Raw genomic sequence first — 144179 nt, 5'->3', positions numbered from 1 at the left:
GGCATTCCCCTGGCAGCTCACACACCAATTTTCCCTGGTGAAAGCTAAAGTGGCTGAAATTTGAGCCCTTACAAAACATGGCTGAGCCCCAAATCAAAATCCATGAGAAGAAATGATAGTAACTGGGCAACCTCCAGGTTGTGAGTATCAAAATTCTACTCAGGTGTGAAAACTGTGAAACATTTCCAGACTTCAAAGTAAAAAGCGTTTTACATCTTTTGTGGAACCTTACCAGGAATAAACCACTGTCAGAGGACGGCCCAAGTCCTCAAATGCTTTCCTCTAAATTTCCAGTCCATCCTGTGGCAGGTGTTGTGGAAATATTGATAGCTGAAGTGCTTATTCTGGACTAAGTTCCATGGCTAGGATAAACCCAAGGCCTGCGAGCCAATCGGGCATGCTTGGCTTTACAAGTGCGACTCTCAGACAACAGTCTCCTCTGGAACTTCACGACCAAAGGCAGTAGAGTAAAGGCATCTGGTAGGTGACTATTCATTAGGTGAGTGAGAGCATCTACTTCCTCCCTCAGCAGGTGAGGGTAGCAAAAGAGGCACCTTGTGAATGGATGGTGATGCAAACCAGTTCCCGCTGAGAGAAATCCTTGATTGATATGGGCTAGATCTTCTGATGAAAGACCCATTCATTGGGGCCAAAAACACCTGGCTTGACAGTCCTTTTCGACATCCTGTGTGCCCAGAAGGTACACCACCCATAGCCCCGACATTACATTTGGCCAGGCACATGATAGTTCCGCTTCTATTGGAACCTGCTGTTGGTTCTCCTTTGTTTCGGCACATATGCCACTGCTGCTGTGTTTACCTCATGCAGAAAAAACAGTGAAGCCTGAATATGAGGTGACAGTGCACATAACGTGTTCTTGCAACTCCTCAGATTTTCTGTACATTGGAGACTACCACATCCGACGGGAAACTCCACCTGTCTTGCGTTCTGAGATGACTACAGGTGGTGATCCATCCTGTAGCTCTGGCATCAGTGGTGACAATGGTCCAGGATAATGAGCCTACTGGATAGGATCAGAGGTCCCCTGACATACCCATCAACAGAGGCTCCTGCGCATCTAGGGAGAAGCACTTTGAATCGGCTCAAGTGCTGCCTTTTGCATTGCAAAAAGGAAATTCTTTGGAACATCCAGAGAATCCAGTGTGCCCAGGGTAGCATAGGAATGCAAGACACCATTGTTACCAGGAGACCCCACATTGGAAAGTTGACAACTGCTGAGACCATTCTGAGGAGGAGGAGAAAAGTACTGACTTTTAACTGGGCTTCCACATCGCTAACTAGTCAGGTCTCCGTCAACTGTCTTGACACCTCCTATCCAGCCGAAACTTCTGAGACTGGCTAGAAGAATCCCCTTTTGAACAAGTAGGTCATCTGGACTCTGAGACAACAGTAGAACATCATCCAGGTAATGATCGACTCAAAGCACCTTTGTTCCTCAGAAGGGTTACACAGAGATTAGAACCTACATAAAGGTCATTGGTGAGGTGAAGAGCCCTGAAAGGAATGCATACAAACTGGAAATGTCCATCTACCACCAAGACTGAGTTTCTTTAAATTCATCTCCAGTCTCCAATATTCTTTGTACGAGACACTAAGGAGAATGAAAGCCTGTAAATCTCTCTGAGGGAGGACTTAGAATCATTGCCCTTTGCAGGCGTATAATATTGATGTACTGAGAGAGCATATCCACCTCCTGAGTGGAATGTACTATTCTGGTCAAGATGAAGAAATGTTCTGGAGGATGATATCTGAACCATCAAAAGTAACTGAGTTTTACTTTAGAAGGCACCCACAGACCCCACAAATATGCTTTACCATCTGTCATCACAATCGGCTACTGTAGCCCCCACCACACTACCCTGGGGGGGGGGTCTCCCATCAACATGACTCCTGTATGGGATGAAGGGAACAAAAAGGACCATGGCTGTAAGTCCTTCATAAAGGTGCCTTTGCATAGCTTTCTATCCGCTCTTAAAGTTTTCCATTCTGGCAAAAGAATCTTGAGTCCTTGAATGTAGAGTGGGCCAAACTAGCAGAGAGAGCTCACTGGAGCCTCGACTTTTTATGAGGATGGCCAGACTAACTACCCATTGCTCTTGGACTAGTGCTTAGCACTGGGATGTACATGTAACTTTTAGTTGCAACCATTAAAGAGTGTTCGACATTCAAAGGATGTGTGCTGCTTTATGAAACCTAAACACTGTTTTATTGTGATCGGGAGCCAACTGTGAGCACCATCCATCTGCACAGCACATTGAGGACATTCAGGGTTGAGCAGCGGTAAGTCTCTTGGAGTAGTCACATCCAACTTCTGGTCGGAGGGAAAAACTTGTCATCATACAGGCACTTATGGCACAACCACCCTGCCTTAGCAAAGGTTTGTTGACCAAGGACTGGGCATTTTTGTTGTCACTGAATGCAGTACTACCTTAGGGGTACATTGATAACAACAAATGCTACTTCATCTGCAAAATATGCCGAGCATTTGAGCTCACCAAGCACTAATAATCTACTCTTTCAGCAATTCATGGGTAATGGTGTCCCCAAAGGTTCTGGGTCCTGACTGTATTGCACTTCACACAAAGTCCTTTGTTCATTGGCTTACAAGTGCCCTCTGCCTCTCATCATGAATTTCTCAGATCTCTTTCAATTCTTCAATTGAGGACCCCTGACAAAATGCATAATGGTAGCGTCCACACCCTTTGCAGTGGGGCGCAGTGCTGTAATGTGTGTGTTACTGCAATGCATGTTAAATGCATTTAGTACGTTGCAGTGCCATTCTTTCGAACAGAGAAGCGGCATATTCTTCCTGGTTAGGGTATAGTTTTCCTACTGCTTACTTACAGTATGTAAAACTTCATACGACTCCTGCCACTCCTCTTGAATCAACCTCTTCATCCTTCGGTTCATCAAGGAGAGTGAAAGGCTATGTCTTGAAAATATGAAGGATGTGCTGTCTTCTAAAAGGCAGTCATCTGGACCATCCCATTCTGGGCTTGCTTAACCTCACTAATGACTAACTGGAACTGAGAGACATTCGGGCCTGTCTAGCTTCTTTTTGTTCGACCCTCTTCTACCTCTGGTGAAGCCAGGCGTAAGGCAGGGGGAAATTGCTTTGATAAAGATGCCCTCAGAGCCGGGAATAAAATTGGTTGTGACAAGGCTCAGGGCCTCCTTGATTAGGAGTGCTAACTGAACTCATCTGCAGGGCTACGTTATTGACGTTGTGTCTGGAGTCTGCTGGCATAAATGGCTGGAGAACTCCATTAGAGAATCATTAACTACTTGCCCATGAAGGGCCATGACTTGCTGGCTGTCAGCATCCTTTGCCCTTAGAGAGCTCTCGGCAATGTCTACAGACATGTTAGTCTGGTAATGGGTCCGTTCCATAGGTCCAGCACTTCTTACCCTTTTGTCACTGTTAGCACTCAGGGGAAGAAGAATACTGACACTCACTGTGAACTTTATGTGCATACTGAGAGAGCCCTGTGGGGTTGGATGAGCTGCTCTCTACACTGGACTTGTCATGATATGGCGACACTCATTTAACTTAACCTTAAGAAAAAGCAAGAGCAAGCTAGATTGCACCAGAGGAAAAAGGCCATGTTCATGGAAAGGCACTCTTTTTCCTCTTACTTATCACACTGATGATCCTTACTTGAGTACATGGAGGTCTTGGTTATGTGGCAAAATGCTCATATTGGAGCAAGGACCTACAGCATAAGCAAGGGAAAATATGTTTCCAGTCCAAACCCACCTCACACATGCGTAAGCCTGGACATGCCATAACAAAGATGGCCACCACAAGAGCCCCCCTGCACAACATATGTGCGGACACCATAGTCAGCCATGAAACCGGAAATGACCAAAAAACTGCCAACATGACGGTCACTGGGAATGCCACAGGTAAAATGGAAAAAAATGCTGACAAAAAACGAAACATCGGTCATTCTGTTGCCACCAATGATTGCGAAAATTGTCCATTTTTTGCAAATTTTCCATTATGACTGATAAAAGAAATGAGGAGGAACTGCGAAAATCGTCCGATGCCATTGCTTCACTAACAGTGTGAAAATCGGCTGATTATTCTTTCGGATTGAAAATCGCCCGATAAACAAACCGTCTATGGCCTCAAATGTACGCTAACATGCAGCAGGCAAAAGGATGACCCATAGCCTCATCTGTAAATGTCCCTGAATGGCATAATGCCAGCTCCTTAGCTACATTGATACTAACACCATAGGTGATCCAGGGAATATTGGAGTGCCTCCTGGAGGATCAGGAAGGATCATGTTTTATTGTTTTGGGGTTTTTTGCCTTTCTCTGAATCAACTGTGGGTATCGGATTGTGCATATGTAGGTCTTCTGTTTGTTTGTTTTTGGGGGGGGGGGGGGTTGGTTGATTTTTCTTGTTGGTTACAGTATACTAGATGGAATTGTGTCTTTTTTTCAACCTGACTAACTATGTACCTATGTAAGGATTACTTTACACTATCCAATACATTTTCTACGTGTAGCACTCTCTTAGTTACACTAGGTGGAGCTAGATCCCTGCTGGCTAGAGAAGAACTGATTCTCAGCTCAGGTGGGATAGTCATAGGGGTCAAAATTTGGTCTTGGCTGAGAGACTCTGCAGGTCAGCCCCTCTGGAATTTCCCCTGCTCTGAGGTTTTCAGAGGAGGGCTTTGAAGGCAGTGGGTAGATCTGATGGATCTGAAGAGTGGTTGGCTGCACCTTTGAGGGATCTCAGCCAATCCCCAACAGGAGGCTTGGCAAGGGGCTGGACTCCCTTAAAAGGCATTAAAGTCTGCTCAGTAGCCGAAAGAGAGTAGCAAGGAGAGTGGTGGTTGGAGAGGAGTGTGATGGAAGATGTAAAGCTGGAGGAAGAAGGCTGCCAGAAGGCTTGCTGGGATGGGGTCTACCTGCGAGCCTGGAGTCAGAGAGGAGGAAACCTCAGGACTCACTGGTCCCCTGAGAGAGGACCACCTGTGTGGCAAGGAAGGAGCAGCCCAGCTGATAGGCCTGTAAGCAGCAGCCATTCCACGAGCTGTACAGGAAAGGATCTGAGTGAGTACATCTGCACCCCCTGGGCGGATAGGGGAAGGAGCACTCTGGTGGGAAACCAGATTAGCCCCCTTCTAGTGACTGTGCACCCTATTGGAAGGAGCAGGAGCCAGATCCCCTGCTCAGGAAGGAAAACATACAGAATGCTGGGTGAAGAGGAGTTCATATGGGGTCTGGGGTACTACAACTGGAGTGCTGGCTAGCACTCCAACAGTGACTCTGTGTCAGAGAGAAGCTGTGAATAGTTCAGGAAGTTTGTCCTCAGATTCTGGTTCCCTTGGGCATTTTGTGCACCCCTTACCCCTTCCAAGTTTAATCCCCTCAATAAAAAAAACCCCAAAACCAACACTCAAGGCCTGTTTTCTGACCATGGATCAACACATGCATGGAAAATGCTGGAACCCAAATTCAACAGCAACCCCTACACACCTTTTAATGCAGCTTATGTTTTTGTACTGGCTGTGCAGGAAATAATAAGGAACAGCAGTCCCTGGGGCTAAACTGCTAAACTCACTGATCTAATATCAATTTTCAGATCTCCAGTGAATGCCTAGTGAATATCAGTTTCCTTGTAGTGAAAAACATGCTATTATAAGATCTTGTTGTTATTGTAAAATTGACCATAACTGCATCACTAATTTTTATATATTTATTTTTAGCCGTTTCAAGCTAAATCGGCTGAAACTCACTTTGTGGATAGCCCTGGCCTGAGCGGAAACATCCAGATCGGTGTTTGTTGAAGGATACGGATGGAAAATTGTTGGCCAATCATTCCCTGAATCCAATCAAATGCCAGCACTGTCTGGGTAATCTAACAGCTGGAGGTGCCAGCTGTCAGAATACAGTAGCACTGTTGTCTCTGGAACACTCTCTAATGCTAAGCTCATTGAGGAAGCTTAGTTAAAGTGGAACTCTGGGAAGATATAAATGGCATAAATTAATGCAGCGCTGTATAGGTATTACATCTTTAAATTAGTTTATCTTTAAACACATGTAGCACTACCCCCTTAGGAGTTGCAAAGATTTTGGGTCCCGCTATAGTCCTGCACAGCCATGTAACACGCATCTTCACATGGGTTTGCATGTTTGTTACAGTCCTTTGAGCTTTGATTTTATCATTTTATTTAGGGTATTTCAACTTGGATAGGGTTAGGGGTGAACTGATGAACTGAAGACAACTTCCTGGAACTATTTACACGCCTCCACTGCAACACTGTTGGAGTGGTCTGGTCTCTGTTGGTGAGCTATCCAGCATCTCCTAATCTACACCCCCGCCCTAGATTTACTCCTCTTCCTTCACCCAGCAATCTAGAGGTATCCCTGAGCAGGGGATCTGGTTCCTGTCTCTTTAAGAAATAGCCAGTCCCAGGCAGGTGGCGAACCTGGTTTCCCACTAGAGTGCTTCTTTCCCTATCTGCCCAGGGGGTGCAGGGGTACTCACTCAGATTCTCCCCTGTACCGCTGATGGGTTGGTGGCTGCTACCAGGCCTTCTAGCTGGGACGCTCCTTCCCTGCTGTACAGGTGGTCCTCGCTCTGGGGGCCAGTGAAGCTCTGAGCTTTCCTCCTTTCCAGCTTCACTGCCTGTAGGTGAGCCCTCTCTCCATCTGGACCCCCTCCCAGGCTCCTGCGTTCAGCCTCACATCTTCCTCTCTGTCTTTTACCCGAACTCTCCTTGGTTGTTCCAGCCCCTTTCCAAGCCTCCTGTTGGGGATTGGCCAGGATCCTCCAAGAGTTCAGGCCAACCACTCAGATTTGCCCACTGTTGCTAGACCTCTCTCCAAATATCTACAGCAGGGGGAAATTCTAGAGGGCTGGTCTGCAGAGCCTTTCAACTCCTGACTAAAATATGACCTCCTGACTATTACACCCAGGCTTCTACTCAGCCCTCCTTTCTAACAATCAGGACTTTAGCTCATTGGCTGGGGAGAGTAAAAAAAACAAAAAATGGCTCCTGATCCCAGGAGCAGGGCATCCCATACAGAAAAAGGGTAGGGGGGAAAGGATGCAAAACTGGGAAGGGGAAATAAAGTATGTACAAATAAATTAAGCAGCAGAAAAATACATTTAGAATACAAATTTACATATTTATAACCTAGCTACACCTCTCTGCAGCTTATAGCAAGAGCAAAATTTGAAATCTGTACAGTACATATGAATAAAAAAAACAACACTATCATGGCACCTGTGAAACGTCATGTGGGTGTCTGTATTCTAAAAAAAACTAAAAATTCTGCCACAAGGCAGTAGTGGCAGCTGCCACTATTGAGTGAAAACACACTCTGCTTACCAAAACCATAAATGGATAGGCTCTTGCTCAATATAATTTAACCATAAACATGGATAAAATGTACCATAAATGTGAATATGTGTAAAGTGCTATCCCAACACCACATATAATATAAAAAAATCTTATATGAAGTGATATAATAGTCCAAATGTGAATGGGAGTCCTATTGTCAGGGCTCCAGGGTATGACCAGAGGTCTGTGACTGACGCAGGGAAACGCAGACTTCAGATATGATATAAACAATATAATTTCTTAAAGACTAACAATACAAACATAAACGCAGTGCACCAAACCCCAACCTAACACAAATACATACAAGGTGAAACAAACCCAAACCTAAACTGATACAGATACACAGGTACATACACATATAGAGCACAACGTGATCAGGCAGGCCGGGTCGATAACTATCGGGCAGGTAGGTACAGGAGGAGCAGGCGGAGAGAATGGTCAGGGTCACAAGCCAGGGATCAGAACAGGAGAAGTCTGCAGAGGTCAGGATCAAGCAGGGTCAGCAACAAGACAGGAACAGGAACTGGAACGCAGGTTTACAAGATACAGGGCCCAGGAAAAACACACACACCAAGGCAGAGACTGCAGGTCTGGCCATCCCTTAAATACACCTGCATGATCAACTTCAGGTGTTTGGCTGGCTGCAGGGTTGAGTCTCTGATTGCTGGGAGAACCCGCTGGCCAGCCCTGGTACTGCAGCCCACAAGGCAGGTGAGTCCCACCATTACTGGCAAGTCCATTCCTGACACCTATGGAGGAGTGCCACTTTGGGCCAAAAAGACCTTCTCCACCACTTGTGAGTATTGTGTAAATTTCCCACTCACCCAAAGCTGTTGACCCCCATAACGGATGGTCACCGTGATTGGCCGTTTACCGTACCCCATGATCAGCTGTGTCCGCTGGGGGGCGTGTTCTGGAATAATGTCCAGGGATGTTGTCCCAGGATTTCACAACCGCTCTGTAGCTGTCCTTCGGCTATAGCGCGGTTGGGAACCGGTTAAAGTGTCTGGGGACATGCATGTGGTCTCAGATCAAGCCCTCTTCCCATTGAGCCCTGGACTCCTCAATTGTGTCCATGACTTCCTGAGGGACATATGGGTAGTCAAATCCACTCCAAAGCTACCCTCTTCTGTACCTCTATCTGAAGTCGCGAAAAGTGGGGAAGGTACTTTTTGTCCTCTAATCCTGGCTGTACACAGGACTGAGGAGATCGAATGACCCATTTATGCAAATCAGTATGCTTGGCCTTGGTCCTAGGCCATGGTGAGGAGAATTTTGGTGGTGGGGCTTGAAGAGGTATCCTCACAGGCTCTGACCTGCAGGAACGTCCAGCAGAGTCTGATGTATAGGGTTCTTCTGACAGTCTGGTCAGCGAGTCCAGGTCCTCTGTAGTGCCCCTCAGTCCCATTATTCCTCTGTCTCTTCTGAAGACCAATTCTCTTATTCAATTTCTAAGTGCCTGAATTCTGCCAACGGCCTGGGTGACTCCTAATCTATCCCTCCACCACTGACACTCTCCGCTGGCTCACCTGAGGATTAGGCGTCCTTTCAGCAAGGCTCCTCCCAAGCAGAATAGTCAGGGCTGGTGGGTGAGGCCGGTTGATCCACGGCAACGTCTGGTTCTGTCAAGGCAGCACTTGTGGGTACCAGCCCTCCACTATCATCTTCGTGTGAATGGTGGATGATGGCGGGCAACCCTCCTCCACTGCAAGGGTCCGCTGTAGGTGCAGGGGAGTTGCGGTCTGGGGTCTTAGCAGTGCTCTAGCTCAGGTGCCGAACTTCCTCCGACACTCTGGTTCCAATTATCTAGCTTCTCCGTACATTGCCCCTTCGGCAGGTCTACACTGTATGTGTGAGGCATCAGATCACTGGGCATCAGATTGAGTGGCTCTCCACAGAGCCGGCACCTGACTCAGTCTTCAATCAGGGTGGTTGGTCTCCTGCATTCAGGGCAAATTAGAGAAAGTCTCTCCGTCCCTCCACCCAGCCCCAGGTGGAAGCATTCACATTGTCCCAGACGGAAGCCAGTTGTCCACCAGGGTGGTCTCTGGCATGAAGACTTTTGGAAACACTTGCAACACGCCAACCATCTTTGTCTTCTCTTGCTCTCTCCATGTGTTGGGTGTAGAAGGCAGTTTTTAGGGCAGGAATAAGAGTATGCTTGTGGGTGTGGCCATGCCTCTCCTGGTGACTTTTTGGTTTGGTTGACATTTGCAGGCAATAATGAGCTTGGTAGAACAAAGTGTTTTGTTGTAGCCACCTGTTGAGCAGCAAAAAGACTTGAGAAAACTGATGGGCAGATCCTGTGGCTCCGGGCAATGGCAGCAGAGAACTGATAGACGATTCACAAGCAATTTCAGATACAGAGTGTACCTAGTCTCTTATAGGAGTCACCTGTTGAGCAGCAAAGGGACTTGTGCAGACTTGTAGGCTGTTCGGGGTGCTCTGGACAGTGGCAAGCAGGATGACAGTAATGGCAGGCATTTCACTGATTATAGCAAGTATCTTTAGGGCATAGGCCACCTGTAGAGCAGCAAAAAGACATTTGAAACTTGATGGGTGATTCCGGTTGCTCCAGGCAATGGCAATAGTGACAGCAAAGCACATTGTTCTAGCTTGAATGGATGAAAAAAAAGTAATTTTCACCACCCCGCAGAGCAGCAGGGAGATCTTTAGATAAGCCCGGCATGGTTGCTATGGGCGAAAGCAGTAACATACTTTTCTTGGCTCCTCAGTTGCTAGGGGTAATGGAAGACAGGTTGCTTTAGGAAAATCCCGGACTAGAGAGTCCCCACATGTAGCACTACCCCCTTAAGAGTTGCAATGATTTCGGGTCCCCCTATAGTCCTGCACAGCCAGGCAACACGCATCTTAACACAGATTTGCATCCAGAGTCAGAGATCCTCAATGAACTCCTCTTCCTTCACCCAGCAATCTGGAGGTATCCCTGAGCAGGGAATCTGGTCCCTGTCACTTTAAGAAATGGACAGTCCCAGGTAGGTGGCAAATCTGGTTTCCTACCAAAGTGCTCCTTCCCCCTTTCCACCTTGGGGGTGCAGGGGTACTCACTCAGATCATCTCCTGTACCACTGATTGGTTGGTAGCTGCTACCAGGCCTTCCATCTGGGGAAAGAAAGAAGGAAAGAAAGAAAATAAAAGAAAAGTAAAGAAAAGGAAAGAAAGAGAAAAATCCTGTTCTGACAAGAAGCATGCTGATAGGAGGATACTATAGAGTGAGTGAGGTGATTTAATCACTTTGCTGCTTTCATTTCACTGTCCAGTTACAGGCTGGGGTGGGCGCAGAATACCCTGGGGTCAGAGGAAGAGGGTTAAATAATTCTGTCCACCAGACTGAAGACATCTAGTGGCAAAAGAGAATACTGCAAGGGAAATCGCTGAATTGAATATTGCAGGAAAAACAGGTTTTATTATTTTAGAGTTGTGTTCAGGCTTCACGGTGCTTCTTTTTGAAGCCTAAGGAACCAGAGCCTCCAATGATTTAGAGCGCTGATTATACCTCTAAATGGGGTAAAGATAAAACTAAAAATGCAAACATGAAACTTCCTCTAAAAAGTTTATTTTTAAACTTATTTTTAAACTGAGCATGAAAGGTAAAGGGCCTTTGTCATGTGGCCATCTGTGATCCTATTGGAGAAATTTCCTCCTACTGACAGGGCAGGAAATGATGGGAAATCTCTCCAACAGAGACAGCGCACATTTTTAGTAGAGTGAAGAAAGGGATAGAAGTACTGACAATGTTTTTCTTGCTGTCTGTGCCATCTTGTCCTGGTTACCATTTTTCTGAACAGATGTCCCAGCAATAGGAAGTGAGGTAAAATGTAACCAGTGGGGTTACACAAAGGGGATCCCACTTTATCCAAAACTAAGAAACAAAATGAGCTAGAGTTAGACTTTAATCCTAGCAATATACAGTATCTCACAGAAGTGAGTAAACCCCTCACATTTTGTAAATATTATATTATATCTTTTCATGTGACAACACTGAAGAAATGACACTTTGCTACAATGTGACGTAGTGAGTGTATAGCTTGTATAACAGTGTAAATTTGCTGTCCCCTCAAAATAACTCAACACACAGCCAATAATGTCTAAACTGCTGGCAACAAAAGTGAGTACACCCCTATGTGAAAATGTCCAAACTGGGCCCCATTTTCAATATTTTGTGTGGCCACCATTATTTTCCAGCACTGCCTTAACCCTCTTGGGCATGGAGTTCACCAGAGCTTCACAGGTTGCCACTGGAGTCCTCTTCCACTCCTCCATGACGACATCACGTAGCTTGTGGATGTTAGAGACCTTGCGCTCCTCCACCTTCAATTTGAGGATGCCCCACAGATGCTCAATAGGGTTTAGATCTGAAGACATGCTTGGTCAATCCATCACCTTTACCCCTCAGCTTCTTCAGCAAGGCAGTGATTGTCTTGGAGGTGTGTTTGGGGTCGTTATGCTGAAATACTGCCCTGCGGCCCAGTCTCCGAAGGGAGGGGATCATGCTCTGCTTTAGTATGTAACAGTACATGTTGGCATTTATGGTTCCCTCAATGAACTGTAGCTCCCCAGTGTCGGCAGCACTCATGATGCCCCAGACCATGACACTCCTACCACCATGCTTGACTGTAGGCAAGACACACTTGTCTTTGTACTCCTCACCTGGTTGCCGCCACACATGCTTGACACCATCTGAACCAAATAAGTTTATCTTGGACTCATCAGACAACAGGATATGGTTCCAGTAATCCATGTCTTTAGTCTGCTTGTCTTCAGCAAACTGTTTGCGGGCTTTCTTGTGCATCATCTTTAGAAGAGGTTTCATTCGGGGATGACAGCTATGCAGACCAATTTGATGCAGTGTGCGGCGTATGGTCTGAGCACTGACAGACTAACCCCTTCAACCTCTGCAGCAATGCTGGCAGTACTCATGCCTTTATTTCCCAACGACAACCTCTGCATATGACGCTGAGCACGTGCACTCAACGTCTTTGGTCGACCATGGCGAGGCCTGTTCTGAGTGGAACCTGTCCTGTTAAACCGCGGTATGGTCTTGGCCACCATGTTGCACCTCAGTTTCAGGGTCTTGACAATCTTCTTATAGCCTAGGCCATCTTTATGTAGAGCAACAATTCTTTTTTTCAGATCCCCAGAGAGTTTTTTGCCATGAGGTGCCATGTTGAATTTCCAGTGACCAGTATGAGTGAGTGAGAGCAATAACACCAAATTTAACACACCTGCTCTCCATACATACCTGAGACCTTGTAACACTAACAAGTCACATGCAAGAGAGAAAATGGCTAATTGGGACCAATTTGGACATTTTCACTTAGGGGTGTACCTACTTTTGTTACCAGCGGTTTAGACATTAATGGCTGTGTGTTGAGTTATTTTGAGGGGACAGCAAATTTACACTGTTATACAAGCTGTACACTCACTATGTCACATTGTAGCAAAGTGTCATTTCTTCAGTGTTGTCACATGAAAAGATATAATAAAATATTTACAAAAATGTCAGGTGTGTACTCACTTCTGGGAGATACTGTAATTACTAAACTGTGAAGGTGAAGAAAATTGGTTCCTAAACCATGTTCCTCTAAACCAGTGGTTCTCAACCTTTCTAACGCCGCGACCCCTTAATACAGTTCCTCATGTTGTGGTGACCCCCAACCATAAAATTATTTTCGTTGCTACTTCAGAACTGTAATTTTGCAGTGGGAGGAATAGTGCCCCATCGTTGGTATCAGTGGGAGGACTAGCGCCCCATCGTTGGTATCAGTGGGGGGAGGAATAGCGCTCCATCGTTGGTGTCAGTGGGGGGAGGAATAGCGACCCATCGTTGGTGTCAGTGGGGGGAGGAATAGCGCCCCATCGTTGGTGTCAGTGGGGGGAGGAATAGCGCCCCATCGTTGGTGTCAGTGGGGGGAGGAATAGCGCCCCATCGTTGGTGTCAGTGGGGGGAGGAATAGCGCCCCATCGTTGGTGTCAGTGGGGGGAGGAATAGCGCCCCATCGTTGGTGTCAGTGGGGGGAGGAATAGCGCCCCATCGTTGGTGTCAGTGGGGGGAGGAATAGCGCCCCATCGTTGGTGTCAGTGGGGGGAGGAATAGCGCCCCATCGTTGGTGTCAGTGGGGGGAGAAATAGCGCCCCATCGTTGGTGTCAGTGGGGGGAGGAATAGCGCCCCATCGTTGGTGTCAGTGGGGGGAGGAATAGTGCCTATCATTGGTGTCAGTGGGGGGAGGAATAGTGCCCCATCGTTGGTGTCAGTGGGGGGAGGAATAGTGCCCCATCGTTGGTATTAGTGACACAAATGATGGGGCACTATTCCTCCCACTGACACCAATGATACTTACCTTGCTGACCCCTGCTCCAGCCTGGGCTCGCTCTCTCCCTCTCCCATCTACAGCCTGCAGAAGCAAAATTTGCACTTACCTGTCAGCTGTCTTCCTTCTCTGGCCTCTCTCCTCTTCACTCGGTCCTGCAGCTCCCTCGATCTTCTTCGATCTGCGCGCTCTGCCGCTCGGCTCCTCCTCTCCAAGCTCCACCTCCTCGCCGGTGATTGGCCGCCTGTGTGCCTCTCCTGAGCTACAGTTCCGGTGGCCAATCAGCGGCGAGGAGGCGGAGCTGTTGAGTGATCCCGGAGGTGTGGCCAGGTTACAGGGGCAGCATATCATCCGGCCCACAGATCGCGAGACAGAGCAGCGGTGTCTCGGTTCCTAAGACCATCGGAAATATGTGTTTTCCGATGGTCTTAGGCGACCCCTGGGAAATGGTCGTTCGACCCCCAAAGGGGTCGCGACCCCCAGGTTGAGAACCGCTGCTCTAAACTGAAAAAAACAAAACAAAAACTGAGCAGGTTTATGAATCAAGATCCTGGATCCTGCTGAACGTATAATCACAGATACTAATATCCTGTTTCTGGTACAAGGAAAGATCAGGAAAAGGTTGTGCAAGAATTTACAAACTGTTTACCTTCTCTGTCATTACATCGTTATCTTTTTCTGCAGTATTTCTACTTCCTGATAGAGGGAAACGTTGACGTAGCTTGATGGCAATGAATCATGACTGTTAGAAAAGATTATATATAATATCTAATCAGGAAAGATAGTTATCTTTGCAGGTATCTTCTATTGAGTTGAAGCAAGCAGCGTGAATGTGTTATTAGACGCAATAAGATTTTAAATAGCCTATTAGCCCTTGCACTGCCACACCAGTTTTTCCAGTTTCCCACATTGGACAAAATACACAATATTGACTTGAAATTTTACAGAAGACCCCCAAATATTTCATAAAAGCAAATGGCTTATAGAACTATGAAGATGCAAACCACACAATTTTTGTGCAAACACTTATAAAATTTATATTTTTAGTGAAAAAAATATTTTTTTCCTAGTGCACACAAACAGTATACACTTGAAATATTCCAATATTAATGAAAGAGGGGAGTGTGTTGGGTTAATACCAAATAGATTCTGCCTCATGCACACACACTTTCGCTTGTTGTCTCCAATGATCAGTCTAGGGGTTGTTGTTTTAATATTGGAGGACTTGGATAGGGATGGGGAATTTAGTAGGATGCTCCAGGAATAGAACTAGGTACAGTTGAGGAAAGAACTTTCTTAAATAGCAGCCTTGAGAAAAGTCCCAATGTCAGGAAGGGGTTGAATGGACAGTGCTCTCCAGGACACCAGCGTCCCCTAGTTCCAGACCCATGCTGACTATAAAGCACCAGAGGGGTAGCAAAGCACAAAAAGTCTCCAAGATCCCCCAGTGTCTGTACTTACAAGGCCCAATGACAGAATTGTAGCTTCCTTCCAATCTTCCAAGCAATGTCCTCTAGTGATACCAGACAGATCTTTGGTAGACAGCTCCCCTCAGCTTTTTGAAGAACCAGGGTCAATATTTCTCTTACTTCAGGCCCTCAGGTCACCTACCTGACTCGTATGGCAGGAGGTGCCTGGTGAGGAAGCATGCCTTCCCCCCCAAGCTGGTACAATCCTCTCCAGGAAAGACCCAGGATTCAGTATGCCCAAACAATAAATACCTTCTCCCAGCATCCTTTAGGGCAGCACTCCCTGTGATTGACTGAAGCTGCATTGCTATTCATACTGTGCTCTGCATGAGTTCCACTTATACATCCAGAACCTTTCTAGGTAACTTGGATACAGAGGCAGTAAGGGGCAGAACTAGCAGCAGTTGGACAGCACTACTAACAATTGCAGTTCTATGTTAAGCAGAAAGCTTAATTAGATTTTCTTAACAGTTCTCCTGTTAAGCAAAGGAACCAACTATAATTTAGTTATCCTAGCATCTACCTAGGAGGGTGCTACATACATATATATACATATACACAGTACTGTGCTAAGTTAGGTATGTGTGGAAAAATGCTGTAAATTAGGAATGCTTTCAAAAATAGAAGTGCTAATAGGAACTGGGGGTGCAGAAAAATGGTAGCAGGTGCTCTGGACTGACGAATCAAAATTTGAAATATTTGGCTGTAGAAAAAAGCAGTTTGTTCATGAAAGGCTGGAGAGTGGTACAATAATGAGTGTCTGCAAGCAAAAGTGAAGCATGGTGGAGGTTCCTTGCAAGTCGGGAGTTGCATTTCTGCAAATGGATTTGGAGATTTGGTCAAGACCAATGGTGTCCTCAATGCTGTGAAAGACAGGCAGATACTTATCCATTATAACTTACCTTCAGGGAAGCTAAGGCATAGGCCCCACATTTATTCTGCAGCAGGACAACGACCCCCACTGACCATTTCAATACTGTGCACTTTTATCCCCTTCCTGCTCAGGCTAATTTTCCATTTTCAGCACTGTTGCAATTTAAATTACAATTGTGAGGTCTTGCAACACTGTACCCAAACTTAATTTTTATCATTTTTTTCACAAATATAGATCTATTTTTGGTGGTATTTAATCACCACTGGGTTTTTTATTTTTTGCTTAATAAATGAAAAAAAGACCAAAAATTTGGATAAAAAATGTTTTTCTTCGTTTCTGTTATAAAATTTTGCAAATAAATAATTGTTCTGCATAAATGTACGCCAAAATGTATTCTGCTACAAAGTATTTAGAAAAAGGCATGGTGAGTTTTTTTTAACTTGTAATAATTAAAAATAAATAAAAAATGTAGTTTTTGTTTTTCTCATACTGTCACCAGTGCAGTACAGCGTGATCATATAACTGGTGTGGCAGTGATCAGAGACACTGACTGGCGACAGTATGAGAAAAAAAAGGGGGGTTTTTCCTTTTTTTCTTATTACATTTTTTTTAAACACACTGTAACCAGAGCAATATAATCTTACCATAGTAACATTGTACTACTCTGGAGAAGTGATCAGGATTTTTTTTTCTTTTTTACACATTATGATTGCTTATAGCAGTGAATTTCTATAAGCAAGCATTTTACTGAATGAAATTCATTACTTCAGAGTGTTTTATTGTGATTAGCTGTGATTGGCCCTGTTTGAACCACATGGTCACCATGACCAATCACAGCTAGCAACACAATACACTGATCAGACATCATCAGTGGACACAGCCGGTGACAGATCGCACTTGCAGTGTGGCCACATAGCCACACACAAGGCTCGTTCCAGGAGGACATCATATGACGTCCACCCGAAATAAAAAAAAGTCCTGCCAGCTGTCAATTTGCTATAGGCAGAGTGGGAAGTGGCTAAGAACTATCTTCAGTGTAAAAAAGAACAAGGAATCCTGGAAGTGATGGTTTGGTCCCCACCAAGCCCTGATCTCAACATCATCTTTTCTGTCTGGGAGACAGAAGAATTTGAGGGAGCAAACATCCACAGAAGATCTGTGGTTAGTTCTCCAAGATGTTTGGACCTACCTGCTGAATTCTTTCTAAAACCATCTATGAAAGTATCTAGAAGAATTGAATAATGTATGCTGTTTTGAAGGCAAAGGGTGATCATACCAAATATTGATTTGATTTGGATTTATCTTCTATTCATTTACATTCCATTTTGTTAATTGGTAAAAATAAACTGTTAGCACTTCTATTTCCGAAAGTATTCCTAATTTATGGAATTTTTTCACACCTGCCTAAAACTTTTGTACAGTACTGTATAAAAATATATTTTTTTAACATAACTTTGTTAGAATTGCAATGGTCTGATAAACTCTATGCATGATAGTATTGAGGCACAAATGTACTCTTTAAGGAGACATCAGGGGTCCCTGATACCTCCCTTGCTTACAGGCAATGAAGATCGAGGATAGAGAGCTTCTTTATTTTACCTGGCTGTGTTGTCAGCATACCAAGTTTAAAACATATGAATCCTCATCTCAGCTTTATCCAACACAGGGGAGATTAGCAAACAGTCGTGTACTAGTTACTTGTAGCCGATCTTGTTCCTTCAATGGCACCAGCAGTCCCTGGCTCAGGTGGAAGACAGGTGATCCAGATTAAATGTTCAGGAACTAGCTAATTTCTACAGATATAGGATTACTGAGCCTTCATTATAATACAGCACTTTACATACTTCATAGTACAAAATAGTATTAACTATGGGGTTAAAGTTTACATTTTTATTACATGACATAGGAAGATCAGTTACTGTGTTGATCTCAGCTGTATTTACTTTAATAAGATGAGTCCATTTTCATGCGAAAAATGAAATTGGAAAATTTATGCCCACCGACTAAATAAAAAGAAAGGGTCGCCAGGGCCAGTGCAGAATAATAAGATTCCCCTGGTTTCTCTGTGATTTCCTGTCAAAGTTTTGCAGTTATATATTGCTGTATGTCGCAATTTCACAAACTTGGCAGTTAAGACAGATGACTTGCAGAACAGCTCAGCATTCTGAGAAAAGCTGTCAGGAAGTCACAGAAGATATATGAGAGAGTAAATCTAATTATTATTCCCTTCAGTTGCCGAGACATTTTATTTGCATTTTTTTTTTGCATATTTTAAAATGCATATTTTAATCCTGAAGATTATTTAAATCTCTAAACATTATATGTTTTCTGAAAGCAGAGACCAAGGAGAATAAAATGGTTGCAGATGCAATTTCTTATGTCACATGACTGCAATGGTTTATCAAACACATATATTATGGGTAAAACAATAAACAAAAGTTAATTTTAGTGTATGCCAAATGTAATACATTACCCATTTTTTGATGAAATACAAATGATGGTTGTGCTGAAGCAAGTGAATGCAGGCAGGAAGTAGCTAAAAAACCAATTTAGGTAATTTAAAGCAAAACACTGTCACAGATGCAGACTTATTGAATATCAGAATTAACTGAATGTGTGCCTCTAAAAATAATTTCTAAATCTTGACAGTGGTGACTATACTGTAAGCTGAGTGCCACAAGGCAACCCTTAGGGTTCATTTACACATGTTTTTACTGCCCCCCTCTTTTAAGCTGCAAAGGAGGCCGGACAAGGTTGTATGTGTACAAATGGAGGAGCATGCTGTGTGCTCCGGGGCCCACTCTCCTCCTTCAAACCCCCCCCCCCCGGCCGGGTAGCATGGCAGAGTGGCTGGGCTGCTGCAGAGTGCGAGCTGTGTGTGTTTGCTTGCTCCCCTGCTCACCCCCATTCCGCTGACAGCACTGGTGAGGCACATGGGAGAGGTGCAGCTGTGGCTCTGTGTGAAGATCCCCTGCAACCCCTCCCTCTTGGCAAGCAGGGGACCAATCAGGGGGGGGCTGAAGGAGGATCATTGAACATCTCGTCCCCTTTAGAGTGCTGTACAATATAATATAATGGGGCTTCAACTACATAGTTACATGGTTAGTCTGGCTGAAAAAAAGACAAAAGTACATCCAGCTTAACCATTAAAAAAAAAGGTGATAATCCTATACCCACAGTTGATCCAGAAGAAGGCAAAAAAGCCCAGCAAAGCATGACCCAATTTTCTGCAGGGAGAGAAATTCCTTCCTGATCCCCTGAGAGGCAATTGGATATTCCCTGGATCAACTTTACCTATAAATGTTAGTATCCAGTTATATTCTGTGTATCTAGGAAATAATCCAGGCCTTTTTTGAAGCAATCCACTGAGCTGGCCAGAACCAACTCTGGAGGGAGTCTATTCCACATTTCTCACTGTGAAGAAACCTTTCCATGTTTTGGAGATTACATTTCTTTTCCTCCAGACGTAAAGAGTGCCCCCTTGTCCTCTGTGATGTCCTCAGGGTGAATAGCTCTACACCGAGTTCACTATATGGACCACTGATGTATTTATACATGTTGATCATATCCCCCCTTAATCTCCTCTTCTCAAGAGACAATAAATTCAGTTCCTCTAATCTTTCCTCATAGCTGATCTCCTCCATGCCTCTTATTAGTTTGGTTACCCTTCTCTGTACTTCCTCCAGTTCCCCAATGTTCTTTTTGTGAATTGGTGCCAAAACCTGAACTGCATCCAGATGAGGTCTTACTAATGATTTGTACAGGGGTAAAATTATATTCCTCTCTGGAGTCTATACCTCTTTTAATACAAGAGGATTTCACTTGCTTTAGAAACCACAGCTTGGCATTGCATGCCATTATTAAGCTTGTGATCTACCAGAACTCCCAGATCCTTCACCATTGATTCCCCCAGTTGTACTCCCCCTAGTATGTATGATGCATGCATATTCTTAGCCCCCAAGTGTATAACCTTACATTTATCCTAGATTTTAAGCTCGAAAGAGCAGGGCCATTGACCCCCTCGTGTATTGTTTTGTTACTGTATTGTCTCATGTACTGTCCCCCACTATAATGTACAGCTCTGAGCAAACCTTTTAGCGCTATATAAATACTGTATAATAATAATAATTCATCAACAATAAACCTCATTTGCCACATAGCTGCCCAATTAAACAGTGCATTGAGGTCAGCTTGTAAGCTGAAGACATCCTGTAAGGACGTTATCCCACTGAATAGCCTGGTGTCATCTGCAAAGACTGAAATGGGATTTTTAATACATAACTACAGCACCCACAGTGTCCTGCCTAGAGGAGGAGGAGAACGTAGGACTTTCCCAGGCAAGTTTACTGGTGAGGTAGCAGAACAGTGCAGGACAAGAGAGCACAATGACCTTCTGCAGCACCCTGTGCTTCCAAGGAGAACTAAGCAAGACCTCTTTGCTGAGGCAACAAGCCATACCCATGATACAGTCTGTGCTGTGCTCAGTTACCCCAGGCAATCCAGAAGTGAGTGGATATCTGACCAGAGTCAGAGTGCTCTGTTGCTTGTTGCTACTAGATAAACTGAGACCTTTAGGAACTGACTACACAGCTGCCTGTAGGTGTGACTGAAACTGTTCTCATGTGCCCCAGTGGTACAATAGAGCCACAATGGTAGCCAGCTGAAGGGTTAGGACTAAGGACTGCCCTTTTGTAGTTGCTGCACAGAGACATTTGCCCATTGCCTAGTATAAGAGGTACCTCTCAGGGGATATTGCACAGGACTCTAGCCACTCTTGTAGAGTGCACTGTAAACCAGTTACATATCCATACTGCAGTTAATGTTCATAGGTACTGATTATTGCTGATTTTGCTGATTTATGAGTTGACTCCAGTCTGGTGGTACATAACTCTGTTCTAAGTTACCTTGGCTTAGAGATTGCATTGTCTTTCAGACTATGTCTGAATATATCCTCTGTGCAGGGGCAGACTGACCATTTGGAAACTCGGGCACTGCCCGAGGGCCCGGGGTCAGTAGGGGGCCCCATGAGATGCCCCTGGTACCTTTTTCATAGGCTTTTTTGAGTTTGGGCAAGGACACAGGGGCCCCATGATCCCCTATTGCCCGGGGGCCCCTTGAGTTGTCAGTCCGCCCCTGCCTCTGTGTGCTCATTTATGCTCATACCATCATTTATCATAATCTATGCCAATACATTGAGGTAATTTACCACTAAACGGTTTTGTGTCTATTTCCTGGTATTAGCCCACACCCAAGTTAAGATGTCTATGCCCACATTTTTTAAGTGCTTGTAGTGCATTCAGCCGTATGCCAGAGAGGCTGAGTTTATTCTTGGAGTTGAGACGCAGAACAGAGAACAATTATTACCAAATGGCTCCTTTGGGGGTAGCACTACATATGCATAGCATGGCAGCAATGCTTTGCTTCGCAGCAAGGGCAAAAAGTATACCCTGTTGCATTTGGAGGGCAATACTGCTGCCGAACATGACCTATTCAAGTAAATGAGGCCACACTGCAACCTTCCTGTAACAGAATATCATGCATGAGGTTGTGCTGTCTTGGTGCTGCAAAGGATTAAAACCATCAGTCAGGAGGTGACATATAGCCTCATCACCACCTGTCAAATAGTTCTAAAAAAAATTATCCTCCATGGATCACTTTTCAGAGGTGTGGCAATGTTAGTTACGCAACTAAATGTAGCCTTATACCTCTGCTCTGTATCCAATGCAGGATAGGTTGCAAATCCTGCACAGGATTTTCCTCTACTACCGTTTTGTCCACAGAATTCCTGTCTCTGACCATTTGGACGTCATGGACAGGCTGGAATTGTGCCATGGATTTTACAAGTTACATGCTTGGTAACAATAAATATGAATAGTTTTACTCATTTACAACTTTAGTACACAAAGAAAAGAAAACAAGTATAGACTTTTTCAAAATTTAGCTGAACAGGAATAGGTAGAATTAATGTATTATGAACAGTGCTTTCACATTTCTCAGATCAGATCAGAGTGCAAAAAAGTATTGTGCACATGTTATTTTCTGATATCTGGAATTGTTTCAAAGGCCAGATTTATTGTTTGTGGAGACTAATAGCTTCATTATGAACAATAGATCACCATCAGGTTCTATGAAGTTGTGCCACATTCTGTTCAAGGTCATAATGACCATTATGAGCAATTATGTTCTGATTGAGTGAAACTGCATCACTTAAACAATAGGCAGGTAAGAGCCCATCAATGGGCAAAAATTACATTACCCTGTAATCTAATCCACACATATACAAATGTGCAGCCCCTCAACTACATTGATACCAGTTCATGTGCCCTCTAGTACTGGGCAGGTACTCTGAGAGGGTTCCTTCCAAAAATGGATGCCCTGTTCCCAAAGCATCAGTGCTTGATGCTGAGGATGAACAGGCTCTAAAGGGGGGTAACCATCAACTTGCAGGAAGGCCTTCACACCCTCCCTGATTAACTGGTTATAGTAGTTTCTCTCAGGTTCCCTCTAGATATGAAAGTTGATGTTGTTTACCTGAAAACCCTTCAGTGTTTGATGCAATAGTAGAAGGTCTACCTGACATAGGGGCCTACTATGGTTCCAAAGGCCTGCTGGTGACAAAAAGCTTCTGTGTATACACAGGAACATTGAATTACACAGCTGCTATTTCAGACTGAGCAAGCGCTCCATAGCAGCTGGAAATTGAGAGTTTTATGCTACAGACAGTATAGGAATTTCTAGAATGTATTTTAAAAGCAAAGAACTGCCAAGTAGAGATGACCTGATAGTTCATTGACATGTATGGCTCCACTGAAGATATCCTTTAAATCCACTGTTAAAAATTAAATATTAGCAGCTAAGCAGACATTAGCTTCATACTTCATTACACAAAACAAATATTTGCCATAAATATAAAGACTGAGTCTACTGACTTTCATTGTGCACTACAATGTGCAGTATTAACACGTAACACCTGTAAAAATAATGGATCACCTGGTTCGACACTTCATCTGTCATGCACATATGTTTTTCATGAAAGCAGCACAGAAACATAAAACTGAAAGCTACAATTTGGAAATATTAAGCAATGGGAAATAAATTGTTATAAAGTAATTACTGACAATTTTGTCAATGGTTTACTGAAAAAAACAAAACACACACATATACACTATAATGTCAAAAGTATTGGGACACCCCTCCATATCATTGGATTCAGGTGTTCCAATCGCTTCCATGGCCACAAGTGTATAAAAGCAAGCACCTAGGCATGCAAACTGCTTTTACAAACATTTGTGAAAGAATGGGTTGCTCTTAGGAGCTCAGTGAATTCAAGCGTGGTACTGTGATAAGTTGCCACTTGTGCAATAAGTCTATCAATGAAATTTCCTTGCTACTAAATATTCCACAGTCAACTGTTAGTGGCATTACAACAAAGTAAAAGCAACTGGGAACAACAGCAACTCAGCCATGAAGTGGCAGGCCACGTAAAATGACTGAGCGGGGTCAGCGCATGCTAAAGCGCACAGAAGTTGCCAACTGTCGGCAGAGTCAATAGCTAAAGACCTCCAAACTTTGTGTGACATTCAGATTAGCAAAGCAACCATGTGTAGAGAGCTGCATCCAAGCTTTACATCACCAAGTGCAATGCAAACTGTCAGATGCAGTGGTGTAAAGCATACCCCCACTGGAGTGACAAATCACGCTTCTTTGTCTGGCAATCCTATGGACGTGTCTGGGTTTGACGGTTGCCAGAAGAACAGTACTTAGCTGACTGCATTGTACCAAGTGAAATGTTTGTAGAAGGGGGGACTATGGTGTGGGGTTGCTTTTCTGGGCTTGGGCTTGGCCCTTTAGTTTCAGTGAAGGGAACGCTTAAGTCGTCAGCATGCCAAGACATTTGGGACAATTTCCCAGCTTTGTGGGAACAGTTTGGGGATGGCCCTTTCCTGTTCCAACATGACTGAGTACCAGTGCACAAAGCAAGGTTCATAAAGTCTTGGAAGAGTGAGGAGTCCTGTCCTCAACCTGATAGAACACCTTGGGGATGAATTAGAACGGAGACTGCGTGCCAGGTCTTCTCGCCTGACATCAGTCCCTGACCTCACAAATGCGTTTCTGGAAGAATGGTCAAACATTCCCATAAACACACTCCTAAACCTTGTGGACATCCTTCCTAGAAGAGTTGAAGCTGGTATAGCTGGGTGGGCCAACTCAATATTGAACCCTACAGACTAAGACTGGGATGCCATTAAAGTTCATGCGCGTGTAAAGGCAGGCATCCCAATACTTTTGGCAATATAGTGTATATTGCCTTCAAGACCATTAGCATCCTCAGCAGGAATTTTCCATGGGACAGGAAATAAGGGAGCAGAGCTCTCAACTTCTGGATGAGCAATTTATAACCCAGAGAAGAACCCCCAATTGTGGAAATATGGGACTTTTAAGCCAATAGTTCACCACTGACTGTGATAAAAATGACAGCATGTTTTATTACACACTGTTAAAATCATATACATCACCACAAAATATAAGATTTACCTTGTTTGCTTGAGCTGAATCTGAAGACAAAGCTTGTAACTTTTCTGTTTGCTGATAAATAAAGCCGATTTTAAATTGACTGAACTGTCTGCCAAGAGCCTGTTTACCCCTCTGCTCCTGACAATAAAAACAAAGTAAAAACAAAGTAAAATCTATTCACACGGCACAGTTATAGCCAAGCTAAAAAAAACAAAAAATAAAATAGTATATTCATATATTGCCTTAAAAAAGCAAAAAGAATGATAGTCTAAATGGGCAGGAGAAATGTGTAAGCCTCTCCTCCAAAAGTGCCCTAACTAGGTAGTTTCCATGGGCAAAAATAATGAGAAACCAAATAATGGAGATATAACTGTTTAATAAAAGATAATAAAACCAATCAACTGGAGAGGCTCAGAGCATCCAGCATGGACTCTATATGTTTAAAACCAGTATGTCACAAAGCAATGGTTATTTTTTTCAATGGGATGATGAGTAATGACCTGATCTAGAATGATCCAAAAGCTGCTCAAATATAGCCTCCATAAATCCCTTGATGTCGATATAGTGACCCAATCAAATGGGTCATAAGGCATTAACATAAGAATCTCACTTAGATGTGATTCATGTCTAAAAACGTGAACTTGAACATGAATCATATCCCAGCCCGAAACCTCTTGGGACACAGATGACAGGATCTGCGCATGCTCACTAGGAAGACAGCTGTGAATCCGCAGGGAGTCACAGCCCACTTCACACACTACACGTGCTAAAAGATGGGCAAAGAACCGGGGTGGTTGAGGACATTGTTGGATCCTTGGACATGTCATTGTGCTTTTATTAAATGTCAGCAGGTACAGTATTTATAGCTGTTGACTTTTCATTTTTTTTTTCAAAAAAGGCTAAAGATCTCTGTGTACTGCTTTTATGCAAGCTGCAGGATAAGAGCACATTTGTGTGTGCATTTTACCTTGTTTTTACTTTTCAGTCAACTTAAAATCTGCATTATTGATCAGGAAACAGAAAAGTGACAATCTTTATATTCAGATTTAGCTCCAACAAGACAGGTAAATCTTCCCACCAGTACAACACAGTCTTATATGAATAACTTTCAGCCATCCAGCCACAGCACACACAACGGAGGTTTATTTACTAAAGCTGGTTTGCTTGGAATCTGGTGCAGCTGTGCATGGTAGCTAATCAACTTCTAACCTCAGCTTGTTCAATTAAGCTTTAGCAATAAAACCCGTAAGCTGATTGTTTTCTCTGCAGAAGTGCATGAAATTATGAGTGAACCAGCTTTATTAAATAAACCCCAGTATTTCAAAGTCCCTGTTAGAGGCAAGCTCACCCAGCAGGTCAAAGTCAGGCTATGGAGACTTCCAGGCTGTATCCAGGTCTCCTCTTCAGACAGCAAAATGGCCATTAGCCAGTCTCTCTGATCAGCTGGTTAATAAATAGTTCTGAAATGAAGGTACCTGCCCTCTACAATTAACCCTTTCTTAAATGTTCCGCAGCCTGACTCTTCACAATATTAATAAATGTATTTACTACACTATGGAACATTTTGTGCTGCTCTCTCTTTTATTATGTGTGTGATGTGTGGCCTACCTTGATGCAAATACTCTTCCTGTTTAGGTCTATTTGCATAGAGAACATGGTGACAGGTGTCTTGATAGAATCAGAAGTCTATTTTGCTTTACAGTGGTGTGAGAGATTAGAGGGACAAGTTTATAATCAAGGTGTGTGAGAATGGATGGAGTGTCCATTCTCACACATAGGGTTTTGGGTTGTAATAAGGTGGAATTATAATTGTGTGAGGACATTGTGAAATTTGCTTTCCAGTGTTCATCATTGCTGATTTTTTACCATCAGCAACAATGTATTATAAGGGATGTCCTAGGCATATTATATGAGGGTTCTTCAAAAAGTTTCTGCACTTTTTAAAATATACTGTATATACACTGTTTAAAAAAAATAAAGGAACACTTTAATCAGAGAATAGCATCAAGTCAATTAAACTCCTGGGATATTGATCTGGTCAGTTAAGTAGCAGAGGGGGTTGTTAATCAGTTTGAGCTCTTTTGGTGTTAATGCAATTAACAACAGGTGCCCTAGATGGGCAACAATGAGATGACACCCCAAACAGGAATGAATTTACAGGTGGCCACTGACATTTTTTCCCTACTCATTTTTTCTAGTTTTGCATTTGATTACTACTATCAACATGAGAAGATACCTGGACCCTACAGAGGTTGCACAGGCAGTCCAACTCCTCCAAGATGGCACATCAATATGTGCCATTGCCAGAAGGTTTGCTGTGTTTCCCATAACAGTCTCAAGAGCATGGAGGAGATTCCAGGAGACAGGCAGTTACTCTAGGAGAGCTGGACAGGGCCATAGAAGGTATTTTTCGCATCAGCAGACTGGTATCCGCTCCTTTGTGCAAGGAGGAACAGGATAAGCACTGCTAGATGACCTCCAGCAGGCCACTGGTGTTAATGTCTCTGACCAAACAATCAGAAACAGACTTCATGAGGGTGGCCTGAGGCCCGACGTCCTCTAATGGGCTCTGTGCTCACTGACCGGCACCATAGAGCTCAATTGGCATTTGCCAATGAACACCAGAATTGGCAGGTCCGCCACTGGCGCCCTGTGCTTTTCACAGATGAGAGCAGGTTCACCCTGAGCACATGTGACAGACGTGAAAGGGTCTGGAGAAGCCATGGAGAATGTCATGCTGCCTGTAACATCGTTCAGTATGACCATTTTGGTGGTGGGTCAGTGATGGTTCAAGGAGGCATATCCATGGAGGGACGCACAGACCTCTACAGACTAGACAATGGCACCCTGACTGCCATTAGGTATCAAGATGAAATCCTTGGATCCATTGTCAGACCCTATGCTGGTGCAGTGGATCCTGGGTTCCTCCTGGTGCACAACAATGCCCAGCCTCATGTGGCAAGAGTATGCAGGCAGTTCCTGGAGGATGAAGGAATTGATACCATTGAATGGCCTGCATGCTTGCCTGACCTAAATCCAATAGAACACCTCTGGGATATCATGTTTCGGTCAATTCGATGCTGCCAGGTTGCACCACAGACTGTTTAGGAGCTCAGTGATTCCCTGGTCCAGATCTGGGAAGAAATACCCCAGGACACCATCCGTCGTCTCATTAGGAGCATGCCCCGATGTTGTCAGGCATGCATAAAAGCACGTGGGGAGCATACAAACTACTGAGTACCATTTTGAGTTGCTGCAATGAAATTTCAGCAAAATGGACTAGCCTGCTGCATCATTTTTCACTTTGATTTTCAGGGTGTCTTTGAATTCAGTCCTCTGTAGGTTGATCATTTTCATTTCCATCAAACGATGGGGCATCCTTACATTCCTAACACATTACCCTGGCCATATCAGTATAGATATCCAGCGTGATATTTTTCCCCGTTGAGATCTGATGTGTTTTCAAAGTGTTCCTTTAATTTTTTGAGCAGTGTATATGTATAAAAGTGTGGGAACTTTTTGAAGACCCCCTCGTATAATAATAGTACAAAGGAAACAGACAGAACTTGGCAGAAACAGGTAGCTAGCATAACTATGTCAAAATACAAAACCCTTTTCTGTAAACATACAATAAATGCATTTATTGAATGTGATATAATGAGGGCTGGGGAGGTCACGCATTATGTGGGACACAAGTTGTAATTGTAAGGATCAGTACTGGGGCAATTCTAGATGCTATCACAGAAGTGTAGGTAAACATTAGATTTATTCAGTAGCTTAGTTTGCAGAGCAGTGATGTGCATCTAAGACAGTCAATCAAGAAGCAGCCTGTGGCTGCTTCTAGTGAACACTAAGAAAGAATTAATATCGTAACACAGTCCAATTTCATTTTCATTAATTGCGGTGCTTTGCATTAGACAACGCATTCCAAATTAATTGTCTGTCAATGCACCTCATATCACAAGAGAACAGTTTTTTTTCCAGGGCACATGCATCCGGGATTTGCAGGAGTGTGCTATGATACAGGTGGGTTGCGGTATGCTGTAAATGTGCACTGAAGTGCAATTATTGCACTGAAATGCACATCTACAGTGTGTTACCATGCACTGCAATGAAGCACATTGTAATGACAGTAATGTCACTCATTATAAAGTACGTTTTGGTGTAAATGAGCCCTAGAGACTTTGGTACTGCTATACTATGCATAAGGGGGGTGGTGGTGAAATGAATCAGAGGCTGGGCTGTATACAATTCTGATCCCTGTACTGTGTATATTACATACACCTGTTCCCGAACTTTGTGCACTGCCCACTCCTGACCAATACACTCCGTACATTACATGCACCTGGCCCCATGCCTTATGTACTGTATATTACATCCTCCTGACCCCTGCACTATGTACATTACACACCTGTCCCTGGCATTCTGTGTGTTACCCACTCCTGCCTGCTGCAATTTGTACTTTACATATTCCTGACACCAGACCATTGAGTAAATTTGCCACACCTACAATTTGCTGCAGCGCTTGCCACCCAATTCCTCTGAGTGCCCAAGGGTGCCTTCAAATTTTTTCAAACCTTAGGGTGTCAGTTATTTATGCAAAATGAATGCCCCCCCTTGCAAAAAAAAAAAATTAATTTGAATACAAAAGGACAACTGGATGAGACCATTCTTGGAAAAATTAGTAATGCAAAAAATAAACAGTAGGACACTTAGAAAGAATTTTTATTAGCTCGTTTTACTGTGAGAAGCAAGCACAATGTAAATATAGGAACCGGATTTATGGTTTTTCCTAAGATGTTTAACAAAAAAAAGCAGATAAGCCTCTATTGTTATATTGTGTTTAATGGACCTTGACGTTTTAAAGAACTGTTTCAATATATTCTACAGCATTCATTTCTATCATTATAATTTAACTATTGTTTAGAATTGTTTCTAAAGGACATGAAACTTAGGTTTTGGATGTAAATACAGTATATCAAAGTAGGCATTCATACATGTAGTACTATGTTGATTTTTTGGTGTTAAAATCCTATATTGTAATAAGCCAGTGCAGTTTATAGAGCTCACTAAGGCTGGCCATACATTATACAATTATCTGCAGATTTTTGGTTTAGATTTACCAAAAACCATATAATAGGAGGACAAACCTAAACAACACTTTCAGTTGTATCCAATTAGGCAGGCCCTTGCACTACATTGTTGAAGGTAAATCTAAAGGAAATTGGGCAGAAAATCTGCAGATAATTGTATAATGTATGGCCAGCCTAACTCTGGTTAGGCTGCTCTTATGAAACCAAGTACACCTAAGAAAAAAAAAAGTCCTGGGTAGGATTCATAGTGATTCTAAAGGCATATTTTATAATAACACACATTATACTTGGCTGCTCTGTGTCATTGTTTTGCACAGAGCAGCCCCAATCCTCCTCTGCTGCTCCTGGCCCCTCCCCTTGCAGAGTGCCCCCAGAGGAAGCATCTTGCTCCGGAGGCGCTCATGCATGCATGCTCACTTCCACGGCTCGGCCCTGCCCCCTCTTTTTCCTCGCTTTGATTGACAACAGCAGGAGCCAATGCTGTCTCTCTTCAATGAGGAGAGAGCCTCTGCTCTTGTGCACATCTCTGGATCGAGATGAGCCTCAGGTAAGTACTTGGGGGGCGGGGGGGGGGGGGTATTAAGGGGGTGGGGGCTGCATGCAAAAGGTTTTTTAAGTTAATGTAGAGAATGGATTAAGGTAAAACAGCCTTTTACCTTTAGAACCACTTTAAGTGTTGAAGATTTAAAACCGGTGACACACCAATGATTGCAGAGTCCAGGGTGGCTTTTATTATGTCATATGACGGTGTGGATTTGACATAAAATGGTTTCAGTGGAGAAAGGAGTTTTCCTGCAGAAAGAGTTACTAACCTTTGGGCAAGTTTTCTTCCTAAAAAAAAAAAAAAAACTACCCTGGAAAAAACACCAACAGTTAAACGCCTAAAGTCCTGTATCTGTTAAAAGTGTGAGTTGATTGCTTGCGCTTTCCTTTCAGGATATCCCTTTTTCAACATGATGGAAAAATGTGATTTTTTTTTTCTTTTTTATAGTGATAAATGCATTTTGAAGATTTTTTTTTTCCTTTCAAACTGGATCTAGGACATAAAAGTACATAAAAACCCATTTGCTAAAATCTCATATACCCTTTAATATGTTAATGTCATGTGAAAAGTAATTTTTAATCTTTTTAACTCTGCAGCTTTCATTAAAATAATACCAGCACTTGCTGTAGCGATCCTTGTTCTGTTACTTCATTTATGGGGTGACAAGGTTCTGTTGCTGTGCCTCTGCTTGGTAAACATATCACACCAGCTTCCAATGGCTGCAGTCAGTAATTCCAACACACTGCACATTATTTCACTGTTTAGGACAATTCAGAAGCCTGCCATGAGAAATGCCATGCAGTCCCTGTTCATACATGCATGCACACAAAAAGTGAATGCAAAACAGGTTGCAGAAGATGAACACTGAGATACAACAAAGGATGGAAAAAAAAAAAAAAATGCGAAAGTGGTAGTTTCTAAACATGGCAATTGTTTTTGATACATTACATTTAGTAAATTAAATATTTAGTTAGAGCTTACATTTAAAATGGTTCTACACTTAAAACTTTTTTTTTTTACATTTTTGCATGTTCTGCTTTAAGGTAAAAACATTTACCACTCACTTTCCTCCCCCCCAAACACATACCCGAGTCCAATATTGATCTTTCCTCCTCCTGCTCTCGAAAGCTTCATTGAAAGTAGCGGGAACCATTGGCTCCTGCTAATGGCAGTCAAATCCAGTGAGAAGGGAGAGTAGGGATGGGGCTGAGCTGCGCTGTGTCTATGGACACACACAGGTGTGTACATTTTTCCCCATACCACACAGCTTGCTATGAGGGCACAGAGAAAAGCAGAGAGCACCAGCAGGGGACACTAAAAGAGGAAGGGGTCACTCTGTGCACAGAGCAGGTAAGTGTAATATGTTAATTATTTTAATAAAAAATACCTTTGCAAAAGCTTTAAGTTTGATAGCCATTTTCACAAAAACAGATTAACCTTTATTATTCATTATCCTAAGGCTAATGGGTAACAAAGCACATTCATTTTTTAAATAACATTTATTTTTTGTTATTATGTTTCTGTATTTTAAATTATCTTTTGATTAGGATAGGGTTACGGAAGTGTTTTAGGGGCTTTAGTTAGATAAATCTCTTGTTTATAAACATTCATTGGCAGGGTTATTCTCTGGATGCAGAGCACCTGTGTGCAAAATCCTAAATTTGTCCTCTTTGAGAAAAAGTGGGTGAAATTTGCATTGCACTGAATGTTGGACATGGCCTAAAGGGACGTGGTTAAGTAAAGTCTAACATGGTTTGCATAGTATAGAATGAGGCAGCATGGAATAGGGGATGTACAATGCAGTGCTCATTCACCACCTCTGCTCATGCACCATTACCTGTGATGTCACATCCACTCCCTAAAACAATGGTCTGCCTCTGAGCTCTAGATCTGGCTTGTTGGTGTACATTGTGGCTTTATCGCACTTCCTCTGCCTGTGGTTGTACTAGAACTTGGTCTTTTTCCACCATCAGGTAGGTCAGCAGAACTAGCACAGCAGTGATCACTCCCTTCACACACAGGCATCTGGTAAGAATGTGGCATTGTTGTGTCTGTGGCCCACAAAAAAAAAAGCCACTAGAAGAAAGGAGCGGAGTGGGCGCAGTGCTAGCATTCATAACATGGATCTTCTTTGAGTTGCAGCCACAAGTGACAACTGCAGCTCTAAGAGTGACATCGTGGCCGCGAACCACGTGTGCAATGATTGCGTACACAGTGGGCCCCATCCTTCTCAAGACACCCTATGCACTGCATAGGGCATACCACTGTGCAATGCTATTACACCATTGTGCTAGTTTAATTATTTCTCTCTGACCAGTCCTTCACCCAACAATCCTGTGTGTATTTGTTTTTTGATTCCATTCCCATTTAGCGTTCATCCCATTCTATAAATAGAAAGTGTCATTGGTTCATATGGTCAAAGTTTTAGGTGTTATATATTTATTTAAAATACTATGTACTGAAGAGTGAATGTAGGTCAGGATGATTTTGTTGACTACATCTCTGATAAGTGTGAGTTAGTTCATGTGTCCAATGGCTGGTGTCTAAGCTGTATGCTGCTTTGGTGAATGTCAGGCTCCCATTGCCAAACCTCTGAAAAATGTTTGTTGCCTTATAGTCTCTTAAAGTAGGCCCATGGTCAGATTATAAAATCCCATATGTGATGTAGGCTGCCCATATCAGTAAGTCCAGTAATGAACCCCATGGTACATTTTTGTAAATAGATGCCAGTAGAACAGAAAAAGGATAGGCACTCCCTTTGGTAAGGTGACAACACTCTTCCTTCTGCAAGGAAATCACAGCAGCATTGACACTATAGCTGCTGCTGCTTAAAGTGGAACTTTACCCAAAAAGGGGAAAAGTTCCATTTGCTTGCCACCCCAGAGAGAGGTTTTATATATATATATATATATATATATATATATATATATATATATATATATATATATACACACACATACATACACACACACATATACACACACACACATACACAGAAGAAAAATAAGTAAAGCATATTTTAATAAATATTTCTGTAAGGGACATACAATTAACATAAATTAATCAAGACCTCAGGAATGAAAGGAAACTTGACATGACAATATAAAAAAATCTTTCACGCACTCCTTCACAAACAAAAAAAAAAATAAAAAATAAAAATTACAAAAAGTTTTCATATTGCAAAACTGCACATTTTCAGCAGGACTCTGGAACTGTAATCATTTTCTTTGCATCAAACTAACAAGTCAAAGCAAAAAAAAAAACAGGAAGAAAATTGTGTTCAACATCCAAAGAGAATGGTTTCATATTTTTATAACCATACCAGGCTTAATTCAGAAATTTTATTTGTAGATAAAAATGAGATGAAAATGTGTTTTGAGTTCTGAATGGCTGCAACTCCCATTTTTGTTTCGGAAACTGAATCCTGAGAAGGGTTCATTAACTGATACAAAAACAGAAATGAGGCAGTAGCCCAAACCAGGTGATTTTGCCCAGTTCATGCCATAAAAAAAGTTTTTATCCAAGGGGATGCTCTCACTTCAGTCAACTTGGGCACTGCCTTGATCATGCCCACTGTCCATACCCCAATGAGACAGGCAGTGTCTGCCAGTTTACCTTTTCATCTCTTATTCCCTTGAACAAAATTACCAGAACACACCTGTTCATGGACATACCAACAGTGACCACCCTTCTTGTTCTATAGGAAACCCACAAAAAGTCTATTGATCTCTATGCAGTAATGATAACTGTATCTCAGGGCTAGTAAAGGATTTAACTGTCTGACCAGGGAAGCAATACACACTCAGTGATGGCATTGTCCTAAACTTTGCTTTCTACCTACCAGTTCAGTGCAACACTTGGTGACTGCCTGGGCGTATATAGCCAATCTGCTTGGTATAAATGTTCAGCATTAAGAAGAGCATTCAGCAGACAACAGTTACATAATTAAAAAAAACACACCACACACCTGTGTGTACATGTCCTTGGAATACACCACACATGCAATACTCTCTCGCAGATCCATGTCAGAATTTGCAAAGTGACAAAATTTCAGTACTGCACAAACATCAATTTCCAAGCAGGCCTCCATCTTCCTCCATCAGTGAACCAGTAGGGAATGAAGGACAGACCAATAAAGCTCATCAGTTTTCTTTTAAGGAACATAGCGCTAGGCTTAGAAAAACTGGGTAACAAGTATAATAATCTCAAAAATGTAACAAGAATGATGCTTTTTGAATGTTAATAAAAATCAAAATTTTGTTACTGTCTGTGACCATCCCTTTTCAGAACATCACAGGTGGAAAAGACCAAACTATGGAGTGGGGAAAAGCATATGTGGTGTACTGGGAACTTTACTTTGATCTACTCCTGTATGAACGGTGCTGTCAGCTTGATCTATGCATGCACAGAATGGACTAAGACTTAATGTCCAATGTGCATCTAAACCTAAAACCAAAAATTTTTATATTTTGCAGTTTGCTAGTCCTTGGTGTGGTGGCTGCATTGATCTCTTTTTATCAAGCTTCTTTGGCTTAATATTCACCTGGTGATCCTGCAAATAACACTGTCTGTTACTGTGTGGCTACATCATTCCTCCAACGATCTATGGAGGAAGCCATGGTTGTCACCCTGGGCTGATCTCCTGATATGGACTACAAACATGTGTGTCTTTTCATCTCAATTCCATGGGGGCAGGGCAGTTGGTATTTCTCAGAAGATAGATAGGAAGGAAGACCTTGTTTTGTGCAGCTCACAGAAAGTGATAAGGACAGTGCATTTCTGGCAAGACAAGCAGGTATTTTTTTTATATTTGCTAAGAATGTTGGTAGAAAAAAAAAAAAAAAAAAAGATAACCAATTCAGCCACTACATTGAATGACTGTAAGCTACAAGTGTGCTTGGGTTTAGTTATTCTTTACCTTTGCCAGGAGTAAAACTGCCAACTGATTTAAATCGAAATGAAAGGAAAGGTTTTAAACAAGTTTAAGTTAAATTAGGCTGAAATTGTTCTAGGTCAATTTTGAGATCCATTAGTTAAAGTGAAACTATGGTGTATTTAAAGCAATTACATGCTTCAAGTGAACATTTTACCCTTTGTCTCTTCCTTACTTGTAGCCCACTTTTTACGGAAAAAAAAAAAATCTATATCTACAGGTTGGCTAACTTATTGAAAACAATGCATTCCCTGTAAGGCTGATAGCTTATCACAATTGTTGTAAACCAGGTCTACACATTTTTACATTTAATGCATCAAAATAGAAGCGCAAGAATGTAAAAAAGTGAGCCAAAAAATATTTTATGGGAAACACTGCTACAATAACTTAAAATATGTGCTCACTGAAATTCCATTATACGTCCTCAATAAGGAGGACAGATATTAGGACTTTCCCCTCTGTTTTCACAAGGTGACGACAGCAAAGACTTCTCCAGGGTAAATCTTCATTTACATGGGCATAAATCTTATTACGCATCATTTTTTTTTATACACAAAAGTAAATAGTTGCAGGGATTGGAAAAAGAAAACAGGACAACTTTACGCATCTGGCATACGTGTATACTTATGTCCTTCGATGCAGATTTTTGGATTTTGTTTAATTGAACACAGTGCAGGTTTACGTACCTGTGTGAATGTCTTCATTGAAAACAATGCAGCTGCGTTCAAAACCTTAACTAAAAACATTTATATATATCTTTTTAATGGCAATGTGAATGAAGCCTTATATGGAGGTGTAATGCACACTACATTTCTAAAAGAGCAGATCTCAGTCAGAGCAGGGCAGAGGTGAAGTAACAATTCTTTTTCTAACAGCTTACAAGCCAACACAGTATAGTGTGCCTCTCCAATAAAGTTGCATTCACTGTTTGCCAGGTTTGGATTATGGCTAGTTCATAAAATAATTCAATACCTATAAAGCAAAGATAAAAATTCCTGAGCTATTGGGCTATACAACAGCAACATGTACATTCTTTGTCACTCCTTTTGTTAGCAGTCTTATTATCTGCACAATAGCTTTCTTTACATAAAGCAAATTCGGCATTTCTGGGCACCATAATGACTATAATTAGAACACATGAAGGCAAGTACTTTGAAGGACAGCTTTATGTGCAGTTAATATCGAATTGGAAAATAAAATTAAAGTAGTATATGTTCATATTGGTGGGTGAGGAGGCTGTGGTCACAGTTATGAAGTCTGCTGTAAACCACATTTTTCATGAAAGAAAAAAAAAAAAAAAGAAACAAAAAAAGGAAACATTGCTTTTATTCTGCTGGTTGTACTTAGCACAGCCAGCAGATCCTCTAACACTGGCTTTAAACTATTGCAGGCTAGACTGAGGCCTCTGCATAGTCTTCTAAAGGCTTGCAATCCCTCTCATTGTTCCAGAAGCAACACATAATCCTAAAGGTTTTGTTGCAAAGCTCAAGTCCACAGGGCAAAATCAGGCAATCTGGTCTGTGCTGGTGAATTTCCTAATAGTTCATGTTAGAAATCCACATCATCAGAGTCCGTAGAAGCACTGTTGCTCTTTGTGTCATCCTGGTTTTGGTTCCAGACAAATCGGTAATTATCTTCTAGCTGCTGTTGTCTCTTTTGTTCTTTGTGTGCATCTTCTGTGCCATGAATCTGAAACCAAAAAGAAACCCTTAAGATGTTGGTTTGAAGCTTATAAACCCAATACACAATAGGCCTTCATGGTTGTCACATAATTTGCTAGAGTGAAGTCTGCATATAGATATAGGAAGATGTGTAAGGCGGAGCTGAGCAACCTTTATTATGCTCATACCCCAAGTGCCAGATTGCCATTCTTCTAGGACCTAATAAGCCTTCCAATGCAACCTTATATACAGAATGTGATGCTAATGATTCGGAGATCCCAAAAATCACTACACATGGGGTACCAACCTACAAAATGACATAGCTATGCTTTAAGTGTCACACAGTGTTTAAGAGTGTTTCAACAGGGGAACTTGCTTGCATCTCAATTTTTTTTCTACGCCTACAAGTCAGTAGACATCTGGACTCTACAATGAAGGGGAAAACGAGTCAAGAGGAGAAGTTTGGCAGGGAATTCCTGATGTTTTATTCAACTTAATAATGTCACAATTGCACCCATGTATGTACTCAAAATGGGAAAGAAGTTACACTGGTCAGAAGTAAAAAGGCGTGTTAAGCCGAACTCTTCTTCAAAAACAACATTTCTGAGTCACACAATCAGAACATGACTGGATAGAATGAATATTCAAGAAGAGTAGCAATTTCTCAACTCTGGATTATGGATTTAAAAAGTTCTGAAACAAAGCATCAGCATGATAGAGATGGGAACAACATTTTCAGAAAGATCAGCAATGGCAGTCCATTGGGAAAGGGAGAATCCAACTTCCAGGGAGAAAAGGCCACAAACCTGGCTGTGATGTTTGAAAGGGGTACCTGAACCACAAGACTGGCTGAACAGAATTACAAATATTTGGCAGGTAAGACAGCTGACATAACAGTTAGGATAAAGTAGTACTAGTATAAAACATTGCTTGTATTTAAACAAGCCACATTATATTACCAAAGAAAATGAAAGATAAAATCCACCAATCTTCTATAAAAAAAAAAAAAAAAAAAGTAAATCTTGTTTAGTAGTGAACTTTTTTTTTTAACCAGTGGAGATAGACAGATATATATATATATCTATATATACACACACACACACACACACACACGTACAGTGGATATATAAAAGTCTACACACTCCTTAAAGTGACAGGTTTCTGTGATGTAAAAAAAGGACATAACTAATTTCAGAACTTTTCCCACCTTTAATGTGACCTATAAACTGTACAACTAAAATAAAAAACAAACTGAAATTTTATTTATTTTTTTTTAAATAATGTGGTTGCATAAGTGTGCACACCCTCTTATGAATGGGGATGTAGCTGTGTTCAGAATTAAGCAATCACATTCAAAATAATGTTAAATAGGAGTCCGTACACACCTGCCATCATTTAAAGTGCCTCTGATTAACCCCAAATAAAGTCCAGCTGTTCCAGGTGGTCTTTCCTGACATTTTCTTAGTCACATCCTACAGCAAAAGCCATGGTCCGCAGAGAGCTTCCAAAGCATCAGAGGAATGTCATTGTTAAAAGTATCAGTCAGGAGAAGGGTACAAAAGAATTCCAGAGGCATTAGATATACCATGGAACACAGCAAAGACAGTCATCATCAAGGGGAGAAAATATGGCGCAACAGTGACATTACCAAGAACTGGACGTCCCTCCAAAATTGATGAAAAGACGAGAAGAAAACTGCCAAGAGGCCTACAGCAACAATAAAGGAGCTGCAGAAATATCTGGCAAGTGCTGGCTGTGTGGTACATGTGACAACAATCTCCTGTATTCTTCATATGTCTGGGCAATGGGGAAGAGCAGGCAAGACGGAAGCCTTTTCTTAGGAAGAAAAACATCCACGCCTGTGGGAAAATGTGGTATGCTGTAATGAAATCAAGGTTGGCTATAGATTCCAAAAGATATGTTTGGCGCAAAAACAACACTGCACATCACCAAAATACCCACAATACAGCATGTTGGTGGCAGCATCATGCTTTGGGACTGTTTTTCTTCAGCTGAAACTGGGGCCTTAGTCAAGGTAAAAGGGAATTATGAACAGTTCCAAATACCAGTCAATATTGGCACAAAACCTTCAGGCTTCTGCTAGAAAGCTGAACATGAAGAGGAACATCATCTTTCAGCGTGACGACCCAAAGCATATATCCAAATCAACAAAGACATGGCTTCAACAAAGATGATTAAAGTTTTGGAATGGCCCAACCAGAGTCCAGACCTAAATCTGATCGAAAATCTGTGGGGTGATCTGAAGAGGACTGTGCCCAGGAGATGTCCTTGCAATCTGACAGATTTGCAGTTTTGCAAGGAAGAGTGGGCAGATATTGCCAAGTCAAGATGTGCCATGCTGATAGACGCAAACCCAAAAAGAGTGCTGGAATAAAATCAAAAGGTGCTTCAACAAAGTATTAGTTTAGGGTGTGCAACCATATTAGGTTAGTTTTTTATTTTTACTTCCCTCCACATAAAAGATTTCAGTTTGTTGTTCAACTGAGTTGTACAGTTCATAGATTACATTAACAGTGGAAAAAGTTCTGAAATAATTTCTCTTTACAAGTTCTGAAAGGATTTATCTTTGTTTTATTCCTTTTTACATCACAGAAACCTGACACTTTAACAGGGGTGTGTAGACCTTTTATATCCACTGTGCAACATATATACACACGTACACACACACGTACACACACACACCATTATGCTCACTGACATGTAAAGTAAACAACATTGATCATCTCATTGCAATGGCATCCGAAAGTTGGTGGGACATATTAGGCAATAAATGAACACTGTCCCTGAAGGACAATAATATTGTCCCATGAAGGGTTTAAAGCAGTAAAAATGGCCAAGGATTTGATAAGGGTCATATTGTAGAGGATACAATGACAGGGACAGACAGGTATTTATATAACACCATACATTTATGTAGCACTTTACAAATATTGTACATTCACATCAGTCCCTAAGCCTCAAGCAACTTACAATCTAAGGTCCCCAACTCACATTCATACATACACATAGGGCTAAATTAGACAGGAGCCATTTAACCAGCATGTCTTTAAAGTGTGAGAGGAAACTGGAGAGCCTGGAGGAAACCCACGCATGCACAGGGATAACATGTTAACTCCACACAGGTAGTGCCATGGTTGGGATTCAAACCGACAACCCTAGTGCAGATAGGCGGAAGTGCTAACCACTTTGCCACAGTGATGTCCATCAGTCCGATGACTGAAAATAAAATTCTTCCACTAGGAATGACTATTTTAGGCTTCATCCAACAGCAGGTAGTGTTTCAGGTAAAACATGAAAGTTTAAGCTCCAATTTAAGTAAAAGTGTGGAGTAGTGCCTGGAGGAGATCCAAAGTGTAAGCACACAGCAAAGGGTCAATAATTGGAAATGTCCTACAAACAGCTTTAAAGTCTTATTATAATGCATTTTTCTATAGTATTTTGACAAAATCTGTACAAGTTAACAATATGCTTGTTAAATAAAAAAATTACACCCACATGGCCTTACTTTAGAACAGTAGCTCAGGACTTAAAAGTATTCCAGGGCACTGAATGCAATCTATGGATCATAAAATTGGTTATCAGGTTTCATACATGGACATCTTTTTGCAGACTATAAAGTAGTACACATACCAGTAAGTTAAAAAAGATCTCTTTCAGGTTCTTCGTATCCTCTTCTGAAAGCCAGTGTCCATCATCATCTTCTCCAAAACCCCCAGTTAGGATTTTTATCTCTATTTTGCCTGACAGGAAAATAATGGTAAATCTAAAGTAATACATCACAGAAGTTATTTCATATTTATATATACATGCACGCAACCTCTGTTTAAAGAGATGGCGAGGACATAATGCATGGGGACACGGGGATTAGTTTGAAGGCCAAAAAACACGTACTCTTCTGGATTTGCACTTCAGCACTGATGCTACCATTGATACTATTTGGTTCAGGCTCATTTAAAGTAATATTAAACCTTTATTTTTTTAAAACATGTTTTACTTGCTCTGAGCAGTAGCTTGGAACAGAGCAGCCCAAATCTTCCTCTTCTGAGGTCCCCCACCAGCACTCCTGGCTCCTCCCTTTCAAGTACCCTCCAGCAAGCCACCTTGCTAAGGAAGGTACATGTGCGGGCTCACTCCTGAGCCCTGCTGCCTGCGCCCATTGACACAAACGGCAGGGCTTTGCCCGTCCCCTCATCATAGTATCTGACTGACAGCAGTAGGATGGCTCCAGCTGCTATTACTCTGTCCAGTAAGGAGGGAGAGAGCACATTAAACATCTTGTGCGCATTGCTGGATTGGAATTGGGCTCAGGCAAGTAGAAGTGGGGGCTGAGGGGGATCCTGGACACAGAAGCTTCTTTACCCAATGCAGAGAATGAGTGCTTACATGGGGCTGATAATTCTCTCCCCACCCTAGTTTAACAGTGCTGGACTACACCACTCTAACTTGAAAATAGGAGTCAGATGCTCTGCCATACCCAAGGACAGTGAAGCAGGTATTAAAAAGCCCGACATGGCCCGTGTGGGCGAGTTTTATTGCTTCTGTTTTGTAATGTTTAAAAAATTAATAAAAACCACTGGGATATAAAAAAGCCCGACATGTAACTACTGCATACTCAGAAGTCCGCTCTCTTTCTAAAAATTGTTAATTGCTCATTAAATATGAAGGTTCATGTTTCTGCTCAGCAGTGCTACACTGGGTTGTACCTCTGTGTTGCCATAAACTTTGATAGTGGCTCTAGAAAGTACTGGTATCTAGCACAGTACATTATAGAAGGTGCCAGCACTCTGAAGCATGGGCAAATGCCTCCCTTTCTGGTTTTCTCTGGGAGTCTCCTTACTGCTCTGCTCTCATAATTTAAAGTTTATCCAGTTTGGCGACAGCTTGAATAAAAACCAAAAAAACCCCCAAAAAAAAACAAAAACTATATTTCTCTTCCTAACCAGGTAAAAAGGAACCGACATTGTAACATAAAAGGTATTTTTAGGCATCACGAGGTGTCTGCACTTTACCAGTAATGTTGATTTTTACCCTTTGGTGAACATTGCAGGTCATATGCAGTATACTTTGGCTGTGAATATTTACAGAAGATTTGAGCTAGGACAGATTAACCCCGACTAAAACTGGTGAATGACATTCATAGTATTAATATAAAACCCAAACGATCCATTTCAACTTTACAATGCAACTGCTTAGAAGTCGTCAAACATGAAGAAATGAAAATGTCAAATGATTTAAGAAAGGCAGGGCATGCATAGACTTCTATTTAAGGAAAAAAAAAACCCACAAGTCTCAGGCTGAAATTTAAAGAAAAAGAATACTTTACCAAAAAGTCTACTGGAAAAAAAAAAAAATTTTATATCCTTAAAGAAAATCTAGCAGAGAAGCAGAAAAGCCAGACATTTACAGAAACAGACCAAAGTTAATGTAATACAGAGAGAATCAAAAACAGCAGGTGTTAATAGAGGAGCACCCCAAAATAACCTACACCGTGTATATTAAAAGTCCTATATTACAGTCCACCTGACTGATTCTGCCTTGTGCACACACAACCAAAAGGGAGCCAAGACTGACAAGAGCAACACAAGCCTACCTTGTGCCTTCAGGCCTTCCTTTTCAAGCAGATCTTTTACAACATTTTCAATGAGTTTCATCTGTGGGTTTTCACTGCTCATTTCCTTCAACCTCCTCTCGGTATGCTCAGAGCTGCCCCTCCGTATCTTAGTGACCCTGACTTTTACACGGCCATCCGAATGGTCATCTGATATGAAGAGGCGACAGGAAAAATTAACCCACCTGTTTACTAATGACTAAGCAGCATAGCCACACTCAGGTAATGGCCGTTCGGGTGAGTCAAGATCACATCCAGATCTGTAATCTATCAATAGGTTTTCTCTCTTAGCAGGGGAGCATAGAGGCTTCCTCTGATAACCAAGGGGGCAAAATATCCACAAAACAGTTTTGTATTTACCAAAAGGAAGACCTGAAAACAGTTATAGGTAACAGACTTATTTCCAATATAAAAGTAGAAAATGGTAGAAAACTGTTGGCCTTATTTCTGAAGACTTGCTCCTAATAACCACTTTACTCCTTTTATTTAGGCCTCCGTTCACACCATACATGCAGAAAAATTGATGGAACCTGACATGCAGATTTTACTTGCAGAGACATCAGTTTTTATGCATGCTTTAATGAGTTTTATACACATTGCTGCGCAGAACAAATCTGTGCGTGATACTAGTGTGATGTGAACAGGGCACATAGAGAACAACTGATTTTGTTAAGAAAAACTGATGTCTCTGCACCATGATGTGAACGAGCCCTTATACTGTGCTTGAGGGATAACAAAAAAAAAAAATCCAAGTTGATAACTGCTGTGGGGTAACACACCACTCTTTGCGACCTCTTAGCCAATATGACCCACGATGTACATATTAGTAAAAAAAACTACCAATACTTTCAGAATGCTTTCTAAGCATTTAAACTTGAGGCATCTTTAGGAACCAGTAGCTTAAACCAAACAAACTTCATAAAATAGGATTACTAGACGTTGTTAAAAGTACTTAGACAAAAAAAAAAAAAACACAACTTTTTAGATGGAATACAAAAACATACCTATTTATTAAATCTATGGAAACTCTAAAAGTTCTTCAACCAACAAGAACCACTACAGGCTGTCAGTGCCTCCATACTTTATAATCTGCCTCTCTTCTGCTCATCTGAAGAAAACATTCCAAAGAAAAGACCCTCCACTCTGGCCCTTAACCACTTGACCTCTGGAAGGTTTTGCCCACTTCATGACCAGAGCATTTTTTTGCTATTTAGCTCTATGCTACTTTAACCAGCAATTGTGCAGGCATGCAACATTGAACACAAATGAAATGTATATCTATTTTTTTTTTCTCCCACACAAATTAAGCTTTCTTGTGGTATTTGATCACCACTGGGTTTAAAAAAAAAAAAATTAAAAAAAATCCCAAACTAAATAAAAAAAATAAATAAATACATATATATATATATTTTTTAACTTACTGAGATATATAGATATATATCTATATATATATTTTTTTATTTAAAAAAAAAAACAAAAAAAACATTTTTCATAAATTGAGGCCAAAATGTATTCTGCTACACGTTTTTGGTAAAGAAAAAAAAAAAAAATTCCAATACGTGTAATAATTGGTGAAAGTTATAGCATCTGCAAACTGTGACTATGTAGTATGGTGGGCTGGGAGGTACACTAACTGACATCGATAGTGACACTAATACAGTGATCACTGCTAAATACTGTACACTGTCACTATACTAATGACACTTGTTTACAATATGGCTATTTTTACTACACGTTTTTCAAAAAGCAAAAAACAGCCAGATCGCTATCTCCTGTACACAGTTCTGTGCTTTGTAAACCGAGAACACTATGTGATTGGACACAGCCGATAAGCGGACTTCAGCCAAAATCATAAAATGTACAGCGGAGAAACAGCAAGTGGTTAAAGTACATCTGTCACAAAAAATATGAATAATGCTAATGCTAAACCCTCTTTTCAAAAATGCCCAAAGATTTTGGTGGCTGTCATATGGATTCAGTGGTCTGAGTACCTGGTCTGGAACAAATATGATCCATAATTCTAAATTCAATCTGACTTCAATGGCTGTGCACTACTACCATGTCAGTGATTCAATACACTTAAAGGCTATACGTTCGCCTTTTAAGAAAAATAATAAATGTGCATAATTTTTGCAGCTTTCTTGCCCGTACTTCTAGAAAAGCTGGAGGAAGTGTTACTTGACTACGAGGGTGCTTATGAACACCCTTGCAGTTCATTGAGAGTTACAAGAAGTCTGTCGTGGCGGAAGATGGGATTTATAGTTTCTTCATTCACAAATTCCTGTGAATGAATGACACAGCTATGCGGATGGCACTAATTTTAAAATGTGATAGAAAGTGCAAGAAGAGGAGCCACTGCCCACTGTCATAAGCAGGGCACGCGCTGGAACATGCTACACCCTAATACGGGTATAAGATATTACAAAGATGAACCTACCTTTAAACCAGCAACAGCATTTTAAGGTTGTCAGAAACACGTATTTTTCTCATGCACAGTCTTTATGTCATTTCACAGGCTATGTATGAATCCTCTATCTGGAAAATCTAACACACGCACACTGCATTTATAAAGTATTCAGACCCCCTTCACTTTTCGCAATTTTGTTATGTTGCAGCCTGATACCAGAGTTGTTTAAATTCTCTCTTTTTCTCGTTAACCTACACTCAGTACATCATAAGGACAAATTGCAAACGTTTCAAAAATTCTGTTTTCATACGTATGAAAAAAAACTGAAATATCACATTGGCACAAGTATTCAGACCCTTTGCAAAAACACTTAGAATTTAGCTCCCATTTTTCTTGACCATTGAGGAGATGGTTCTACACCTTGATTGAAGTCCACCTGTTGTACATTAAATTAATTGGACATGATTTGTAAAGGCGCACACCTGTCTATAAAATGCCTCACAGCTGAACATGCATACTGTATCAGAGCAAAAGCCATGAGGTCAAATGAACTGCCTGCAGAGCTCAGACAGGATTATTGTAAGGCTACGTTCACACTAGCCTTGTGTGCAGGCGGCAGAGAGGCGTTTGGGAAGCGTTTTTACCGCTTCCCAAACGCCTCTGCCAACTCTGCACATTACAGCACATGGTGCTGTTCTAACAGGAGCGTTTGCGTTGCGTCGCGGCAAAAAGGACGCCTCTGGTCGAGTCAGGAGGCTTTGAAGCCTCCTATTCTCGTCTATGGTGCCGCTCCGCAAACGCCCGGCCGGCGTTTGCGGTGCGGTTGCGACGCGGTTGCGGGGCGTTTGCGGAGCGGTAACACCACTCAAATGCATTATAGGCGTTTGTGGGGCGTTATTAACGCTCGGCAAACGCCTAGCAACCGCCGCTAAACCGCGCATGCGGCGTTTGCCGAGCGTTAAAAACGCTCCGCAAACACCGGACCAACGCTTGCCAAACGCTATAGGGGCGTTTGGCAAGCGTTGGCAAAACAGCCTAGTGTGAACGAGCCCTATGACACAGTTTTGGGGGGTATTAATAAGAGGTGACCAAGAACCCAATGGTCACTGAGCTCCAGAGATCCGAAGGACAACCATTACGACAGCCCTCCGCCAATCTAGGCTTTATAGCAGAGTGGCTGGATGAAAGCCAAAACACATCAAAGCCCTCTTGGAGTTTGCAAAAAAGCATCTCAAGGACTTTCAGACTGTGGAACAAGATTCTCTTGTCTGATGAAATCAACATTGAACTGTTTGGCATCAATTTTAAATGGTTTGTCTGGAGGAAACCAGGGACTGCACATCACTTGCCCAATAACATTCCAACAGTGAAGCATCGTGGTGGCAGCATCATACTGTGGGGGCATTTTTCAGCAGCAGGGACTGGGAGACTGGTCAGGGTTGAGGAAAAGCTGAATGAAGCAAAGTACAGAGATCGTCTCAATGAAAACCTGTTCCACAGAGCTTAGGACCTCAGACTGGGCTGAAGGTGCACCTTCCAACATGACAATGATGCACACAGCCAAGACAACACAGAAGTGGCTCAGGGACAACTTTCTGAATGTCCTAGAGTGGCCCAGTGAGAGCCCTGACTTGAACCCTATTGAACATCTCTGGAGAGACCTGAAAATGGTGGTCCAATGACTGACCCCATCCAACCTGACTACACTTGAGAGGATTTGTAAAGAATGGCAGAAAATCCCCCAATCCAGATGCAAAAAAGTTAGTCACTTTATATCCAAAAAGACTCCTGCCAAAAGGTTCTTCAACAAAGTGAGTAAAAGCTCTGAATACTTGAAAGTGTTACTAAACCCAGGACCCTGCATTCACTATATCTGGTCTCTCACAGTACACAGAACATGGAAATTTTAGTAAATATAAACAGCTAAATACCTTTTCTCATCAGCAGTATATAGCAGTCTTGTGACTTCTATCAGGGTCCAGCAGAGAACTGGTTAAAGCTTGTAGGAGGAGTTTTCATTCTCCCCTGATTTTCCTATGAGGCTGAAGGACCCCTGACCCTCTGTCTGGACAGCACTGATGTGCACTCTTCCAAGAAAAAAAAAAACCTCTAGCAATACACACCAAACTGAGCATGTGCAGCTTGCCCTCATGGCTCTGTTCTATCAGAAGTTGGATTGGGGACTGTGGAAGAAAGGGAGGATCAAAGAAGACAGGATCAAACATGCTTTTTACACAATGCAGAGGATTAACCCCAAAGGTCCACAGTGAGTAAAAAAAGCATGCTTTACTGCTTTTACAAACTGATTTTACTGTTGTGGGTTTAGTAACACTAACTCCATGTGATATTTCAATCTTTCAGAATTCTTATTTTCCCTTGTAGTATTTATATAATAGTATTTATTTTATACATACAAACCAAACACACACACACCCCCTACCTGGTAAGCGGTTAACTGCTTTTGCTGCTTTAAGGGCAAGTACTCATTTAGACATTGTCTCTATGGATACAGGGGAATACATTGGCTCTATAGGCAAAGAGCATAATCACTAAAAACTGTTTTATACACTTACCAGTTGGGGCTTTGGCAGCATGCTCCTTGTTATTGCCTTGCGTCATGATTTCATTGCTTTCCCCAGGCTCTGTCTCTTCTCCCTTATCCTCTGCAGCATTGTCCAATTTATCTATTAATTTGTTTAATGTGGTGGCTAGTGATTTAGTGGCTTGCTTTCTGTCAAACTCCCCCTTCAAACCTTCTGTTTCCAACTCTTCCTGAGCCTAGAAAACACACAGAGTGTACAACACAGTCTGACAACTTAGGAACAATACAAAAATGTACAGCAGCAATCTGAATTAGCGAGGAAAAAGAAAAACGAATGACAGGATTTATTTCATGAAATGCCAAGGGAGAGTTTTGGTTAATAGTGGTGACGCCAATGCCGGGGACTATTTTGCATCCTTGGATGCAAATGTTGGGGGTTAATATTGGGTCCACTGAAACAAATGTTGGGAGCTATTAGTGTGGCTACTAACACCAATGCTGGAGACTTCAGTGTGCATTGTGATATACTGCAAAATATGCAGCAGGACTGACATTTTTGGTCGATAAGGTGTGTTATAGCCCATTTATTTCTGAACGGCTGCCTAACTTGATATATACAGGTGAAACTCAAAAAATTAGAATATCGTGCAAAAGTTCATTTACTTCAGTAATGCAACTTAAAAGGTGAAACCAATATATGAGATAGACTCATTACATGCAAAGCAAGATAGTTCAAGCCGTGATTTGTCATAATTGTGATGATTATGGCTTACAACTCATGAAAACCCCAAATCCACAATCTCAGAAAATTAGAATATTACATGCAATCAATAAAACAAGGATTGTACATAGAACAATATCAGACCTCGGAAAAGTATAAGCATGCATATGTACTCAGTACTTGGTTTGGGCCCCTTTTGCAGCAATTACTGCCTCAATGCGGCTTGGCATGGAAGCTATCAGCCTGTGGCACTGCTGTCAGCAACAGCACCACATGAAAGAGAAATGTCACAAGGCCTGAGAAAAAAATTTCTGTAGATAGGAAAGGCAAAGGCTACAAGATAAGCAAAACTTTACTTGTCAGTTAGAATACTGTAGCAAAAGTGATACAAAAACTTAAAGATGGAACTGCAGCCATCTCATGCAAGTTCACTGCAGTCAGCTTAAGTAGAAGAAAGCCAATTTGGGGTGATTTGTTTCCCGTGACACAATACGATGTATACTGCAGAGGAATGGCATGCATGGGTGTCATCCACGAAGGAAGCCTCTCCTAAAGCCCATGCAGAAAAAAAGCCCACCTAGAATATGACAGGGCCCATGCTTAAAGAGAAGACGACTACTGGGACTCTATACTCTGGAGTAATATGACAGAGATAAAGGTTTTTGGAACGGATTGCTTCAAAATTGTATGGCGTCGCAAAAGGTGAGGAGTACAAAGAAAAATGCATGGTGCCTACAGTGAAACATGGCGGTGGCAGTGTCCTTCTGTGGGGCTACATGAGTGCTGCTCGTGCAGGGGAGCTGCATTTCATTGATGGTATCCTGAATTAACAGATGTACTGCTCTATATTGAAAAAGATGCTACCATAAAACTCTGTCCCCTTTGTTTTGTGCCCTTGTCATGTTGGAAAAGTGCACGACAACCCACATCTAAGGCCATCGTTACATTTCTGATTGATTCAGTGGCCAAGTGTGTCTCCTGATCTGAACCCAATCAAACACCTATGGGAAATTCTAAAGAGACCTGTTGAGCATCACTCTACATCCAGCCTCTAAAAGAGGTTGTTCTTGAAGAATGGAAAAAGATAGATCTTGCAATTTGTCGCCAATCATGGAGGTCATACAAAATACCAGATGTAGTAGTTTTTGTTGTGGGGTGTATTCATGTTTGCATCAACTAATTTGAGTAAAACTGAAGATTTTGTAATCTAAGTTATACTGTTAACCTTAATTTCATGTAATGAGCTAAACAAATGTTCTATAAAAAGCTCAGTTTTGACAAAAAAATTGTTCTGGTGTTCATTTAGATATTGATTAAAATCTTACTTTTCAAAAGGGGTATACTCATTTATGCTGAGCAGAGTGTGTGTGTCCACACATATACACACACACACGGTGTGCAATACACCTTAACCAATATACAGCGCAGATCGAGCAACATTTAACCAACAGGCTGGCTGTACAGAAGTTAATCTGCCCCCATACATGGATTAAAATGTATCCAGTCCCTGCTGAACTTGCCAAATTTCGAACCATGTAGGGTCTTACATATTTTAGGTCACATTAAGTGCTTCCCATCCTTGGGCTATATTATATACAGCCTTGCAAGGAAGCAGTTATACTAGGACTGTGGCTGCAGCTGGTATTGTATGGTGTCGGGCAAAAAAGTGATCTGAGTGGCTCTAGAGCCACCCGATAACATTTACAGACAGCAGAAAGGGGACCCCTTCCTGTCCCACCAAGAAGCCCTGGGCTGATTTGACCTGTCACATCGGGTACACTTCTGTGACCCAAGAAACCAGAAGCGACAAGTCACTTCTGGGTTCGGTTTGTTTGTTTACAAACCATTACTGGCCTGTAAAGCAGCCGATTTGAGGACAGATGAGAGATGCAGGGTCTAAAGAGGACCAATGTTGTTCATCCCTTGTGATAGCAATAGAGTTCAATTTAAAAAAAAAAAAAAACTAAACTGTAAAATAAAAAAAATTATATATATTTATTATATCCCCCCCTTTCCTCACGCACAAATGCGAACACACATGTGGAAAAAAAGTTATTTAGCCAGGTCTGATTTTATTTTTATTTATTTTTTTGACATCTCAAAAGCCTGGTATTATTACAGGGGTTTGTAGACTTTTTATATCCACTGTATATTAACTGGAAGGTGGTTTAAGGATGGGGCTTTAACTATAAGTACATGTAATTTTAGCATTTTCTAATTACTATAGTACTTTTTATTAGGTTCAAGAACTTTTATAAGGTTCACTGCTAGTTAAGGTTATTTTTTTCATTTGGGGCAGGGGTGCTCAACCTGTGGGAAAAAAAAGAAAAACGTGTAACACACCAGCAAGATATAATAGAAGCTGCAGCTAACCTGCAGGTGCACTGCGCTGCACCCGCAGATCCAGTAAACTGCAGTGCATCAGTGTGAACTCAGCCTTACAGGGGGCTCAGAACAGTAAGGGCTGGTATGGGGGGGGGGGGGGGGGGAGAGGAGGGAGGCAAAACGCCATAGTTGAGGGGCGTGCCTTTACCACCACCCATTCACTGCTGTAGTGTCAGGAGCTCGCAATGGTAACCCCTCTCCAAACTCCAGGTGTCATGTGTGGCTTCCCTGTCACATTCTGTTTTACAATTCACTTGGACAGGAGGGGCAGCATATACAGGAACCAATCCTCCCCATTTTCCTCCTGCAACTGCTGAAAGCTGGCTTCTCTTCCTCTCCCTCCTGCCGGCGTTCAGCTGTAGGAGAACTATGTTCATTGTGCTATTCAAAATAAAAAAAAAATTGAAATTCAGAACCATTTCATTATGGCCAGCAGTCGGTTAACAAATCACTTAAGTGGCTTTTCAAAAGGATAAGCACCCCCGATTTAGGATTTGGATACATATATTTATAGACTACAGATTATGATTATTGACGTTAACTTACAGCACTGCCATCTGTTGATTATATATTAAATATAGCATGTTACTTTCTACTGCTAATACCATTTTTATTAATAGCAAGAAATATACACAGTATATCATAGTGTTGGTGAACAAGCCTAATAATACGTTTGGTAGCAATCAAACAGGAATAAGAGCAGTGGTTAACCAAAAATAACAGAGTGGCATTTCTTATTCCCATTAGATCACAAACACTAGTTCAGATGATATCTGTTCTGGGACCTGTAAGAATTAAGCCTTGACAGCTTAGCTGATCCTAAGTAAAAACAGACATATGCACAATATAAGTACAGGCAACTTGTAACCAGCCTGTGTCCATCATACTGAAGTTAGTTCCAGCTGAGGCAGTTGCATAACTAAGCCATCTAGTGGCTATGAGCCATACAGTCATGTGTCGGGAACATTTCTTTAAAAACGCACCTTTACAAAATGTACTCAACCCTGTACAAACCGCAAAGACAAAAGCGGAAAAAAAAATTGCCATCTGCTAAAAAGAAGAACCCATCCCTTAAAAAAAAAACACAAACAAAACAGAAACCAAGAGCAATCATACCAACTTTTTTTTAACCATCATTAGAGCAATTGTAGCTAATACATCAGAAACGTTAAATTGGATTTCCACGCTAATCATCAAAACATATATGAGGTACACACCACAGAATATTTTTCTCAATCTGCAAAGGATTTGTAATTTTATTTAAATCGGTCTCAACATTTATTGCACAACCATGAATATAACTGTATTAAAGCAGGTCAAAGATGGATTGACATTTGCTTCTGTGGGTGGGAGAATCTATGACCAGCTTAAATCCCGGGTCAACTTGCGGCTTCTTGGATCACCTCCCTGTTAATCGGGGATAGGCAATGTTGATTGATTACCCAATGAGCAGGCAGGAAGAGGACATAGGAAACTGCATAGCCGAACAAGAAATCAAGTGTGTGGTATTTATGGCTATGCAATGTGGCAGATGTATTTAAAATCACAAGACTGGACAAATTAAATCTATATAGTAACGGTTTGCCTGCTAAAATGTTTGTACTTTTAACTGTATGTTTAGTGATTTTCCTGGTCCTCAATTTTAAGTCCTTCTTTGACATGGAACAAGATGAAGATGTAAGCTCCTGGCCTACATAATATTCTATTACAGGGGTTCCTCAATGGATGATTGTTATTTAAAAGTCCTAATAACTGGCAGCGTGGCCTAGATTGTGACAGAGTAGGATGCATGCATGCTGAGCTCCGCTGCCGGTACATCCTGCCTCGATATCCTGAGTGCCTACTTCCACTATTCTTGCCCCATCCACTCACCTGGAGCTCCGCTGTCCTCTCTACATGTCACCCCCTTGTACGGCTGCCTCCACTACACGTTCTCTGGATAAATTCCAGAGACAGGTACGGGACACCCCTCAGAGGAAGTTGGCACTGCCACTACTCCTACCACAGAGTCATCTGCAGCTGACACTGCCAAGGTGCTGGAGGCAATTTCAACTTGCCAAGCGACTCCAACAACGAAAATAAAAGGTGGACATCTCTCTCACACGCCAGGACATGCACAAGCTCTGGGACCAGGTTACGAGATAGAGGCCCGGATCAGCCATGCAAAGGACACTCTTTATCCCTTGAAGCACAACTCTGAAGCTATGCAACGCCACACACAGAAATAGGACCACCTGGAAAATAGGGCTCGGCTATGTAACCTCAGTTTCATTGGCATCCCCGAGGATTCAGAATGTCCAGACCCAGAAACTTTCCTGGAAAACATTAGGCAGGGCGGTCTTCACTACCTTAGTAGTGGATTGAGCACATCGCATGCCAGTTGACCAGCAACCAGAGGGCGCACTGCCCCGCACCTTTATAGCCAAGCTCCTAACCAGAGAAAAGGGCAATATCCTATTCCAAAACACACGAGTGTCGATGTTCCCAGACTTTTCGGCTCTGGTTCAGAAGCAATGTTCCTGCTTCACAGAAGTCAAATGGCACCTTTGCATGAAACATTTGACATACGCCATGTTGTTCTCTGACGATCTCTGGGTGGTGGGTGATATTATTATTATACAGGATTTATATAGCGCCAACGGTTTGCTCAGTGCTTTACATTATAGTGGGAGACAATACAGTAACAATACAGTTCAATACAAGAGGGATTTGAGGGCCCTGCGCTCCTTGGAGCTTACAATCTATCGGGCACACTTTGAGGATCCAGAGATGGCTTTATTGGCTCGATTAACGAGAAGCTGACAGAAACCGCCCTGATGGATCATATCTTCTAACCTTGGAGGTCTTAAGACATCTACTGTACCAGATATCCTGAAGGAGACTGTTCTTTCTTTTGGTTGTTTCCTTTCAAAATCCATCTTCCTCACATGTAAATTGCCGTCATAATTATATCTCCTGCCATATTGTATGCAGAGGACGATATTACTCTTTTCTTTCGCATAAGGGCTATCTCCCATCACATGAAATTTCCATTTTTTGGTAAGACACTCCATTGCTTTTGCCCCCTGGCTATACCTCTTCTCTCCAAAAAGCTGAAGCCTGAAGATTGAGGGGGGTCCTCCCTTTCTTCCGTATGGGTGTTTGATTTCATAGAGCTCTCATTACTGAGAGCATGCTCTTGAACCCTCTTGGTTCACTTCTACCTTATAAATCTACAGAAACACCATGTGTCCTATTGTTTCTTCCTCGCTCCAGCGAGTGTTTGTCCCCGTAGCACTTTTCTTAGTTGTTTGTTTTTGGTATTGTGCTCCCACCATGTTGGGGAAGTGGGGGGCATGATCCAGGTGTTCCAATCACCTACATGGCCACAGCTGTATAAAATTAAGCACCTAGGCATACAGATTGCTTCTACAAACATCTGTGAAAGAACGGAGTGCCCTCAGCTCATTGAATTCAAGAGTGGTACCGTGATAGGATGCCACCTCTGCCCCGTCCATCCGTGAAATTTCCTTGCTACTAATATTCCACGGTCAACTGTTAGTAATATTAAAACAAAGTGGAAGAAACTGGGAACAACAGCAACTTGGCCACGAAGAGGTAGGTCACGTAAAATGACAGGGTCAGCGAATGCTGAAGCGCACAGTGCGAAGAAGCCAACTGTCTGCAGACCTCCAAACTTCATGTGGCCTTCAGATTAGCAGCAGTGCGTAGAGAGCTTCATGGAATGGGTTTCCATGGTCGAGCAGCTGCATCCAAGCCTTACATCACCAAATGCAATGCAAAGCATTGGATGCAGTGATGTAAAGCACACCACCACTGGACTCTAGAGCAGTGGAGATATGTCTCTGGAGTGACTAATCACACGTCTCTGTCTCGCAATCCAATGGACGTGTCTGGGTTTGGCGGTTGCCAGGAGAATGGAACTTGCCTGACTCCATTGTGCCAAGTGTAAAGTTTGGTGGAGGGTGGGTTATGGTGTGGGGTTGTTTTTCAGGGGTTAGGCTTGGCCCCTTAGTTTCCGTAAAATGGAACTTTTAAGGCATCAGCATACCTAGACATTTTGGACAAATTCATGCTCCCACCTTTGTTGGAACAATTTGGGGATGGCCTCTTCCTGTTCCAACATGACTGCATACCAACGCACAAAGCAAGGTCCATAAAGACATGGATGAGCAAGTTTGAGGTGGAGGAACTTGACTGGCCTGCACAGAGTCCTGATCTCAACCCGATAGAACACCTTTGGAATGAATTAGAGTGCAGACTGTGAGTCAGGCCTTCTCATCCGACATCAGTGCCTGACCTTACAAATGCGCTATTGGAAGAATGGGCAAACATTCCCATAGACACAATCCTAAACCTTGTGGACAGACTTCCCAGAAGAGTTGAGAAGCTGTTATCGCTGCAAAGGGTGGACCCACTCAATACTGAACACTACAGACTGGGATGCCAGTAAAGTTCATGGCAGGTGTCCCAATACTTTTGGCAATATAATGTATGTTTCAGTGCATGCCTTTAACAGATTACATAAAGGTTGTATACATCGTACACTGCAATGTTACTCTTTCACACTGGCTATTGACTCTTATATAATGTGTACTGTTCCCACTGTCTGTTTTGGGGGTGGAGCCACCATTTCTCCTTTGACCCATGAATAAGTTTTGCATTATGGCCCCCATAAAGTTCTTAAGCTGAAACGTCCGCATGTTCCGTGACAGGATCAAATGCTCTGCTATGCCCCTTCCGTGGTGGCTACACCCATTTTGGTTAACTGCTTTGGCAGATCAGGAGGATATTCAACAGGAATGGCAATATTACGTTAGTTTAAACAAATCCCAAACCGATCTCAGAGGATGTGTTTCGGTTAGAATTACACGCTTGCTTGCTGCTCTCCACACGCATAAATAGGCTGAAAGCCTCTTCTAAATTTATCTTACAAGCCACTGACCGATTGACGCCCCTCACTGATATTTTTAAGGTGGACCCCTCTCCTGAAAACTTCCTTGTGTTACGATCACAAATTAGCTTGTGGAAAAACTACACCTTACATAAAAAAAAGCTCTTGCTGGTCTCAGACGGGGAATTTTTGAACAGGGTAAGAGGGCTGGTAAGTTGCTAGCAAATGTAGCTCACCATGACTTACAACCCCATGTGGTTATTACTTTACTAGACCCACAGGGTGCCATCATCACTGACCCATCACTGATTGCCACAGAAATTTGTGCATATCACACATCCTTATATTCTCCTCAAGTGACTGTCGCAATCTTGGAAACTAGGGACAAAGGGTCATCTCTTGAGGAATCCCTTCCTACGGACGAAATTCCCACTGCCATTTCCACTCTGGACCCTGTTAAGGCTCCCGGATGAGATGGTCTTATTCTTGATTTTTACGCAACCTATTCAGAGGTTCTGGTTCCCTATATAAATACATCTTTAAAGAGGGGGTCCTGTGACTCTGAGGGAGGCCGTAATCATTGTGATTCCCAAACTAGATAAGGACCCTCATCTACCTGAATCATACTGCACCAATTTCTCTGCTTCAGGTGGCTATCACAATTCTAGCAAAGGTTCCGGCCCTACGTCTTATCCAGGCCATTTTATGGTTCAAGAAAGGTAAAAATATGACCGTGAACATCCAACATCTATATATGAACACCCAAGCCGTTCATAATGTAGTGGGTACCACAGCAGTGGTGGCACTAGATGCCGCCAAGGCATTTGACTCCGTAGTGGGGATAGTTCTGGGAATGTCTAAGGGGCTTTGGTTCCAATTTCATGAAATGGGTACAAATGCTTTACTATTCCCCAATGGCCAGAATTTCTGTTAATGGTTGGGCGTCAGATTTTTCCCTCTAGGATGAGGGATTCGGCAAGGATGTCAGTTATCTCATTATATGCCCTTGCAGGTGAACCCCTAGCTATTTCACTTAGACTGCACCCCAACATCCAGGGCCTCCAGGAGGCCCCCCTTGTGGAAACTATGGGCATGTATGTAGATTACATGATACTTTATTTAGAAGACACTAGCCCATCACTACAAGCTGCCTTACAAGTTACTGAAGAGTTTAGAGTGCACTCTGGGCTATGAACTGGAGTAAATTACAGATCCTTCCCCTGGATATGTAACCCCCATCATGTAGCTCTGCTTCTCTTCTGCTATGTAGAGTGTCCGCTATTCAATACCTGGGTGTCTCTGTCACTAGAGATCTGCAAGACATTGAACTGTTATTTACCACTCTGAAGGCCCACACACAATCTTGGGCAAGACTACTCCTACGGCTCATGGGGAGAATAAATATTGTTAAAATTGTTCTCTTACCCAAATTTATGTATATGTTCTGGCATTCCTCTGTGTTATTACCTCTGAAAATCTTTAAAACAATTGATGCTATCCTATATTTTTTGGGGGACCTGGTAGGCATAAACTCCGCTGGCTTACACTTAAAAACCCCACCAGTCTGGACACGGCCCTAACTTCCATTCCTATTATCTGACAGCACAACTGTCCCACATCTAACATTTAGAGAAGTCTGAAGCCAATCGTTATTAGGCTTTAGTTTGTAGACAACCAGGTTGAGGTTCATAAACTCCCCTACAGGTGATTCTAAGGGGAAGTGGGAAGGTGGAAGCCCTGACAATATGAGTCCCTGTTAAAGCACCATAGACGTGTTTGCGAGTTAGCTCTGAGGAGAGTCAAGGCGCCGCCTCCTCCCAACCGCTAGGACAAAGACATTTCAAACCCTAAAAGAGGATTTTGATCTCCAGAAACATATGCTATTTAGATATTTTCAGCTCCAGCATGCCCTAGCAGTTTCCCGACTAGCTTCCTACCCTTCCGTTTCGGTCTCTGATGGCACAGGGACAGGCACACAATACACTAATTTATCATCATCATTATACAATGCTCTGCAAACTCTCACAGTGGCCCAAATAGCAGAGAGAGCCAAGACTTGATGAGAGCCAGATGTTGGGTCTGTGGAGGCAGAAGAGTGGGATGAGATACTGGCAGGTACCAAGTTAATTTCACCTAAGCTATATGATAGACTCATGCAACTTTACATTGTACACTGAGCCTACCTCACCCTGCAGTTTCTAGATATCGCCCAGAACACAGTCCATTGTGTCCTCGATGCTTGGAGACTTCAGGTACCTTCTTTCTATTTTGGGCCTGTCCAGTTATACAGGGCTACTGGCAGCAAATTTTTAAATTCTTGTATGATCGTATGGGCTCTCCACTTCAATTAAATCCTAAACCATACCTACTGGGCCTTCTTTCAGAATTAGAAGCAAACAAGTTTCTTACACAAAACCCTTTTTAGTGCTCAGAAGCTTGTTGCACACCACTAGATGCAGAGTGCTCCCTCTACATTTCACGCCTGGTTGATAAAAGTTAATTCTACACTCCCCTATAAAAAAAATGTGTTTATCTTCACAGGAGCTGCTCTATAAAATATGTGACAGTTGGCTTGAACAGCCAGATAATTGTGTGGCCTGACACTGACTCAGGGGATTTGCATTCAGGCCTTGGACTTCCCTTTTATCTGCACATATCCACCATACACTGCCTTTCCTGCCACATTGTACTAATATATAGGGGTGTATGGCTCCTCTTTCTACCTCTGGCTCCCAATATTTACACGGCTCCCATGCCTTGAAAGTTGGTAGAACAACAGGTGTATTTCCAGTGTACTGTATCTACCGTCAACTGTTTGATATACCTATAACTAGCTTGCACACTACTGGATTCTATTAGTGCATCATTTGCTGTGTACTATACCATGCAAGTATACCATGTTCTATCTCTGTTAATAAAGTTGCTTTTTTTGACAAAAATAACTACCTCATCGATAATGTTGTTAAATTCCTTTTCCATTTCCGTTTTCACATTGTCCTTAATTTGAGATACATCAGACTTGGGTAGAAGGAAGTTTTCTAACTCTTTCTCAAATTCCTGCATGAGAGCCTGTTCATCTTCATCCTCAGTATCTTTCAGCTCATCAACTGTACTCGATTCTGTTTCACTCTGTGCCTCTTTGTTCTCAGAGCCAAGTTTGTCTTCATCCTGCAGAAAAAAAAAAAAAAACATAACACAGCTTAACCACTTTCCCTCCAGAGGATTTACTCCTCTTCCTGACCAGGCCATTTTTTGCGATACGACGCTGCGCTATTTTAACTGACAATTGCTTGGTCATGCAATGCTGCACCCAAATGAAATTTTTGTCCTTTTTTTCTCCCCACAAATAGAGCTGGTTTTTCAGTGGTATTTGATCACCTCTGACGGTTTTTATTTTTTGCACTATAAAACAAAATTATATATATATATATATAGACTTTATACTATAGAAAACATCCAGTAAAAAAAAACAAAAACTGACACTGTACTAATTACACTGGGCAGGAAGAGGTTAACATATTGGGTGATCAAAGGGTTAACCGTGTGTTTTACTATGCGTGCTGTGTGTGTGTTTACAGAAACATGCTGCTGTGTAGAAATACACATCAGCAGCACATCACATCAGCAGGTTATTGCTGACAGACGAGAGACCTGTGTTTACACAAAAGGTCTCTCCCCTGTCACTGTTTCTCGGCGACTGCTGTGTGCTGGTGGAAAATCTCCGGCCGCGACACCATGATTGATATCCATAGCCGCCAAAGGCAGAACACGCACCCCCTACCTGGAAATGCAAATCAAGTATATATACACGTGACTTTGCGCAGCCCTGTAGCAGTATTTCTGCTATAGGGTGGAGGGAAACTGGTTAATCAGGAGCCAGTTAACATTTACATAGATCTATTTTACCAGTAGTATACAGCATAGTAGGAGGAAGCAATATTTTTCAGCAGTCATAAATTTTGCCTTTATTTCCACTGTACCTGTACCTAGTGCTACCCATTAAGGTCTCACGCACACAAGACCTTTTTCTTAACTCTGCTAGAAGCCTTTTCTCCCGGCAGCAGCACTTTCGCAAAAAAAACAAAAAAAAAACGTGTAACGCATTTAGCCATGTCAAACATTTCGGTGTTAATTTATTTCATTGGCCAAAATAAATAATTTATTCTGGCCATTTAAATGAATTAATGCTCAAGCACTAAATGTGTCTACTGTTTACATGTGTTACCGTGCATTTAGAAGCATTTTTCTGCCAAAATCTGCTGCTCCTGGATGCACTGGCATTGGATTTTTTTTCCTTCCTCTAAAAGTTTATGAGTGCATGGACACATTGGCTAACATGCAGGGAAGTTTAGAGGCAGAAAAAAACAAAAAAAAACAACCCAGATGTCCCTAGTGTGCGTGAGGCCATAAAATACTGCAGATACTAATGTTTGATCTTTCACAACATATAAAGTGTGATATTTCAAAATTAAAAAAGTGTGCTTGGTCAAAAAAAATAAAATAAATTGGGGGGTAAATTTCTCCAGGTATAAAACAGCAAAATACAAGAAGATGACAAATTCCACCATGAACAGAAGGCAGTGACATACCAGAGAAAAGCAAACAGCTTTGTTTTTTATTACATGCGGTCATGCAGTTCTTAGCACCAAAAACACTCTCTGGATCCACAAAGTACCTTTTCGTTTTTCTTTAAATCTTCAAGAAACTTCATCAAGTCTTCTTGATTTCTTAATATTCTGTAGCGGAGAGTCTTGTGTGTACCTACAGTGATGAAAGAGGGGTGCTGTTTACGAATAATGGCTACATAAAACCAAGCTAGATACTGAAAAAGGACAAAGTTCATAGTAATAAATATGATCACTTGTTATTAGTGAATCAGAAACGGTGTGCATAGAGAGAAGTTATAATAAAGACTGCATGATTTGCTGGGATAATTTTTCACATTATACTAACCATCTTGCAGTAATCAAGAGATCACATAATGTGTACTAACCTTGTGTCCCTTCAGCTGGATTGTTATGATTGGGGAATACTCCTTGCTACATAAAGAAGCCAAAAAAAAAAAAAAAGATTAAATTGCAGAAAAATAGTGATTTCATTATTAGAAATTAGTATAACTAAATCTACACTTGCCACTGCACCAATAATATAACAATATGTGTTACACCAATGCAATTTTCACTTGTAGTATGGTTTACTATTCAAATCTCAGATGATAAATGCAAATATGAAAGTATGGTTCACACTTCTGCACAAAAGTAGACATCCAGTCAAATGTGAACAATGCTTAAACAGTAACTGCACTTTCATTTGGGGGGAGAAACACACACACACACACACACACACACCTCTGGATAATCAAATTTTGTTGCAGATTCCTACCTTTTGTTAACCACTTCACGTCCGGACACTTTTACCCCCTTCCTGCCCAGGCCAATTTTCGGCTTTCAGTGCTATCACACTTTGAATGACAATTGCACGGTCATGCAACACTGTACCCATATGAATTTTTTAGCATTTTTTTGAGACAGATAAAGCTTTATTTTGGTGGTATTTATTCACTACTGAGATTTTTATTTTTTTTGCTATGTAAATGAAAATGTCCAAAAATTTGGGGAAAAAAAGTGTTCTTATAAAATTTTGCAAATAAATATTTCATCACAAATCTTGGCCAAAATTGAATCCGTTATCTTTTTAGTGAAAACAAAAAAATTACCCCAAATTAGTTTATAACCAAAAATTATAATTTTTAAACATTTTTTTTACATTTTTATTTTATTTTTTAATATTATGGGTTTTTTTTTCTTTTTTACACGAATTGCTTTTACACCCATAAAGGCTGTAAAAGCAATCATTTCTCCTTCTCTCTGGCTGCATTCTTGCAGCCATTGAGAACTACTGTGTGAGCTGTGATTGGTCACAGCTTGTCACATGGTACAAGGCTGTTGTGAATGGCCTTGTACCATGTGACCTCTGTGATCATTCACAGATTTCACACGTAGTAAGCAATGATGTCAGAAGTAACATCTTGCTTACTACTCTGCATGTAATCACCGATTGGCTAATCAGTGATCACATGATCGGGACCTCGCAGAGGTCCCATACGACGATAGGAGGACACAGCGGGCACCAGATCGCAGTGCTGCGCGCTCCCAGGGAGACCATTTATAAACAGCCACTCGACCTGCACTGCCACCGTCTGGCCGTTTCTATACAACGGCCAGACAGGAGGTGGTTAATCCTAATTATCAATCAGCTGCTGCAGGGTTCTAATGAGGAAAACTGCAGGGTCTGCAGTCCTTTAGATGCGAGTTCCCTTTGGAAGCATCTCACCAAAAATTAGATTTGTGTTGCAGTGGATGCCCAAGATCTGACTTTTTAGTGCAGACTTCTGGGAAAATTAGTAAGCCAATTTCACGACAAGGAAATTACATTTCTGCAGGGTGTCCTGTACAGAACATCTCCAGGTTGCCATACTGTATTTTATAGAAAATTACAGAGGAAAAACAAGGTTCCCTCTCCTAGCGGTCTTCACATTCCTCCATCCAGCTGCTTCCTATCACTGCACTGCATAACCACCAGCCGCTTGCCTGCCGATCTCCGCAGTAGCTTGGATAGCCACACTTCTAAGGATGATACACATACTACCAACCTATATCTAAGCGAGTTCAATACTTTTATTCATACTGTCACTGTTTAAAAAGTTTGCATTTAGATGGAAGTGCCCTCTTCTGCATGTTTTTCTTCTATGTGTATTAGGTTCTCAGGACCTGTTTTAAAGGGAGCAGCCACTATTTAGTTGAATTCACCCCATGTTTTATACATATTAACTTTCAGTCACCTGTGTGTCCCAGTAGCACCATAGTATGGTTTACTATTCAAATCTGATCATAGCTTTGCTAACTTTTATAGAAAATTACAGCAGTGCAGATTGATTAAGAAAGATCATTTTTAATACTTTCAATTACAATATTACTTGTAATGAAAATGGAGTTACCCCTTTAACCAGTTCCCACCCCCATTCCAAGTCTACCCTAACTGTCCTTTCCCTGTAAAGGAAAGATGGCTATATTTACCTATTCTGAGGGCGCTTTGGTCCAGGTTACATGATCACGCCAGCAGCCAGCTTCAGTGAAGAGCAGTGCTTACGTGGTGTCATCACACATGGGCTTACTACAGTGAAGGAATAGGTATTTGATCCCCTGCTGATTTTGAATGTTTGCCCACTCACGAAGAAATGATCAGTCTAAAAATCGAATTGTAGGTGTATTGTAACACAGACAGAATAGCAACAAAAAATTCAAAAGGAATGCATGTGTAACAAATTATGCACGGATTTTCATGTTCATGAGGGAAATGAGTATTTGATCGCCTATCATTCAGCAGGATTTCTGGCTACCAGGTGTCTCATACAGGTAATAAGCTGAGATTAGAAGCAGTCTCTTAAAGGGAGTGATACTAATCTCACTTTGTTACCTGTATAAAAGTCACCTGTCCACAGGAGCAATCAAAAATCAGATTCCAAACTCTCCACCATGGCAAAGACCAAAGAGCTGTCCAAGGATGTCAGGGACAAGATTGTAGACCTACACAAGGCTGGACTGGGCTACAAAACTATTGCCAAGCAGCTTGGTGAGAAGGTGACAACAGTTGGTGCAATCATTTGCAAATGGAAGAAAGACAAAACAACTGTCAGTCTCCCTAGGTCTGGTGCACCATACAAGATCTCACCTCGTGGAGTGTCAATGATCAGGAGAACAGTGAGGAATCCTTCCAGAACTACACGCAAGGATCTTGTCAATGATCTCCAGGAAGCTGGGGCCACAGTCACCAAGAAAACAATTGGGAACACACTACGCCGACAAGGATTGAAATCCTGCAGTGCATGCAAGGTCCCTCTGCACAAGAAAGCACATGTCTAGGCCCTTCTGAAGTTTGCCACTGAACATCCGAATGATGCAGAGGAGAACTGGTTGAACGTGTTGTGGTCAGATGAGACCAAAATCGAGCTCTTTGGCATCAACTCAACTCACCATGTTTGGAGGAGGAGGAATGCTGCCAATGACCCCAAGAACACCATCTCAACTGTCAAACATGGTGGTGGAAACATTCTGCTTTGGTGGTGTTTTTCTGCTAAGGGGACAGGACAATTGCACCACATCAAAAGGGACAATGGACAGGGCAATGTATCATCAAATCTTGGGTGAGAACCTTCTTCCCTCAGCCAGGGCATTGAAAATGGGTCATGGATGGGTGTTCCAACATGGCAATGACCCAAAACACACGGCCAGGCAACAAAGGAGTGGCTCAAGAAAAAGCACATTAAGGTCCTGCAGTGGCCTAGCCAGTCTCCAGACCTTAATCCGATTGAAAATCTGTGGAGGGAGCTGAAAGTTCGAGTTGCCAAACGCCAGCCACTAAACCTTAATGACTTGGAGAGGATCTGCCAAGAGGAGTGGGCCGAAATCCCTCCTGAGATATGTGCAAACCTGGTGGCCAACTACAGGAAACGTCTGACCTCTGTGATTGCCAACAAGGAATTTGCCACCAAGTACCAAGTCATGTTTTGTGAAGGGGATCAAATACATATTTCCCTTATGTGCATTTGTTAGACATGCATTTCTTTCTAATTTTTTGTTGCCATTCTGTCTCAGTGTTACAATACACCTACCATTCAATTTTTAGACTGATCATTTCTTTGTGAGTGGGCAAACATTCAAAATCAGCAGGAGATCAAATACTTGTTTCCTTCACTGTATGGTGCATCTGTTAGCTGTCCCCCCTCTACACTGAAGCCCGTGTTGGGAGCCAAATTATATGACCGGAACACAGCACCTTCAGAATAGACAAGTAAATACATCTTTCCTTTACATGGTAATTAGAACAGGCTTAGAATGGGGGTGGAAGCAGGTTTAAGTATAGCTAATTGACTGGACCTCAACTTTTTTCCCCTTCTGAACTCTGAGCCCTTTGTGAAAACAAATCAAAAGGATCATCAAAAACCCTTACATTTGATACTACAACTAGACTTATAAAATATTATTAAAGGCTACTTTATATTTTAATATGTGGATGATATTTGGTTTAGTGCACATGGACATCTGTCATGCTTTTATGGCAGAGCACTCTGCTTCACCGAATTGGGTAAGATGGGGCAGTATTAAACATCTTTTCCACACAAGCATTCAACACATATTAAGGTGTGAAAAGGCAAGCAGTATTCAGCTTTCTGTCCCTATATATTCAATACCAAGATGCAATTCTCACTTGCATCCTCTATGCTGCATTGGGTGCATGTGAATATACCTGTGTGCACAAACCCTTTGTATGACACCCAAATAATATTAACAGTAAAGCAATGGCCCTGGAGTTGCTACATGCAAATTGCTAGAATAAATCAAATGTTTTTGGGTTGCTCTGATAAATAGATTGCATTTTAATGGATTTTTAAGGCCATACATCATTTGTGAAGCACAGCCCAACATGGGCTTTCAAAAGGCAGGTTGTGAAATCTGAAAAAAGCCAGGTAGCTTTGCCATGAGCTAGAAGACCCACAGCTGCGCTCTTAAAAATGTTCACCATTTGCAGTTCAACCAAATACTGTAGATTTTACATACATAAATGACAGTGCAAATGTGCCGTATGCAGATATCAAGAACTTTGTTTTATAACCACACTATACAAAGACTTTACCGTGGGTTCAGTGTCTGACATCTGTGTTTCTGCATCCTGTGGCTGACTTATTTTATTCCAGATCTCTGCTTCTTCTTGCTCTAGAGTCGCACCACTTTCATCCTGCTCAACTGTAGCAGAATCTTCAACTGCAGAATGTAGTCATTAATTAAAACATTAAAATTATATTAATACACAGCACCAACAATTTACAGAGAGCTTTACCTAACTCAACATTTACATCAGACCCTGCTCTCAGGGATCTTATAACCCAAGGTCCTTATTTCACATGCATACTATGGCAGATTTAGACAGGCACCAATTAACCAACATGTCTTTAGAGGGTGTGAGAAAACCAGAGGTACTTGGAGGAAACCCATGCTAAATTGCTAATATACATCAGCCACACTCCACATCAAAATAACAAAAAATAATTATTGCTAGCTCCACTGTCTGGAATCATTAGAACGCTTTAATTCATTAAATGGACAATGAAACTTCACAACTCATTTAAGTGACTAACACCCTTAGTTTGTCTAGTTTAAAGGGATAGTTCACCTTTACCAAAAAATTACTTAAGATAAGCGGCGTCTGTAGATAAGAACAAACTATCGCTGATTAAATCTGAATGATGCCCTTGCTATAGGTGTTGGCCATTTACGTACCTCATGAAACCTGACTGGAATACTCCCAGGATGTTGCTAGGTGAGGCCTAGTCATTACTGCTCACCTCCACCATCATAGGATTGAGCTCTCAGATGATGAGCTCAAAGCTACTACATCAAGGGAGAGAGAGCACGTGAGGGGTCAGAATCAGAAAAAGCTCACTCCTGTGATGGTGGGGGTGAGCATGACTAGGCCTCACTTAGCAACGTCCTGGGAATATTCCAGTCAGGATTCACGAGGTACATTATTAACCTACACCTATAGCAAGGCGATTATTCAACTTTAGTCAGAGACATACAATTTGTTTTTATCCAGAGACACCCACATAGGCAGTTCTTTGGTCTAGAAGATGAACTATCCCTTTGAGAAAAAAAACTACTTGCATGTCCTTACAGCATAAGATGACTTTTTGATTTTTTTTTTTACAGGTAAATTTGGTGAAGCCAATGCCACCTACCGCTCTCCTCTTGTGGATGTCCCTCTACAGATTCTGCTATATTCAGGAGCTTCTCTCGATCAGAGGAAGCGGAACCTTTGTTTGGCAATGTTTTAAGATCGAGTGTTTTCAATTCTTCTGACAATTCCTCTACAATGCGCTTTGTGTCAGCTGTAAAAAAAAAAAAAAAAAGAAAGATATTTCAATATAGAAATATATTATAATTAAAATGTTACAAAAAGATTTTATGTCCAAACAAAACATTGAAAATAGGGCAACGATTAGGTGTATATAATTGTTGGCACTGTTAATTTGGGTGATCTAAAGGTTTTCTAGCCTCTTGATTACCATGAAAAAAAAGGCATGTACGGTAAAGATAAGCAAATTTGCTTGGGTTTGTGAAGAGTTTCACGATTTTTGCTTGAAATTCAAGGCAAACCCCATTAAGATCTAAGCGGGATGAATCTTGTTATTAAATCATAGGGCTAATAAGCAATCTATTTTTCTTTAAATGGAAGCCTTGTAGCAACCCCCCCCCCCCCCCAAAAAAAAAAAAAAAAAAAAAAAAAACACAAACAGCAAAGGGTTGAGTACACAATCAGAATGAAAGATATTATAAAAGGTTCATTTTTTAAAAAAAATAACAAACATGTCATACTTATGTGCTCTGTGCACTGATTTTGCACAGAGCAGCCCCGATCCTCCTCTGTAGGGCCCTACCTCCTGCCCCATAGAAAGCAGGTTGCAATGGGGGTTCCCGAGCCGCTGCTCTGTATGTCCATTCACACTCTTCTCAATGGCTCACTGGCTGTGATTGAAGTAGCAGAGCCAATGAGCAGGGAGAGACCCGGGAGAGTCAAGGCTCTCGTGCACATCGCTGGGCCGAGAGGAGGCTCAGGTAGGTTTTAGGGGCGCTGCTCCACACAGAAGGCTTTTTACCTTCATGCACAGAGGTAAATAAACCATGAGCCTTTAAAACCACTTTAAAAGTACTATCTTCAGACACCAATATGCCTTGTGTATTTTTTCACTTTTTCCTCTATCCTTTTTCTGCAGCAGCATCAGTATTGCTTTTCTATTGAGGTGGCCCTTCTAAGCCTGCTGGCTACGCAGTGTTAGGGTTAAAAAAAACAAATTGCCCACACGAATTCTAACTACACTTAGAACCTGCATGATTCACCACAAATCCATGGTAATGGCATATCCAAAACGAATCCCTAGTGTACATTTTAAATGCTGTCACACATATGGGAGACTCAGTGTTTTTAGAACTGACATCCCTGAAAGAAATGGTTAACACTGACCCCTCCCCCCACTACTATTGCCCACAGCCCACAAAACTTCAACAAGTCTGTGTCAGATGTCTAGTCCCCTTTTGCACCTTCTGGTTCCTTCCTCTAGCCCCTAGTTACTACAGGACACAGTAGTGTGACGTAAGGGACAAAAGATATATGATATATCCACAGCGCACAGAGGGGTAACCAGGCATTCAACACACGAACATGTTGGAAGCTAAAAATGTTTCAGCCAGACTAACTCAAAGACCGTGGAGATCAGCAGCAAAAAGGGTCAATATTGGTCCTTTGTTTTCAGGGATGCCTTTGATTTTCAGTTTTAAAAAGCATGAAATTCAATTTACAGGGCAAACATGCCATCAGCTCAGATCTAAATTCCAGTTAGACTGGAAACCTTTACTTTGTGCTCACTATGTGGGAACAGCAATGACTGCAGAGTGGACTACAGCAACACATTAAGCAATGGAATTTTTTTCCCCTTGAAAACAAGCTTTTACTTCCAAAAGAGAAACAAAAACAATGCTTTACTTACAGACTTGTGCTTTAACATATTCAACATACTGCTCAGGGCTGAGAGCAGGGTGGCACCTTATGGACTGTGGGGTGCCTGTAGAAGGAGGGCGCAGGAAGGGATGATTGCAGATGCGAGTGGTATGTACAGTCAGAACATATGTACAAGACTGGGGCTCATCCACTCGTGCAATGTAGTCTCCAGAACCTTCTTCACACATGAACTGCAAAAACAAAATACCCAATATAATATATTTTTAACGAAAGGAAAAAAAAAAAAAAAAAAAAGTATCCTTCCTACACATTTTTTTGTTGTAAAAACAGAAAAAAGACAATTGTCTATGAACTAGAAAACATTATACTTTGTGCATTTTCAGCTATGTTTAACAAAAAAAAAAGAAAGAAAAAAAAACCCAACAATATTAAATTCTTGCTTGTGTTGGCTAATCAGCTGCTCGGATCACTTTTAGGAAAAAGAGAAAATCGCTAGCTGAAAATTTTAATACCAGGGTTATGGCTAACGGCTGCAGCCATAGCCCCGATAAACTCACTTGAAAGCTGCAACATATATGTACGTTAGCGGGTCTTCAAGTGTTTAACCACTTGCCCTCCAGAGGATTTATCCCCCTTCTTGACCAGGCCATTTTTTGCTGTTTGGCACTGCACTATTTCAACTGGTAATTACGCGGTCGTGCAATGCTGTACCCAAATGAAATTTAAGTCCTTTTTTTCAAACAAATAGAGCTTTCTTTTGGTGGTATTTTGATCACCTTTCTGCGCTAACAAAAAAAAAAAAGACCAACAATATTGATAAAAAATAAATAAAAAACACCCCACAATTTTTTCACTCTTGGTTATAAAGAAATAACCAATAAACTCAAAAGTTAGTCGTACATTTAGGATAAAATGTATTCTGCTACATGTCTTTGATGAAAAAAAATCTCAATATATGTATATTAATTGGTTTGTGTGAAAGTTATAGCCTCTACAAACTGTGGTATAGATAATAGAATTTACAGTTTTTACTTTCTCACTGCCCATCACATTTCTTGGTGTTAAAATACCAGGGCAGTACAAACTCTCCCAAATTACCCCTTTTCGGAAAGTAGACACCCCAAGCTATCTGCTGAGAGGCATATTGAGTCCATGGAAGATTTATTTTTTTTCCACAAGTTTATGGAAAATTACAAAAACTTTTTTTTTTTTTTACACAGCATTGCCATTTAAAATCTATATTTCTCACACAAGCCATGGGTATATATGTGGAATTACATCCCAAAATATATTCTGCTACTTCTACAGAGTATGGGGATAGCACACGTAGGAGACTTTTTGGGAGCCTAGCCACAGCTACGGGAGCCTGAAATCCAAGGACCACTTTGAAAGCCTGAAGGTGCATAACTTCCTCATTTCACTTCCTCACTACCCATCACAGTTGCGAAGGCCCTGAAATGCCAGGATAGCACCAAACCCCCCAAATGACTCCTTTTTGTAACGTAGACACCCTAAGGAATTTTAAAAAAGGCATGGTGAGTATTTTGCAGATCTAATTTTTTCTCACAAGGTTTTGAAATATAAAAAAAAAGAAAAAAATAGGTTTTTGTTTTCTTTCTTCATATTCCAAAAACTTGTGGCAACAAACGAGATCTGCAAAATACTTACCATGCTTCTTATCAAATTCCTTGGGGTGTCTACTTTCCAAAAAGGAGTCACTGGGTGGGGGGGTTTGGTGCTATCCTGGCATTTCAGGGCCTCCGAAACTGTGATGGGTAGTCAGGAAGTTTAATGAGGAAATAAAGCCCTTTAAAAGCCTGAAGATGCTTATTGGATTTTGTGGTCCTGTACTTGGCTAGACTGCCAAAAGAGTCTCTCACATGTGGTACCCCCATACTCAGGAGAAGTAGGAAAATGTATTTTGGGGAGTAATTCCACATATACCCTTGGTACATGTGAGAAATAAATCATTTGACAATTTTGAGTAAAAAAAAAAAATTGTCATTTTCCAAAAACTTGTAAATAAAAGAAAAATTCTTCTATTGACTCAACATGCCTCTCTGCAAATAGTTTGGGGTGTCTACTTTCCAAAAAAGGGTCGTTTTGGGGGGTGGGGGCATTTGATGCCCAGCATTAGAAGTTTATGCCACACATCATTCACTCTTCTAACCACCTGAAGACCAAGCCTTTTCTGACATTTTGTTCACATGAAAAAAAAAAAAAATCTATTTTATGCTAGGAAATTACTTTGAACCGCCAAACATTATATATATTTTTTTAATGCAGACACTCTAGTGAATAAAATGGTCGGTGCTGCAATTTTTTATATGTCACATAGTGCTCGCGCAGCGATTTTTCAAACGCAATTAAAAAAAAAAAAAAATACACTTTACTTTTAATGCACAAAAACAGAATATATTGGCCAATTATTCGGTAAAATATAAAAGATGATGGCATGTCGAACAAATAGATACCAAACATGACATGATTTAAAACTGTGCATGCCCCGTGCAATGGCAACAAAAGTGCATACATTTTTAATATCCATAGGCAATGCTTTAAAAGCCTTTAAAAGCTACCATTTTAGATTTACAGAGGAGTTCTAGTGCTATAATTACTGCCCTTGATCTGATGTTCGGGGCGATATCTCCCATGCATGGTGCAACCGCTGTTTACATAAGTTATTTTCATTTTTTAAATTATTTTTACACTGTTCCTTTCATTTTTTTGTTGTTTTTGGATCACTTTTAATGCTATCACAGGGAATGAAAATATCCCCTATAACTTCAATGGGCATTGTCATTCCTTTTTGAGAAATCGGAGGTCTATCAGACTCTAGATGTCTCCTCTGCCCTTACATTATCTAATCTCACCAAGATCAGTGTGATCAGATGCTTTCCCAATTTACAAATGGCGCTGTTTATATTCAGTGAAACTGAAGTGATGAAATGCTCGTAGCTTCCGATTTCTTAGACTATAAAGATGATTGGCACCATTCCGGTCTCCAATCAGCTCTACGGTCAGCTGGCTGCATTCTCAGGTTCCCCCGATGGCACGGGACTGCCCAAGAAGGCAGTGGGGGAGGGGGGCATAGTCTCCCACTGCTTGAAAACGCAATCTTATAGCTTATTAGCCACTAAGATTGCTTTTATATGAAAGTTGATCACCAGCTGAAAAAAATGATAGCAGGATGATGCCTATACGCAGCCTATGGGCTGAACAAAAAAAAAATAAAAAATCTGCCAGAAAGAGAGTGTGGTATGCCCACCATTAGAATATACCGCCCTGCATCCACCCACTTCTAATGGTGGGCACACACTAGGTCGCCACATGCGTCAATTCCAAGATTGTACAAATATCTAAATAGTGGAATGCTTCAATAAAAATAGTCCACGTATAAGTGGTACCCCATATGGAAAAAGGATGACACCAAGTCCCAAACTATCTTGCCAGTGCTCCCCATATAGTTTGAGCATCCAGGGGATTCCAAGAGAGTGGGCCTTCTCCGGCGTGGCAACAGAGTCACTCTGTTGCCACGCCGGAGAAGGCCCACTCTCTTGGAATCTTTACTTTCTTTCGCCGGAAGCCGCTACTCAGAGCCCAGCTCATTCATTTGGATCCGCGGCGAGGCTTCCTCTGGGCCTGATCCAGACTGTTCCCTTGAATTCCATCCCTGAGTAGGGGGGGGTCTCCTCCTGGACTTACGGATTATGACTTTTTGCTGTTGTGGCCTACCACAAGTCCAGGTGACGTTGTTCGGGTTCCCGTTGGTGGAATGGGGTGATGGCCTGGGTTGGGTGCCGGTCCTACGGGGAGGTAGGTGGGGGACCACTTGGGCTGTGTTGTGGGGTACCACGGCGGCCTGTAGTCGTCCTCCTGGAGGGGGTTGATCCCATGTTTAGCTGGGTTTCTATGGGGAGGTTACAGTAGATGTTCTTCTGGGACTTCTACTTTATTACTTTGGTACCCTGTTATATTGTGTTTATTGCCTTTTTGCCCCCTGAGGGCTTATGGCGTTGAGGTTTTCATTTGCAGCCATGTGTCCGGTGGTAGAGTCACCCCTAACTGGTATCCTTCAAGTGTAGGAGGATGCATGTCACCATTGGAGTGACACGTTTGTACTGTTGTATATACTTCTTGTGTCATTTTCTTTTTTTCTTTTCTTGTTTTCTTTTCTGGGTTTTCTTTTTTTATGCAGGGTTTTGGGACGCCATGGTCTGAACACCATTGGGAGAGAAAATTGTTGGCCGACTTATGCTTTTTCTGCTGAGCGTGCTGTACAGATACCGCCATGGCCTCACCCCTTCTGAAAGTACACTAACAAAATGTTCAAGGCTTAAATTCGCCTGAGAAAGTAGCTAAAATTTTTCATCACCTTAAATTGCAACAAACTGACGTGGTACGTTTACAGGAGACCAGGTTTTCTAAGTCCTCCACTCCACGGTATCTTTCGCTTCATTATCCCACCTTTTACATGGCCTCTGCTCCTGAGAAACGCTGGGGTGTACTGATAGCTTTCAAACGCAATCTTCCTTTTGTCTGTGCTTGGAATATAGCGGACCCTATGGGCAGGTATTTGCTTCTGCAGAACACCCTCTGGGACCAGGAGGTTACTTTTGTCTCTTACTGCACGCCCAATCACTTTCAGCATAAATTCTTCTCATCTTTGCACCATTGTTTCCCGACACTCCAAGGGTCTTCTTTTGGGAGAGTCAAATGTTACCTTGGATTCCACGGTAAAGCCACGGTGTGGGGTCATGTTATACAGCTGGCAGCGATTTGGAAGCGGAAGCACCGACTTTTGGAGCTTCATTCCCTACTAGCCTCTGTGGATGCTCATTGGAAGTAATTTCCATCCGCGGCCCATAAACGCGCACGAGACGCTCTGGTGGCAGAGTTGGACCTACTTACCTCTTCGGAGGCGGAATGGGCCCTGCGATGGACCAAACACAAATTTTATTCCTGTGCTAATAAAGCCAGGTCTGATGGACAGGAAATTCAATTCTGTGGGGAAACCCCATAAATCGATCCGATTGCGACTTCCCACCAGTGGCTGTACTTCTAATCCCCAGCAGACTTCCTTTCGCGCCTTTATGCCAAACCAGATCCCTTCCCTGTGGCTCAAGCAGAGGCAGACTTCCTGGATTATCCGAGGCAGCGCAGATGGCCCTCAATGCCGGTGTCACCGTATCGGAAGTGCTCCAAGCTATCAAATCTCTAAGGTCTACCACAGCCCCAGGTCCTGATGGCTTCTCCGGTCTCTATTATAAGAAATTTGAATCCCTGTTAGTGCCCTTCTTGGCTGACTATTTTAACGAGTTAGGACAGGGCTCTTTGCCCTCTCCGGACACGCTTAGCGCTCATATCTCCATGGTTCCTAAAATGACCGATGATGTGCAGGAACCACAAGCCTTCCGGCCCATTTCTTTTCTTAATGAAGACCTGTAGATATTGGACAAGATTCTTAGTTTTCGTATCAAATTATTTGCGTAGTCTGGTCCACAGGGACCAAGTAGTTTTTGTCCCTGGGAGGCAAGCGGGTGATAACGTTCGTAAGGTGGTCCATCTTATAAATTTTCTACAACAGCGGAAAAGCCCGGGATTCTTACTGTCCTTAGACATATATAAAGCCTTTGATTCCCTTTCCTGGGAATATCTGCGGTTTGTGGTGTCTCATTGGGGTTTTGGGGGATTCTATTCTTTCTTGGATTCAAGCTTTGTATTCTTCCCCTTCCCTTAAGTACAGTGGGTATTTCTCAGATTCCTTTCCTATTTGGTGAGGGATGAGACAGGGCTGCCCCCTGTCCCCAGCGCTTTGTCCTGGCGCTTGAGCCACTGGCTTTGGCGCTCCGGACCAATTGTAATGTATCGGGGGTTCCATACGCAGGACAGAAGTTCAAGTTGAACCTTTTTGCAGAAGATGCTCTCTTGACTCTCACTAACCCCCCGACGCTTCCAAATTTGCAACAGGTTCTTGAACGCTTCTCCTTGATTTCGGGTCTCCGTATTAATTTGGATAAGACTGTCACTCTCAATATTACTTTGGCCTCAGATTTGGTTTTGCACCTACAGTCCCCACTTCCCTTACAAATGGGCTTCCTCTTCTCTGGAATACCTAGGCATTCGCTTGACCCCCACCTATAACGGTTTGTTGCAAATTATTATCCATTGCTTCGCTCTGTGTCCTCTCTTATGCATTCTTGGCAATTTCCACACCTGTCTTGGATCGGACGGGTTAATTCAGTGAAAATGGCCATCATGCCGAAATTGTTATACTATTTTCGCACCCTCCCAGTACGGGTTCCTCCTCATTTTCTTCGGTTGATTCAGGCAAAGATTATGCATTTTATCTGGGCCGATAGGCGCCCCAGAGTCTCCAGAACTACGCTTTTTTATTTATAGACTGCAGGGTGGTCTTGGGGTGCCTAATGTAACTAAGTATTATTAGGCGAGCCAGATTTCTCCTCTGTCTATGTTGCACGCTTCCTCAGACGTTCCTCTCTGGGTCCTGCTGGAGCTACCGAATTGTGCCCCTATTGCAACATCGACGCTTCTATGGCTTCCCCCTGCCCTACGGCACCAAGTCAGATTTTGCTCCATTGCTTACAAGTGTGGGACTCGGTACGTTACTCCAGTGGTCAGATGTCATCTTTCTTGCCTTTGCTCCCAATTACTAACAACCCCCTCTTTCCACTGGGTTTAGATCAACCAAGGGCGTTTTCTTGGTGGGTGGTCAATGGTTTTTCGCAGGTGCGACACTTTGACTTCTCCGTCCTTCCCTACCTGGAATTCTCTTCGGGAGTCACGGGCTGTCCCCTCCGGCAGAATATTTTCGTTACGTTCAAATGCGGTATTGGCTGATCTCACTGCGGGGCATTTCTGCTTTCCCGTAGCAGAAATCTGCCTTTGAACTGCTTTGCCAACAGCATCCGGGCACTCCGGGCCTTATTTCCCTTCTTTACGCAGCTTTGAACAGATGCACACTTCTCTTTCATATGTTGTTCAGTGGGAGCGCGACCTGGGGGCAGTCGTGGATCTGGGGACTGGAATAGGGCCTGGTCGCTTATAGCTAAATGTTCATTTAATAAGACCACGCTGGAGGCGCAATTAAAAAGTGTTGTTTCGTTGCTATTGGGTTCTGGCTCGTTTGGCCCAGGCAAACCCTGCTTGCAGTGATCGATGCTTTCGGGGTTGTGGCCATCATGGCAATGTATTGCATATCTGGTGGTCATGCCCGAGACTGTTTCATTTTTGGTCTCGTGTGTTTGGCCTCCTTTTCACCTTGTTCCATCTCTCCATACACCGGGATGCTCGGTATGCTTTGCTTCATTGTCCCATACTGGGCCTCTTGGCTCATCAGCAGAAGTTGGCTTCCTATTTGTTTTTTTAGTGAATGCCCATGTTGAGAGTTAGGCCCAAAAAAAAAAATTTTAATTTGATAACCGTAATGGGTTTCCATGCAAATGGTCTGGCAAGGTTTGAACATGAGTTGGTGGCAATAAACCGTTGTGCATATAAATTGCTATGAACCACAATCAATGCATACAGATCCTCTGTGAAAAACAGCTCCAGAAAAAAAACAAAAAACTCAAGAGTAGTTAAATTTGCTGTTTCCACCTCAATTCTGGGTTGGGCAGTGAATGGGGGGGCGAGTATGGGTGCTGCAGAATTTGTGGCCAGCCAATCGGGATTTGCAAGCACATCCGTAAGGATACTAGGGGCTCTATGGGCCTGTGTGCGGATTCTTGGTGGTTGCGGGACAATACTTGTGCTCACGACCGCACCAGCTTGTACTGCACTTATGGGACTCACCGAGTCACCAAGTGATACTGCAGTGCTGGTATGTGAAAGACCAGGATGTACTAGGCTGCTGGTGCTCACCAGTTCATCAAAAGGTAGAGCTGCACTAGTACTGGCACTTGTTGGGGCAAGGTCAGATGAGTCTGGGCATTTAAAACCTTTGAGCTTGACATCACCTGGTCTTCCCAGACGATGATTGAGAACAATCCATGACACTGGCAGGTCTCAGCTTTGCAAAGTGGGCAGTGCATGCTATAAATTCTGCAGGGTGCCCAAACTTTTGCAGACGCCATTTTTTGTTTTCTGTTATTTTGAAAGTGTAAATGATGGAAATAAAATTAACTTTTGTTGACATATTATAAGAATGTCTAATCTGTAATTTGATGCCTTTTGGAGATTTTTCCATCTTTCCTTGGCTTCTTTATGCACATTAATACAAATTTTTAGCTGGGGTGCCCAAACTTTCGATCCCCACTGTAGATATTGATCCGTTCAGACACTACTAGCAATGGAGGTTTATGGTGTATAAGCTTGTTCCTGGCAATCAAGGGCTTAAATGTGATTACTGGTGTACTGACGGGCAAGAATCGCGTGCATATATACGTGATTTTGCTCACCCATGACGCCCTGTAGCAGTGTTTCTGGCATAGGGCGGTCAGGAATCAGCTAAAGAAGCGGTTTGCGTTACGGCGCTGCGTTACTTTAACTGACAATTACGTCATACAACGCCACACCCAAATTAAATTTACATCGTTTTTTCACCCCCCACGAATTGAGCTTTTTTTCAGTGGTATTTGATCGCCTGTGTGCGTATTTTTTGCACTTTAACAAGTGCTATTAAACATGTCCAGTAAAAAAAAATTAAAAATCAAATTCTCAAATTTAAGCAAAAATGTATTCTGCGACATGTCTTTGCTAAAAAAAAATTCCCAACATGTGTAAATTAATTGGTTTACGTGAAAGTTATAGCATTTACAAATGGCGGTATATATACTTTTTTTTTCTAGTAATGGATCAGCAACTTATAGCAGGACTGTGGCAGGCATTCTGACACTGGGGGGGAACTGACTTGGTGTCACTGACTTCCCCAGAGACACCAATACAGTGATAAAAAAAAAAAAAAAAAAGCACTGACACTGTACTAATGGCAGTGGATAGGAAGTGGTTAACATCTGGGGTGATCGAACGGTTAACTGTGTGCTGTTTCACATTATGTGCTGTGTGTGCGCGCTTTACTGTAAGCACACTGCTTTGTATGGCATACAAAGCAGTGTGCAGGAGCTGACAGGGGAAAGAGCTGTATTGCTTACATACAGTTCTTTCCCCCGTCAGTATTACTCGGCGATCACCGGGTGTCGGCGAGTAATCACCAGCCGGGACCCGGTGATTGACAGCTGAGGCCACAAATGGTGGTGCGAGTAGGGCACACACAGCTTGTGCATGCCCCCTACCTGGAACTGCAAAATCACGTATATATACACGTGATTTTTCACACTCGAGCCACCCTGTAGCAGTATTTCTGCTATGTGGTGGACAGAAAGCGGTTAAACAGTGCTGCCCTTTTCCCCTACATTTCCTAACCTATGGTGTCCAATTATTAAAGACCATTCCACAGAAGTATTCTTGTAGAAGTGATTTGTACTAGTTAAGAAGTGCTCTTGTTAGGCCCCATTCAGACCATGTGCTGTATTAAAGCATGTACATTAAGGCCCCTTTCATATGGGCGTTCCGTATGTCCTTTTTTTCATCTGTCCATTTACAGATGAAAAACAGCTGTATTTCTATTGACTAGCGGATGTAAATAGATGATCATCTGTTTACATCTGTCAACCACTTGCCGACTGCAGGTAACAGAATGACGGCTTCACTGCGGCCGGCCAGTTCTGGATGGGCGCGCACCCGGCGATCTCCGTAATCACTGTGTTCTACGGATACAGCTGGACATGTGGTATGGTAAAAGGCCAATCACAGTGGCTTTTTACCACGTGATCAGCCATGTCCAATGACACACTGATCACCAGTAAATGCAATTGCCGGTTATTGTCTGCACTTTCCTCACGTGATTACAGTTGTCAGAGGGTGGATCGGCACTGATGATCCGTGCCCTGATGATCGGTGCCCAGCAGTGCCACCCACAAATGCCCAGCAGTACTGCCCACAAGTGCCCGCCAGTGCCATCCAGCAGTGCCACCTCATCAACGCACATCAGTGAAGGAGAAAAATTACCTGTTTGCTAAATTTTATAATCGAAAAAGAAACATTTTTCTTTCAAATTTTTTGCTCTTTTGTTTGTTTATAGCGCAAAAAATAAAACACCCAGCAGCGAGTAAATACCACCAAAAGAAAGCTCTGAAAACATCTGTTTTTCTGACCGGAATAATGCAAGAACGGAAAATCAAATTTCGTCATAAAAATTTAGGACAAAATGTATTCTGCGACATGTCTTTGTTAAAATGAATCCTAATATGTGTAAATTAATTGATTTATGTGAAAATTACAGCATTTACAAATGGCGGTATAGATGCTGGATTTTTTGTTTTTTTATAAACCAATAATGGCGGCGATTGACTTATAGCGGGACCTGCCTTGGTGTCACTGACATCCCCAGGATCACCAATACAGTGATCAGTGCTAAAAAAAACAAAAAACCCACTGACACTGTACTAATGGCACTGGGCAGGAATGTGCTACCATGAGGGGCAACCAAAGGGTTTACTGTGTGATGGGAGTGTTTTACTAGGGGGTGTTCTTCACTGTAAGCACACTGCTCTGGATGGCTCTGCTCAGGGAGGACGACTGTTTGTAAACAAAGCAGCCCTCCCCCCGTCGCAGATGCTCGGGATCCAGCAATTGACACCCACGGCTGCGAATGGAAAAGCGAGTTGGGCGCGCGACAGGCAAAATGACATGTATATATACGCAATTCTGTGCACAGGGGATGCCTTGTAGCAGTATATCTACTACAAGGTGGTCTTTAAGCAGTTTAAGTGTCCATGCTCAAAAAAAGTGCTTCACTTCCAACAATCAGTGCCATAGTGTTCCCGAAATCCTCCACCATAAACACAGAGCACTCACCAGATTTAGATGACTACCTATCCAAAAGGTGAGTCATACAGTGCTTAGTATCATGGATAACCACCATTAGCCTTCTTCTTTGGCCAGCTGCACTCTTTCCTTTTAAATGTCTCAAACATGTAGGGAGAGAAGAGGGAGACAAGCATAGTGTGAAAGCTTTCCACAATGCCCACTCACATGGTTAGGTGCATACCATTGCACCAGGATAAAAATGCATGTTACATCATAAGAATAGGGATAACATGGATCTAGCTGTAGGCTGTCTCACCACCACCTTCTCCTGTATTAACCACTTCTTGTGTTGCTGTGTGGGATGATATCCATTCCTGCCACACCCCAACGCGGCGTTTCGTCTTCCTGAGATTCTCAAGAGGCAGTCCTCATCCCCCTCATGAACCGCTTGCCCACCACCCTATAATACAATTACTGCTACAGGACTGCGCAAAAATCACACATACATACACTAATATATATATATATATATATATATACATACATACATACATACATACACAAATTTGCATTTCCGGGTAGGGGGGCGTGACCGCCGCACCCTAGGAGCCTACGGATGTCAATCACCGGATTCTGGATAGAGATTTCCCGCCAGCACCTGGCGATCACTGAGTAACACTGACAGGGGAGAGACCAGGTCTCTCTCCTGCCAGCACAAACATATTACTGTGTATTTCCCTGCACAGCACAGAAATAAACAGCAGCATGTTTCCCAAGTAAAACACACACAGCACAGGTTATAAAACACATTACAATTAACCCTTTATTCGCCCCAGATGTTAACCACTTCCTGCCCAGTATCATTAGTACAGGTTCAGTGCTTTTTATTAGTACTAATTGTGACGGGCGCGGTGTCAGACCCCAGTCCTTCTCATCAACTTGTGACCGAAGGACTAGCCAATCTAAAACCGCGCTGCCACTTGCGTAACAATGCCACTCTCAGCTGCACCCTGCAGAAGGATTTTCCAGCTCACTGGATCCCAATCTAGGTGCCAACAGCCTGAGAGCGATTGTTACTGGGTCAGGTTAATTACGCAATTAACCCTTCACACTGCCACCACCACCTTTTTACAGATTAGGAGGAAACTCACAAATCTTAGCAGTAACACTATGATGTTTAAATAAGCGTCTGTATACACACTGTCACTGCAGACAGATGTATCCAGAGGTTTTAAACCACACAGTAGAACTCTTCAGAGACCGGGATTCTTAGTTTGCATTAAAGAGCTTTAGAAACAATTCAACACTTTTCAGAAAATAGGATTCATTACTAAAAAAGGTCAAAATGGTGCAATAAAAATATTTACAGAAAATATAAATAACACAACAGAGAGATAAAGAAAAGTTTAAGAAGGTAGAATACTTGCAGAAATCCTGGTTTAAGCAGCATTCAAGTGTCTGAACAAAATGGTGCCTTTTCTCCCAAAGTTGGTTTCTGATGTTAAAAGGGAGAATCTCTTCATTCTCCCCAGGCATGACAGCCTGTTTTCTAGGAACCCAGCAGGGTGTCTCTTTAAAGCAGAGAACCAATTGCCTCATTTGGGTAGGGGTGTTTAGGCGGGAACCCTGGCTATGACCAAATCCCTCACCTGTTTATACCATGGTCAATAACCTTCCATAGGTGCATGCAGCAGCCTAGCCACTGGCAGGTTAATATGCAGAACCATATTCTGAACGTCCAGACATCAAATATGACATATCTGGCTGTGACGGTTTAAGAGATATCGCTTTCTGCTCTCTGGTAGACTTTATCTAGGGGTGTAAGGTATCAGGTGACTCATATTAAACTGACCTCTCTGAATATATGCTTTGTTTTATTGTACCTTGTGCCTGCTGGTATTTATGAAATTGTATGAAAAGGTGATTTCAAGTGGGATGTATGTTTTACTGCCCCTCTGGAATGCTTTCATGTCCAGTGACTGATTGGTTTATAGCTTTACGACCCGGCCAAGGCAAGGGTCTGTCAGACATCATGGAACCAGCTAATTGGGTTTACAACCATGAAGCGTATCCAGCTGTGCCCGATGTCCTTGTGACCCCCAACACACACACACTTCAAAAAAAAGGGAGGAGGATTGATTTGGAGTAAGAATGACATTTACAAAGTATGATCCAAATTATGGTTTTCACTGTCCATATCTGTGCACACAATTATCACACTAATCACTTTATTAGTGTCATTGAGATGTCAGTGACAGTCAGTTCCCACCCAGTGTCAGAATGCCTGCCGCAGTCCCCCTATAAGTTGCTGACTGCCACCATTACTAGTATAAAAAAAAAATAAAAAAATCCAGGATATATACCACCATTTGTAGACGCTACAACTTTCACGTAAAACAATTAATTTACATGTATTGGGATTTTTTTTTCAGCAAAGACATGTAGGAGAATACAGTTTAGCCTAAATTTATGATGAAATTTGATTTTTACATTTTTTTTTTCTTGGATGTTTTATAGCAAAACAAGTAAGAAAAAAATATTAAAAATTGGTCTTTGTTTATAGTGCAAAAAAAAAAAAAACAAAAAAAACGCACAGGATCAAATATCACCAAAAAAAGCTCTATTTGTGGGGGGAAAAAAAGACGTAAATTTCATTTGTGTGCAGTGTTGCATGACTGCACAATTGTCAGTTAAAGTAATGCAGCGCCATATTGCAATAAATGGCCTGGTCAGGAAGAGGGATAAATCCTCTAGATGGCAAGTGGTTAAAAATACTGCACCTTTAACCATCTGTTCACTCCTTGATCGGTGCATCTGATCTCTGCATGTATTGGACCCAGCTTCCTGCTGTGTCTAAGAACTGTCTCAATCACCAATAAACCTCTCTAAGCAGCTTTACCACATCCCCTCATAAATATTATGACATGCATTACACATATCGATCAAGATGTCATACCATAGACCATGTTATACATTTCAATAATGAGAAAGCAATTAAGATCACTATCTACCGTATTTTCCGGCGTATAAGACGACTTTTTGACCCTTGAAAATCTTCTCAAAAGTCGGGGGTCGTCTTATACGCCGGTATACGGCATGCTGACACTTTTTAGGGGGGTGGTGTGGTGCCGCCGCCGCCCCCCCTTCCAACGGAAGTGAAACTAAGTACAGGGGTAGGCAGGGGCTTCTGTTTCTTACCTGGCTCCGGTCCCACGACGATCCGGTCCAGGAAGCACAGCTGCTCCTTCCTTCAGTTCGGCCACTGGATGTTCGTGCGGCTGCTCGGCTCCACCTCCTCACCGGTGATTGGCCGCCAGAACTGTAGCTCGGGAAAGGCACACAGGCGGCCAATCACCGGGGAGGAGGCGGAGCCGAGCGGCCCCGCGAAAATCAAGTGAAGGTAAGTGTGCCGTGCACAGGTGCTGCTGCAACCATATATGCTTGCTGCAGCAGCACCATACTGAACAGGGGTCAGCAAGTGTCAGTGGGAGGAATAGTGCCCCATCATTGGTGTCACTGATACCAATGATGGGGCATTATTCCTCCCACTGACACCGACGATGGGGCACTATTCCCCCCCCCACTGACACAAACGATGGGGCACTATTCCACCCCCCACTGACACCAATGATGGGACACTATTCCCCCCACTGACACCAATGATGGGGCACGATTCCTCACACTGACACCAATGATGGGGCACTATTCCTCACACTGACACCAATGATGGGGCACTATTCCTCACACTGACACCAATGATGGGGCGCTATTCCTCCCACTGACGCCAATGATGGGGTGCTATTCCTCCCACTGACACCAATGATGGGGCGCTATTCCTCCCACTGACACCAATGATGGGGCGCTATTCCTCCCACTGACGCCAATGATGGGGTGTTATTCCTCCCACTGACACAATGATGGGACGCTATTCCTCCAACTGACACCAATGATGGGGTGCTATTCCTCCCACTGACACCAATGATGGGGTGCTATTCCTCCCACTGACACCAATGATGGGACACTATTCCTCTCACTGACACCAATGATGGGGTGCTATTCCTCCCACTGACACCAATGATGGGGTGCTATTCCTCCCACTGACACCAATGATGGGGTGCTATTCCTCCCACTGACACCAATGATGGGACACTATTCCTCCCACTGACACCAATGATGGGGTGCTATTCCTCCCACTGACACCAATGATGGGGTGCTATTCCTCCCACTGACACCAATGACTGGGCACTATTCCTCCCACTGATACTAATGATGGGGCACGATTCTTCCCACTGGTGTGCATTGGAAGAGGGGTAGTCTTATACGGCGAGTATAGCCCAAACACTACATTTTAACAGGAAAAGTAGGAGGGTCGTCTTATACGCCGGAAAATACGGTATATTCAGTCCTGCTGGTGTTAGTGTATCTAATAAATGAATCCATTTTGCGATATCTATTTCTTCTTATGTTTCCCTCTCCAGTTATCTTTTGCCATAAAATACCAATTGACTGGCATCTTTATTATATTTTTAACATGATTTGACACACTGTTCTTCGTTTCCCTTTTTTATGTTGTTCATGTGTTCACTTATTCTGATCCCCAATTGTCTGGTTGTACACCCTACGTACTGGAGTCCACAGTACATAGGTGTCATGTGTGCGTCTATCTATATATATTTATATCCATCTATATTAATAATAATAATGATTTCTAGCTGTGGTGATTTAATGTATTACATCCAAAGCACTGGTTCACATTATTTAAAATTGTCCAGGATTTCAATTATGGACACCAGAAATGCGAACCACTGCTTTACAAAAATATGTAAGAGAAGCAACATCAAAAAATTACTAAAACATGGCTATAACAATATTCGAAAAAAATATATATTTAATGTCTCTTCAGGAAGATTTTCTTCAATTCCTGTTCCAGAGACATAGCAAGTAGTAAGAGATCTCTTTAATGCGAAGAGATATTCCCTTTTTAGACCTTCTACACCTGAGACAATGTCACCAGGGCCAATGGAGAGGATTCAAATTTAAATTCTGCATTCCTGCAGTGTCTCCTTTACAGCAACCAGATACTGTCCTATCTTCTGGCATTGTGAAGGTGGACAGCAGCAGCTGCTCCACTTTCCCACCCTCTTCTGATCTTTCCAACATTCATATTGCTTGTATTACTACACTCCAACAATGCACTGCATTCTGTGAATGGGCAGACGAGACCCTGTCATTCAACTGCCCCTCTTTTGCTCACAGAATGTGATGCATTGTGGGGGTGTAGTAAGAGAGTTTTATGAACTGCTGGAAAAGACGACGATGGTGGGTAGCGCATACTATCGCATACTTTCCCAGTAGCAGCTGTCATGGAAATTTTGTATTTACAGGTTGAACTTTAAATGTGTCATATATTAGTGTTATTCATATGTCTCTCGTGTGGCTTAATTAAAGCTCTGAAGGCTGCAATTGGGCCATGCTCATGTACAATGTATGTATTACAGTACTCAGCTTGGTAATGGATGAGATGGCAGATCTGCGCTTATAGACCAGCGTGTATACTACCACGGCATTCGATGCGAATGCCGCCGGCGGTAGGCCGCGGGCCTGTATCCACATATCAGCAGCATAGTACCACATGGACTCCGTACTGCAAGGCGCCAAGCAGTGCGAACTCCGTGTGTAGGCTCATGTATATCTTATAAGCCATTACCAACCTGAAACTGTATCTGGATGGATGTGTTTCAATAAAGATCGTATCGGGCCCATTCAGATACAGACTGGCATTGTTTAATCTAGGCGTTGCTTGTACAGAGAATTTACATACCACTAGGAGCTAATAGGATAGGAAGTTTGCTTCCCTCGGAGAGCTCATGGAGGGAGGGGAGGACTGGTGATAGATAATAGGAAAGGCTACGCTCCAATCGGAATGTACATCCTGTGTATAGGCACTCCCCATTGCATTGTTCTGTGGGAGGGGATTGACCTGACTCATGTGGGGGGCGTGTGTGTGTGTGTAATAAAACCAGGGGCTGAGTCTGAAACCAGTCTCTTTGTGAATTCCAACAGCAACCTGAGAGTGTCGCCTGATGATTCCTAGGTAACTGGAGCTCCATTTCCCCACATCTCGAGATAGCTAACCCAGTTGGAGGCGCAGGAATCGTGGCGTTTAGCTGCGGTCGTGGTAAGCGAGATTTGCACAGCTTTATGGGGGATTGCTGCGCATCCAACTGCGAGTACTCACGGTAAGGAGAAATTTGTTTAAAAGCGAATTTCCAAGACACAGCCAATGCCATTAACCTTCACAGCGGTGGTTATGAAGTACACACTATGAAGGTGATCTTTTTAGCAGAGGCAGCTGCCTGCAGGTAATGGGATATGTGCCATTACACACACAGGTTAATTGGCTCCTGTCTAAATTGGACTTCGCATGTGTACTGTATAAATGCGAGTTAGGGACTTTAGATTGAAAGCTCCTTGAGGGCAAGGACTGATATAAATGTATAAAATATAAATATATATATAAAGCGCTGCATAAATTGATAGCACTATATAAAAATACCCAATATGGTTGGGTCTGTATTGTAAAGAAAAAAAAAAAAAAAAAAGGGAATTCACTTTAAAACTGATTGCTACTATACTTACCCTAACCTCCGTCTCTCTTGACTTCCCATTCAAATCACATCTAGAACCATTCACATACATCTGACTGTGGTAGCGCTTTAGTTTGTGGTGTTTAGAAGCCTAAGAGGAAGAAACACAACATATAGATAACAATAGATAAGCAAACAAGGTCTAGATAGATTTGAACTAGCAAACCTTGGTCATACATGGGCATTTATAAGTCAGATGACAATACAAACCATTTAAAAAAAATTTTCCATTAAAAAAGAAACCACGAAACAAAAACAACACACAACTCAACAGCTGCTATACAACACACACACACCATGCTGGCCCCTTGACCAGAGAAATCTGTAGTACACCAAACCGCCATAAGAATTATTTTTATCAAAAACATTTAATATCAACATGTATCCACTTTATTTTGCAAAAATGCACCAAGTACATTCAGCCAAATGTATCAAATCTATGAAAGAACAAAGACTTGTGTGATAGAGGTTGCTTTGTTTTTTATATTATAAAACATAATACATGAAATGTAGTGCAGCAACTCTGGGCAGACTGCTTTAATATAAGGAAAACAGAGAAATGGAGCATCATACGAAAATTTAGAGAGTCTTAAGAGACAAATAGCTAAACACATTTCAGGGGTTGGGGGGGTGCTGGAATATAATGAACTCCAAATGATTCACACTGGCTTTCATCTTTCAGCCTGCACCAAAATAAAACAGGAAAAATGTAGATGTGTTTTTTAATACTCAACTTAAACAGTTGTTTCAGATATTTTCATAAATGAGGATCATTGGCAGCTACAGCTACCTTATCTCAAACAAACAAAACCAGCAGTGGAATAACAAGCATTAGTGTCTCAGAACACAATACGTAATGTCAGGTAGACTGTTGAATAACACCACTGACAGACAAATGTGAACCATTTACTTGCCAAATGATCACTTGCTGTGTTGGGATTCAGATACCTCTGCTATGCTACAAAGTCAAAGACTGATGGCACCTCTATTACCTAGAACAGCTTTGCAGTTTCCTGTGTCATCTGCCTAATAGGAAAGCAACACATGAAGACGTAACTGGATGTTTACCCAAGAATTATGGGTAGTAAACGTCAGCCCAGCATCTGTAGGGTCATGACTGTTTCTGGTGCAATTTGCCCAATTTGACTTAGGCTTCATGTACACTGGCTTGAAAACACACACAAATTTTGAGCATTTGCTTGTGCTAGCATTTTGAAGCATTTCACATTTATCTAGGAGCAGTGATGTTTTTTTTTAAGCCAGTGTGCATGGACCCAGAAGCAGCACATACGTGCACAGCTAACACTGCCATCCTTCTTTTTAATCAACATAATTCTAAATGAACAAATCTTCATTGAAGTGGATACAGTAGGCTGTTGGAGCAAATCGTATATTCATCTGATACTGTACAAAATAAGTGAAAAATGACAGGTGACCTGCTGACCTTTGCAGTTTCATTGTTCCAGTCAAATTCTGACTGATAGTACCCAAGGTACAAGACATCTCCCTTTACTTCAGACTCTGGAAGGGGAAAAAAAAAAAAATTAAACAACTGAACCATATATTTACAGAAAGACCAAAAAAATAAACACACACGAAAAAAAAATTTAACTTTATGGTAAAAATCATTAAAATAGAAATGCTACAAGACTCCTGAGAATTCTATATGTACTTAAAAACACTGCACCCAGTTCCACCAAGTTTGACACAGGATGTAAAAAAATGCAATCTATGAAAAATGATATCAAGATAAAAACTTCAAGTCACGCAAACATGTTAAAGCGATTCTAAAGGTTAATTGTTTTCTTTTTGCACAGAGAGCAGCCTGGATCATCTTCTCGGATCCCCCACTGGCTCTCCTGGCCCCTCCCTCCTATCGGGTGCTCCCACAGCAAGCAGCTTACTATGGGGGCACCCGCTGCTCAGTGTGTCCATTCACACCCCCTCTCTCCCCTCATTGGCTGACTGCCTGTGATTGACAGAAGCATGAGCCGATGGGTCCCGCCTGCTGTCTCAGCCAATAAGGACCTGGGACAGCCGAGGCTGTTATTGACATCGCTGGATCGCAATGAGGCTCAGGTAAGTATTGAGGGGGCCAGGGGCACTGCTGCACACAGGTTTTCTACCTTCATGTATAGAATGCATGAAGATAATAAACCTTGAGCCTTTACAACAACTTTAAGCTTGTTTTCAGATAGTCCAACTGTGCAAGCTTAGTGCTGCCAATTATCAGAGTATAACTAGAAGGCAAACTTTTTTTTTTGGTTTTGGATAAAGTGGAGATGGATTAGAACACCTGATTTTTATTGTCTGTCTTTAGGACGATGCACCCTATTTGTCCTGTTAACCATTAACACCAAGAGTGAAAGTGAAGGAAATTTCCAAATTTTGGGTCGTCATTAGAACAGCTAAAAAGGGAAAATCTACCAACAGGGACACTAGTTCTGGTTTTTTACCTTCATGCATTCTATACATGAAGGTAAAAAAACGCTTTTTCCCTGTCTTAGAAAGTCCACATTATGTTTAAAACGTTCTAGGGGTAGAATTAATTTTATTTAAATTTACCTTCTATATGGTATTGCTGTAAATGTTTTCCGTAGCAGAACTCATACGTCCACCAGTCTTTGGTCTGAAAGACAAACAAATAAGATCACCTGAATGTTGTGTACACAGAAAATATTGTGGGTCACACAAACGTCAAACAAGAGACCCTATTCTGAAAGTTAAGGCTTACATGCTCAAGTCTATGGCTTGTAACAGAGAAGAGGCGTGTTGGATTCGCCCTGTAAGGTAGAAGAAAAAAATATATATATCCTTAATCACCGTCCCCCCTAGAGTAGTACAATGTTACTATGGTAATCAAATAATTGGGCAATATATTGTGTTTTTGTGCATTAAAATGAAAAAAAAAAAATGTATTGCAATGAAAAAATTTCAAGACCCACCATTTTATTCTCTAAGGCCTCTGCTTTAAAAATATATAGTGTTTGGGGTTTCAAAGTAGTTTTCTAGCATAAAAAAAAAAAGTTTTTTCATGTAAACAGTGTCAGAAAAGACTTGGCCTTTGAGTGGTTAGAAGAGGTGATGTGCGGCATAGGCTTCTAATTTTGGCTCGGAAAGGTCAGGATAGGACTCCTTTTTGGGAAGTGGACACTCAAATGTATTTCCTGGACTAGAGGTGGCAGTCTTATGGAGGGGTCCAGACGAAGCTACGCTACCTCTTAGCAAAATGCGTTGACGTCCCACACAACACGTGACGCAACTCTTTCCACATAGGAACCCTGTGTTTTGATGGCGTCTTGGAGTTTTGGCAGAAGTAAAAAGACACATGAGATTTATATTAAGCCACAAGGAGCAGCGGCAATTCCTTTTCACAGATCAGATTGACACAGGCTGAGTTGTAAACCTGGGAAGCATTGTGGACAAACCCAGGAGCGGTAATGTATATGCCGCCCTTATAGGAAAGTGGTGAAAACCTAACAAGGACACGGGACTAATTTATACTCCATGTACACTAGGTCCAAGGTGGACCGAAAAAACAAACCGTTAAAAAGGTCCTATAGTGTCATACATGGTTGGTCATCTATCCCTAGCTGATGTTCACAATACTTATATATATATATATATATATATATATATATATATATATATATATACACACACACTTGAGCTCATTATACAGAATATCAACTGTATCGGAACCGGACCCCGGCTGCACTTGGGTACTACCGTTAGGATACCACTTCCCTGTCCGAACACCAACACCACAGATGACCATGCAAGACTAGACAACACCAGTCTTGACATAAACCAGGAAATAGACCACTTTATTTTAACACAGATACAAGATATATACATTCAAGGGAACAACCCCCCCCTCCCTGCATAATGACACAGGGCGGGGCAATCTACCTTTAGTAACAAGAGACACACCAACAGACAGTCCCATCACGAGGGAGAGCTGCCGGAAACACCCCCCACCAAGCCAATACACAAACACATACATCCCATAATAGTTCACTCCCAAGCAAGACACAACAATTGGATGCAACCACATGGCATTGAACAATCAACAACCCCCCCACCCCAATATTAGGACAGATCACCCTGTACCCCTATCAGGCACAGGGTGACTTACACATAATAGGGATATGGGGAGCTGAGACAGGGGTCTCCCCACCTCTCCAAAGTCAGCTGGGTTCCATGGGCCCCCCACCCAAAGTGACTCCCGTCACATCAACATCTCCTCTTCCTGCAATATTCCATATAAGGACTGGAACATTAGTTCCCATTAGTGAAATACAATCTGTTGGATGAACTTCCTTATATGGACTGCCATATTCACTCACTAATGACCCAGCTAAAAGATTTGGCAAGTTTTGCAAGTCAAGACTTTTTTCCAATTTTTTGGTCCATCTCATATGTACTTGAGTTTCTTTAGCATGTTAAAAAGTACACAGAGTTCCCAGACTCACACATGGGGAATACCTTTAATGCCATTTGTTATCCAAAAAGCAGCATTTTGCTGCAGTATGAAACCCATATGTGACTAATTGTGCATATGGACGTTTTTTATTTTTGTTTATTTTGTCTTGTTTATGTTTTTTCACTGTTGAATACACAAGGTTAGTCGCTTGGAATTCACATTGGTGGTTGTTTTAACCAAAACCCAGCCAATAAAATTATCTTTATGGTATTTTTGAACTCAGTGTTGTAATTTTTGTGGTACCTCAGCTCTGTAAAGATTGTCACCTATAGTAACCACTTTGCCCATTCTTTGGGCGCTCTGTGTTTGTTCTTTTATGGAGGGGCCTCTGGACTGGAGGTGATAATCTCCCTATGGAGGCTCTCCGCTCCGACAGACTGCTACCTCCAGTTCAGGTGCTAGGGGTCCCACCATAGAGGGACTGTTACCTCCAGTCCAGGGGCCCCTCCTATTATAGGGTGACATTAGAATGGAAGCCACTGGGATAGTAAATCAGCACAGAGTGAAGTGACATTAGTGCAGGAACATGCCTACCTCCCCCTTCCCCCGTGCTCTGCTTGTAATCTCACCTGAGCTACATTGAGCACGGTCTGGCTCTCCCCTCCTCCTCCACAGCAGGCAGGCTGGACGCTTTCCTTGTGGTGAAAGGGACAAACCTGTCACAGTATGGCTGGCGCAGACACAGCACTCTGTGACAGGGCTGCAGCCAGGACTAGAAGAGTAGTATTGGTAAATGAAGCCGAGTGCGCCTTCTACAGCCAGTGCTTCTTCTACAACCAGTGCTTGCTCAGCACTGCCAATGTCTTTTGGTGGAAATGGCTGCAGTACTAAATATACTATTGGCAACCATGGGCAGCATTGGCTCAAGGGGCAGCTGCCCCTTTTGCCTGCCTTAAAGACGGCCCTGCATAATACTTGGGAAACCAGCAGAGTTGGGGGTTCCTAATTTTTCTGTGTATGAGCATAGTATATTTGGAAACCTGAGGTCACGTTAGACATCGTACTGAAATTACTTGAGAGCATAAGAGGGGATAGAGACAGGAAGAGTACGAAACAGATGAAGTTTTGGAATGATTGTCGTTTTTACAGCACTGATTTGACCTATCCATGAAAGGCAGTGCTGAGACTGGGATGCAAGTAGAGCTTTGGAGGAAGTGAAAAGTGGGAATACAATTAGCTTCATAGAGCATATAATAGGATTTAATGAGGCGAATCCCTAGATAGTTCAGGTAAGCATTAGGCCAGGTAAAATTGATAGTTTTGCGTCAATAAAGTGTTCTCCCCGCATGGTATGAGGCTGAGTCAGAGTTAGCATATCATCTGCAAATGAACTGACTTTGAATGAGTGTTGGCCAACTGTAATCCTTTTAATAAAAAGGGTTAGTTCTGATAAAGGTGCAATAAAGGCTCCAAGGCTAGAATAAATAGTATGGGTGGTAGGAGACATCCCTGCCATGTGCCCCTGTAAATTGTAAAGGAAGGGGATTGTTGAGAGAGAGAGAAACCATGGCAGAGGGCGTGTGGTACAGAGTACCTAGCCAGGATGTAAAAGCGGCAGAAAAACCCCACTTGTCTAAGACATAGTACATGTATTCCCAAGAGGGAATCAAACGCTTTGTGTATATCCAAACTAAGGACCATACCAGGAATTTGGTTCTGATGCATCCGGTGAATTAGATGAATCACCCTGTGGGTGTTGTCAGGAGCTTGCCGAGATGGGACAAAGCCCACTTGATCTTTGTGGATGGAGGTTGTGTAGAAATGAATTTATTCTAGTGGCAAGAATTTTAATATCTATATTCAACAGCGAGATGGGTTGAAAACCATGAGGATCCTGAGAATCCTTTCCAGGTTTTGGTATCGAGATTATCATGACTATTTGGGCTACTGTTGACGACAGGTGTAGGTCAGAATAAGAACGTAGGGGATTAAATAAGTTGGTCAAATGGGGGGGGGGGGGTCAGAGACAAGGATGAGAGAAAATGTAATACAGAGCTGAGAAGCTGTTGAGTCCAGGAATGTGTGTTTCTAGTGATTTGATTGCCACAAAGACTTCAGGGGTGGTTATACTGGCCTTCATTGTGTCTGACATAGTGAAGGTTGGTATACTGTGGACAAAACGGATATGTTTCCACAATCTTAACAGGGTTGGCAGTCATGACAAGATCGGTTTGGTATCTTGGATGCTGTCCTTAAAGTGGTTGGCCAACATCGGACCTGGCTTATTGGCACAAGCATAATATTTGACCATCTAAATCGTTTTTTTCTGCCTTTTCATCAAGGAGAAGGTTCAGTTCCACCCCAGTAGCGTCCAACTCTTTATGTAGGGGCTTTAAATTGAGCTTCCAACTGTGCAAGGCAGGAGGATAAAGTTGCTGTATGAAAGCCCCTTGCCTTCTTACGAGATGCAAGCTGTACAAGTTTCCCCCTAAGTGTGGCTTTGAGGGCTTCCCACAAAATCGTGGGAGAGTATGTTGATCCAATATTGTCAGCGAAGTAGAAAAGGAATCACAAAGATCTTGAAATTGTTTCATATGTGAGGTCAGTGGAGATCGTGGGGGAGGTGTCTGACTTCTACATCCCCTGAAGTAGCAAGTATCGACCTGTAGGTTCCACGATTTCAAGCGAGTGAATAAAGGGAGTGCTTTTATGAAATGCTACTAGGACGCCTCTCCATTTCCTCAAAAGGTCCCGTGGAACACCTGGGGGTAATTTTTATAAAAGTATTTAGGAAAAGAGGAAGTAGAAAACCTGGTTTCCTGCAGTCCAATATTATGGGCTCGAAGTAAGGCATAAAAGATGAAGGCACACTAATGTTTCCAGGGGGAATTAAAGCCCTGTATATTGTATGACACTATAGAAAATTTGGAGGTAGCCATTATGGAGGGCAAAGAGCAGGACAGCTAGGGAATGTGGCAGATATGAGCCAAGCGCCATTGTCCAGCGGAGCAGGAGGGGGAAAGTCCCCAACAGAGTCCCACAGCAAGATGCGATATAGGGTTTAAGAGCCCGTTGGTCACTTCAGGTACAGCCTCGCTGAATTCACAGAGAGCAAGCAGGAGCTCAATATAGGGCAGCTGTCCAGTGGTGGGGGACAGCAGCACCAAAATAATAGTGCAGAATAAGATATAAGACCACCTGGGGCAGGAACCCTGATAAGAGTCGGACCATATCATGGCTGCCTCAATTAACTGGGAAAGATAGCTGTGGCGGGACCTAGGCAGCGCACCTCTGGTGGTACCGGACTACTTCCCCAAGTACAGCCTGTCCCACAGCAGTGTAGGGAGCAGTTAATCCTGCTTGGCTACGGGGTAAATTAGATGACTAGGTCAGGCGCGCGCACTGGCGGCGACCCTGGTGGAGGGTCGGACTCTTAGTGGCAACCTGGGCCGGGTGCAGATAGGAAGCAGGTAAGAAGCCAAGGCCGACCAAGGGGGTGAACAGACTGGCCGTGGAGCTGTGGAACAAAGGCCGATGGCACTGGCTACAGGAAGGTATTAGCCTCCATGTTCCTATCACTGCAGGATCCTACTGGCTGGAAAGGTCCAGGGACCGGGAGCCGATGTCATGGTGGTCCGAGGTGGCTAAATGCCCCAGGAAGGTCCATTGGGCTCCAGGGAAGCTATGAATTGGGTATGGGGTGCCAGGCACTACTCCAGAAGGAGTTTATTAGAGTTACCCACCCGGGCGGTGAGGAGTCAATCTAGCAGGTGACCATAGTCTTTGGCTGCTCAACAGCGCCCCCTGAGGCATTAATTTTTAATTTGGAATTTGTCATTCTGGAAAATGAAGAAATTAAAATTTCACAATTTTCTTTTAAACATACTGTCACCAGTGCATAACTGGTGTGGCGGTGATCAGGGACACTGACTGGTGACAGTACGAAAAAAATAAAAATTTCTCTTTGTCTTATTACTTTTTTTTATATAATACACTGTGACCAGCGTAATTATGTTACCATAGTAATATTCTACTACTCTGGGGAAGTGATCAGTATTTTTTGGTTCTTTTTCTTTTTTTGTTTTACACATTAGGTTTACTTATAGCAAAGAATTTTATTGCTATAAGCAAGCAATTAACTTAATGAAATCGAATCAGTCGGATTTTTGTTTTATTGGCCACAGCTAATTACATGACACAGATGGGCTGTGATTGACCCAGTCTGTACCGTGTGATTACTTTGACCAATCACACTAGCGACAATTGTATACAATGGAAGGCATGAAAGGAAGCCATCCATTGTTTACAGTTGTCATATGACCTGCTGCGATTGGTCACAGCTGTCACAGGGTATGGACAATGAGCCAGTAAACAGATCTCTCATTGGCTGTGTCCGAGGGACACAGGCAGTGACAGATCTCGCCACAGCATGACCTCATCCGGCACGACGTCATATGACTCCCACCATTTTGCTATGGCCGGGGGGGAACTGGTTAATTACAGCCTTTAATCTGTTGGGATAGGTCTCTACTAACTTTGCACATCTAGACTTTACAATATTTGCCCACTCTTCTTTCGAGAGCTGCCCAAGTTCAGTTCATGTGATGCTGACCATTTGTGGACTGCAGTTTTCAATTCATTCCACAGATTGAAAATGGGGTTTAAGTTTGAGCTCTGACTAGGCCATGCAAGGACACTCAACTTATTCTCCTTCAACCACTGTGTGGTCACTTTTGCGGTGTGCTTTGGGTCATTGTGTTGAGAGGTAAATCTTTCCATTGACAACTTTCTAGCAGAGGGCTGCAGATTTTCCTCAAGAATGTGACAGTATTTTTCCCCATAATGTTTTCATTTTATCCTGACAAGTGCTCCAGTCCCTGCTGCAGAGAAACACCCCATAACAGGATATTGCCACCTCCAGGCTTTACTGTAGGAATTAGTGTTATTTGGATGGTGAGCTGTATTAGATTTCCACCAAAAACATTGTTTAGTGTTGAGCCTATAATTGAATTATTTGGCCTCATCTGACCATAAAACCTTTTCCCACGTGACCTTAGAATCTTCAAGCTCAGTCATAGCTGCACGTGGCCTTTCTTGAGGAGTGGCATTTTTCTTGCAATCCACCCATACAAGCAACATTTGCAGATAATTTGAGTTATTGTTGTCACATGCACACAATGACCACTCTGTCAAATTACTGCAACTGCTTCAGCGTTACAGTAGGCGTCTTGGTAGCCTCTGAACAGTTTCCGCTTTCATCCAGTTTGGAGCAACGTCCTGATCCAAAGAGGGTCTGTGTTCTACCAAATACCTTCCACTTAATAGACTTCCATGTGCTTCTAGGCATTGTGAAAACCCTGCACTGCCAGGGACTGAAATGCTCAGCAGTTGAACGTCAAATGGCTTTGTGTGCCATTGAGAAGGTGGTTAGCTACATCCGATTGAGTTTACAAGTCATTTTTAGTAGGGGTGATCCTTTTTCGAACATGGTGATTGTGTTTTTCAGTGCAGCTGATCGTAAAATGGTGTAAGCAGACCCAAGTAGGTCACAATTGTAACATAAGTGTAAAGAGTTAAAAGGTTGGATTGTCTGATGATTTCTGAGCTACCAACGCTCTGCAGCTTGAGAGGTGTTAGGGTTGTAGTCTCTGCCTCCAACTTGCCACACCAATGGTGGACCGACACACACACATAATCAACTGCACCTGAAAGAATGCCAAAACCTGTAGCAACCAATACCCAAAGAGACGACATCCATATCACAGCATTTGTAAAGGAGGATTAGAGATCCATAGAAAAACCGCAAGCCAACCTACCTTGGAGCCATCTGCCAGAATCAAAGCAGCTGGCATGATGGAATCAGACTGCATGGTGATGAACTGCTGACCAGAGAAATACTGCAATACTGATAAGATCCAGATCCACATAATGCTCCATCCCTGCCTGTTTGCACTCCTTTCCTGGTGTCTTTGGATGTCGGCACCAAGGTATACCCATGCACCTGCTGTACTGCTGTCCATTCAGGGAGACCTACAGCACTGCAGGTTGCATTCTGTCCTGGCCCAGGCACTGGAAGTGCATCAATTGGATCAGCAGAAATGCATCACCTATGTGTAGGTAGTCAGGGATACCAGACACTCCAGCTCCAACCTCACCGATACCCAGGGAGCATAAACCTGCTTACAGCTTAAATTAATATATTCATTACAGTGGAAGATATGGTACATTTGGGTTTTCTTAACCACTTGTCCTCCAGAGGATTTACCCCCCTTAATGACCAGGCCTCTTTTTGCTACTCGGCGCTGCACTAATTCAACTGATCATTGCGCGGTCATGCAATGCTGCACCCAAACAAAATTTACGTCCTTTTTTTCACACAAATAGAGCTTTCTTTCGGTGGAATTTCATCACTTGTGCGCTTTTTATTTTTCATGCTATAAACAAAAAAAGGCCAAAAATTGTGAAGAAAAACTATATTTTTTACTTTCAGCTATAAAAAATATATAGTAAACTCAAAAGTTAGTTATAAATTTAGGCCAAAATGTATTCTGCTACATGTTTTTGGTAAAAAAAAATCCCAATAAATGTATATTGATTGCTTTGTGTGAAAGTTATAGCGTCTACAAACTATGGTATAAATACTGCAATTTACGCCATTTTTTTGCTATACAGCTCTGCGCTAGTTTAACGGTCATACAAAAAGGTACATAAATGAAATTTACATCCTTTTTTTCCCCACAAATTGAGCTTTCTTTTGGTGGTATTTGATCGCCTGTGCGGTTTTTATTTTTTGCGCTATAAGAAAAAAAGGCTGACAATTTTGAGGAAAAAAAACAATATTTTGGACTTTTTGCTATAAAACATGTCCAGTAAAAAAAAAAAAGTAAAAATCAAATTTAGTCATAAATTTCTGCCAAAATGCATTCTGCTACATGTCTTTGCTAAAAAAAAACCCAATACATGTAAATTAATTGGTTTACGTGAAAGTTATAGCGTTTACAAATGGCGGGAAAGATACAGGGATTTTTAGTTTTTTTTTATACTAATGGCGGCGATCAGTAACTTATGGCGGGACTGCGGCGGACATTCTGATATTGGGGGGTAATGACTTGGGGTCACTGACATCCCCAGTGACACCAATACAGTGATCAGTGGAAAAAAAAAAAACCACTGACCCTGTACTAACGGCACTGGGGAGGAAGGGGTTAAGATTATTCAGGGAAAGGTTAACTGTGTGAGGGGAGTGTTTTACTAGGGGGCGGGGGTGTGTACTGCAGGGAACACCGCTGATCGGGAGAGAGAAACTCTTCTGTCCCGATCAGCGTGTCCTGGAGCTGTCAGGGAACTGACAGAAAGCACAGCTACTGCAGCTGTGCTCTCTGTCAGCGATTGCCGCCAATCGCCGGGACATAGCCGGTAACGACCGGCTGTGATCCGGCGACTGACATCCGTGACCGTGATCGGCGGGACAGGTAGGGTGGCCGCGCCTCGCGCATGCCCCCTACCTGTTCTAAAACACACGTTTTAAAACGTGGTTTTGCCCAGCCGTGCACCCCTGCCACCGTATTTCTACAGTGACTGGGCGGCATGTGGTTAACCATGACTTGAGCTGAAATTTAACTTATTCTGGCAGTGAACATTACACATGGGAGATCACAGTTTGAATGTACAGTTAAATGTACCTTGGTTAGGCATGGTGCAGCTTCCATAGGTTTTAGGAGATCAGAAATTCCGAGTCCAGAGTAGGCCTGAGTGTCTTCCTCCTTTTCCTGCTGAAATTTTACAGCAATTGCTGGGAGTTTACATTCATAATTCTGCTTGTATTTTGAGGCAATTGTAACAATGTTGTCAGCTTTGCTCTGTATTAAAAAAAACAAAAACACAACACCCGTTGAAGAAGTGTATAGACTATAATACATAAATCTCTAAATCTCATCTTAGCATTGCAGTAATTCTGTAAAATGATGTAATGCTTTATGATGCCATTGAAAAAACAAGGTTACCTTCAATGAAAACCACATGTGAAAAAATACATATATCTAAATATATAAAAACCTGAAATTATACACAAACCTAGTTTTTTGTTTTTCCAATCTGATGGATTACCTTAAAAACCAACAGTTCATACAGTGAGAAAGATTGAGCCAAACTTGACATGTAAAAAAATAAATAAATAAAAATTTGCAAATAACTCCAGCTGTTTCTTTGGTACTACTGTGCAGTGTCACATGCAACCTTCAGTTAATCACTTCAAGTCCAGACACTTTCACCCCCTTCCTGTCCAGGCCAATTTTCAGCTTTCAGTGCTATCACACTTTGAATTACAATTGCGCGGTCATGCAACACTGTACCCTTATTCATTTTTTACCATTTTTTTGAGACACAAAACTTTATTTTGGTGGTATTTATTCACCACTGGGATTTTTATTTTTTTGCTATATAAAAAGTCCAAACATTGACAAAAAAAAAGATTTTTTATAAACTTTTGCAAATAATAATCTTTCATAAATCTTGGCCAAAATGTGTTAATCGATTAGTTTATAACCAAAAATTATAATTTTTCAAACATTGACATTTTTATATTAATTTATTTTTTAACATGCTGTCAACCTAGCAGTACAGTCACCATAGTGACACTGTACTACTTGTAGGGGGGTGATTTTTTTATTTTTTTACAGGGATTGCTTTTTACACCCATAAAGGCTAATAATTTCTCCTTCTCTGGCTGCATTCTTGCAGCTATTGAGAAATACTGTATGAGCTGTGATTGGTCACAGCTTGTCACATGGTAAAAGGCTGTTGTGAATAGCCTTGTACCATGTGACCTCTGTGCCTACTACTAGTGAAATCTGTGAATGATCAATGATGTCAGAAGTGACATCTTGCTCACTACTATTCATGTGATCACTAATTGGCCAATCAGTGATCACATGATCGGGACCTCACACAGACGTCCCGTACAGCGGTGTTCCGTTGTGTCCGGAGGACACCGGATCAGGGAGCGCGCACAGGCGGGGAGGACATTTATAAACGGCCACCTGCTCCTGCAATGCTCCCAGCTATATACATGGGCCGGACAGGAAATGGTTAACATGGTCTCTGTTTATGCAATTTTACATCATGTGCTTAGTCTGAATTAACGTGTACGTAGATTTACTTTGGGGAGATTTTTATATATTTTGGAACTCATCCCTTAGACTCCAAGACTTGAAGTACTAATAATGCAGGAACAAGCGTCAATGGCATGGCTTTCTCCCCCCATCCCTTGAGTCACGGCCGGCCGCATCTAAAGATAATAGTCCAGACAAGAATGGCAGAAAGGAGAGAGCAGGGAGGAGATGCGGAATCTCTGATCTCCACCTCCTGTCATAACAGCAATCCTCCATACAGCAGGTTACATAGGATCGCTATTATATCCGATGGCACACAGCTTCATTACCCACCCCCATCCACATTTACAAGAGCTGAGCAGTCTTTGGAGGAGACGGGGGCGGGTAATGAAGCTGTGTGCCATCAGATATAATTGCGATCCTATGTAACCTGCTGTATGGAGGATCGCTGTTATGACAGGAGGAGGGAGATCATAGGGAGCTTGCATCTCCTTACTACTCCTGTAAGATTGGGGGAGCTTGTGGAGGAGGAGTGGGGTGGGGGGCTGTTTGTGCTGGGAAGAGTAATTGGAGGGGGGGGGGTAATGAGTTAGGAGGCAGGATTGTCGAAGATTTGTGCTTGAAGGGGGGAATGGGGGGGGGGGGGAGTGAGGATTGTGCTAGGAGAATTTGGGAGGAGGGGGGTGGAATATGTGCTACTAGGGTGATTTGGGTATGCGGGGATTTGTGCTGGGAAGGGTAATTTGTAGGCAGTTGTGCTAGGAGGAATTGAAGGGGGGGGGGGAATATATACTAGAAGGGGGGATGATTTTTACTGAAGGCAGGATTTGTGCTAGGAGGGAGATTTAGGGGGGAGTATTTTTGTACTAGGAGGGCAGATTTGAGGAGAGGATTTACGCTAGGAGTAGGAATTTGGGAGAGAGGGTTTGTGCTAGGAGTGGGGGGAATTTTTACTAGGTGTACTAGAAGGGGAAATTTGGTAAAGGATTTAAACTGGGAGTGGGGATTTGTACGGGGGGGGATTAGGGAGAGAATTTGTACTTGGAAGAGTGATTTGGGGGAGAGGGTTTGTACTAGGAGGGGGGATTTGGGAGAAAGAGGATGTGCGCTAGGAGGGATGATTTTTGGGGCATGGAAGATTTGTTAGGGATTGGGGGGATTTGAGCGGGAAGGGGAGTTTGGGCTTTGAGGATGGGGAATTTTGCATTTTTATTTGGGTAGAATTTGGGCTTGCAGAAGAAATTTATGCTTAGGGGGTGAGCATGTTGATTAGTGCTTTTTTTTGGGGGGGGAGGGGGGGTGATGTGGTTGGGGAGCGTAGTTTGTCACCTTCACCTTGAGTGCTAGGCAACCTTGTCTTGGCACTGTCTGCAGTGCACACAAGGCACTCAATAGATCTCCTCCCCACACAGCACATAGCTGAGATCAGATTCCCCACAGCATTGTTCTACACAATGTGTAGCTAGTTGCAGTTCTGATCTGTGAAATTCCTTGACTAGATTGGCAGCTGCAGTAGCCAGCTACACACTGTGTGGAGGGATACTGATCTCAGCTATGTGCTGTGTGGGGAGGAGGAGGAGATCTCTTATGTGCCCTGCCAACAGTGGCCCTGTCCTCAACTCCACTGACCACTGTCTTCTGCCATGCTGACTCCTGTACCCTGTCCTGCTAACCCCTCCTCTGCACTGCTGACCCCTAATGCCCATTGCACCCCCAGTATGGCTGCGGTCATTTGACCAACAAGCTTCATGGGATTTGTGATCGTACAGACTGGCGTCTCTCGAAGACTCATTGTGTCCTGGTGTAGTTTGAGCACCTTAGGTATAAAAAAGGTGGTTGTTGAATCCAGAATATATCCCAAATATGTAATTCTGTTGGAAGGTATTAGCTGTGATTCCTCTGTATTTATTAGACATCCTAGGCATTTCAAGAAGGATATTGTATACGCCACATGACTTTCTAGAGCCTCTTTCGTGTCCGCAAACAAGAGTAAGTCTTCCAGGTAGGAGATAATGTTTATTCCCTTCAGCCTCAAGCTCTGTAGTGCTTTCACTAGGTTCTTTGTGAATATCCTTGGTGATGAAGACAGACCAAAGGGAAGTGCGTGGAATCGGACCAAGATCGTTCTCTTCTTGTGCCCCTTTAGCACGAACCTCAGGAACTTTCTTGACTCCTCCCTTATTGGTATGTGAAGGTATGCATCCTTTAGGTCTATTGATGCCATGAACACCCTGGGGAAAAGTATTTCTTTCACCGTGTAGATTGTCTCCATGCAACATTTTTTGAATTACAAATCCGTTTTTTGGTTTTTTTTTTTAGGTTGAGTATTATTCTGTAATTCTCCGATGTCTTCCTTCTTAAGAAAAAGGGGGTTCTATTCCAATATTTTCCTCTTCCCCCAACTGACTGACCACATTCTGTTGGAGCATTTCTTCCAAAAAGTTCACAAGCCTTTTCCTCCTCCCTTGGCAGTGGAGTCGCAAAAATTCTATCTTGTAGCCGTTCTGAATGATGTCTAGGATAAATGTATTCTGGGTAGTTTGTAGGCAATGCGTATGGAAGTATCCCAGCCTTCCTCCCACATGGCTCCGCCCATCACTTGGATTGAATTTTGGGTTTATCCTGGTTGGGGTTGAAGAGAAACCTCCCTTCTCCTTCCCTCTTTTTGAAAACCAGACTCTTCTGGTCCTGAAATGTAGCTTCTTTAGTTGAGCACTGCCTGGTGGTACAAAATAAATAAATAAAAAAACAAAATAAACACCACACCTTTCATCCCGCTTGCCTATTGGGAACTGGGAATCCCTTTTTTTTGGCGATGGATCTCTCGAGGACTGAAGTCAGCTCCGGGCTGAAGAGGAGCTAAGGGAAGGCCGCACAGTCTAGATTTGGAAGCGATTTCCCCCTGCCAAGACTTCAGCCAAATGGCTCTTCTAGTTGATTTTGCTGTGTAATGGTTTCAGCCCATGCATGCGTGATAAAGGTCACTGCCTTTTCCAAAACCAGTAGTGATTTGAGAATTTCGTCTTCCGGCGTACTTTGTTCCAGGTGAGAACAGAGCTGGCCTAGCCATACATCCAGGGTTCGGCAAACACAAGTCGTTGCTATCGCTGGTGTAAAGTTTATTTCAGATGCTTCCTGCACTCTCCTGAGGTATGTGTTGGCTTTACGGTCCATTGGGTCATTTAGGGAGCCCCGGTCTTCAAATGACAAATCCGTGCTTCTTGAAATACTTGAAAGAGCATCTGGATTTCGGCAAGATTCCCATATTGACGCATCTTTCATTTTAAATGGGAATCACCTCTTAAAATTGAGAAAGAAAAAAAAAAAGGCTTTCCTTTCTGGCTCTTCCCATTATCTTTTTATGATAGACCATAGTGTGGAACGAACCAGGAACGTGCGGCCACTTTTTTTTTGTAGCCCTGCATATAGTTGGTTGTGCAGAGAGAGATCCAGTTCTTCCAGGTTTTGTGCATTTCTTATCTCACATGGGGTCTCCTCCTTTCTTTCCTCCTCCTGTGAGCCCATCGAAGAACGGGCAGACACAAAAAATATAGGCCCCCCTGACAGATCTGCCTCCATCCCGACCGTTTTCCCGTCTTGGCGGCTGCTTCGTTTGTAGGGTGACGGGGCCCCACCCTCTCCTAGGGTCCAATTGTACTGACCTCCCATCACGGCCCTAGTGGATCCAGAATACAGCCATGGCGTGGGGCAAGCTTGTAGACCGCTGCACATATCCAAGATGGCTGTGGTCTTCTTCCCGTTTCCGGGCACTGGAAGTGTCGTTCACGTGTCCCGGCGCACGGAACGGACATTCCCATCGTCGCCCGGACATCATGTCACCATTCCCACGCTCTCCTGCCAGGTGCCTTAGCCAAATATGTCAGCATCCTGCAGCAGAGGAAGGCAGGTTACTCGCCCACAGGGTTGCGGGCCCCTTGGCTCCCAGGTCGGCCTACCAGGCTCCTCCCCCCTGGTGAGCCCAGCAGGACCGTAAATTGGAGCAGAAAGAGGGGTGCTGTCTCCCCTAATTCTGCCCTCTGAAAAATTCCACGGGAACCCCAAATGAGGCCACCTCGCAAGGTCCCTGTCTTGCTTGGCAGGGGGTAGCCTTATCCAGGAGACCTCTGTACCCCGCCAGACAGCCTAGGTAAAACAAAAAAATGAACAGGGTAGTGTCAGTCCTGGCCAAAGGAAACAAATACTGAGGACCCCAGGGGCAGAGAGGCTATTTATTAAGATCAAGTGGATCAGGTGTTTCCTGGAGGGAGGAGCCTCTCTCATGTGAAGCTGTCCTGGAAGATGACTTGGGAAAATATGGCAAAACAGTGACATTACCAAGAACTGAACGTCCCTCCAAAACTGATGAAAAGACGAGAAAAAAAACTAGTCTGGGAGACTGCCAAGAGACCTACAGCAACACTAAAGGAGGTACAGGAATATCTGGCAAATACTGGCTGTGTGGTACATGTGACAACAATCTACCGTATTCTTCATATGTCTGGGCTATAGGGTAGAGTGACAATTATCAAAACTCTTTAATAATCCCCAAAGAAAAGTCAACCTTTCACCCTTGAAAGTACAAACATCAAAAACCTTTTCTCAAAATCTTATACCAGATACCCTAAATCTTAATGTAATAAATATCCAAAATTAAAGTCCAAAGTGTCCACAAAAATAAATCTTCCAAATGTTGTGTGAAAATATCCAATTCACCACTCCAAGTCCAGGATACCTCAAAAATATGAAACTAAATATAGTGCGTTATCCTTAAAATTATTCAGTGGTATGTGATTCCATGCAAAACACTCGAGAAGAAAAAAAAAAGTTGCAAGTGACGAAACGCGTCAAGGACGTGACATCAGACGCAAAACCAGAAGGAGCGGCGCGGCCATCTTTGATATTGGAATTCGGCTGTGAGAACTCCTGGAAAGGATGGACGGTTTTTCCTTGTATTAATGTAAGAATCCATTAAAGCTGTTATGTTACCCTTCATACTCCACTGATTGTCTTCTCTGCACTTATGAGGAGCGGGGGAGATTGAATTGGGCATATCCGCAGGGTGGAAGCTGCAAATACCCTGGAGTGCTTGTGTATGCTGGTCTAAGCTGAGAAGGTAATTGCATTGAATTCCACTATGGTGTGGCACCATTGATTTTAGCACATTATCACAGGTTGTGCAGCTTGTTGTGAATTTACCTCTCAAGTGGGGGAGTCACGGACTGTTCACTTTTATTTTATGTATTCATATCTTTTGCAGTGCTGATATTCATGTTTGAATTTGAGATTCACAGAGTGCTGTGTTTGTTCATCTTATAGATTTTTTTTTTTTCTTCTCCACGAGTGTTTTGCAGGGAATCACACACCACTGAATAATTTTAAGGATAACGCACTATATTTAGTTTCATATTTTTGAGGTATCCTGGACCGGTGAATTGGATATTTTCACACAACATTTGGAAGATTTATTTTTGTGGACACTTTGGCCTTTAATTTTGGATATTTAATGCATTAAGTTTTAGGGTATCTGGTATAAGGTTTGAGAAAAGGTTTTTGATATAGGGTAGAGTGGCAAGACTGAAGCCTTTTCTTACAAGAAAAACATCCAAGTCCGGCTACGTTTTGCAAAAACATATCTTAAGTCTCACAAAAGCATGTGGGAAAATGTTTTATGCTCTGATGAAACCAAGGTTGAACTTTTTGGTCATAATTTCAAAAAAATATGTTTGGTACAAAAACCACTGCACATCACCAAAACAACACCATACCACAGTGAAGCATGGTGGTGGCAGCATCATGCTTTGGAGCTGTTTTTCTACAGCTGGAATTGCGGCCTTAGTCAAGGTAGAGGAAATTATGAACAGTTCCAAATACCAGTCAATATTGGCACAAAACCTTCAGGCTTCTGCTAGAAAGCTGAACATGAATAGTAACTTAATTTTTCAGCTTCACAACGACCCAAAGCATGGATCCAAGCCAACAAAGGAATGACTTCACCAAAAGAAGATTAAAGTTTTGGAAAAGCCCAGCCAGAGCGCAGACCTGAATCTGATCGAAAATCTGTGGAGCGATCTGAAGAGGGCTGTGCACAGGGGACACTCTTGCAATCTGACAGATTTGGAGTATTTTTACAAGGAAGAGTGAGCAAATATTTCCAAGTCAAGACGTGCCATGTTGATAGAACTCATACCCGAAAAGACTGCTGTAATAAAAATCAAAAGGTGCTTCAACAAAGACAACCCAAAATTTTTTACTTTCACCTTCGACAACAGCAAACAGGACAAAGCGAGGGTGATACTCCCTAACGAAGACACAGACAGCAATAAAACACGACAATTTCTAATCCCTCTCCACTCTATCCAAAACTAAAAAAGAAAGTTTTGCTTTCAGTTATACTTAAGATGAACTGCAGGAATTCCACCACTTTCTAAAATCTGCTGACTTACTATGGGTTAAGTCCAATAAGATACACGCAAGCTCCTGGAGGAGTTATCCCTTTCAATTACAATTGACAGTTTCACTATCGCTATACTCCTGGTGATCTGACAGGAACATTGCCCACCCCCCCCACACACACACAGCTCTGCCCCTTCCTCCCCTCTGCTGTTCATTCACAGAAGGCTTTTTATTTTGTGCATAGATTTACAAAATACAAAGCGCTCTGTGATTGGGCAGGAGGAGGGTAAAAGTAGGCAGAATGGCAATAGCTATGCTCCAGCTCTCAGTAACACTGTCAGTTGTAAATTAAAGAGATGAGTCCACCTCATTGGTGCATAAGTTAGTAGTTAGTTACTAACCCTAGAACCCTGCATTCACTATATCTGGTCTCCCACAGTACATGGAAGTGCAATTAATTATTTTAGTAAATATAAACTGCTAAATACTTTTTCTGATCAGCAGTTAGAGCAGTCTTGTGACTTCTGTCAGTGTCCAGCCAAGCACATATTAAAGCTTGTAGGAGGAGTTTTCTCTGTTCTAGTAAGATGCAGGACTCCTGACATCTGTCTGGACAGTGCTGCTTGGCCCTGTGCTGGAAAAAAAAAAAAAAAAAAAAAGCAATACACCAAACTGAACATGTGCAGAGTGACTCCACACAATATATCTTATCAGGAGATAAGAAGGGGGTGGAGGGGCTCTGGAAGGGGAGGATCAGAGAAGTCAGGATCAAACAGCATTTTTACACAATGCAGAGGATTAACCCCTTAGGTTCCACAGCGAGTATAACCAGCATACTTTACTGCATATACGTGTGGGGATGTATACCTTGGTGGGAGATGCTCCAGTTTCTCAGCTGTAGAAAAGGAGAAAACCGCAGGTATTTGAAATCCCTATGGCTTACCCTCCTCTCCTTGCAGCGATGATAGGGCTGAGGGTTTTTGATTGGTCAGCACTGTCACATGGACAGTGCTAACCAATCAGAAGTTGTCTAGCCTGTAATGATTATCCCTGCAAGGAGAGGAGAGAAAGCTGCTTCACAGGTCTCTGGATTTTAAATCTCCGTGGCCTTCTCTCTGATATTCTTTTGTGGTGAAATTTGTATTTGACGCAAATTGCACCGAATGTATTGGTTTCCGGTATTGAGAGCATTTTCAAGAGTATGAGTGAAAATACTCAATCAGTGCATCCCTGTTATTTATTTAGACTTTACTTCTGCTTTAACCCATAGTAATCTCTCACATTTTAGAAAGTGGCTGAACTCCTGGAGCTCAGCTTTAACCACCTCCTGCCCGCCATATAGTAATATGACGGACACAAGGTGGTTCTCTCGTTCTGGGAGGACAACATATGACGTCCTCCCATTCTAACTGCGCGGCTCGCGAAGCGTGCACCGCGGCGATCGGCGGTGCGCTGTGTCCCTCAGACACAGCGGATCACTGATCCACGCAAAGAGCCGAAGATATCGGCTCGGTCATGTGATCAGCTGTGTCCAATCACAGCTGATCACATGTAAACAGGGAAATGCCGGTTATCGGCATTTCTCTCCTCTCGAGCGGTTACTCTGACAGCTCAAGAGGAGAGCTGGTAATCGGAATTCCACGGAGGGGACATGTACAATAATCATCAGAGCACTGATGATCCGTGTGCCCTGATGATCAGTGTAGTCCCAGCAGTGCCACCTTTCAGTGTCCATCAGTGCCACGTGCCAGTGCCCATCAGTGCCACATGCCAGTGCCACATCAATGCCACATAGTGCCCATCTGAGCTGCCTTTCAGTGCCCATCAGTGATGCCGGTCAATGCCTCCTCATCAGTGCCACCTATCAGTGTCCATCAGTGCAGCCTATCAGTGCTAATCAGTGCAGCCTCTTTAGCGCACATCAGTGAAGGAGAAAAATCACTTATTTACAAAATTTTATAACAAAAACTAAGAAAAAACGTTTTTTTTTCAAATTTTCAGTGGTTTTTGGTTTGTTTAAGAAAAAATAAAAAACCCAGAGTGGATTAAATACTACCAAAATAAAGCTCTGTCACAAAAAAAATGATACAAATTTCATATGGGTACAGTGTTGCATGACCGCGCAATTGTCATTCAAAGTGCAACAGCGCTGAAAGCTGGAAATTGGCCTGGTCAGGAAGGGGGTATAAGTGCCCTGTAGCCTTGTGGTTAAGGATTGGTAAACTGCAATATAAAATGTTTAGGTTAATGTCACTTTAAGGCTGCAGAGCATGGGTGGCATTATTTTATTTAGATTTCCTTTTTATTATAAACTTTCACAGTAAGATTTCATCTTTTGAAAATAATGAGATCCTTGGATAAGCCTTCAACTTCCAAGCAAATCAAGTATTCAGTGCTTGCTGAGCAATTTCACTTAAAATGCATGAATATGAAAGGCAGGCTATATTTGTTTTATCTGGAGAGAGAGAGAAATTACAAATGTGAAGAAAAACTGTGGATTAGGGATTGTGTATATGTAAATTTCTATAGATTCCATTTCAACATATGCATTTTTTTTTAATGTCAACAGATTCTAAAAAGACAGTTTATGCCAACTTTTCCTGTTCTTGTACTATTCTGGTAAACAACAAAACCTCTTGTGTTTTCAATGTTACTTGAAATAACATGAAATGGTGACAGGTGCTGGAATGAATTGCTTTAGAGTGTCCTTGCCTATGTGCCTGACCTACCGTTAAAGATTTATTCTTAATATGCAAATATTTCTTCTCTCCAGTTCATTCAGCAGTGAATAGACTACTTTCACTTCCTTCTTTATTTCATACTTGGAAAACGACATGCATTTTTCCATATAACCAAAAAATTTAATTTAATTAAAAACACCCTACTATTTTTTAAAAACCCCTGTTGACACATTAGGTAGAGGATATAAATATAATAATAATTAGTACATACACACCTCAAAAGAAATTAAAGGAACACTTTTTAATCAGAGTATAGCATCAAGTCAATGAAACTCCTGGGATATTGATCTTGTCAGTTAAGTAGCAGAGCGGGTTGTTAACAGCTTCCCGTCTGCCCTATAGCAGAAATACAGCTACACGTGATTTAGCATTTTCGGGTAGTGGGCGCACGCGAGACATGAGCCCTACCCACACTGCCATTCGCGGCCAATCACCAGGTCCCAGCCGGTAATTACTCACCAGTGCCCGGCGATTTCCGAAGATCTCCGACGGGGAGGAGGACTGCTTTGTTTACTAACAGTCCCTCCTCCATGTCAGCTCGGGCACACTGCTCTGAATGGCCATCCAGAGCAGCGTGATTACAGTAAAGCACACTGACATGGCCTCCTGGTAAAACACTCCCTGCATGCAGTTAACCCTTTGATCGCCCCTCATGTTAACTCCTTCCTGCCGAGTGCCATTACTTTTTTTTTTTAGCACTGATCACTGTATTGGTGTCACTGTCACAAGTGTCAGAATGTCCTCTGCAGTCCCGCTAGTTGTCACTGATCGCCGCCATTACTAGTAAAAATAAAAAATAAATTCCAGTATATATGCACCGCCATTTGTAAACGCTATTACTTTCACGCAAACCAATTAGGTTACACGTGTTGGAATATTTTTTTAGCAAACATATGTAGCAGAATACATGTTGGTGTAAATGCTAAAATTTGGTTTAATTCCAAAACAGGAATGGTTTCACAGGTGGAGGACACTGACTTTTTCTCTACTCATCTTTTCTGTTTTTCACTAGTTTTGCATTTGGCTAGGGTCAGTGTCACTACTGGTAGCATGAGGAGATACCTGGACCCTACAGAGGTTGCACAGGCATTCCAACTCCTCCAGGATGGCAGATCAATAGATGCCATTGCCAGAAGATTTGCTGCATCTCCCAGCACAGTCTCAAGAGCATGGAGGAGATTCCAGGAGACAGGCAGTTACTCTAGGAGAGCTGGGCAGGGCTGCAGAAGGTCATTTGTGCAAGGAGGAACAGGATGAGCACTGCCAGAGCCCTACGAAATGACTTCCAGCAGACCACTGGTGTGAATGTCTGTGACCAAACAATCAGAAACAGACTTCATGAGGGTGGCCTGAGGGCCCGACATCCTCTAGTGGGCCCTGTGCTCACAGCCCAGGACCATAGAGCTCAGTTGGCATTTGCATTTGCCATTGAACACCAGAATTGGCAGGTCCCGCCACTGGCGCCCTGTGCTTTTCAGATAAGAGCAGGTTCACTGTGAGCACATGTGACTGATATGAAAGGGTCTTGTTGGGGGGGAGGGGGATGAGGCGCGTGGTGTTGTGGGGGGGGGGGATAAGACGCGCGGTGTGGGGGATGGCATGCAGTGTTGGGGGAGGGGGATGAGGCGCGCGGTATTGGGGGGGAGGGGGGGATGAGGCGCGCGGTGTTGGGGGGGGGGGAGGAGGCGCGCGGTGTTGGGGGGGGGGAGGAGGAGGCGCGCGGTGTTGGGGGGGGGGGGGAGGAGGCGCGCGGTGTTGGGGGGGGGGGGAGGAGGAGGCGCGCGGTGTTGGGGGGGGGGGAGGAGGCGCGCAGTGTTGGGGGGGGGGGGAGGAGGAGGCGCGCAGTGTTGGGGGGGGGAGGGTTTTGGAGGTGCGTGTTGTTGGGGAGGAGGGGGATGAGGCGCGCGGTGTTGGGGGGGCATGCAGTGTTGGGGGAGGGGGATGAGGCGCGGTGTTGGGGGGGGAGGGAGGAGGCGCGCGGTGTGGGGGGGGGGAGGGAGGAGGCGCGCGGTGTGGGGGGGGGGGGGGGGAGGAGGCGCGCGGTGTGGGGGGGGGGAGATAAGGCGCGCGGTGTGGGGGATGGCATGCAGTGTTGGGGGAGGGGGGATGAGGCGCGCGGTGTTGGGGGGGAGGGGGGATGAGGCGCGCGGTGGTGGGGGGGGGAGGGAGGGGGAGGAGGCGCGCGGTGGTGGGGGGAGGGAGGGGGAGGAGGCGCGCGGTGGTGGGCGGAGGGAGGGGGAGGAGGCGCGCGGTGGTGGGCGGAGGGAGGGGGAGGAGGCGCGCGGGGGGGGGACGCGCGGTGTTGTTGGGGGGGGGGGGGGGACGCGCGGTGTTGTTGGGGGGGGGGGGAGGAGGCGCGCAGTGTTGGGGGGGGGGAGGAGGAGGCGCGCAGTGTTGGGGGGGGGGAGGGTTTTGGAGGTGCGTGTTGTTGGGGAGGAGGGGGATGAGGCGCGCGGTGTTGGGGGGGCATGCAGTGTTGGGGGAGGGGGATGAGGCGCGGTGTGGGGGGGGGGAGGGAGGAGGCGCGCGGTGTGGGGGGGGGGAGGGAGGAGGCGCGCGGTGTGGGGGGGGGGGGGAGGAGGCGCGCGGTGTGGGGGGGGGGAGATAAGGCGCGCGGTGTGGGGGATGGCATGCAGTGTTGGGGGAGGGGGGATGAGGCGCGCGGTGTTGGGCGGAGGGAGGGGGAGGAGGCGCGCGGTGGTGGGGGGGGGAGGGAGGGGGAGGAGGCGCGCGGTGGTGGGCGGAGGGAGGGGGAGGAGGCGCGCGGTGGTGGGCGGAGGGAGGGGGAGGAGGCGCGCGGTGGTGGGCGGAGGGAGGGGGAGGAGGCGCGCGGTGGTGGGCGGAGGGAGGGGGAGGAGGCGCGCGGTGGTGGGCGGAGGGAGGGGGAGGAGGCGCGCGGTGGTGGGCGGAGGGAGGGGGAGGAGGCGCGCGGGGGGGGGACGCGCGGTGTTGTTGGGGGGGGGGGACGCGCGGTGTTGTTGGGGGGGGGGGACGCGCGGTGTTGTTGGGGGGGGGGGACGCGCGGTGTTGTTGGGGGGGGGGGACGCGCGGTGTTGTTGGGGGGGGGGGGACGCGCGGTGTTGTTGGGGGGGGGGGACGCGCGGTGTTGTTGGGGGGGGGGACGCGCGGTGTTGTTGGGGGGGGGGGACGCGCGGTGTTGTTGGGGGGGGGGGGACGCGCGGTGTTGTTGGGGGGGGGGGGACGCGCGGTGTTGTTGGGGGGGGGGGGACGCGCGGTGTTGTTGGGGGGGGGGGGACGCGCGGTGTTGTTGGGGGGGGGGGACGCGCGGTGTTGTTGGGGGGGGGGGACGCGCGGTGTTGTTGGGGGGGGGGGACGCGCGGTGTTGTTGGGGGGGGGGGGACGCGCGGTGTTGTTGGGGGGGGGGGACGCGCGGTGTTGTTGGGGGGGGGGACGCGCGGTGTTGTTGGGGGGGGGGGACGCGCGGTGTTGTTGGGGGGGGGGGACGCGCGGTGTTGTTGGGGGGGGGGGACGCGCGGTGTTGTTGGGGGGGGGGACGCGCGGTGTTGTTGGGGGGGGGGACGCGCGGTGTTGTTGGGGGGGGGGGACGCGCGGTGTTGTTGGGGGGGGGGGACGCGCGGTGTTGTTGGGGGGGGGGGACGCGCGGTGTTGTTGGGGGGGGGGGACGCGCGGTGTTGTTGGGGGGGGGGGACGCGCGGTGTTGTTGGGGGGGGGGGACGCGCGGTGTTGTTGGGGGGGGGGGACGCGCGGTGTTGTTGGGGGGGGGGGACGCGCGGTGTTGTTGGGGGGGGGGGACGCGCGGTGTTGTTGGGGGGGGGGGACGCGCGGTGTTGTTGGGGGGGGGGGACGCGCGGTGTTGTTGGGGGGGGGGGACGCGCGGTGTTGTTGGGGGGGGGGGACGCGCGGTGTTGTTGGGGGGGGGGGACGCGCGGTGTTGTTGGGGGGGGGGGACGCGCGGTGTTGTTGGGGGGGGGGGACGCGCGGTGTTGTTGGGGGGGGGGGACGCGCGGTGTTGTTGGGGGGGGGGGACGCGCGGTGTTGTTGGGGGGGGGGGGACGCGCGGTGTTGTTGGGGGGGGGGGACGCGCGGTGTTGTTGGGGGGGGGGGACGCGCGGTGTTGTTGGGGGGGGGGGACGCGCGGTGTTGTTGGGGGGGGGGGACGCGCGGTGTTGTTGGGGGGGGGGGACGCGCGGTGTTGTTGGGGGGGGGGGACGCGCGGTGTTGTTGGGGGGGGGGGACGCGCGGTGTTGTTGGGGGGGGGGGACGCGCGGTGTTGTTGGGGGGGGGGGACGCGCGGTGTTGTTGGGGGGGGGGGACGCGCGGTGTTGTTGGGGGGGGGGGACGCGCGGTGTTGTTGGGGGGGGGGGACGCGCGGTGTTGTTGGGGGGGGGGACGCGCGGTGTTGTTGGGGGGGGGGGGACGCGCGGTGTTGTTGGGGGGGGGGGACGCGCGGTGTTGTTGGGGGGGGGGGACGCGCGGTGTTGTTGGGGGGGGGGGACGCGCGGTGTTGTTGGGGGGGGGGGACGCGCGGTGTTGTTGGGGGGGGGGGGACGCGCGGTGTTGTTGGGGGGGGGGGACGCGCGGTGTTGTTGGGGGGGGGGGACGCGCGGTGTTGTTGGGGGGGGGGGACGCGCGGTGTTGTTGGGGGGGGGGACGCGCGGTGTTGTTGGGGGGGGGGGACGCGCGGTGTTGTTGGGGGGGGGGGACGCGCGGTGTTGTTGGGGGGGGGGACGCGCGGTGTTGTTGGGGGGGGGGGACGCGCGGTGTTGTTGGGGGGGGGGGACGCGCGGTGTTGTTGGGGGGGGGGGACGCGCGGTGTTGTTGGGGGGGGGGGGACGCGCGGTGTTGTTGGGGGGGGGGACGCGCGGTGTTGTTGGGGGGGGGGACGCGCGGTGTTGTTGGGGGGGGGGGACGCGCGGTGTTGTTGGGGGGGGGGGACGCGCGGTGTTGTTGGGGGGGGGGGACGCGCGGTGTTGTTGGGGGGGGGGGACGCGCGGTGTTGTTGGGGGGGGGGGACGCGCGGTGTTGTTGGGGGGGGGGGACGCGCGGTGTTGTTGGGGGGGGGGGACGCGCGGTGTTGTTGGGGGGGGGGGACGCGCGGTGTTGTTGGGGGGGGGGGGACGCGCGGTGTTGTTGGGGGGGGGGGGGACGCGCGGTGTTGTTGGGGGGGGGGGACGCGCGGTGTTGTTGGGGGGGGGACGCGCGGTGTTGTTGGGGGGGGGGACGCGCGGTGTTGTTGGGGGGGGGACGCGCGGTGTTGTTGGGGGGGGGGACGCGCGGTGTTGTTGGGGGGGGGGACGCGCGGTGTTGTTGGGGGGGGGGACGCGCGGTGTTGTTGGGGGGGGGGGACGCGCGGTGTTGTTGGGGGGGGGGGACGCGCGGTGTTGTTGGGGGGGGGGGACGCGCGGTGTTGTTGGGGGGGGGGGACGCGCGGTGTTGTTGGGGGGGGGGGGACGCGCGGTGTTGTTGGGGGGGGGACGCGCGGTGTTGTTGGGGGGGGGGGACGCGCGGTGTTGTTGGGGGGGGGGGACGCGCGGTGTTGTTGGGGGGGGGGGGACGCGCGGTGTTGTTGGGGGGGGGGGGGGACGCGCGGTGTTGTTGGGGGGGGGGGGACGCGCGGTGTTGTTGGGGGGGGGGACGCGCGGTGTTGTTGGGGGGGGGGACGCGCGGTGTTGTTGGGGGGGGGGGACGCGCGGTGTTGTGGGGGGGGGGACGCGCGGTGTTGTTGGGGGGGGGGGGACGCGCGGTGTTGTTGGGGGGGGGGGACGCGCGGTGTTGTTGGGGGGGGACGCGCGGTGTTGTTGGGGGGGGGACGCGCGGTGTTGTTGGGGGGGGGACGCGCGGTGTTGTTGGGGGGGGGACGCGCGGTGTTGTTGGGGGGGGGACGCGCGGTGTTGTTGGGGGGGGGACGCGCGGTGTTGTTGGGGGGGGTGTAAGAGGTGTGTGGTATTGGGGGGGGTGTAAGAGGTGTGTGTGGTATTGGGGGGGGTGTAAGGTGTGTGTGGTATTGGAGGGGGGGGGGGGGGTGTAAGGTGTGTGTGGTATTGGAGGGGGGGGGGGGGGTGTAAGGTGTGTGTGGTATTGGAGGGGGGGGGGTGTAAGGTGTGTGTGTGGTATTTGGAGGGGGGTGTAAGGTGTGTGTGTGTGGTATTGGTGGGGGGGGGGGGTAAAATGTGTGTGTGGTATTGGAGGGGGGGGTGTAAGGTGTGTGTGTGGTATTGGTGGGGGGTGTAAGGTGTGTGTGGTATTGGTGGGGGGTGTAAGGTGTGTGTGGTATTGGTGGGGGGTGTAAGGTGTGTGTGGTATTGGTGGGGGGGTGTAAGGTGTGTGTGGTATTGGTGGGGGGGTGTAAGGTGTGTGTGGTATTGGAGGGGGGGGTGTAAGGTGTGTGTGTGGTATTGGTGGGGGGTGTAAGGTGTGTGTGGTATTGGTGGGGGGTGTAAGGTGTGTGTGTGGTATTGGTGGGGGGTGTAAGGTGTGTGTGTGTGGTATTTGTGGGGGGGTGTAAGGTGTGTGTGGTATTGGTGGGGGGTGTAAGGTGTGTGTGGTATTGGAGGGGGGGGGTGTAAGGTGTGTGTGTTATTGGGGAGGGTGTTGGGGTTAAGCCATCCTGTCAGGAGCCTCGGTGCTCCGCAGGTGAAGCCACTAATCGGTAAGTCCCCTATAGTCAGGTAACAGCTGGTGCCCGGCTCTCCATTACCTGCCCCCTTATCACCGGCTCGGACAGGATCTCTATGCCGTACTTCATCTCCGTCAGCTCCTCCAGGTTCAGGAACCCCAGTGACGCCGCTGTGAGCCCACACAGCACCCACAGGAGCAGGACCACCTGAGACCAGAACCCGGCCACCGCCATCTTCCCTCGCCTCGCACAACAACATGCACCTTCCTCCAAACTCCCAGAGAGAGCTCTTCTTTACACCTGCTTTATGCAGATTGGCTAATACACTGACAGCCGACACTCCTATTGGTCCGATAAGCTGTCTTTCACTCTGCACCTCTCTCTGCTCACTTCCTAATCTATCACCCCGCCCACAGAGCCTAAGTTCTGTACGGAGCTGTAACGCTGTTGGAGGAAGAGCTTGCCACTCACTCCACTCTGTCACTGCTGATTGGCTAAAGCGCAGCCGGCATGGGCTTGTTTTGGCTTTCTCACAGGGTGGCTGCGATTGGGTAAAACCAAGGATGACCTGACCCAATCACAGGTCTCTGGCAGGGCTACTATTAACCGTTTCTGTGGCTCTTGGTCCATTCAGACGAGGACTTTGGGAGAACCATAGAACAGATATGAATTGTGTGAAAGGACACCTGTGCTAAGTACTATGGATGTGGCTGCTGGTACCTGTCATAACAAAGTACAGCAGGAACTAATGCAAGGCTGTGAGGGAAAGTGTAACTAAGGGGAAAACTTTTTTTAGCTCTGGATAGAGTGGAGAAGGATTAGACCCCTGTCAGGTTTTTATAGGAAGTCTGTGTCCCCCCTTAGATCCCCCCTCTTTATTTGTCCTACTACCTGTACAATATAGTATCTGGGTTTGGAAAGGCATGTAGTACACACAACGTACAACGTGGATTTACATCCTTTGTGGCTATTGAGGGATACTTTTTAGGCCTCATACACGCTAAACACACCTGCTGCTTAAACGTGTTATTTCTGCCACAACACTGCTGCTCCTGGACGTGCTGGCAGTGGGGTTTTTTTGCATATAAACTCTAAATGCCTATGTGTGGTTGGACACATACACTATATTGCCAAAAGTATTGGAACGCCTGCCTTTACATGTACATGAACTTTAATGGCATCCCAGACTTAGTCCATAGAGTTGAATATTGAGTTGGCCCACCCTTTGCAGCTATAACAGCTTCAACTCTTCTGGGAAGGCTGTCCACAAGGTTTAGGAGTGTGTCTATGGGAATGTTTGACCATTCTTCCAGAAGCACATTTGTGAGGTCAGGCACTGATGTCAGATGAGAAGGCCTGGCTCGCAGTCTCCGCTCTAATTCTTCTCTATCGGGTGTTCTATCGGGTTGAGGTAAGGACTCTGTGCAGGCCTGTCAAGTTTCTCCACCCCAAGCCTGCTCATCCATGTCTTTATGGACAGTGCTTTGTGCAATGGTGCGCAGTCATGTTTGAACAGGAAAGGGTCATCCCCAAACTGTTCCCACAAAGTTGGGAGCATGAAATTGTCCAAAATGTCTTGATATGCTGACGCCTTAAGAGTTCCCTTCACTGGGAGTAAGGGGCCAAGCCCAACCCCTGAAAAACAACCCCACACCTTAATCCCCTTTCCAGCAAACTTTACACTTGGCACAATGTAGTGAGGCAAGTACTGTTCTCCTGGCAACGACAAATCCAGACATGTACATCAGATTGCCAGACAGAGAAACGTGATTCATCACTCCAGAGAACACGCCTCCACTGCTCTAGAGTCCAGTGGCAGCATGCTTTACACCACTGCATCCAACGCTTTGTATTGCACTTGGTGATGTAAGTGTCAGGGCTCCAGGGTATGACCAGAGGTATGTGAACTGACGCAGGGAAACGCAGGCTTCAGATATGTTATAAACAATATAATTTATTAACACTAACAATACATAAACGCAGTGCAATACTAAAACATAACACAGTGCAAACGAACCAAACCAAACCACCCACAGATAACAATACATACAATGCAAGCGTCGTCAGGCAGGCCGGGTCAATAACAATCGGGCAGGTAGGAACAGGAGGAGCAGGCAGAGAGAAGTCAGGTCACGAGCCGGGTACAGCAACTAACGGGCAGGTAGGTACAGGGGGTCAGGCAGAGAATGGTCGGGGTCACAAGCCAGGGATCAAACAGGAGAAGTCAGCAGAGGTCCGGATCAGGCAGGGTCGGCAACGAATCAGTCAGACAGGAACAGGGATGCAGGTAACAAGATACAGGGGCCCAGGAAAAACACACACCAAGGCCCAGACTGCAGGTCTGGCCATCCCTTAAATACACCTGCATAATCAGCTTCAGGTGTTTGGTTGGCTGCAGGGTTGAGTCTCTGATTGCTGAGAGCACCCGCTGGCCAGCCCTGGTACTGCAGCCCACAAAGCAGGTGAGTCCCACCATTACTGGCAAGTCCATTCCTGACAGTAAGGCTTGGATGCAGCTGCTCGGCCATTGAAACCCATTCTATGAACCTCTCTATGTACTGTTGTGCTAAACTGAAGGCCACATGAAGTTTGGAGGTCTTTAGCTATTGACTCTGAAGACAGTTGGCAACTTCTGTGCACTGTGCACTTCAGCATGCACTGACCCGCTCTGTCATTTTACATGGCCTACCCCTTCATTGTTGAGTTGCTGTTGTTCCCAGTTTCTTCCACTTTGTTATATCACTAACAGTTGACCGTGGAATATTTAGTAGCAAGGGAATTTCATGGATGGACTTATTGCACAAGTGGCAACCTATCACAGTACCACGCTTGAATTCACTGAGCTCCTGAGAGCGACCCATTCTTTCACAAATGTTTTTAGAAGCAGTCTGCATGCCTAGGTGCTTGATTTTATAGAGAAGCCATAAACTAGACACCACATTCAACACCCATTTTCCCCTATGATTTAATATCTTGGAATATGAGAGACTTACATAAAAACCAGGAATATATTCAGATTAGTCACTTTGATACAAGTTTCCTGATATTTTACACCCCCTAACTTGAACCATTCAAGTGTATATGACATGTTTCATCTCTAACCATTCCGCAGATGCTGTTGAGTATTAAGCTACTAGTGGCCAGGCTGCCAAATGCCCCGGGAATAAGTTATGAATCATAATAGAAGCTATGAGAGTTTCTGGTCATAACTTAGGGCTCCACCTACACCTCCCTCCCCAAAGGAGAGGATTGATTTACTGCTCCAGGGAGACACCCTGTGGAGATACTAGAAAACCTAAGCTGAATTAAAGAGAAGATTCTCCTGTTTTAACATCGAAACTGACAGTGGGAGACCAGAAATCCTTTTGGGCACATAAAACTTGAAGCTGCTTAAACCAAGGCTGACTGGCAAGTACTTTAACCCTTTAAACTCCTTTCTGTTATCTCTTTACTGTGCTATTGTTCTCTGTATATTTATATATATATTGGCTACATCTTTTTCTGTAAATATTTTTATTGCACCCTTTTGACATTTTAGCAATAAATCTTACTTTCTGAAAGTGTTGAACTGTTTCTAAAGCCTTTAATGCAAACTACGAATTCCTCCCTCTAAAGAGCGCTACTGTGTATGTGTTTAACCCTCTGTATAACCTGCCTGTGGTGACAGTGGTATACAGACGATTATCCAACCATCATAGTGTTATTGCTGATATTGCCGAGTATCCTCTTTCTCTGTACAAAAAGGAGGTGGTGGCAGTTTGAAGGGTTAATTGCGTAATTAACCTGACCCAGTAACAATCGCGCTCAGGCTGCAGATACACAGATTGTGGTCCATTAGCTGGAAAATCTTTGTGCAGAATGCAGCTGGCCGTGGCATTGTTACGCGCATGACAACGTGGTTTTAGATTGGCTAGTCCTTTGGTCACGAGTTTGGTGAGAAGGGCTGGGGTCTGAAGCCGCGATCGTCACACCACCTACTTTAGAGGCCAAAATTAGACCTGGACACCAATAACTTTAGATGTGCCTGTATTTTATCTCTACATGTGAGTGCAATCTATGTTGCCTTTTTAATAAATGTTTACTGTTTACGCTCAGTGGTGCCTCTCTCCACTTTTTCTTTACATCCAAGTTGCACCCATTAAAGTCGCACCGATACAAAACCGCATCAAAGTCGCACCCATAGAAGTCCCATCAAAGTCGTGTCCAAGTTGCATCAAAGTCAGTACTTTCCTGTTGGCAAAAAGGCAAACCGTATCAAAAGCGCATAAAAAACACAACACTTGAGTTGTTGGTGTGGGTCCATTGAAGTCTATTACACAAAAAACACGATCTGTTGTGGGAAAATAAGTCCCTGATCCTTTTCAAAAAACACACTGGCTCAAAACGCACAGATGTGAACTGGAGCCACTAGAAATCATGTTAAATGGAGTGTAATGCGTTTCAGCAAATTGAAAAATGCACTAAAATCCACATACGTGTGAACCCAGGGTAAAATACTCCAGTGCCTGCTCGCAGGGTCCCTGTGTGCCAGGGTGACTAAATTCTGCCCATGCGCCTGAGCTATGTCACCCTGCATCGGTCAGTGAAGATGCCTGAAGACCAGCAATCAGGGAGAAGATGTCAGCGCCGGCGAGGGATACCTCGAGGACTTCAGGCATTAGAAAGGAGGTAAGTATAGTGACTTTTGCTCTACTTTAAATGGAAGTTGTGTCTGGAGTTCAGCTTAAGCTGGTTGCTAGGAGACTATTTTGTTTTAATTCACGTTACAGCATCAGCATTTTGCTTGTATGCCTGTGTTTTCTAGACCTACTGGATGTTGTACCTGTGGCTACCCTGTACCCATCTTGGCCCTTGGCAACTGGTATACTACCCACTGCCCTGCAATCCTACCTTAACTGCTCTCTGACTACTCTTCATTTATCTTTGTACATATGTAACACCCTCCTAGTTACACTAGGGGGAGTTAGAATCCCTAATGGTTAGTCAGGAGCTGCTATCAGCTCAGGTGTAATAATCAGAGGGGTGAAATTTGGGTCAGGGCTGAGAGACTCTGCAGGCCAGCCTCTATGGAATTTCCCCCTGCTCTGAGGTTCTCAGAGAGGGCCTTGAAGGCAGTGGGTGGATCTGAAGAGTAGCTGGCTGCACCTCTTCAGGGACTTCAGCCAATCCCCAACAGGAGGTTGGAAGGGCCTGGACTCCTTAAAAAGGTGTTGGAGCCTGCTCAGTCAGGGAGGAGAACAAGTGGGAGAGTGGCAGAGAGAAGAGACCAGTCGACACACATCCACCACCTCCTGCGCTCAAGGACTCAGATCAGAGGAGGGCCGATCGAGTAAATTGATATTGTTCATCCATCATTGATCAAAGGTTATGCAGCTCTAACACGAAGCTGGGGAAGCTCGATAATGACTGTAGTAGAGAACAAAAGAAAAGAGAGCACAAACCTTGTGCATTACCTCAGTAAACAATTCATGTATTTATTGATAAGTTATACTCACAAGAGTAGCAGTAAAAAAGGCATATAACATTCAAAAACCACACAGGGTTAGACGACACATGCAAGTTCCATCCGGAAGGGAGATAAAATCTTGGTCAAGCTGATGCATTTCAAAGGGGGATCCCTTCTTCCTCAGAGCTAGTCACAAAGAGATTGGTTACCCCTAAGTATAATGTTACTCTATTGCCCGGCACACCCTCGTGAGTGAGACAGCCTCGTAGGGGGAGGGGGAACGGGGTTTTTTTTTGTTTGTTTTTTGAGGGGCTAAACTTGTCACAAAAATTCATGAAAATTCCTAACATACAAAGTGTACAAAGCAAATGTATAAATATAAAATGATGATATGATTACAAATGGAAAAGGATAAAAATACAATAATGATGATGATATATTAGCATAAACAGATATAATGATGAAAATGAAGGCTTGATTAATTAAACATTAAAATACTAAGTGGGAAATAAAATCAAAATAAGGACGGGTACCTCAGTTTATATTAAACATGAAATTATAGATAGTTATAAAAAGCAAAAAGCAAAAATTGAGAACAAAATGAACAAGAGATAGAAAATAAATAAATAAATAATAAATAAATACAATTCTAATAGGAATTTTACCTTAAAGGTCTGCAAAAGATGTCCTAAAATGGTTTGCAGGAATGATCAATTTTCAGTATTCCAATGATAAATTGGCAGCCTCATTGTTGTGTGTTTTCTGTGTTCTTAATTCATAGGAGCATTTTGCCACTATGTGTCAGTGTTTCAGTATTTCAATCAGTTTTTCAGTACTGGCAGTGAAAGAGGGAGAATATATACTGTAGGGAGCCTGCAGGTGACAGTGGAATGCATCAAGTAATCAAGTCTTCTTTTTAACTACTTGAACTCCTGAGAATTTACCCCCTTAATGACCAGACCTCTTTTTTGCTACTCGGTGCTGCACTAATTCAACTGATAACTGCGCGGTCATGCAATGCTGTAACCAAACAAAATTTATGTCCTTTTTTTCACACAAATAGAGCTTTCTTTTGGTGGTATTTGATCCCGTGTGCTTTTTATTTTCCACACTATAAACAAAAAAAACTGAAAATTTTGAAGAAAAAATATTTTTTCATTTCAGCTATAAAAAATATATAGTAAACTCAAAGTTCGTTATAAATTTAGGCCAAAATGTATTCTGCTACATGTTTTGGTAAAAAAAATCCCAATAAGTGTATATTGATTGCTTTGTGTGAAAGTTATAGCGTCTACAAACTATGGTATAGATACTGCAATTTACGCCATTTTTTTGCTATACAGCGCTGCGCTAGTTTAACGGACAATTGCGCGGTCATGCAATACGGTACATAAATTAAATTTATGTACTTTTTTTCACACAAATAGAGCTTTATTTGGGTGGTATTTGATCACCTGTGCACTTTTTATTTTTGGCGCTATAAACAAAAAATGTTTGAAGAAAAATGTTTTTTAAAAAAAAAACAATATTTTCTCATTTCGGTCATAAAAAAAAATCAGAAAAAACTAAAATGTCATCATAAATTTAGGCCAAAATGTATTCTGCTACATGTTAAAAAAACCCAGTAAGTGTATATTTATTGCTTTGTGTGAAAGTTATAGCGTCTACAAACTATGGTATAGATAATGGAATTTACACAGCTTTTACTTTCTGACTGCCCATCACATTTCTTGAGGTGCTAAAATACCAGGATAGTGCACACACCCCCAAATGACCCCTTTTTGGAAAGTAGACAACCTAAGCTATCTGCTGAGAAGCATATTGAGTCCATGGAAGATTTATTTTTTTTCCACAAGTTTCTGGAAAATGACAAAAACATTTTTATTTTTTTTTTACACAAAGTTGTTATTTAAATGATTTATTTCTCGCACAAGCCATGGGTATATGTGGAATTACACCCCAAAATACATTCTGCTACTTCTACCGAGTATGGGGATACCACATGAGTGAGACTTTTTGGGAGCCTAGCCTCATACAGGAGCCTGAAATCCAATGACCACTTTGAAAGCCTGAAGGTGCGTAACTTCCTCATTTCACTTCCTCAATACCTATCACAGTTTCGAAGGCCCTGACATGCCAGGACAGCACCAAACCCCCCCAAATGACCCCTTTCTGGAAAGTAGACACCCCGAGGAATATAAAAAGAGGCATGGTGAGTATTTTTCAGATCTCATTTTTTCTCACAAGGTTTTGAAATATAACAAAAAATAGAAAAAATATGTTTTTGTTTTTTTTCTTCATTTTCCAAACACTTGTTGCAACAAATGAGATCTGTAAAATACTTACCATGCTTCTTAGAAATAGTGAAGTGGCGAGCAAGTGACCAGATATTATTATTGCACCACATCCCTTAAAATTGCAAATATTCAATAGAGAAGATGGGACTTTCAGGGTGCATGGACATGAATACCACAAATTAAAAGTTATATAATTTTTATAAAAAACACAAGAAAGGAAAAAATACAGAAACAGAAAAACAATTTCAGTTCTAAGAATACCAACTGAGATTCAAACTTGGTTAGGTAAATGTAGTTACTCTCTACATGTTTCACCCTCACGGGCTTCTTCAGGGGAGATTTTTTAAAGGAAATTTCTACCGCCAAGGCAGTCTAAAGGTATATCAAAGGAACATTGTTCAATTACCAAACAACTTTAATATATCCAATACAAGGTATTTAATCAAATATATATACATATATGGGACTCAATGGCTCACCCTGGATGTGAAAGCTCACGGAGCTAGGAGAAAATGACCTAAAAAAGATCTTAATTGGCCTACACGATCAAAACAGCTGTAGAGGATATAATGGGCATCAGATATCATCTAGGCACAATGGTATAAACAAAATAAGATTAATTAAATTTATCAGAAGATATGAAGAGATCATAATTCAATAGATTGAGGTAAACTTTGGGCAGTATTACCTGTTAAATGCTTTAGAAGGCTATATAGGTATAACCTAACAAAGATCTATTTGACCTATACGTTCACAACCATAAGAGAGGAAACAATGGACATCAAACATCCATCTAGACAAAAAATAGGATAGACAAAATGTAGAAGCTAATTTAATTTAAAAAAAGAAATCAAGAGATGTTAATTAATGAAAATTAACTTAAGCAATTTTACCTACTGAAAATTGCAGAAAAATATGGAAGTATATTCTGTCTAGAGGTCTAATTGGCCTATAATGTCCAAATAAGTTTGAAGACTATAATGGGCATCAAATATCCATCTAAGCGTAACAGGATAAGGTTGAAAAATATAATGGGCATCATATATCCATCTAGGTATAACGGAATAAACATAGGGGAATCAAAAGATTAATTTAATTCCAAAATGGAATATAAGGAAAAGGTTATAAATTAATAAAGGGTTAAAATTAAATAAACCGATTTTACCTGTTAAATATTGCAACTCAAACAGCAAGGAAAATGTAGGGAAAGGGATTTTAATTTAGGATCAATTTTCAATTCCACCACTAGATGTCAGCAAAGGACAAAAGTCCAGAGGATATTAGCTGAAAAAACAATCACTACTGTTAGAATACAATATAGAGCAAGCCCTCAGGTGACAGAGAAGTCACATTTTCTTGAAGCCCATCCATTGAATAGATCAATCTAAATACCTCCATTCAGATCCAAAACAGCCTCCAGGATACTCAGTGTGTACTGGTGATTAGCAGAAAGTGCATTTTTAAATTTCCCACCCTCTTTTATATCCTCCACGCCGGCTGACGTATGACGTCATTGGCCGGGTGTGGACGTCTGACATACAACTACGCATGTGCAAAGGCTCTCTTGCACATGTGTGAACCATTACTCTATTACTACAATGAAAGACTGACAGAACATGACTCATTAACCACTTCCATACAGGGCACTTTTACCCCCTTCCTGCCCAGGCCAGTTTTCAGGTTTCAGCGCTCTCACACTTTGAATGACAATTGCGCGGTCATACAACATTGTACCCAAACTAAAATTTTATCATTTTCTTCACACAACTAGAGCTTTCTTTTGGTGGTATTTAATCACCGCTGGGGTTTTTATTTTTTGCTAAATTAACAAAAAAAAAAAAAATTTTGAAAAAAAACACGTTTTTCTTTGTTTCTGTTATAAAAGTTTGCAAATAAATAATTGTTCTTCATAAATTTAGGCTAAAATGTATTCTGCTACATGTCTTTGGTGAAAATAACCCAAATTAGGATGTATTTTTTAGTTTGTAGGAAAGTTATAGAGTTCACAAACTATGGTATATATCTGAAAATTGATCAATCCTGAAGTACTGACAGCCAATCTAATTTCTTGAGGTCCAAGAATGTCAGAACAGTACAGATAACCCCCAAATGACCCCTTTTTGCAAAGTAGACAGTCTGACGTACTTCATAAGAGGCATGGCGAGTTTTTTGAAGTTGTATTTTTTTTGTCATAATTTTTTGGAAAATGAAAAAATTAAAAAAATAATTTTCACTATTCTTTTTTTAACATACTGTCACCAGTGCAGTACAGCGTCATCATATAACTGGCATGGCGGTGATCATGGACACTGACTGGTGACAGTATGGAAAAAAAAATAATTTAAAAAAAAATTTTTTTTTTTTTTTTTAAGATTTTTTTTTTCATATTTCACTATGGCGTTGTTTATATCCTGCAAAACTGAAGTGATGAAATGCTCGTAGCTTCCGAAATCTTAGACTATAGAGATTATTGGCCCCATTCTGGTCTCCAATCAGCTCTATGGTCAGCTGGCAGAAACACCGGCTGCATTCTCAGGTTCCCCCGATGGCACAGTATAACCATTCAAAGTCCAGCGATGTACCAGTACGTCGCTGGTCCTTGTTGGGTATATATGCTATGTTCTTTTTTTTTGTATGCAACCTGTGGACTGAATGAAAAGAGAGAGGAAATCTCTGCCAGAAAAAGTGTGTGGTATACCCATCATTAGAATATACTGCCCTGCATTCACCCACTTCTAATGGTGGGCACACATTAGGTCACACTTTGCCACATGCGCCAGTTCCAAGATTGTACAGATGTCTAAATAGTGGCACGCCTGAATAAAAATTGTCCACGTATAAGTGGTACCTCATATGGAAAAAGGATGACACCAAGTCCCAAACTATCTTGCCACTGCTCCCCATGTAGTCTGGGCATCTGGGGGGCTCCATGTGACTATCTATTCTCTCGTAAATCCGAAACTTATAAGTATAGCCTGTTGTCCTCTCACAGGTCTTCTACATCTTGACCCCATATCTGGCACGCTTGCTGGGGAGAAATTGTTTGAATGCAATGCGGCCAGACAAATGAATGAGGGACTTATCAAGATTTTTTGCTGGGGAGTATAGACATCTACAAATTTTTGGTTAAGGTGATTTGCGAGGGGCTGAATTTTGTGGAGCCGGTCAAATTCAGGGTCACCCCGAGGATGACAGAGTGTATTGTCATTGAAATGCATAAAACACATTATACTCTCATATCTATGCCTGGCCATGGCAGCAGAGAACACGGCATATGATGAATCGGGTCTGCGGACCAATACAACCGCTATTCATTTCTTTTAGTAATGCCCTTGCTGAGGGTTAGGCCCAAAAAAAATGTAAATTCGGAAACTGTAATGAGTTTCCATGCGTCTGGTTTGGCAAGGTTTGAATTTGGGTTGGCGGCGATAAATTGTTGTGCATATAAATTGCTTTGATCCAAAATCAACGCATACAGATATTCCGTGAAAATCAGCTCCAAAAATCAAGGAGGTATGTGAAAGAGCAGGATGTACTAGACCGCTGGTACTCGCCAGTTCACCAAAAGGTAGAGCGGCACTAGTACTGGTACTCTGCTGCATATGAGAGTCATCAAAATTTACCGGCAAGTGCTAACAGAGATCAGGCCTGACTGCGAACACTGGTTTTGTGTGCAATGTATCAAGTGACAGTGACCTACTGACTCTGCACTTGCTGGGGGAAAAGGGGGGGTAAGCGTAGGGGATGGCAGGTGCCAGGGCTGATCCTGCTAACGCTGCATTTTTGGGGACGCTATACTAATGTGAACGCTGGTATAGTGCTGATCTAATCAAAGATATTGATCCGTTCAGACACTATACTAGCAATGGAGGTTTATTGTGCATGAAGGTGTTCCTGACAGTCAATGAGTTAAATGTGATGACTGGTGTACTGATGGGCAATCTGACGCTATCTGAGAAGGGCGTTAAAACCACGGGAGCACAAATCATGTATATATATATATGTGATTTTGGGCACCCATGCTGCCCTGTAGTAGTATTTCTGCTATAGGGTGGTCAGAAAGCGGTTACAGAAGTGGTTTGTGTTACGTCGATGCGTTACTTTAACTGACAAATGCGCGATCATGCAACACTGCACCCAAATTAAATTTACATCCTTTTTTTTCCAACAAATTGAGCTTTCTTTCGGTGGTATTTGATTGCCTCTGCGTGTTTTATTTTTTGCGCTATAAAAAAAGGCTGACAATTTTGAGAAAAAAAACAATATTTTGGACTTTTTGCTATAAAACATGTCCAGTAAAAAAATGTAAAAATCTCATTTTGTGATAAATTTCGGCCAAAATGAATTTTGTGACATGTCTTTGCTAAAAAAATTCCCAATACGTGTAAATTAATTGGTTTACGTGAAAGTTATACAAATTTCTACAAATGGCGGGAAAGATACTGGGATTTTTTTTTATATACTAATAATGGCGGCGATCAGCGACTTATGGCGGTGATCAGCAATTTATGACAGTGATCAGCAACTTATGGCGGGCCTGCGGCGGACATTTTGACACTGGGGGGAACTTACTTGGGGTCACTGACATCCCCAGTGACACCAATACAGTGATCAGTTAAAAAAAAAACACTGACACTGTACTAATGGCACTGGGGAGGAAGGAATTAAGTTTTTTAAGGCAATGAAAGGATTAACTGTGTGAGGGGAGTGTTTTACTAGGGGGCGGGGTGTGCTTCACAGGAACATGCTGAGAGATACACTCTGCTCTCAGGATCAGTGTGTTAGGAGCTGACAGGGAGCAGAGCTGCATTGTAAACAATGCGGCTGTGCTCTGTGTCACTGTTTGCCGGCAATCGCCGGGATCCGGTGTGTAATGACCCGGTGATTGACACCCGCTGCCGCGATCGGCGGGACGGGTAGGGCGGGCGCGCGCCTCGCACACGCTCCCTACCTGTTTTGCAGAATGACGTTTTAAAACGTGATTTTGCCCAGCGGTGCCACCTTGTGGCCGTTTTTCTACAGTGGCTGGACGGCAAGCAGTTAAAGACTGCCTTTAATCAGCAGCATGTAATGCAGGCACTCAGATATACCTGAAAATATCCTTTCATATCTTCTAAAGCACCCTAGATGCCCCTAAACCCAGTACCCTCTATACTGTAGTTTTGACTGTCTTCTTATATAAGCTGGTCCAGAAATGCTACTCTGGTTCTGGCAGCCTATTCTTGGGTGGTTCCATCTCCTTGCAGAAACCTGTCGAACCGCTCTCGTTCAGAATGTTTTCTGTGCTGACTTGCACAGACAGCCAGAGAAGGTGCACAGTGGTCTTTGGAATTGTTGGACCTGTACTCCCGAGGAGAGGGATTGGGGGAGCTTTTAGTGTATGCTCCCCAAGCAGTTCTAAGATAGCTGATGGTTGTTGGTTGCAAATAGACAAAGCAGCAAGAGTTCAGGACTTTTTCTAAAAAAAATATTTAATGTTCTCTGCTCAACTGGCCTATACAGATTTAATTATAGAAAAGGTGAGGAAATGCTTTAATTAAAGCCACGTGCACTGTACAGTACGAAATCCAAAGACAACCAAGCAGCTAGAATTCTTCTAAAGAGGCCAGCAATGGCAGCTCTTTCATACAGCTATACATCTCTATGACCAGAAGAGGGCACTGCTGTAGTGGAAAAAGCTGCAGTCAATCTCAAAACTCATTCCCATTGACATTTATAGTTGGCACTTGCTTATCACAGAACAGAAACTTACTGTAATGTGCACACCAAGGACTCTTAAAGCCCATTTCGGGAAGAACAAAAAAAAAATACACTTACAAGAGGAGTTATCCTCATTTACCTGACCCCTGGCTCTGGCAGGCTATGGTACTCTCCTCTTCTCAGAACTCCAGTCTCTGGGTGATCCATGGTTGTAATCATGTACAATGCAGGGCTATTACCCTGTATTGTATGTGGTGGGGAGGCAACCGGAGCCGAGAGCAGCTTAGAGGGGAGGCTGTGAGGAACTGGTTGCACCACTGCAGGGCCCCTAAGGAAAAAGATAAGTAATACAGCAGCTTCTGCAACTTAATGAGCATTTAACCTTGCAGGGGGAGGGGGCGCATAAAAGAGTCCCTGCAAGGGTATTTTTTGTTGTGCCTGGAGTTGGACTTTAAACCCTGTAAACAGTTAACAAGAGTAGACTCTGGAAGATACATGTCCATGTACACATAGGCTTTTAGCAGAGTTTAGGAGCTGCCACGTTTAGGTGAGGTTAAACCTCCCTCTCCTGAATGTGGAAGAATCTTGTTCAGGATAGGAAAGTTTTGACCACCGACTGCAGGAAAACACAAAATGCTGCAACCGCAGTACCATGATTTGCTCGCGATATTGCAATTTGCTTGTGTACATAAAGCCTTAGAGGGCCAATAAGGAGGTTACAGCAGTCTATTGACGTGCTTTAGTTGTAATACTAAAAGCATAGGGAGTGCTGCTGATAAACTGGGAAGGGAGACTTCAGGGAAGCCTACCCAGCCCTCAGCTAATTACTGAACTCCTCCACTCCTCCTACCACTCCATCCCCCACAGCTATCTCCTCCTGTACCACTATCCCCTCCCTTCTAGATTGTAAGCTCCAAGGAGCAGGGCCCTCGAACCCCTCGTGTATTGAATTGTATTGTTACTATTGTTACTGTACTGTCTTGTGTACTGTCTCCCATTATAATGTACAGCGCTGAGAAAACTACTGGCGCTATATAAATCCTGTATAATAATAATACTAAATAACTGCATAGGGCGAGATTGGTGTTGGCATTGCAGCACTGGCAGGTCTGTTAGAGCAGATGTAAGCCCTTACTGAATGTTAGAAGCAAATGACTGTGTATCTTAGAGAAATGGGTGGTGGGTGGAAAAAATGATTTTTATCTATTGCATTCCTTTTAAAATTCAAGGCCCCTTTCGCATCATATTTGTGGTAACTCACAGTGGCCCCCAAGCCCCCCCCCCCCCCCGAACTTTCTGTTGAGGAGAATGCACAACTAACATGATTTTCAGTCACTGTTGTGGATTCATCAAGACTACATGTCCTATCATGCCTTGCACTGGCTCTGGAGCCTCTGTCAATCATTTTCCTTAGTGGGAGGAGAATAGGGAGTTTTTGGGGTTTGTTGTCCTCTCAGGCTGCCTGTAAGTATTGGTGCAAGCAACGTATCGTCGCCCTGCAGTTCATTGTTGGGAGTGTGCACGGAAAGGTGGCTCGGAGGGAGTTCATAGGTAAGACCCTGCAAGAAAAAGTAACCAGGGCCACTGCTTAACAGGACCATCTAATTGAAGAGGAAGGCAGAACTTCTGAACATCTTAAAACAGCATAGATTGTAAGTATTGCCATCAGAATTAGAAATAGCAAAGAGAAGGTTTGACTTTAAAGTACAACTTTAGTTTTGGATAGAGTGGAGAGGGATTAGAACATGTGTCAGTTTTTATTGCTGTCTATGCCTTCGAAGATTCACCCTCTCTACTTGTCTTGTTTACCATTATCATTGAAAGTGAAAGTAAGGAATATCCCACATTTTGGGTTGTTCCCAGAAAAGTAATAGAGGGGAAGTCTTCCAATGGTTACACTAGTTCTGGTGACCTGGGGGTCCCCAAGGGAATCCTGTGATTTGTAAGGATTTCTTCTCACTTCCTATTTGGTTATGGGGCAGGAAGTTAAGAGAAATCTCTGAAATGGGACACAGATGGCGAAGAAAATTTGACAGGGTTTATAAACCTCCCTTACTCTATCCAAAAATGAAAAAAAAAGTTTTGCCTATAGTTCTACTTTAATATCATGTTAACCAAAGGATTTACCTCCCCCTTCGTGACCAGGCCATTTTTTGCAATACGGTGCTGCGTTACATAAGTGACAATTGAGCTTTCTTTCGGTGGTATTTGATCGCCTCTGCGCTTTTTATTTTTTGCACTATAAAAAAAGACCGCCATTTTTTTTTTACTTTTTGCTATTAAACAAGTCCAGTAAAAAAATTTTAAAAATAAAATTTCGCCATAAATTTAGTCCAAAATATATTCTGCTACATGTCTTTGCTAAACAAAAATCCCAATACATGTAAATGAATTGGTTTATGTGAAAGTTATAGCGTCTGGAAATGGCGGTAAATATACTGGAATTTTTTTTTTTTTTTATACTAGTAATGGTGGCGATCATTGATTTATAGCGAGACTGCGGCAGGCCGTCTGACACTGGGGGGGAACTGACTAACTGTCACTGATCCCCAGTGACACCAATACAGTGATCAGTGCTAATAAAAAGCACTGACACTGTACTAATGACACTGGGCAGGAAGGGGTTAACATCTGGGGCAATCAAAGGGTTAACTGTGTGCTATTTTACTGTGTGCTGTGTGTGTGCTTTACATTGTAAGCACACTCCTTTGTATGCTTCCATACAAATCAGTGTGCAGCAGCTGACAGAGGAGAGATCTGTATTGTTTGCAGGTCTCTCCCCCATCCGTGATACACAGTGATTGCCGGGAATCAACCGGCCGGGACCCGGTGGTGGACAGGCTGCCAATGGCGGCACAGGTAGGGCTCGCAGGCACCCCTACCCGGAAATGCAAAATCACACATATATTTGTGATTTTGCACACTCTTTCTGCCCTGTAGCAGTATTTCTGCTATAGGGCGGCGGGAAAGTGGTTAACACACAGACCACTGGAGTCAGTAATTCAAATATACATAATTCATAATTCTGCATACATTTTTATAGCGCGCCAGAAGAGTAACATTATACAAACGTGAAAAAATAAGTACACCCAATAAACATTTACTTTTTTACTTTTACTTTTTTAATTAACAGAATATATAGAAACTTAGAAGAGTGACAGCAGAAAGAAGACCAAGTGGTCCATGAGTTCTCCCCCCTCCCCTTTTTTTTAATTTATATATGACTCACGTCTTCTGATGAAAGTCTATTTCAAGCATCAACTACTCTTTCGGTAAAATAATACTTTCTAAGATTAGTTTTGAACTTTCCTGCTGCTAGTTTGATAGCTGTATATATAGATATAGACATATAAATAGATGTACTGGTGTACTGTGTAAAAACTAACTACACTCTAGGATTTAAAAGCTGGTATTGCCACTTACAGCACAAATAACTTGCAGACATTTTGACAAATTCCTTTATTTGAAAGATGGTCTATACATGAACTGTCCATTTTAAATCACCCACAGCATTTCAAACTATGATTTTAACTATGCCAGCATGTAACCCTGCCATTGCTTGTTTCTAAGCCATTCATTGCAGGATTTGCTAGTGTACTTTGCATCATTATTGTATTGAAAGAAAAACCTTTAAAGTTTTCATCTTCAACGTATGGACAGATGTCCTCATATGTAGGATATGATTTTGATATGATACAGAATTCATAGCTGACTCAACAGTAAGCTGCCCAGGCCCTGAAACAGCAAAACAGTCTCAAACTATAATACTCCACCACCATGCTTTACAGTTGTTTTTTTCCCCCCTGAAATACTGTCTTTAGGTTGTGCCAAATATGTATACTGCTACTGGGGCTAAACAAATCTTAGGTTCATCAGTCCACACCAGATTGTTCAGTAAAAACGTTTTCTTGGCACACCTCCCATGCAGGTTAAATTGGTGAAATCAATTCCTGCATTTTCTAGTTGCATGCAATTTAACACCAACTGTTGTAAGAGTCATTTACAAATCCTGGAGCTCTTGGAGACTTATTTTAGATTTAGACAGCCAATCTTGTAGATTATTTTCCTTACAGTGGAATTATTGATTTCAAATAATTTGGCAGTTTTTTAACTCCTTTCCAGGCTCATAGGCAACCAAAACCTATTATTGATGGCTTGATGCTTATTTACATGAGCAGCACTCTCTAAAAAGTGATCATTTGAATTCGTTCTAAAAGGTATTAGCACATTTCCTGGTATGTAAGTGTACCTAGGCATTCCTGTGCCTACAGACTCATAGCTGTATATCTGTGAGATTTAAGGCACCACTGTCTCCTGAGATTTGGTGAAGTCACTACCTGGCTGCTCCCTATTGTTCTTGCTGAAGATTCTAACATGAGGAAACAAAGCAAAACAAGGCTTAGTAAGTCAGTAATAGAAAAGATCAGCTGCAGGGAGACCTAAGGCAACACTGGTGACTAGTCCTCTTTAAAGCCTCACACACACTGTGCATTTGTTCAGCTGCTCCTAGGTGTGTCTGACATTTTTTTCCCACCCCTGCACGTTAGCTTATGTGTCCCTGCACACAGTCACTTTTAGAGGCAGGGGTGTGTAGAGGTAGGTAGAAAAAAAAACACTGCCAGTGCGTCCAGGAGCAGCGGTGTTTTGGCAGTAAAAATTGCTTAATTCCTGTAAAAGCATCAAAATGTGAGTTAATGCTAAGTGCATTTAGCGCTTGAGCATTAATTAATTTCAATGGCCAAAATAAATTATTCTGGCCAGTGAAATTAATTAATGCCCAAACGCTTGACATGGCTAGACGTGCCTAAGTGCATTACACACTTTTACAAGCATCAAGCATTTTTTCTGCCATAATATCAATGCCAAGAGGAAAATCATCTAGGAGAGATAGAAAAACGTCCTGTGTGCATGAGGACTAAATAGGCCAGGTTCCACCTGCATAATCCTTGAGGTTCTTATCATTGGCATCTTATCTGGAACACCTGTATCTAATTTCATGAATTTTAAGTGGTGGTAAATGTACTTATTTTTTCCATGTTACAAATCCACATTTGTGTTATTTTAGATCAGTGTTTCTGAATCTTTTTTCAGTCAAGGCACCCTTTAAAATTCTGCACAATCTTGAGACACCCTTAACAATTCTGTACAATCTTGAGGCACCCTTCAAAATCTCAGGGCACCCATAAAAAAGTGTATGCAGACTGCTTTTACAAACACTTATGAAAGAATGAGTTGCTCTCCGGAGTGAATTCAAGCCTGGTACCATGATAGGTTGCCACCTGTGCAATAAGTCCATCCGTGAAATGTCCTTGCTACTAAATATTCCACGATCAACTGTTAGTGGTAATATAACAAAGTGGAAGCAACTGGGAACAACAGCAACTCAGCCACAAAGTGGTAGGCCACATAGAATGACAGAGCGGGGTCAGTACATACTGAAGCGCACAGTGTGAATAAGTTGCCAACTGTCTTCAGAGTCAATAGCTAAAGACCTCCAAACTTCATGTGGCCTTCAGATTAGCACAGCAACAGTGTCTAGAGAGCTTCATGGAATGGGTTTCCATGGACAATCAGCTGCATCCAAGCCTTACATCACCTAGTGCAATGCAAAGCATCAGTTGCAGTGGCGTAAAGCACGCTGCCACTGGACTCTAGAGAAGTGGAGACCATGACGAATCATGCTTCTCTGTCTGGCAATCCGATGGAGGTGTCTGGGTTTGGCAGTTGTCAGAAGAATGGTATTATCCTGACTGCACTGCAAGTGTAAAGTTTAGTGGAGGGGGGATTATGGTGTGGGGCTGTTTTTCAGGGGTTGGACTTTACCCCTTAGTTCCAGTGAAGGGAACTCTTAAGGCATCAGTGCATATGAAGACAGATTGGACAATTTCATGCTCCCAACTTTGTAGGAACAGTTTGGGGATGGCCCCTTCCTGTTCCAACATGACTGTGCACCAGTGCACAAAGCAAGGTCCATAAAGACATGGATGAGCGAATTTGGGGTGGAGGAACTTGACTGGCCTGCACAGAGTCCTGACCTCAACCAGCTAGAACACCTTTGGAATGAATTAGAGCGGAGACTGTGAGCCAGACCTTCTCATCCGACATCAGTGCCTGACCTCACAAATGCACTTCTGGAAGAATGGTCAAACCTTCCCATAGACACACTCCTAAACCTTGTGGACAGCCTTCCCAAAAGAGTTGAAGCTGTTATATACAATTTGCATGTTCTGAAATCCTAAAAAAATACATTCTCTCTAGGTAGCTGATATACCTGTTTAGGGAAAAATGATTAATTTTAGAGAAAGACAAGACAGTAACCCAAATTCAGGATTTAGAGAAGACATAAAACAGTAACCCAAGTTCTGAATTTGTTCATGCTAGACAAACATTTGATCCTGAAAACAACTGTGCTACTTACAGAGTTTTTCATGACAGGAATAGAGAGGTCCCTGTGTAATTCGAATTTAAACAGTAAAGCAGGAAATTCATACCATGCATTCATACACATTCATGTAAAATGCTGCCCATCTCCCAGTTCTGTCAGCCTTTTGTTTCTAAATTATGAATTCCAAGCAGTATTGGTTAGCTAATTGGTCTGACATGATTTCAATTAGTGCACGGAATGTATAATTTAATTGAAATAAAGGACATACAGTTTGATTTGAAGGGATAGTTCAGCATCAAAATATAGGAAGAGTCTGTGAGATTAAAATTCTATTTATTTACACTGTACACTTCAATTATATTGAGAACAGTAAGAACAGTGTACTACAGCAACTATTAGATTTCAGGTTACAGAATTCAATCCAGGCAAAATTATTTTCTGATCAGTTGTCTGTTGACCTATAAGGGATTGTTTTCTTTTACATTAAAAGAGGGGTATTGAGTTAAAATTCAAGAAGGTCCAATCACTAATCTTCTGGCCGAGGTCCGAAAAAAAATGTCCCCATTACTGTTCCCCCTTACATCAGGTTCCCCCTCCAGAGTAATTTATTACATTGAGTGCCACCATCAGACTTCCCCCATAAATCAGTTGCCATCGTCAGAATACCCCGCTATATAAGGCATTCCCATCAGAGCGCCCCCTTAAGTAATGTGTTCCCATCAGAGTGCCCCATACATCAGGCATTCCCATCAGAGTGCCCCCTTACATCAGGCATTCCCATCAGAGTGCCCCCTTACATCAGGTTTCTGCATTAGAAGGCCACCTTACATTTGGTGTCTCCCATCAGTGTGCCCCCTTACACCAGTTGTCCCCATTAGAGTGCCCCATTATATAAGGCTCCCCCATCCCGGTGATACCTTACATAGGGTGTGCCCATCAGCGTGCCCCCTTACATTAGGTGTCGCCATCAGAGTGTAACTGTACATCATGTATCCCCATCACATCAGGTGTGCCCATCAGAGTGCTCCTTTACATCAGTTGTCCCCATCAGAGTGCCACCTTACATCAGGTATTGCTGTCAGAGTACCCCCGTACACTCTGATTACCCCTTTTACATCATATTTCCCCATCAGAGTGCCCCTTTACATCATATTCCCCTTCAGAGTGCCCCTTTACATCACATGTGCCCATGAGAGTGCCCCTTTTCACAGTATGTGCCCCCTTAACATAACATGTGCCCATCAGAGAGCCCCCTTAACATAAAAAATGCCCAACAGAGTGCCCCTTAACATAAAGTGTGCCCATCAGAGTGCCCCTTAACATAAAATAAGGGGCACTCTGATGGGCACATTTTATGCTGGGGCACTCTGATGGGCTTATTTATATTAAGCGGCACTCTGATGGACACATTTTATGCTAAGGGGCAATCTGATGGGTACGTTCTATGTTGTGCCCATCAGAGTGCCCCTTAACATTAAATGTGCCCATCAGCATTACTCTTTAACATTAAATGCGCCCATTATGGGGGCGCATGCGCGGCCGGCTCCCGTATGGACGTGTAGTGTGAACCGCTCCGTCCAGCCGCCAGAACGATCGCGGCTCACACAGACCCCAGGGATTTCTGACACCACAGCGACCTGTACTAGAGGTGTCCGAACCTCCCCAGACATGCCCCGCAGGAGGAAAACCCCGGGGCAGCCGGGGAAACTGACACATTTCTTCCCTGCCATCACGGCAGGAATCCAAGATGGCGCCGGCGGCAGTGACATGAAAGACAGCAGGCAGCAAGGGGACTACTCTGCCCAGCAACAAGACCACAGGCTGCGATATCCACTATATCCAGGGGACCCTGGTGAGTTGTCTCCCCCTCTGTCCCCCACCACAAGAAGCCCAGCCAAGTCCAGAATCAGACTGGACCCTGAGCATCAGCAGACATGCCAGGCCCTCAGTGATTCACCCCCACAGCTACACACAGACCTCCCTGTCATAGAGGCATTCCCAGCAACAGATCAACCAGTAACTGAGATATGCATGAAGAACATGCTATTATCTCTTAAACAAACCCTGCATAATGATTTATCATCATCTCTGGCACACATCACTAACGTGGTCAAACACCAAGAACAAAGAATACAACATATTGAAACCAAAATGGGCGACATCATTATAGCGCACAATGATTTGATTGACGCACACACAGATCATACATCGGACATCGAACAAATTAATTTGAAACTAGCCGACCTGGAAGATCGTTCGAGGTTTAACAATATCAAGTTTAGGGGTATACCTGAAAGCGTCACTAATGAAGCATTGCTAACCTATATACAACAGTATATAAAAGTCCTCATCCCATCCATCTCAGATCTGGAGCTGGCCATAGACCGAGCCCACCGCCTACCTAAACCAACATTCCTATCGGCCTCCATTCCTAGAGATGTTTTAGCCCGGATTCATTTCTACCACATAAAAGATAAAATTATGCTGGCAGCAAGAAATACAACTACACTCCCACCGTCACATGCAAATATCCGGTTATTCGCAGACCTCTCAAAGACCACGCTGCTTAACCGCAAAAAGATGATTACCATTACTAAAGCCTTGAGGAACCATGGTATAGCATATCAATGGGGATTCCCCACGAAACTAAAACAACACGGTAAAACCTTCACCATTAAAAATCTCGAAGCAGGCCTAGACCTGCTTAAAGCCTGGAAAATAATACCTGAAGACACACCACAAAATGCACCTACTCATTCTCAGAGTATGGAAGCTGATTAAGCGTGTCACTACTCGCACCCGCTATAACATCAACATAGCACCTCAAAGATGTCATTTCCCCTCAATAATCTCTGGCGATCGGCCGAGTTTTTGGAAGTTATATGTTACCAGGAACTATTTGGCTTGATCTTTTTTATTGCCAAAGCCTGTTTGAACCCCCCACATCTGAAGTAGCAATCCAAGCTACTCAGACCACTTGCATTTTCCGCAAGTATTTTTTTTACCCTCCTCCTTTTTTCCTCTCACCTCCCTCCTTGGCACCATCACCAGTCGCTCAAATCCGCCTTATCACCTACAGATTAATGGCCACTGGTGTGAATATCTCTGACCAAACAATCAGAAACAGACTTTTAGGGTGGCCTGAGGGCCTGCTGTCCTCTAGTGGGCCCTGTGCTCACTGCCTAGCACCATAGAGCTCCATTGGCATTTGCCATTGAACACCAGATTTGGCAGGCCGCTCCATGCTTTTCACAGATGAGAGCAGGTTCATCCTGAGCACATGTGACAGACGTGAAAGGGTCTGGAGAAGCCGTGGAGAATGTTATGCTGCCTGTAACATCGTTCAGCATGACTATTTTGGTGGTGGGTCAGTGACGGTCTGGGGAGGCATATCCATGGAGGGAGGCACAGACTTCAACAGGCTATACAATGGCATCCTGACTGCCATTGGGTATCGAGATGAAATCCTTGGACCCATTGTCAGACCCTACGCTGGTGCAGTGTGTCTTGGGTTCCTCCTGGTGCACAACAATGCCCGGCCTTATGTGGCAAGAGTATGCAGGCAGTTCCTGGCGAATTAAGGAATTGATACCATTGAATTGCCACCACGCTCGCCTGACCTAAATCAAATAGAACACCTCCGACGCTGCCAGGTTGCACTTCAGATTGTTCAGGAGCTCAGTGATGCTCTGGTCCAGATCTGGGAGGAAATACCCCAGGACATCATCTGTCTCATTAGGAGCATGCCCCAACATTGTCAGGCATGCATACAAGCACGTAGGGGCCATACAAACTACTGAGTATCATTCTGAGTTACTGCAATGAAATTTCAGCAAAATGGACTAGCCTGCTGCATCATTTTTTCACTTTGATTTTTGGGGTGTCTTTGAATTCAGTCCTCTGCAAGTTGATCATTTTCCTTTCCATCAAACAATGGGGCATCCTTACATTCCTAACACATTACCCAGTCCATATCAGTATAGATATCCAGCATGATATTTTTACCCATTAAGATCTGATGTGTTTTCAGTTGCTTCCTGGTTTCTGGCCTAGGTTGAAATTATGTGATACATCTCAGGAGTTTCCCAGTCTGAACTCTGCCATAAGGGACTGAACAAAGCTGTTATCAAAGTAAATGCAGGAACTTACACTGATTTCATTTTCAAAAAAACATTAATTATTAATGAATGCAAAGCAGAATTAAAGAGGAGCTACAGTCTCCCCCAACAAAATCTAGAAGTCAGCAGCTACAAAAACTGTAGCTGCTGACTTATAATATAAGGACACTTACCTGTCCAGGAGAGCTTTCCAGCCTCTCCTGTCCAACCACCCCAGACCCCAGATGAAATCTCCTTTTTACCCAGGTGCCCAAAGGAATCCCTGAGCAAGGGGACCCAGAATCTGCCACCTTAGAATCAGCAGTCCCAGATGGGGGTTAGTCAGGTTTCCCACCCGAATGCCTTTCCCCTTATCTGGCCCAGGGTGTGTAGGATTACTCACTCAGTCCTGTCCTGCAAGCATGTGGACTAGTGGCTGCCTTCAAGCCATACGCTGGGCTGGTTCCTTCCCTGATTCCCAGGTCGTCTTCTCTCAGGGGATTATGAGGCTCAGAGATCCTCCCAGCTCCTCTTCTTGTAGGTAGGCCCCTCTCCTGGACCCCCTCCCAAACTCCACACTCCATCCTGCTCACTCCATCTTCCACCCAAACTCTTCCTATGGACTGCCCTGGCCCCATGCCAAGCCTCCTGCTTGGGGATTGGCCAAGGTTCTCCAAATGTGCAGGCCAGCCCCTCCTCACCCTCACCCACTGCTTCTAGAATATTCTCCAAGATTCTAGAGCAGGGGAGGTGTCAAGGAACTGATCTGCACAGCCTTTTAGCCCTGACCTGAAATAACGCCAGGCTGCTATTCAGCCTTTCTAGCTGAAAACGTAATCTAACTCCCCCCTAGCTATCTAGGAAGGTGCTACAATTGTTTTAGTAAGTAAGAGGTAAAACCCTGCCAGTTTTTTTGTTTGTTTTTTTTTGCATTGGTATTGAATTGGTGAAATTTCCATTCATCTTCTGTCCTAGAGATACTACAGAAAGCGAAAGGAAATCTCTTTAAAGGGAAATCCTCATGTCAGGCTGTTGTCACCAGAACAGGTATCCCTATTGGAAGATTTTGTTTTTCACACAAGCGTTTACCTGCATAGTCGTATGCATCCAGGCTCAGACCCCTGTCCCTAACCCCACAATATTAATGGCCCAAATTCTGTGTACTTGCTTATCATACATAACAGCAAAAGGTTTTATTTATGTGACTTAACATTCAGTCTTTAACACTACATTTCATTTTGTAAACTGTACTAATACGCTTCCACTTATTAATCCATGACATACTGTATACAGTAAGCATTCATGTTACAAGAACCTAGTTGTGCTCATTATTTGCAGGTGCAGTACATCAAGACAATGCATCATATTTATGTATCAGGATATTTAAGACTTCTATTTACATTGCTTTTCAGAGTCAAGCATTAGATAATATTAGCAAACAGGTTCCCACTGATAACCTGGCTTTGCACCGTCATTAGAACAATCGACCAATTTAACAAGCATCCTGGTATTGACAGAAATGTTATAATGCTTACCATCTCTTTTAGCTCATTTAAACACTGTAGTCTGAACAGAAAAAAATATATTACCTAAAGGCTGGTTTATACCGGAAATCGCATAGGAATGCACTGAACGATCTTGTACATTTCAAATGCAGTTTAGTGAGGTGCGATTTGAGTCCATTCATTTTGAACGCAGTGCAGGAAGCTTGCATGGAACGAGGTTTCAACCAACCCCTATTCAAAAATAAGAAAAGCGCCCAATTAAACCAAACTCAAGCTGCAAACCTAACCCAAAAATGGTATGTGAAAAAAGAATAAATATAGGAATGCGCTAGATTAAAAAACAAATATTCAAAATAATATATAAGTGAAAAATGTATATAAATAAAAGAATATTCAAATTACATAATCAACCATAGTGTCCATATTTTCTGTGTAAAGTCCAAACATCATGCAATAGAAATAAATGTATACTGAAATACTGTTCAAACAATAACATCGTGATTCAATCCACCACCAGATAAAATAAATAAACTCACCAGAGCTAAATGCTGATCAAATTATAAATCAGCATAAGCGCTATTGCTCTGGGAGCGATGATCTGTGAAGAATATCCAAAGTATGGGAGCAATGTTCTGCAGCAAGCCAAACAGCACAGATGAAAAAACCTTTCAATCAAATGATCATCCTCTCTTCATAGAATGTGGCAAAGCTCAGGGATATTAATTTATTAAAACTAGATGTAAACTCTCAAAAATGGTATCTCAGCCGACACCAGCAATGACAGCCTTCACAAACAAAAGGAGCAGCCACGCTCACCGCGGATGAACAGCCGACAGTCTCGGGGAACGTCTTGACGTCACATCCATTAAGCCCCGGGAACACAGTATTTCAGTATTCATTTATTTCTATTGCATGATGTTTGGACTTTACACAGAAAATATGGACACAATGGTTGATTATGTGATTTGAATATTCTTTTATTTATATATATTTTTCACTTATATATTATTTTGAATATTTGTTATTTAATCTAGCGCATTCCTATATTTATTCTTTTTTCAACCGACCCCTGTCCACGGCAGGAGTTCTGGAAGATCTGGCATTTCTGCCAGTACTCTACATGGCCGCAGAAGTACACATCAGCCTCAGTCTGGTGCCAGACGGCCTTTATAAAGAGGCTCATCACTTCCTCTAGTTGCTGGATGATCTCTAGCTCCCCGTGCCCTGTTCCTATTTCCTGTGATTCTGACCTGTGATTAACTTTTACCGACTTGGCTTGCTCCTGGACCTGTCTACTCTGCTCTACCCCTGATCTGACCTCGGCTTGGCTTACAGATACTCTCTCTCTCTCACTCCTCTGTGTATGACCTCGGCTATCCCATCTGAATATGTCTGCTCTGATTCCCACCTGGTACCTGACCTTGGCTTGAACCGACTACCCAGTAAACATCTAAATCCTGGAAGGGCTTGCATACCACGCACAGGCGCCTCCTGTCTGCAGACCTATCTCCATACACCAGCTGTGGTTCTGAGTGGACCACCAACCAGCACTCCTACAGGCGACCTGTGCAACTTTGGGCCTGACTCCCGCTGTCCCACTCTCAGGGGAGTCTGGAACTTAGCCACAAGGGAAGCCCTCTCTCCATTGGCCTCCACTACCAGGTACGTGATAACCCTACATGCAAGAGACATTTATTCTCAGAGCTAATTTACACTTGCAGTTAGGGGCAGTAAAAACATGCGGTTGAGCCAGGGCCAAGTGGCTACTACTTTGGTCAGCAGCAGGTGACAACATGATTTGCTCATTTGTGTCTGAAAATCAAATGATATGTATGTGCTGTAAAACATAGCAGTTTTAAGTTTAAGGTGATAGATGTGGCAGAGTGTTTTGCTGCCATTGTCCAATTCCTCTACCAGGGCTTTATGTTTGTTTACTGTAATTGCTGTGATTGGTTTACAGCAATCACATAGTACAGAGCCACTCTAACTGGATCTTTGAAATTTGCATGTGATCTGCACTGTCCAAACAGTGCAATCACAGGCAGTGTGAGCATGCCTGGCCTACACATAGTTTATATAAATGTCCATTCAAAAAAACAGGTCCACTGACCTGCTGTTTAACTACAACAGCCAGTCATGAAAGGGTTCAAATAAACACATGAGTGCCCCCCTCTTGTATATTGAGGATCTAAGCCCTGGTTCATACTGGTACAACTTCAAGTGCAACGTGTGATGTACAACTCGCACCTGAAATCACATCTAATGTATTTCTAAGGCACTATCTTAATCAGTACGATTTGAAGTAGCGCGATTTTAAAAATAGTTTCTGTACTAGTTTTTTCCAATTTCATTGCAACTTGGATTGACTTCTGTTAAATGAAGTTGCAAGCCGCAATGAATATTGAGGTACAAATCACACTGATCTGTGGCTTTGAAATCACACTACTTTGAGTGAAGTAGCCTGATTTCAGAGTCGCATTCAGTGTGAACCAGGGCTCATTTAGTCTAGGGGAATGTAATATAAAGGAATACATACCTTATTTCTCAGTCTCATGGATTTAGTACTTTTTTCCTATTTGATCCCACCCTTGGTCCACCATCGTATATGATAACGTTGGTGAGAGGAAAGGCTATACGACCAGAGAAGAGCAGTTTCATGGGACCAACCTTCCTGCAAGACCTTGAAGAAAAGTAATTTATTCTATGGAGGTTAAACAAGCATTTTACTCTGCATATATGGGGGTAGGGGCCAGCAGATGTACGTTTAATAGGGACACAGTTCTATTATGCAAGTGTTAGTTGCTTGCAGAGTGACTTGACATACTGGGATTGTATGAACAGGGTCAGAACAAGGGTTGGGCGGGAGGGATAGCTGCCTTGAGCACAATGGTTTACTGTAGGGTTGCGGGCACCTTTCTTCTGTTACAAGGCTGACAGAAGTAGTGACAGCGGCAGTGATTTTGACAAGCAACTGACTGCTGAGGGTAGAAACCGCCTCCCAAGAACACACATCATGAACAGGGTAGGGTTGGGGAAGCATGCACATCATGGACAGGGTAGGGTTGGGGAAGCATGCACATCATGAACAGGGTAGGGTCGGGGAAGCATGCACATCATGAACAGGGTAGGGTCGGGGAAGCATGCACATCATGAACAGGGTAGGGTTGGGGAAGCATGCACATCATGAACAGGGTAGGGTTGGGGAAGCATGCACATCATGAACAGGGTAGGGTTGGGGAAGCATTCACATCATGAACAGGGTAGGGTCGGGGAAGCATGCACATCATGAACAGGGTAGGGTCGGGGAAGCATGCACATCATGAACGGGGTAGGGTCGGGGAAGCATGCACATCATGAACAGGGTAGGGTCGGGGAAGCATGCACATCATGAATAGGGTAGGGTTGGGGAAGCATGCACATCATGAACACTAGAGATGAGCGAATTATTAAAAAATTCGATTCGGCTGATTCGCCAAATTTGCGTAATAAATTCGATTCGATGCGAATTTATTCGCTGCGAATTTAACTTATTAAAAAAGTTTCTAGGCTTCAGAGAGCCTTTATATTAGTGGAGAACACTGTACCTTTAATTTAAATGCCCTTGGAGTCTGCTGGGGAAGAGAAATAATACTGTCAGTCAGTATGACATGCAGATGAGTGCCGTCGATCTTAGAATCACCGCACACTTCACTCATTTGGGCAGTCACGGGGCCAAAACCAGAGTGTGGAGCCACAGTGTGGCAGTGGAGGCAGCAGCAATGGGAGGCCATACAGCACCCTATGACAAAATGGAACCCACCAGCAGTGTGAGGAGACCTGAAAGTGGCACATGGCAGAGTGTGGCGATGGAGACAGCAGCAATGGGAGGCCGTACAGGGACCCATGACACACTCTGGACCTGGCAGCAGCATGAGGAGGCGGTACAGGGGCCCATGGCAGAGTGGCGAAGCGTAAGCAGCTTAAATTGAAGGCCATACAGAGGCCTATGTTAAAAAGTCCCCCCAGCAGCAGTGTGGGGAGACGACTATCAAGAGTCGAATGGCAGAGTGG

The 144179-nt window shown here is 43.6% G+C and overlaps 1 protein-coding gene across 2 annotated transcripts; it reads right to left on the bottom strand.

Moving 5' to 3' along the window:
* Positions 1-33216: 33216 nt before the first annotated feature.
* On the bottom strand, positions 33217-114996 carry OS9 (OS9 endoplasmic reticulum lectin). Of its 2 annotated transcripts, XM_089692652.1 has the most exons (15): positions 114781-114996; positions 97540-97716; positions 87997-88060; positions 86876-86952; positions 85424-85522; positions 67986-68187; positions 66180-66329; positions 65078-65205; positions 60378-60423; positions 60060-60145; positions 58331-58552; positions 47416-47620; positions 42418-42585; positions 40458-40567; positions 33217-36834 (listed from the first exon to the last, which is right to left on the bottom strand). In XM_089692652.1, exons 1-15 carry the CDS (start codon positions 114931-114933, stop codon positions 36694-36696), a joined length of 2028 nt encoding a protein of 675 aa, XP_089548778.1. In that variant the 5' UTR covers positions 114934-114996; the 3' UTR covers positions 33217-36693. The 2 variants fall into 2 exon arrangements, with proteins under 2 accessions (XP_089548778.1, XP_089548782.1); XM_089692656.1 differs by lacking the exon at positions 42418-42585 and having other exon boundaries at positions 114781-114995.
* Positions 114997-144179: the final 29183 nt, after the last annotated feature.

This window comes from Staurois parvus, unplaced genomic scaffold (assembly GCF_062004578.1).
Source record: "Staurois parvus isolate SC_StPar_1 unplaced genomic scaffold, SC_StPar_1.0 ptg000023l, whole genome shotgun sequence".
Classification (NCBI taxonomy): Eukaryota; Metazoa; Chordata; class Amphibia; order Anura; family Ranidae; genus Staurois; species Staurois parvus.
The sequence above is the reverse complement of the archived record's forward strand: the minus strand, read 5'-3'. Positions and strand labels throughout refer to the sequence as shown.

Coding starts and splice junctions, on each gene's coding strand:
- OS9 (XM_089692652.1), bottom strand. CDS start 114,933: ATGGCGGTGGCCGGGTTCTGGTCTCAGGTGGTCCTGCTCCTGTGGGTG. Junction 66,330..67,985: donor ATATGTTAAAGCACAAGTCT/GTAAGTAAAGCA, acceptor TTTTTTTTACAG/CTGACACAAAGCGCATTGTA. Junction 36,835..40,457: donor AGATCTTTTTTAACTTACTG/GTATGTGTACTA, acceptor TTTTGGTTTCAG/ATTCATGGCACAGAAGATGC.